General features: G+C 40.9%; 1 protein-coding gene across 4 annotated transcripts; it reads right to left on the reverse strand.

The window, feature by feature from the left end:
* Positions 1-70757: 70757 nt before the first annotated feature.
* ARMC1 (armadillo repeat containing 1) lies at positions 70758-116667 on the reverse strand. Of its 4 annotated transcripts, none has more exons than XR_010345555.1 (8): positions 116470-116667; positions 108195-108412; positions 102987-103078; positions 96312-96501; positions 88437-88553; positions 88278-88352; positions 86253-87604; positions 70758-71688 (listed from the first exon to the last, which is right to left on the reverse strand). XR_010345555.1 is itself a non-coding variant. In XM_012463708.3 (7 exons), the coding sequence occupies exons 2-7, from the start codon at positions 108375-108377 to the stop codon at positions 87413-87415; spliced, it is 849 nt and encodes a 282-aa protein (XP_012319131.1). In that variant the 5' UTR covers positions 108378-108412; positions 116470-116667; the 3' UTR covers positions 85731-87412. The 4 variants fall into 4 exon arrangements, 2 of the variants coding, with proteins under 2 accessions (XP_012319131.1, XP_012319132.2); XR_010345556.1 differs by lacking the exon at positions 70758-71688 and adding an exon at positions 74312-75291; XM_012463708.3 differs by lacking the exon at positions 70758-71688 and having other exon boundaries at positions 85731-87604.
* Between the last annotated feature and the right edge of the window lie 5229 nt (positions 116668-121896).

Consider the following 121896-nt stretch of genomic DNA (forward strand, 5'->3'; position numbering starts at 1 on the left):
CTCACAGTGAGGAAGGTGGGAGGGAAAGGAAGGAAGAGACAAGTTTAGAAATAGCCCTGACCTATCACAACAACTGAAGGATTTAGCACTGTGGACCTTAAGGAAAGGGAATCAACAGTGACTAGAAGGGAAATCTTTGCCAAAAAGGGGCTCAAGGAGGTAAAATGCAGCCCTTTCTCAAGCTGACAAGAATAACAAGTATGCAGACCTCCAGGAGCAATGAGGTAGGTGCTGGTTTCCATCAGCATCCTAAATCCAATTTGAAACCATCATTCCATCTTCAAAGTAACAGATGAAAAAGTTTACACTGAAGACAAAGCACCTGAAGTGGAATCATATCATCAGCCTGGGGCTGATGAGGCACTGCATGGATTTTCTATTACATTTCTACAGACTGAACATCTGTCTTAGAGTGAGCTTATTCAGCCTCAACCAAAAGCTTTTATATCCAGGCATACTCATCATCACCCGAGGGCACTGAACTGAAAGATACTCTGAGGAGACAAGGCAGACCATTGGGAAATAGTTTTAACTCATGAAAGCTTATCCTGAATAAGAAAAACCACCCCAGATGTAGCAGCATGAGAAAGCACCTATGGTCCAACAACCAGGTTCTTTAAAGGATGAGCCCTTTACAACATTGCTGTGAGGAAAATGACCTTCCCCTTTCTGAAGCAAAGCCAGGTACCAGTGGGTGACTGACTTATTAAAAGCACAAAGCACTCTATCATGGAGGCAGAAGAAAATTCATGTACTTTTATTTTCACACAATAGGCATCAGTAAATGTTGACCATAAGAGTAAAAGAACAAATATATCCCGCTCGATTTATTGTGTTATTCTGAAGGTAGGGAGTTATGACTTAAAATCCCTTCCCTGAAAACTGATTAGGGTAAAACCTACAGATAATGGAGCAGGCAAAGATTCAGTATCAGCCCTGGCCAATCTTCCTTCCAGAAACCCTTAGGGAGGCCTCACAGCATCCTGGAGCTCAACAGATTTGGGAAGCCGTGACCGCATAACACAGGATGTATCACTCTCTTCCATTTTGACGTCAGCCTTTCCTTTGGACTCTTCTACAAAGAAGCACCAATTGCAAATTGCTACCTTCTCCAAAATAGTTTCCCCTCAGCCTCACCATGAATAAGCAAATTGAATCCTATGTCTTAATTCTCCCCCAAGGACATCTAAAGAAAATCTAAGCATCGAAGAAAGGACAATTTGAAGCAAGCCTAACTGAAAGCTGTGCCTTCTTTCTCTGGGGAATACTGATACACAAGCTTCCAGATCTTAAATTCTGAGACATTTTTGCCAATGGTGTGGATGTGGAGGAAAATCTGTTGTGCTCTGTCATCTGCCCTTAAAGCTCTGTTTATAGCCACTTGATCACAATCGGTCTCCTTGAGAGGCTGATAGACATATCTCAAAGCAGTGGCATGGTGCATTTCACAGAAAGCCTCTCCCTGGAAGGCAGAGCTCCTTGGAATGGTATCACATTGGCCAGAAACCTTCATTTCCTGCAGTGCAGCATCCATCCAAGAAATGCTCTCTCCAGGACCAATATTGCCAAGAATAATACAGACAAACATGTTGGCATTCACAAACTTTGAAGGTAGCCCAGAAACTGAGATGCTCAGCCCACTTACAACAGAAAAAGACATGCTCCCCTACTTCTTGGTCTGTATTAACTACTACATACCTGAGCGGTCTAGCTAGACCACTATTGGTGAGAAAAGACTGGCACAAGAAATAATAATTTATTTGAAAAGAAAAAGCGGCTCATGCTTAACAACTGGAGACTTGAGCAAAATCAGATTCTACTTAGAAGTGTGCCTCCCAACGATGCCAACGATGCTGGTGTAGATTCTGCCAGTGTCTCTGTTCTACTTTGTGACTGAAGCTCAGCACTAAGGCAAAGGATCTCTGATAGGTCAACTGAAACTAATTGACTGCCCTCATTCTAGGTCCAGTGGAATTCAGACATTTGATACAGCTGACTTGAAGTTTATCTCATCAAACTTCCAAATGCCATTGGGCTACAGAGAGTGGAGGTGTGACTCTCATGGTCCCCTTCCTAAGCATCTGTCCCTCAGCCTTTTTAACAAGGAAAGGAAATATGCAGAAGCTACAAGAGTTTTGGGGGTGTGTGTGTGTGTGTATGTGTGTGTGTGTGTGTGTGTGTGTGTGTTGGAGACAGAGTCTCACTCTGTCATCCAGGCTGGAGTGCAGTGGTGCAATCTCAGCTCACTGCAATCTCTGTCTTCCTGGCTCAAGCAATTCTCCTGCCTCAGCATCCCAAGCAGCTGAGACTACAGGCACACACCACCACACCCAGCTAGTTTTTGTATTTTTATTAGAGACAGGGTTTTATCATGTTGGCCAGGGTGGTCTCAAACTCCTGACCTCAGGTGATCCTCCCACCTTGGCCTCCCAAAGTGTTGGGATTACAGGCATGAGCCACCATGCCCCTGGCCTTACAAGAGATTTAAATATTGACAGGTACTGTTATACTCCCTTCAATTTTGTACCAGGAAATCTTAGAACTTTCTAAACTCCTTTCACCTTTCTAGGTAACCAGCAATCCCCCCAAATCCTAGATCTCATTAGTGCCTAAATACTCTTCTGGCTAAAATAACTTCTTACTATAAAAAAAGGGACCATTCTCTTAAAGGATAATTTTATTTCAGAACATTTCTATATTTTATTCTATAAATACTTCCTAAATCCTAGGTGCGCTGGTACACTGGGCTAATAGCTTAGCTTATAAGCCTGTTAGTAACTGAATTAATGCAATTTCATAAGTGACCAATTTATATTCTAGAAGTAATTCACTGCCCTGGACTAATTTAGGCAACTACATTCCTATGCACTAAGCTGAGTTTCATAAGCAAAATTTGCAGATGTTTTATAGCAAGGTTTGAGTTGAAGAAAAAGAGTGGCCAATGCCCTGGAAGAAATAATGTTAGACATTGGAATCACAAGGCATCAAGAGGCAGAGTACAATTAAGAAAGATGGACAAGGAGAAAATGTCTAAATACCTTTTAAATGAGATTTGAAAAAGAGATGGAGGGGCAATGAGGTGTAAAGATAAGACAAAGGCAAACTTCCAGATTTCCAGATAAACAAGCAGACATCATTCACACCCAATGAACTAGTGATGCAGAGAGGCCATCAAACCTCATAAGGAGCAATGCTTCCCCCTCGAACGTTAATTATAGGAGGAAGTCTAGTCCTTGTCTGGCATATAGCTAGTTAGATTTCTAGTTTTCCATCTCACTGCTCTAAGGAATCATTTATGTTGGCTCAAACCACCAGAGACTAATGGATATTCCCCACTCCATAAACCAGCAGCCACATTCATGTGTTTCTACAGAGAGGCTGGGGAGGAGAACACATATGTATGGCTTTCTACATAACCAAAATTATCATCAACACTGATGGTGATACACTGCCATGTAAACCAAATAGACATATATTTCTAAAGTGCTGGTCACCTTAATATGTAGGCAAATATTTATCTGATCGGGTAGTGAGTTTTGCACCAAGAATGAGAAACTCCAAGCTTCAGCTTCAGTGGGACAAATCCCTGTTTGACAGTAAATATATTTTTTAAGACAGAGCCTGCTCTGTCACCCAGGCTGGAGTGCAGTGGAACCATCTCGGCTCACTACAACCTCTACCTCCCAGGTTCAAGTGATTCTCCTGCCTCAGCCTCCTGAGTAGCTGGGATTACAGGTGCATGCCACCACGCTCAGCTAATTTTCGTATTTTTAGTAGAGACAGGGTTTCACCATGTTAGTCAGGCTGGTCTCAAACTCCTGACCTCATGATCCACCCACCTCAGTCTCCCAAAGTGCTGGAATTACAGGCTTGAGCCACCATGCCCAGCCTGACAGTAAATTTTTTAAAACCTGCTTTGGTCTTTATGGCTGCTAAGGTTCCTAGGACAATGAAACGTAACTGGCTGCCCAGGCCCCAGATTGGATTAGGTAGATTGTTTGTGGCTCCTTCTTTCTACTAAAAATGCCAGCTTTCAGCCATTTTACTATTCATCAGCAACTCCATCAAGGAAACTTTTTATTAATACTCAGACGTTTTACCTTAAAAGATTTCAAGTAACACCAAAGGAAAAGATAGAGGAAAATAAGCAAAACAATCAGTTTATTTTCCTCATGTTTAAAAAAGTCTAAAAGAATACTGAAATTGTGGATATAATTTATTTTGGCTTTGACCAACTAAAAAGTTTAATCACTGATTAAAGCTGAGATATCACATTCAACTCAAGATAGCAGGCACTCAATGACACTGTTTTCTATTCAACTAAGAAGGCCATTCACACTCAAATATAAAGAAAAGAATATATATATATATAAAAATATGGAAAAAGATGAAAAATTGAATTATATTATTTTGAATTATATCCCAAGCCCCATGAAATTAGCACCAGAATAAAAGGAATTCTTGGTAATTCTAGCTTTATTTTTATAAAATCCACATTTCTGTCCTTGTGGCTTTTTGGTTGATATATATTTGTGAGAGGGGGGGTTGTTTGTTTATTTGTTTGTTTGTTTTTCCAGGGCCTGGCTCTGTTGTCCAGACTGGAGTGCAGTATCACGGTCATATATTTCACTGCAGCCTCAGACTCCTGGGCTCAAACAGTTCTCCCATGTCATTGTCCCAAGTTCCTGGTACATGGGACTACAGCATGTACCAGCATACCTGGATTATTTGTTTATTTACTTTTTATAGACAGCATCTTGCTATGTTGCCCAGGCTGGTCTCAAACTCCTGGTCTCAAATGATCCTCCCACCTTAGCCTCCCAAAGTGCTGAAATTACAGGTGTGAGCCGCCACAGCTGGCCTTTGCTTGTCTTCTGTTGTGTGTGTTTTTTGTTCTCTGCTGAGTTTCAGAAATTTCATGGATGATGATGGCTGAAAATTTTGCTCTGTAGCCTAGAACCTAGAGGTTGGTATAACCAAATTTACATGGCAAAGCTAAAAGTCCAGTTGCAGGGGCCCTCTGACATACTCAGGCTACTTTTGTAATTTCTAATTCAGGAATAGCAAGTTAATCTCAGTTTAAAGCATTAACTCACCTGCTGTAGAGCAAGCCTAAGTGCTGCTATGAAATGAAATGAATCTAGACAATTCCTGTGCCTGAATCAACATGAAGGGAGTTGGATCTGCCTGAACAAGAATCCTATGAAATTCAGGGAGAGTCACTTTCCAACACTGTGGAGAAATCACCATTGTTTTTGGTGGTGAATGGAAGTGACAGATGGCATTTAACCTTTCTTTTTTTAATAAAACACTTTGTGAACAAGTCATCATTTTAAAGAGACATAATGCCTCATTTTTATTGTTTGTTTCCTTAAGATAATAAGTGACAATTTCACTTTTTAGCCCCTCTCTAGTGCTTAAGAAAGTTGCAAGATGGAAGCCATGAGCATAAAAGCTCCATGGTAGCTGTGAAAAGCAGCAATCTTGCAGCCACTGGAGAAAGAAATGTGTGTTTGGAGCTCCCACAAAAGCTTAATCCCCAGACACTTGTCACTATTTGACCTTCTGAGAGCTGACTGAAAAGCTCCACTCTTGAGCCTGTCTTTATTTGACATGACTCAGATCTCACTCTCTGCAAGTAGCCCTGTCTACAAGGCATTTGTCAAAAACAATCAATGCCAATTGTTTAACATTGTGGCTGCCTGAGGCAGTATTGCAACTGTGGCCAAAAAGAGGCTGACCAAGAAAACCTAAGAGGAAAAACCAGGAAATGAGATGCCATACAGGCTTTAAAAAGCCTAAAATATTACTAAAAGTCAAGAAAGTCATGTAAATGAGCAGGGCTATGTTCATAAACCAGGACTGTGCATGTGCCCAGAAAGATCTAAGAAGACCATGACCTCTCACTCCTGCTAACTTTGAGGCCCTCCTCAAACAGAAAGTGAAGTCTAAGGCAGACTTGTACATCACCTGTCATGGCATTGAGGGTGTGCTCTAACACAAATACAGATACACAGAGAGAGAGACAGAGACAGAGAGAGAGTTCTTCAGCAAAGGCTGAAGAACTTTATTGGCTCGAAGTAATTAAGTAAATCTCTGTGAAATCATTAGCTGATCACTAAGCTAATCAAGCAGAGACTTCAGTGGCCATATACACCCTTATAGATTTTACAGAGACTTTACAGAATACTAGCCCAGAAACATCACTTAATAAACAAACCAACAGGAACAACAAAAACTCTTGGGGGATGGGAGAGGAGTAAAGAGGAATGTGATTTCCAAAGTTGTCACATTATATAATTTCAATTGCCAGATTTCAACAACAACACCAAAATGCTACAAGAAATGCAAAGAATGGGAAAGTATGACATGTGTTTTTAAAAATCAGTAATAGAAGCTGTCCCTAAGGAAGCCCAGATGTTGGACTTAATAGACTATGATTTTAAAATACATTTTCCTGGATTACATGATAACAACATAATCATAAGAGTTCTTAAAAGCAGGAGGGAGAACAAAAGAAGTGGTCAGAGTGATGCAATGTGAGAAGAATTCAACCTCTTGTTGTTGCCTTTGATGATGAAAGAAAGAAGCCAAAAGTCAAGGAATGTGGGCAGGCTCTAAAGGCTGAAAAAATGCAAGGAAACAGATTCTCCCATAGCCCTGTCAGGCTGCTGACACTTTGATTACAGCTCAATGAGACCTGTGTCAGATGCCTAACCTTCAGACCCACAGATGGCAAATTTGTATTATTTTACACCACAAAGTGTATGGTAACTTGTTACAGCAACAACAGAAAACCTGTTATGAATAAGCCAGACACAGAAACACAAATGTCACATGTTCTCACTCGTATGTGGGAGCTGAAAAAGCTGATCTCATGGAGGTAGAGAGTAGAATGATGGTTACCAGAGGCTGGGAAGGATGTGAGTTGGTTAAGGAGTACCAACATACAGTTAAATAGAAGGAATAAGTTCTACTAGTCAATAGCAAGGTAGGGTGACTATAGTTAAGAATAATTTATTATATATTTCAAAAGAGCTAGAAGAGAAGATTTGAAATGTTCCCAACTCAAAGAAATGATAAGCATTTTAGGTGATGGATGTCCCAAATGCTCTGATTCGATCATTACACATTACATGCATGTATCAAAAGATCATGTGCACCCTATTAATATGTACATTCATTATGTATCATTAAAAATTTTAAGTAAAAAAAAGCAAAATTAATTTTGCTAATGTATTTTATGGCAGGGCTCACACCTGAATCCCAGCACTCTGGGAGGCTGAAGCAGGCAGATTACTTGAGCCCAGGAGTTTGAGACCAGTCTGGGCAACATGGTGAAACCCAGTCTCTATAAAAAATACAAAAATTAGCCAGGCGTGATGGTGCACACCTGTGATCTCAGATACTCGGGAGGCTGAGGTGGGAGGATCACCTAAGTCAGGAAGGTCGAGGCCACAGGGAGCTGTGCCACTGCACTCCAGTCTGGGCAACAGAATGAGACCTCATCTCAAAAAATATACATATATTTTGCATTTTACCCAATATATCAAAAATACCATTTCAATAAGGAATCAACATAAAAATGATTAAGGCGATGATTTACGTTTTTAAGAAGCCAATTACAGATTTTGGCAATGAGAGTGGAGTGCTGATGTAACAAATACCTGAAAGTGTGGAAGTGACTTTTGACTTGGGCAGTGGACAAAGGCTGGAAATATTTTGAGGAGAATGATAGAAAAATCCTAGATCACCATGAACAGGCTGAGAGTCTGTTCAAGAAATATGGACATTAACGACACTGCCAACGAAGCCTGAGAAGGAAATAGGGGACCATGGTAGAGAAAACTATATCACCTTAGAAAGTCGCTCAGTAGGCAGGGCACAGTGGCTCACACCTGTAAACCCAGCACTTTGGGAGGCTGAGACAGGCTGATCATCTGAGATCAGGAGTTCAAGATCAACCTGGCTAACATGGTGAAACCCCATCTCTACAAAAATACAAAAATTAGCTAGACATGATGGTGGGTGCCTGTAATCTCAGTTACTCAAGAGGCTGAGGCAGGAGAATCCCTTGAACCCGGGAAGGGGAGTTTTCAGTGAACCGAGGCTGCGCCACTGCACTCCAGCCTGGGCAACAGAGCAAGACTCCATCTCGAAAAAAAAAAAAAAGGAAAAGAAAAGAAAGCCACTTAGTAATCATTAACGGACTGTTGGTAGGTTTCAGAGAAAAACTGTTTAGCAGAAATGTAACCAGTTAGACAGGACTTGCTGGTTTGGGGGATTCTCAGCCTTTCTGGATTGCAATTGATACTACAATTTAAGACATTCACTGGCAGGAGAGAAAAAAAGCTGAGTGTGTGAATGCATAAACTTTTGCTAATACCTCAAAACCATCAAAAGGTCAGGGTATTTAGTCATATGTCACAAAAAAGGTTAAGTGTGTGACTAATAAATCTCTTCAGCCATCTCAGGAGAAGCCAAAAATAAAGATAGGATTGTCTAAGAAAGATTTTGGAGGGCTCTCTTGTCTAATGGAGCAAATCTCCAGTGCATGTGATGTATACTGGAGACCTACAAGTTTCTTGGGAATTTTGAATACGAGCAGAAACATTGTCTTCGTACTACACATTTGCAATACAGGACAGTCCTCTGCACGAAGCCATATATGCAACACTTCAAAACAAAGACTTTGAGGCATGCAGGCTTAAGTTCCCGTCCTGATCCCTCCGTGTATGAGCTGCACAACTCAGGCCATATCTCTGAAATTCACCTCCAGCCCCTGGAAAATGGAATTAATAGTAGTAATTACTTCGCATGATGTTTGTAAAGGTTAAATACAATAGATGCAACTATAGCGCTAAGTTCTGTGCCCATACACAGTAAAATATTTGATAAGAATTCATGAAGTATACTAATAAATAATTATTAGTCTTACTATTATTATGCAATAGGAAGAAAAAGCAGCAGCAATATAGAAATCAATCATCACCCTTGAAGTGGGGAGAATAAATTTTAAACTGCACCTCTTTACTAACAAACTGTGAGTAGAAAAAAACTGCTTAAGAATTTGATCAGTCTGGACAACATAATGACACCCTGTTTCTACAAAAAAAAGTTAAAATTAGCCAGGTGTGGAGGTGCACATCTGTAGTCCTACCTACTCAAGATGCTGAGGCGGGAGGATTCCTTGGCCCAGGAATCTGAATTTGCAGTGAGCCATGATCATGCCACTGCACTCCAGTGTGGGCAACAGTGTGAGACTCTGCATCCAAAGGGGAAAAAAATAATGATTGTCAAGAATTTGATTTTCTTTCTCCAAAAATTTGGAGAACTTTTACCAGTAGTTCATATCACATTTCCTGAAGACCAGAACAGAGAATAACCCGGTGACAGATTTGCAGGCTATGAAAGGTGAGGCCTGGAGTTCTTCCTGATTGGGAGGTTGAAATGAGCCTAGATTACTGAATAAAAGAGCAGAAATTTGGGGAGTTGGTTCTGGGTAACTCCAAGGTTGCAGGGGCCCTGGAAACTGAGGAAAGGGAGACGATAAGCTCTCCAGCTACTGAAGAAAGGCCAGAACTATTTAAACAGTTTAGGGCCTTTAGCCAGACTGTAGTGAGTAAAATGTGCCCTGTGATGGCAAGTAGTTAGTAAAATGTGTTTGGAAAAATCATGTCTCATGTCAACTTTGACTTCCTTGTTCTGAGCTGCAATCATTCTATGATCCCTAAAACCATCTTCTTTTTTTTTTTTCAAAACAGAGTCCGGCTCTGTCACCCAGGAGGTGCAGTGGTGCAATCTCGGCTCACTGAAACCTGTGCCTCCCGGGTTCAAGCCATTCTCCTGCCTCAGCCTCCTGAGTAGCTGTGATTACAGGTGCACACCACCACGCCTGGCTAATTTTTGAATTTTTAGTAGAGACAAGGTTTCATCATATTGGCCAGGCTGGTTTTGAACTCCTGACCTCAAATTATCCGCCCGCCTTGGCCTCCCAAGTCACTGGGATTACAGGCATGAGCCACCACACCTGGCCCCTAAAACCTTCCCAGCAGTCTGTTGTGCACAGTGCCTTGTCAGTTGTGCAGGAGGTAATGGGGAAGCAGGGGCTGGGACTGATCTGGCGGCTTGTGGGCAGGGAAGAGCCAGGAGCCAAGGAACAGGAGATTGGTGAGGAGAAAATAAAGTAAAAAAACTAATACAAATTAAGAGTTAAAAAGTCAAGAGAGAATGGAAGCTCTAACAGGAATCCTAGAAAGTACTGGGGAGGGCACTAGACCGACAACATGTAATGGGATGAAAGCTTCAGTTGTGCTGTTTGGAACAGCTGCTAAAGAAAATATGAAAGCTGGAAGATTCGGGGATACTATGATTACCATTGTTAATTCACATGTCTGCTACTAACTTAAAATTTTATGTAACTGTTCACTTTTTTTTTTTTTTTTTTGAAATGGAGTCTCACTCTGTCACCCAGGCTGAAATGCAGTGGTGAAATCTCATCTCACTTCAACCTTCGCCTCCCGGGTTCAAGGGATTCTCCTGCCTCAGCCTCCTGAGTAGCTGGGACTACAGGCATGTGTCACCACGCCTGGCTATTTTTTGTATTTTTAGTAGAGACAAGGTTTCACAGCATTAGCCAGGATGGTCTTGATCTCCTGACCTCGTGATCTGCCCGCCTCAGCCTCCCAAAGTGCTGGGATTACAGGCATGAGCCACCGTACCTGGCCCTTAACTGGTCACTTATATTTGGTCAGATCTAATGACAAAATGTTAGCTAAGAATCATGAGTTAGGAAGTTAAAACTTTAAGGATATTTTACTTAAAACGTGAACATGGTGATTATTTGATCAAAATACTTACATTTAAATAACTGCAAAAGTACAAACCAGAAACTAAAAACTATTTTAAAGGATCATATAATATATTGAAAGCATGCCGGGCATGATGGCGCACACCTATAATCTTAGCACTTTGGGAGGCTAAAGCTGAAAGATCACTTTAGCCCAGGAGTTCAAGACCAGCCTAGGCAAGATGGTGAGACCCAGTTTCTGCAAAAATTTAAAAATTAGCCAGGCTTGGTGGTATGCACCTGTAGTTCCAGCTACTCAACAGGCCAAGGCAGAAGGATCACTTCAGCCTAGGAATTCGAGGCAGTGAGCTGTGATCATGCTACCACACTCCAGTCTGGACAATAGCAAGACTCCGACTCAAAAAAATAAAGTAAAAACTAATATGTATATGTGTGTGTGTGTATACATGTATTTATATATGTGTGTATATACAGAGAGAGAGAAAGAAAGAAAGCAAAATTGATGTAGGAATCAGCCTAAGTCATCGCAAATTCCAGTTTTGCTGCTTTGTGTGAGTTGGAAAACTCACTTAAGCTGGCAAACTTCCGTGAGTCTTCTCTGCCATGAGGACAAGGAAGCTCCAGTCCTCGTCAAGCTGGACATGTACAACCCTCCCACCTGACCCCACCATTCATTCATCAGTGGGCTCCCTCTATTACCGATGCTGCCATCCCTTCAGCCCTCTTGGATTTTTTGGGACTCTCCAAAATCCTCTGTGTTTTTTTTACTTTAACATCCCTGAAGAGTCTGGGCCTGGCTCACTCATTCAGTTTCTGCAGCTCCTTCACTCCACCCCTCCCCATTGCCTTGGACGTGGACTGCCTACTGCAGACACCATCCCTTGCCACTGCACCCGCTCGTGCCCAAGAAGCCCAGCCTCAGGAAGTAGACAAGATTTTGACAATAACACCCACCACGAGGTTCCCATGATAATCAAATGAAATCATGTCTACAGAAGTTTTGTATAAAAATAAAGCTTTAGAACATGATTTTGTATTAGTCGTCACAAAAAGATGCCTAAATATCCCATGTTGTTATATTAAGTCCTTCCAGCTTGGATTTAAATATATATATGCTAATCTAGATAGTGTGCTTTCAGTTGCTATTTCTCTAGTGATGACTTTCTCAACAGAATCCTCCTTAACCAAGATTTTAGCACCTTAGTCCAGGACATAAGTTCTACTAGATGGTTCCAGGTGCCAAGTCATTTGGTAGCTGTAACTGAGCAACCCAGCATCCCTGAGGTTTGTGTAAAGTTGATGTACTGGTGTATTCTAAATAAGAAACAGAATTTTGCCAATCATTGAAAGTTAAAATAGCTGGGTATGGTGGCTCATGCTTGTAATCCCAACATTTTGGGAGGCTGAAGGAGGCGGATCGCTTGATCCCAAGAGTTCAAGACCAGCCTGGGAAACATGTCAAAATCTTGTCTCTATGAAAAACACAAAAATTAGCCAGGCATGGTGGCTCATGCCTATGGTCCCAGCTACTTAGGAGGCTGCAGTAGGAGGATTATTTGAGCCCCAGGAGGCGGAGGCTGCAGTGAGCTGAGATCCCACCACTGCACTCCAGCCTGAGTGATAGAATGAGACTCTGTCTCAAAAAGAAAAAGTTAAAATTATTTTAAAATTGACAAGAAATTTAGTATTAAATTCATTACTGGAAAAAAAAATAGTCAACATAGCAATTGTAGAGGGCAATTGTGAGCCCTTTCTGCTAAGTCTATTCTCACAGACTCTGGTTAGCTGGTTTCATTAAGCCTGTCTTTTCTACCCAAACACTGTCCCGTCTGTCAGTTACAGTCACTGGCTGACTCAGTCACAAAAGCTCCCTGTCATTTCTGGACAGGATTCCGACAGCTTCCAGAGCATCAAGTCTGTCACTAACACTTATTTCTCTCCATCCCACATAAGATTATATTAACTTAACCAGGCTAGAGACCTTCTTGTTCTGTTAAAATCAACCTTTAGGCCAGACCTGTCCTCGCTGAGTGTTTCTGCAGGGTCCACTTCAAGGCCTCTCCTTCCTGCTCCCTCTCAGCTGCCTCAGCCAGTGACTCAGTTCATGGTAGTCACACTCAAGAACACACACAAAAAATGTTTCCCTCGGTTAACACTCCATTAGCTTTGGAGGTGAATTACTTTAGAGGTGTGCTTCTGCTAAATTATAACTGGCACATTCAGGTCAATTTCCCCTCCTCTATCTATTCTGACATATTTCTCTCTGGGGCAGTAAGAACTGCCACTTCGCCCTCAGAACCATCCACTGTGCAGAGAATACCTCAGCCAGGTGTCTGCTGGAGCTACCCAGGTTGAGGAGCATTCCAAGCTATCTCCCTTGAGGAATACCCATCCCATGCTCACACACCACTAAGGTGCATCATGGTTTTTTTCCACACAGAGGATACCCTGGGACCTTTCGCTGATTTCTGTAGGAATAACACAATATGTGTTAGTGTTTGCTAATGATAATTAAGCTCAGGTAACTAGTCCATGTAGGATATCATGTAAAATTGACTGGACTTGTAAACTAACTGGAAATGGAGATAAGAGAAGTTTTTCATAAGGTTGAGTAGAGTGAGGAGGAGGGTGGTGAAGCCTTTACATGAAAATGGAATTTCAGGAGTGGGAGGAGGATGGGAGAGGGATTGAAAGGTGGAGAAGCAGGGAATAGCAGGGAATGAAATTGATTTTAGATAAGTTGTGTTTGAGATACCTACAAAATGAGAATTGAGAACTGAAATGTAAAAGAAAGGTAGAGGCAGGAGAAATTGATTTGGGAATGGTCATCCTAAGGGATGGCTCCTGAAGCCAGGGAAGTAGTTGAGAATTGCATAAAAAAGAAGACAGAGGGAGAAAAGAGAAAGCTAATCTGTAAGACACATTGCCATGCTTCTTTTGTCTGTCCCCTTTTGGGCACAAGTCTATTTATGGAAGAATGAGTAAGTGTTGTGACTAGAGAGAGCTTAGGATGGACGGAGAGACAGCACGGTAACACGAACAAAACTGAGGAGGACGCACTTCAGCTAAGGAAGTCCTTATTTTCTCAGCTTTATCATTAGACGTTAAGCCTTTCTCTTAACACCAACCAGGAATTCAGTAGTAAATTAATTCCCAGAATATGAAACAGCATAGCAATTGTGGAGAGAAATTCCGAGCAGTTTATGTTAGGTCTACCCTCATACCCAGTAAAGCACACAAGTCAGGCTAAAACTGTCTGCATCACCCATGTCCCCACAAACTTATTTATTCACACTGGACAAGGAAGCTTAGTAATCTACTAGACAGATCCAGGAAACACAATTCTACTCTAACTGTGGTTAGACAATAAAAAACCCAATTTATTTTTTTCTACAAGATCTCAGAAAAGTCCACATAAATTTTTGCATGCAAGCATTGGTCATTTTCCCCATGATAACAAAATCTAGATTGGAAATTTTAACTTTCACTTTAAAGTTATTCAACTGTATTCAATACTAGCAGCAAGAAATTTGGTTTCTACCTGCTATGTATAAATCATATGGTAAATTTCTGGAATTATAACAGTCTTGTGTCTAGGTTAAGTCCGTGCTTGTATTACCCAATAAAAACCACAGATTACTAGTTCAGTTTCTGCTTCATCTCACTGGACACTCAAGGTTCTCCCACATGGGACTTTTGCCAAGCCTTACAACAATTCGGTAGAGTCTCACTGAAAATTTCTATTCTGTGCATCTCCTTTTGTTAATATGACTATAACAGAAAAGAAGAGAATGAAATACAGGCATCAGGCTGGGCATGGTGGCTCATGCCAATGATCCCAGCACTTTGGGAGGCTGAGGCAGGTGGATCACCCGAGGTCAGCCTGGCCAACATGGCAAAACCCCGTCTCTACTAAAAATACAAAAATTAGCTGGACAGGGTGGTGGGCACCTGTAGTCCCAGCTACTCAGAAGGCTGAAGTGGGAGGATCACTTGAGCCTAGGAGGTTGAGGTTGAAGTGAACTGAGATTGTGTAACTGTACCCCAGCGTGGGTGACAAAGTGAGACCCTGTCTCAAAAAAAAAAAAAAAAAAAAGGAAAAAAAATACAGGAATCAGATACATCTATTGTTTTTCTTGCCCTCCCCTCTGCTTCATCTTCTCTCTTCTTGAATCTGACACATTCACACTCCCAGATTTTCTTATTGGGCTGTTTTGTTAATAGTTTTAGGCTCAGCTGCTTTGCATAGAGACCCCTAAACACAACTCCTTTTTTTCTCTCTCTCACACAACCTGAGATGATGGACAGCCCTGAGAATCAGCAGCTCTGCTCCCTGAGATCACCCAGGGACCCACATTCTTTCTACCTTCTTGTCCCACTGTATCCAAAAGTTGCTATTCACATCCCCGTTTTCAAAGCTAGCTAGCTACTACCGCGGCCTGCAAAAAGGGGAAGGAGAAAGTGGAGGTAGCACATTTCACTTCTGCTCACACCCCGCTGGCCAGAGATTGGGAGATGTAGTCCCTAGCTAGGCAGCCCTGTGCTCACTGAAATTAGGAGTATAAGGGTTCTTTAACTGAAGGAAGAAGGAGGGAGGGAATGGACTTTGGGGGACAATGAGCAGTCTCTACAGTAGCTAGTTCAGATTTAGGCTTAGAAATGCCAGGCTCAGCTGGGCATGGTGGCTCACATCTGTAATCCCAGCACTTTGGGAGGCCGAGGCAGGTGGATCGCTTGAGTCCAGGAGTTCAAGACCAGCCTGGTCAACATGGTGAAACCCTGTCTCTACTAAAAATACAAAACTTATCTAGGCATGGTGACGCACACCTGTAGCTCCAAGTGAGAATCACACCTCAGCCCCCTGACCCCTGAGTGTAGGGACCCAAGTACAGAGCTCAGGGGTCCAAGTACAGGGGTCAGTGGGCCGAGTACAGAGGTCAAGGGGCTGAGTACAGGGGTCAGGGGGCCAAGTACAGGGGTCAGGGAGCTGAGGTGCGAGGATCACTTGAGCCCAAGAGGCAGAGGTTGCCATGAGCTAAGATTGCACCTCTGCACTCCAACCTGGGTGACAGAGTAAGACCCTGTCTTAAAAAGAAAAGAAAATGCCAGACTCATCCAGTCAGATCACAAAGACACAGACATTTTTCATATTATATCTTTGAGAAGCCCCAGCTATGGGTGCAGTATTAATCATGTCTCCAGGAAACGTATTATGTCTCAGATATGCCAAATACTTTATATACATGAACTCATATAACCCTCACAGCAAACATGTGATGTGGATACCACCATTCTCATTTTAGAGATAAGAAAAAATGTATTTAGAGCAGTAAAGCAACTTTCCCAAGCTCAGACAGCTAAATGGCAGTATCAGGGGATAGGGTAGAGGGAGGTGGTAGAGTTGAAATAAACCAGACAATTGGGCAAAGCTTCACGCTAATAGGAATGGGATTGAAATTCAGGCCTCCATGAGGTACTAGATTGTGGACCAGGAACCAAGGACAATGGCAGAAGGGCATTCAGCTTGGATGACCCACGATGTTAGGGTTAAATAAATGAGCCCTGGCTTGATTCTCACTAAGACACTGAGCAAGGGATGTGTTTACCCTGGGGCCCGCCAAACTCTGAATCTAGTAGTAACTCTCCTTTTCTGCCCCAGCTCACTGGGTGGGGAAACTCCTGTGTGGTACTGTAATCAGTTTCCATGTTTCAGGACCAGGAAGGGACTCTCCCCCTATTCAGTCATTCAGTACATGTATTTGGTGCCATCCTTTGATCAGAACTTGGGAATATACAGGTAAACAAGAACAAAATCATTCTCTCACAGAATGCACAGAAGAGAAAGCAGACACTGGATGTTGTGTTCACAATAATCAGTAGCAAATGTTGTGGTAGGGAAAGTGCCAACTGATAAGGGCCATGGCCTTCCTGATGTGAAGAGAAATGTACCCTCCAACAGGAGGGAGGGACCATTCAAAAACAGGAGGGAGGAATCCTTTCACAGCCAGGAGGGAGAAGCCCATTCATAACCAGGAGGGAAAGGTCCATTCACAACCAGGAGGGAGAGGCCCATTCATAACCAGGAGGGAGGGGCACTTCATCAGGAGGGAGGGGCCCATTCATAACAAGGAGGGGGGGCACTTCATCAGGAGGGAGGGGCCCATTCATAACCAGGAGGGGGGGCACTTCATCAGAAGGGAGGGGCCCATTTATAACAAGGAGGGAAGGGCCCATTCACAACCAGGAGGGAAGGCCCATTCTTTCCAGAGAACTAAAGGAGAATGGTAAGCAAGTGACCAGGAAGACTGTGAGGACTGAGAACAAGGATGAGCTGAGACAATAACCAGAGAATTATTCTGTGTAGACCACAGAACACAAGTACTGCTGCTTTAAGTCACTGTTCTCTGGTTGCCAAAAGAAGATGGCATAAGAGTTTTTAAAAGGACCCAGTAATTAAATTATTGTACCATTGACTTTCTTCTTGAATCCTCATTTCCAAGATGCTGACTCTGATTTATTTTAATTTGATCTTTTATCAAGGACTATCATTTTCTGGTGACCCTTGCCTCCCTAATATTGATGCTTTCATTTAATCACTTCAACTTTACTGATCTAATTCCTTTCCCCTATTACTTTTTTGGGGGGCAACCAGAGCTTATGACAGACAACATCCCATAAGTAACCAAATTGCTGCAGAATGTTAGTGACAATCACTACTGCTAATGAAAATAAACTACAAGAATATTTGTATCATCAGTCCACCTGTCAGAGGCGTCTGAACAATGGCAACTCCATCTCAAATAGGGGCTAGGTATAATAAGGCTGAGACCTCCCAGCCTACATTCCCAGAGGGTTAGACCTCCTAAGTCACCAGATAAGGTAAGAGGTCTGCAAAGGATACAGGTCATATAGACGTTGCTGATAAAACAGGTTGCAGTAAAGAAGCTGGATAAAACCCACCAAAACCAAGATGGCAACGAGAATGACTTTGCTGTCCTCATTGCTACACTTCCACCAGCGCCATGACAGTTTACAAATGCCATGGCAACATCAGGAAGTTACCCTGTATGACCTAAAAAGGGAGGCACAAATAATCTGCCCCTTGTTAAATATATAATAAAGAAATAACCATAAAAATGAGCAACCTGGCCTGGGACAGTGTCTCACGCCTGTAATCCCAGCACTTCGGGAGGCCGAGGTGGGCAGATCACGAGGTCAGGAGTTTGAGACCAGCCTGGCCAACATAGTGAAACCCCGTCTCTACTAAAATACAACAAATTAGCTGGGTGTAGTGGCGGGCACCTGTAATCCCAGCTACTTGGGAGGCTGAGGCAGGAGAATCGCTTGAACCTGGGCGGTGGAGGGTGCAATGAGCTCAGATTGGGCCATTCACTCCAGCCCAGGTGACAGAGCAAGACTCCATCTCAAAAAAAAAAAAAATGGGCAACCTGCACCACTCCAGCTGCTCTGCCTATAGAGTAGCCATTCTTTTATTCCTTTACTTTCTTAATAAACGTACTTTCACTTTATGGACTTGCCTCAAATTCTTTCTTGCGTGAGATCCAAGAACCCTCTCCTGGCGTCTGGACCGGGTCCTTTTTCAGGTAACATAACTAGAGCAGTCCTTGAACACTTTGTGTTTAAAGTATCTTTCCCAAATGTTCTTAGGATCAGAAACACACACTATTGTAAAGGAGAATTAAGTGACTGATAATGAACAGAGTTGGTGTCGTTACACACATGAGCTAGGATTGCAGGCTGTTAGGTAAAGAATGGGGAAGGCGGTCAGGCACGGTGGCTCACGCCTGTAATCCCAGCACTTTGGGAGGCTGAGGCAGGCGGATCATTTGAGGTCAGGAGTTCAAGACCAGCCTGGTCAACATGGCGAAAACCCATCTCTACTAAGAATACAAAAAATTAGTCTGGCATGGTGACAGACACCTGTAGTCCCCACTACTCAGGAGTCTGAGGCAGGAGAATCACTTGTACCCGGGAGGTGGAGGATGTGGTGAGCCAAGATTGTGCCACTACATTCCAGCCTGGGCAACAAAGAGAGACTCCATCTGAAAAAAAAAAAAGAAGAAGAAGAAAGAGAAGAAGAAGAAGAAGAAGAAGAAGAAGGAGGAGGAGGAGGAGGAGGAGGAGGAGGAGGAGGAGGAGGAGGAGGAGGAGGAGGAGGAGGAGGAGGAGGAGGAGGAGGAGGAGGAGGAGGAGGAGGAGAAGGAGAAGGAGAAGGGGGAAGGCTACATAGTGGGTGTCCTGGAGTGTGGACCTTCATTATTGACTAGGTCCAGAATTAACTCAGTTCACAGAGTAATGACAGAACAACAACAAAAAAAAAACCCTTGGCAAAAAGTAAAAAACAGCAAAAAATTTAAGAAGCAGTGTTGAATCCGGGAAGCGAAGGTTGTGGTGAACCGAGATTGCGCTATTGCACTCTAGCCTAGGCAACAAGAGCGAAGCACCGTCTAAATAACAACAAAAAAGGCAGTGTTTGCACCTTCAGAGGGTGCTAAGATTTGAATCTGTGTCATCTCCAAAAATTCATGTTAAAATTTAATCTCTAATTGACAGTATTAACGTGATTGAGCCATGAGGGGGTCTGCTCTCAGGAATGGACTCATCTATTCATGGATTAATGGGCATCATGGGAGTACGACTGGCAGCTTTATAGGAAATGGAAGAGAGATGAGAAACCAGCACTCTCAGCCCCTCACCATGCACCAACTTGAGACTCTGCACAGTCCCCACTGGCAGAAAGCCCTCACCAGATGTAGCTGCTTGACCTTGGACTTCTCAGCCTTCATAATCGTAAGAAATAAATCTCTTTACCTTTTAATTTATCCAGTCTTGGGTGTTCTGATATAAGCAACAGAAAATGGGCTAAGACAGAGAAGTAAGTTCTCCATTTTGAAGTACTTTATATCTCAGACTGTGTTTCTCATATACACCACAAATACCTCATCCCACAAGTACTTATTGAACACCTACTACGTGCCACACCACCTGATGGGTACTGAAAATGACACAGTAACAGATAGACACAATTCTTTCCATTTGGACAGATAGACATGCAAATAAATCTATGATTATAAACTGTGATAAAGGCTAGGGAGGAAAGTTAGAGTTTAATGAACAGTTTGAAAGGAGAGTAATTTAGATTAAGAAGCCAGGGAAAGCATCTCTGGAGAAAATATTGAAGCCCAAAATAAATAGAAACAGGCCAACAAAGTGACAGGAAGTGAGAATGACAAAGAGCGTTGAACACAGACAAACACAGAATTAGACAACCTGGGCTCCCGCAGAGGGGAGCAAGTCTCCTGTGTTCTGCAGCACCTCTGATCCCTGGGCTGCCAAGAGGCCTATAAAACATTCTCCTCTAGGCCAGGCACAGCAGCTCACGCCTGTAATCCCAGCACTTTGGGAGGCCAAGGCTTCTGGATCACCTGAGGTCAGGAGTTCAAGACCAGCCTGGACAACAGGGGGAAATCCCATCTATTCTGAAAAAAAAAAAATTAGCCAGGCATGGTGGCACGGGCCTGTAGGCCCAGCTACTTGGGAGGCTGAGGCAGGAGAATTGCTTGTACTCGGGAAACGGAGGTTGCAGTGAGCCGAGAGCACACCACTGAACTCCAGCCTAGGCAACAGAGTGAGACTCCATCTCAAAAAGAAAAAAAAAAATAAGATTCGCCTCTTAACCCAGGTCACTAGACCTTCATAGGTAATTTGTTCTCTGCCTTTAGAGTCAAGATAGGAGGGAAGAAGTTACAAACAGTTTGAATTCTGACTGTGAGGTTGTCACTAAGTCAATCCTTGAACTCTCAGGTAGAATTAATCATTAGATATTCTGAGTTCCCATAATGTTTTGACTACACTTTTCTGTCTCACTGCTGCTATATTATAATTACATCTTTATACATTTTTCTTCATTTTAGCTTTTGAGGTTATAGAGCACAGAAATATTTCACCTCTATTTATACTCCTGGAGTCTCGCACACTGCCTGGAAAAGAGTAGCTACTCTATAAATGTAAAATAAATAAATGCAGGAAAAAAACACATCAATTCATCAACCGGTTATTAGGCTCTGTAGAATTTTTTTATAATTTGAGTTGATACAGGTTTACATATATTATGTATTTTATATGAAAACTGTCTAAAGATAATAGTTTAATAAGAAATAGCTTCTTTATTGGATGTTTCTCAAAATTTTAGTGAAAGAAAAAAAAGGAAAAAATACACTGTCCCAGCCTTTTGGTATGCTACTAGTTATTTTCTTAAAGAAATGTCAGTGGATTATGAAGGCAAGTCAGCTGAAGATACAGTCCTCCACATTACCACCTGATTCCAAAAATAAACGCATCCAGCTGCAAAAAAGCAAGTCAGCACTGAGTTCTTGGTGCTCTTGTTGAAAATCTGATGATTTTGATTAAGACTTATATTCCAAACCAATATCCTATGAATGCAATTATTCACAAAACGTCCTATTTGGAAGCATTACATTTTGTACAACAATGCCAGCCACCCACAGTTGCTGAGACTCTTACTCACCGACAATGGCTGGTTATCAAGTGTAATAGGACCAGACGCAGCAAACAAATTAAAATGTGTGTCTTTGTCAAATGATACTGTTTCAAGGAGTGTAAGTGACATGGCAATTAATGTCTGTGAACAGCTGGTTTTAAAGATTAAAGAAAGTGATTATTTTGCCCAGGCAATGGACAGATACACCTAAATGTGCTGAGATGCTGGCATTTTAAGTCACATTTCTGTGAAATACTATGGATAAGAACATGCTGTTTAGAAAAATTTAGTCCAGTCTTACAACAGAAGACCATTTTGAAATATTTCAAGAGACAATAGAGAATTTCCATATGACGACTGGGAATTGTGTATTGTTGTTTATATGGTTCAGAGACTAATTACAGATTTCTCAAAGCAGGAAATTATTTGACTACGAAGAATGATTCAGATCCTTTTTGTTTGTTTGTTTGTTTTGAGACAGAGTCTTGCTCTGTCACCCAAGGTGGAGTGCAGTGGTGCCATCTTGGCTCAATGCAGCCTCCACCTCCCAGGTTCAAGCGGTTATCATACCTCAGCCTCTTGAGCAGCCAGAACTACAGATACATTGTGTTTTTAGTAGAGAAGAGGTTTTGTCACGTTGGCCAGGCTGGACTCAAACTCCTGACCTCAGGTGATCCACCCACCTCAGACTGTGTTTTTAAGGACAGTTTTCACAAAGCAATCACATGCCTATCACTCAAGAGATTTATTCCTTGGAAAAGGAGGCCAACTCATTCACATAACAAACATTTATTAAGGTCTTTCTTTTGCAACTCAGATGCCTCCAAATGACAGCTTCACAATGTTCTCGACTCCACATTCCAGCAAATGTATAAACTGGGGAGTTGCTTCCACACAGCCAATGCCTGTGCTATGCTTTAATACATACAAGCATTTACAGAAGATGTTTAAAGACATGGTTACACACTTTAAACTTTCCTGAATTTTATTCCTTATTTGAAAATATGTGACAAATGCATTGCCCTGAGGCCAATGAAGACCTAATTTCAGACAGCATGCAAGACCTTAAACAACCCTCTTTCTTGCCAAGACAAGTCCTTTTTAAATTTTTTTTAAAAAGCAAGTAACCTTTGCTTCTCCTCTTCATAGAGATGTATTTATCTCAGGTCTCTCAGGGGCCCAATAATAAGCACACAAGCTGTCTTCCTTCACCACAGAAGACCTAAGAGACTCTAGGACTCCTAGTCCTGTGATGGGAACAAGTTGTCTGCTATTCACACTGTTACCCCAGATTTCTTAAGATACACTTGCCAATTAAGCCTCATCCATGGCCTTGTTGCATAAAAAATAGCTAAAGAAATGCAAGTAAGTATATGAAGTGAAATTAGTTAGAATTTGAGTCTTTGAGACAAGTCTTGACCTTGATCATGAAGAAGGTGTCAGGGCAATATCTCAAACAAAGGTGGGAACAAGCTGCTCTTTAGTGTAAGCCTTGCCCGAAAAGGAGAGACCATGACAGAGAAATGGCATGCATAGGTAGAGAGGTCTCCCTTAGTGTAAAGCAAAGGAACTCAGACTTGATCGGGCAGGTAAATTCTTAAGTAGAGGAATAGCAAACTAACAAATATCTGAGAAAATTTATCCTATTAACAAAAAAATGCAAGAAAATGAACTGACAGGAAACTGAGCTATAATATTATCTTGGTAATTTGAACACACAGTGATGAAAAATAGAAAGGTCTTCAGTTTTGCAAACAATGAGAGGGAACCCCATCTAATAATACCGTCTATAGTGAATCAGCAGACACTGGAAACTGACCAGATAGGAGCCTGAAGCAGGAACTGGTACCAAAATAACTTCAAAACGTTGACCCAGGAGCATATTGTAGAATTTAATACAAAATGAGGTTGAACCAGATAGCCTCTAAGGTCCACTTCAACTCTTACTGTTACAATTCCAAAAAAGGCAAAGACCTCACGTTTTTTAAAAAAACAAGGAAGTCATGAAACTTTCTTAATTCTTTTTTTTTTTTTTAAAGATGGGGTTTCACCATGTTGGCCAGGCTGGTCTTGAACTCCTGACCTCAGGTGATCCACCCACCTCAGCCTCCCAAAGTGCTAGGCTTACAGGCGTGAGCCACCACAACCGACCAAACTTTCTTAATTCTAAAAGTATTTACTGAGCACAAATTATGTACCAGGCACTGTCCAAAGCCCCCAAAATACAATATTTGTCTTATATAGACTATATTCTAAAGGGCACATTTAAAAAAGTCACTGAAGGGCTTAAACAGAGATTGATCCAATCCAGTTTATGTTGTAAGATTACTTTTCTGCCAAGTGAAGAGAGAGTTAAAAGGATCAAAGGCTAAAGAGGTAAGAATTTTTTTTAAGGCAGTTAGAGAGATAAAGGGGGTAATATTGAAGATGTAAAGAAGTAAAACTTAAAAGATATTTACAGATAGAGTTTCTAATTGGACTGGATATGCTCAATGAGAATATCAGTGGAATATTGAATAATTGCTATGTTTCTGGCTGAAGTAATCAGGGGTATGTGATGCCTTTTACTGTGATGTGGAAAATTACAGGGAAGCAGGAAGAATGAACGTTTAAGGGGAAAAGAAACCTCCTAAGGAAAACATTATTGTTGAAGAAGGTATTATTGACTGAGTAAGTAAGAAAATGTGTGTCAGGTCATCCATCGATGGACATCTAGATTGTTTCCTCTACATCTTGACTATTGTGAATAATGCTGCAATTAATATAGCGGTACAAATACCTCTTCAAGACCCTGATTTTAATTCTTTTGTAGAAATACCCAGAAGTGGGATTGCTGAATCATATTGTAATTTATTTTTAATTTTGTTATATACATTGACTGGGATATTAGCCATTAACTAAAGGAAAATCTGTGAAATGCAACAACATGGATAAACTTAAGGATGTTATGCTAAGTGAAATAAACAGCTCACAGAAGGACAAATACTGAATGATTCCATTTATATGAGGTATCTAAAGTAGTCAAGTTCACAGAAGCACAGAGCAGAATGGTGGCTGCCAAGCGCTGGCGGGAGGGGGAAATGGGGAGACGTTCAATGGATGTAAAGTTTCGGTTCCACAAGGTGAACAAGTTCTAGAGATCTGCTGCACGACACTGTGCTTGTGGTTAACACTGTGTTGTACACTTAAAAATACGTTTAAAAAAGAAAAAAATTCTGCTGGGCACATCGGCTTATGCCTGCAAACCCAACACTTTGGAAGGTCAAGATGGTAAGATCGCCTTAGCTCGGGAGTTCAAGAGCAGCCTGGGCAACATAGGAAGATCCCGTTTATACTAAAAATAAGAAATAAAAATTAGCACAGCATGATGGCCCATGCCTGTAGTCCCAGCTGCTCGGGGGGAGACTGAGGTAGGAGGATCGCTTGAGCCCAGGAGATAGAGGCTGCAGTGAGTTTTAATCATGCCACTGCACTCCTGCCTGAGTGACAGAGTGAAACCTGTCTCAAATTTAAAAAACAAAAAGTAACAGAAAAAGAAATACTACATTCCTGGTGATCTCGGTGGTCCAGTGACTGATACCCTGTGAAAAAGATAGGATTTTGACATGTAATTCAGAAGGATCAAATATAAACGTAGCGTCATTTTAGGAATATTTTAACCAATTTATCGAATTTATATTTTTCTTCTTTTGAATGGAAATTAAAGTTCTAAATAATAAAAATCTATTTCCAATTTTTTTTTAAAGAAAAAGAAAAGGTGTATCAAGTGTCAGGTATTTGAGCCATGTCAAAGGAGTTTCCAGTTATGTGGGACTCATCCCTCTACAGTGGGTATCAGCATTCAGGGTTTGATTCTTTGGCTTTTTGAGCATCCAAGAGAAAGTATCTGGAGTTTCAGTGGGCGGGGTGAAAGTGAACCTTGCAGATTGAAGCTGAGTAGATCTTTCATATATTAAGTCAGAAAAAAAATTACAAAACATGCATTGTCAAGTAACTTTTTACTGCTGTCACACCACATATCGATGACAGTGAAAAGTCTAGGCAGGGAAGTTCTTTACCGTCTTAGTGCCACAGGCAAGACTCAAAGGCAAACAGAAACGTTCTGGGGAAGAATTAAGTGACTTCCCTGTAATATGTGAGTCTTAAAGACAAAGTCAATATCCTGCCCATAAGCTCACGTAAGAGAAAATCTTTATTTACAATATTGGTCTCCGTTATCATCGCATTAATTGGTATCTAAAAGTTACCATTTCTACTTTAATCCTGATTTAGAAACATCCAGTGCTGAAATGTGTTCATAGTTTCCAGAAGCAGCTAATCAATATTGTAAAGATTCTTCTGACATGGAAAATCAGAACTTGACAGATAAATGGACTTTCTGTCTTGTCTCTAATCAATAGGTCAACTGGTTCTGGTGCCAAGTATTCAATATATGTTTAACCTAAAAGTAATAGACTCTTTTAACCTAGTTCCATGAATCTCTCTCAGTTAGTAGGCTATGTCTATAAATTATTAGAAAAAAATGGACAGGATCATTCAATGTAAAAAGGCAGGAAATCATTTTCATATGGGATCTTAAAGACATCTCTGGTTCATTTCTTCTCTAAGTTTAATAGCTCTCAAATCTTTCCTCTCTTCTTACCCATTGCCACTCTCTGTATCTCGTCCTTCAGCAGTCTTCACATTCTCTAATACTATTTAATTAATTCATCCACCATACATTAATTGAGCAGCTACCATTATTCTAGGTACTTCAGAACCAAGCAGACAAAACTTCCTGGCCTCCAGTTTACATTCTACTGAGGGAAGATGGGCAAACAAGAACCATAGTAAGTAAATAAATTAGATAGTATCTTAGAAGGTGAGAAGTGCTATGAAAAACAAAAAGACAAAGTAAAGGAAGGTAAGGAGGATCAGTACCGTGGTGTGAGAGGTTAGATCATTGGACCAGGAAGTCCTCATGGGGAAGGAGAGATGTGAGCAGACGTGGAGGAGGAGGAGTCGGCCAAGCTGTGGGAAGAGCATTCCAGGCAGAGGAAATAACCAGAGCAAATGCCCAAAGCCAGGCATGTGCCTGGTTTACTCCAGGAACAGCAAGGAAGCCCTTGTTAGCTATTATGGCCAAGTGAGAGGTAGAGTTGCAGCAACAAAGGCAGTTTCCCTTCTGTTTCCCACAGCAGGACTCAAGTCCAAAATGCGGGCATTACCCTAGACTCCTCCTTCCTCTGCCATCCATTCTATCATTCAATCATGTTCATTTTGCCTCATTCCTATTCTTCTAATATCTTTTCTGGTTTATCTTATCTGGGTGATAGGAGTGCCAGTAATTTTTAATTTTTTTGACATTTTTATTGCTTACTTTTTCTTTGTAAAAGTGTGTATTACATTTATAAAAATAGTAAAATAATTTTATAATAAAAATGTTAATAATAAGCTCTTTCATTAGGGGGAAGCCTTGCCCTACTGTTATTGACATGGGGAAATATATGATGCTGTTTAGTGAAAAAGCAATCTACCATTTTATGCCATGTCTGTCTTTAGAGAAGAGAGACTACAAGATACACAATAACATGTTAGTGATGATTTTCTCTGGGCACTGTGATGACAGGTGACTTTCCCTTTGTGTTTTTCTACACTGTTAAATGTCTTATGCATTGAATATATATTATTTCAATTATTTTTTTTTGTGAGATGGAGTTTTGCTCTTTCACTCAGGCTGGAGTGAAGTGGCTCGATCTCTGCTCACTGCAACCTCCGCCTCGCAGGTCCAAGCAATTTTCCTGCTTCACTCTCCCGAGTAGCTGGGATTATAGGCACCCACTACTGCCCCAGGCTAATTTTTGTATTTTTAGTAGAGACAGAGTTTCTCCATGTTGGCCAGGCTGGTCTTGAACTCCTGAAATTAGATGATCCACCCGCCTCAGCCTCTCAAAGCACTGGGATTACAGGTGTGAGCCACCGCACCCAGCCTATTTCTATAATTTTTAAAAAGAGCAATGTTGTTTTTTTATATGTTTCATACACTTTAGTAAAACTAATACTGAAAAACTGAACAGTATCACATATTTACATTAAAGCTACCTTTGTTAATGCTAATTAAATCTACCCATTCCTCCTTCTTGATATGCACTACAATCCTACTGACTGGCCACATCTAGAAATCCAAGAAAAGAAGATATTCCTGCAATTGTTTCTTGTTTATGCAGCCCTAAGATAAGTGAAAATGACTGAAAAAAATGACATTGGAGAGACTACATAGGAAGAATCTGCCATTCTCCTAAAGAGCAACATGGTTAAGGGCCGGTACTATTAACATCAACTTGGGAATACTCACCACATTTTTGTTCATATCCCCAGCACCAATAATATTGTCTATTTGTCTCAGCTGTTTAATACCATTTAATTTCTATTTCTCCGAACTGAAAGCCTGTCTTCCCTCATATTGAGAAGAGTTCATTATCATTTCCATCTCTCCCCTGGGAATTGCATTCTCTTGCTCACATCCTAATCATAAAGGGTTAACCTCTGGACCTCACCTTACTTTCTTCCTAGAAATCCTGGCCAGAAAAGCTCTCCTCAATGAGCCCTCGGTGTCTTTATTTTATATCTAAGCCATCTTCCCAGTCAATGAGCCTCCCTAAAAGATTAATGTCGTTTGAACTTTTATAGAGGAATATCATTTGTGCACTGTCATATTTAGCACAAATGGTGCTTCAGTCACAGCTCAATAATATTCCAGCATATTACTTCCAAGGCATTTGAGAGTTTAAGGAATTATTGAAGGGCACACTGTACTCATTCGGTAATAAAGCGGAGAGCACTGCTTTCTACATATGATTTCAGCAAATGGAATCTCTGCTAATTTCATTGCACGTAGCAAAATAGTTGTGATAATAACCAAGGTAAAATATCCCACTGGAGGGAATAGATGAGATACTTTTTTTTTTATAAGACCTCCAAGAAGTATTGAGGAGGAAGTTCTAGAATTTGAGGGCAAGATGTTGAGAAATCATCTTCTCTCATTGAATACGTACCCTTGACACTGCGGTCGGCCTTGGGTGTGAAGTCACAGCCGTTATTGGACCATTATTTGGCTGCAGAGGCTGCTGAGCTACACAGGCACCATGCAGAGGGATGGGTGCGTTACAGGTATTAAAGAGAAATGAAGGAGTTAATGTCATTTAGAGAAAAAATGGAACTACACCGAAACTCAAATATTTGGTGAGAAAATTCCCTATTGCAGCTTTGTAAAGAGCATAGATGAGACAGTTTGGGTATTTTTTCAACATTTAAATTGATAGATATGTTTCAGAGGAAGGAAAGGTCTTGCTCGCTGTCAGGTGTCACCAAATAGCAGTTTAAAGGTTTCAGGATGTGTGTGAATCAGAAAGAAAGAGAGACACCTGCTGTCACGAAAGGTCCTTTTCATGTAGATCCTGTTCCAACTCTCTCAGGTGTTGGCCTTATTTATTTACCAAATTATACATTCTAAGCAATTATAGCATTTATATTAATATCTCCTAGTTATGAGAATTCCGAGAGCAGAAGTAGAACTCCCATTTCTAGGTAAAGGAAGGCATAATTTTGCCGTTTGGGGAGCAAGCATATTTGAAATCCATTACAATTTCTTCTGCTCATTAAAAGTTATTCTCTGGAATTAGAATCAACTTGCTGAGACACTTTGAGAATACTGTTATTTGTATTAGTTTGAAAATATCCAACCCTTCATTTAGAGAGCAAACAGCTGCGCTCCTCTCTCCTCCCACTGCTTCTCACAGTGTTGAGCCCTTCTACTCCACCGCTCCATCTCTGCTTCTGACAGAGGAATATCTTGCCTTTTAAGAGGATGCTCCTGGGGTACTCTGTGGGCAGCGTCTTCATGTTTCTTACTAAGGGAATGTGAAATTATTTCTGCAACATTTTGGTATCACCCGCCACTTAGAAAAAGTAGTGGAAAGTACAGGTAGCACATGAAGCTCCTTAGATTTTAAACCAGATATAAACTCAATAAAAAACCTGAAAAAGGTTACAAATGCCCAGGATGACTCATCTGACTGCTGCTGAGGTGACCATATGCCAAAAGCCTTAAAACGATAAAAAGATGATTTTACAGATTTTTTAAAATACAGAGATTGTATTGTATAGTATTTAGTATCTTGCATATAAGACTATAATTTTTTTTCAGGTACCTTACTCCCCTCCAGGTATCCTATGTTGACGTCAACCAACCAACATATCTGTTTCCCTGCATATGTCATTGTTCAGGGGTGACCATGGGCCTTTACAAGATCCAGTAAACATAATATTCAGAATATTGGTTCAGATGTGTTCTTTTCCCCCATTAAAATAAATGATAAAAACACACAGCACTAAGAGTTACTGGATGTTATCTTGCAAGCACTATGGAGAATCAGACTTGGGATAAATCCGACACCTTGAAAGGCAAAGTAGAGAGAAGGAAAACAACGCCCCCCACCCCTTGATAACATTATTGAGCCTCGACACCAAGTTCTGAAGCCTGACTTCATTTTGTTTTACAGTAACATAAGCTAATCGGCCCCTTTTAATGATAAGGAAATTTAAGATAGGTTTTCAGTTTGGGGTTTTTTTGTTTGTATTTTGAGACAGAGTCTGGCTCTGTCACCCAGGCTGGAGTACAGTGGTGTGATCTCAGCTCCCTGCAACCTCTGCCTCCCAGGTTCAAGCAATTCTCCTGCCTCAGCCTCACAAGTAGCTAGGATTACAGGTGCGCTCCACCACCATGCCTGCCTAATATTTGTATTTTTGGTAGAGACGGGTTCTCACCATGTTGGGCAGGTTGGTCTCGAACTCCTGACCTCAGGTAATTCACCCACCTCAGCCTCCCAAAGTGCTTAGATTTCAGGTATGAGCCACTGTGCCCTGCCGGTTTTCAGTTACTTATAACAACATAAAGTTCTAACTGATACACAGATCCAGAAAAAAATTAAAAGTCTAATCAAGAAGCACATTGTCAAAGACTAAATAAACATTTTTTTGCTTATAATTTTATATAGTACTCATCACCAGGCCACCCAGGCTCTGTGACAAATGAGCAAGTGTGATAATTTTGAACAAAACACCATATCATTTCTCAGGTTCTGCCTGCAAAAGACCTTTTTAAATTTCTTTCCTTTTTTTTTTAATCTCTGAACAAAACTGGAATGAAGATTAGATGCAATTTTCTCTTTCATTTAGGGCCCAGATGGCAGACTGCAAGAACTTAATTTCTGGTCTCTTGGTAGAAATTTGAGGACTGTCAGCTCCTAAGATTCTAAGTGATTCAGTCAAGTGACTCTAAGCTCTGAGGTTTGAGAACTGTGCTGTCTTCAGTTTTGTGGTTGTTGTTTTGTTTTGTTTTTAATGATTGTAACATATCTCAATATTCATAGGCCATCCTTGGAGAAAATTGGCAGGGCGCTCCCCTGTGTCTGACAACACAGATTTGTGTACAAGCCAAAGATCCCTACAGATCTGAATTGGAGCAGCTGGAGCTTCTAAAGACTGGTGTGATGGAGCTCAGTGAACATTTGGGGACATTTGGAGAACTGCACCATGAGATGCTTCCTTGAGAGAGGCTTGAGAATAGAATGATGATGCAGCAGATACAGACTGGGGCCCAAAGGAATGTATGTTGTCCATGGTACTTTGGAGAGAGTTTTAAAGCTCACAGGTACGATGCAGCATAGGGTTGCGGGTAGGGTAGCAGGCAAGATGCTAAGATGGTCACCAAGATTTCCTGCCTCTTCCCCCCACCTCTGTACACACCCTGAATGATCCCCAGTACCGTTAATTTGATGAATTTTTCCCCCAGGATTCCATTATGTAATATGGCATAGATGACTGTAAGAAAGAAAGATTATAGAGATGTACATAACCCAATGACCTGAAAGCCTTAAAAGCTGGGAGTTTTCTCTAGCTGGTGGAAGAAGAGAAGATTGGAAACTATGAGCATCAGAAGGATTTGCCTCACCATTGTGGGTCTTCAAATGGTGGGGCCTCATGGCAGGGAATGTGAGCAGGATCTGATTTCTGAGAGCAGCTCCAGCTGACAACCAGCAAGGAGATGAAATCCTAGTCCTGCAACTGCAACCAAGGAAACTCTGTCAACAACAAGCATAAACTAAAAAGTTGATTTTTCCTTAGAGCCTCTAACAAGAACTTAGCCTGACACCTTGATTTTGGCCTTGAGTTCATCCTGAACCAAGAATCCAGCCATGCCATGCTGGACTTTGACTTACAGAACTGTGGGCTAATAAGTGGGTGCTGTTTTAAGCCTCTAAATTTGTGGTAACTTGTTACACAGCAATATATATTGAACGCATTTCTCAAATCAAAACAGTAAACAGAGGAAACTATTTTGGCAGGAACAGTGAAGAATGATTGCAAGGAGGAAGAGCCGCATGTAGGAAACCTAGTGAAGTCATCTGGGGTTTCCACGCATAGTAAGGGCCAGTGGCAAACAGTAACATAGTTCAGATCTGCACATTTTGATACTAATCATATTACTGAGTTAGAGAAGAGAGGTTATCAACACAAAAGATGTATAAAAGTCACATGGAAAGGGATATCATCTTCAAAACTTCCAAAGCCCAGCCCTTATGCAGCATAGGTGGCAACACTGGGAATGAATCTGATTTATAATTGTATTTGTAAGTCAGCCAAGTGAGTATAAATTTGTTGGCCATACATATATATGTGTGTGTGTATATATATGTGTGTGTGTATGTGTATTTATGGGTGTGTTTATATGTGTGTATGTGTGTATGTGTATGTGTATGTGTGTGTGTGTGTGTGTGTGTGTCTTTGATATTTACTAATGATGAGTCAAATACGTAACAAGAACCTTGAGACTTACTGCCAGATTCCTAGCTCAGCAAATGGTCCCAGGCATGTGGGTTAAGAAATTATAGGTGATGGGATAAGCTAATTTTTATGTTTCTTGGTTTTCACATTAGCCCCTATACCAATAGTTTTCTAGTTTTGTTTTTATTTCCATTGAGTGATCTTGAACTATTTCCACCAGCTAGAGATTGATAGATTAAATGACAAACAGACAGAGGCAGCTTTGTTTTTTACTAAAGAGTTGTATCTGATTATGTACAGCTTTCTACATGTGAACCTTCAAGCCCCATTTTAAAGAATAATGTGAAGCTATCATTCACAAACATTTTTTTTAATAGACATCATTTTAAAGCAGTTTTAGATTCACAGCAAAATCGGGTGGAAAGTGCAGAGATTTTCTATATACCCCTGCCTCCACCCATGCACAGCCTCCCCTACTATCAACATCCTCCTCCAGAACAGTGCATTTGTTAGAACTGATGAACCTACATTGACACATCATTATCACCAAAGGTTTAGAGTTTAGCCTAGGTGTTGTGCATTCTATAAGTTTGGACAAATGTGTAATGACATATATCCACCACTGTCGTGTCATAAGGAACAGTTTCACTGCCCTAAATATCCTCTGCGCTCCACCTATTTATCCTGCTGCTCCCCCAAACCCCTAGCAACGATGACGTTTTTGTACTATCTCCGTAGTTTTGCCTTTTCAAGAATGTCATCTAATTGGAATCATACAGCTTTGTTTACTTAGTAATATGCATGTCAGTTTCCTCCATGTCTTTTCATGGCTTCATAGCTCATTTCTTTTTAGCTCTGAGTAATAATATTCCATTGACTGGGTGTATATCTCAGTTGTTCCCAAGTTTTGACAATTATGCATAAAGGTTTAATAAACATCTGTATGTAGGTTTTCGTGTGAACCTAAGTTTTCAACCCCTTTAGGAAATACCAAGGAATGTAATTGCTGGATCATATGGTAAGAGTGTGTTTCATTTTGTAAGAAACTGTCAACCTGCCTTCCAAAGTTGGGGTACCATTTTACGTTCCCACCAGCAACAAATGAGAGTTCCTGTTGCTTCATATCCTCACCAGCATTTCGTGTTGTCAGTGTTCTGGATTTTGGCCATTCTAATAGCGTGAAGTAATATCTCTCATTGTTATTTTAGTTTGCATTTCCCTAAGGCAATGTAATGTGGAGCATCAATTCATATATTTATTCACCATCTGTATGTCTTCTTTTGTGAGGTGTGTGTTCAGATCTGTTGCCCATTTTTTAATTGGGCTGTTTAATCAGGTCATTTAATTGGGTTGTTAAGTTTATAAGAGCTCTTTGTATATTTTGGATTGCAGTCCTTCATCGCATATGTCTTTTGCAAATATTTTCTTCCAGTTTGTGGCTTGTCTTTTCATTCTTTTGACACTGTCTACTGACTTTTGCAGAGCAGACATTCTTTTTTTTTTTTTTTTTTTTTTCTTTTTGGGGATAGGGCCTCGCTCTGTCACCCAGGCTGGAGTGCAGTGATGCAATCATGGCTTACTGCAGCCTAGAGACCTCTGGGGCTCAAGCAACCCTCCCACCTCAGCCTCCTGAGTAGCTGGGACTACAGGCATGTGCCACCACATCTGGCTATTTTTTTAATTATTTGTAGAGACACGGTCCCTGATGTGGCCCAGACTGGTCTCAAACTCCCGGGCTAAAGTGATCATCCTGCCTCAGCCTCCCAAAGTATTGGGATTACAGGTATAAGCTACTGCACCCAGCCAAAATTATTCATTTTAATGAAATCCAGCTCATCAATTCTTTCATGGATCATGCCTTTGGTGTTGTATCTAAACAGTCTTCATCGAAACCAAGATCATCAAGATTTTTCTCCTGTTATCTTCTAGTAGTTTTATAGTTTTGTATTGTACATGTAGGCCTATGACACATTTTGAATTAATTTGCATGAAGGGGTTAAGGTCTGTGTCTAGGTTTGTTTTTTGGTAAGTGAATGTCCAGTTGTTTCAGCACCATTTGTTGAAGCACAAAAACTTTTCATTTCCCTACCAACCCAAAGAAGTCCAAAGTGGGGTGCCCTAGTGCTAGGGAGGATGCATCTGTGAAGACAGTCTCAGATTTGTCATATATGAGCTGAGACTTTCGACAAGTTTACTCACATTAATTCCTCCCCTGTACATTTTGTGGAGGGATTAAATGATACACTGCACATAAAACACACAGTATTGCATGGAACAACAGATGTGTAATTGATAAATATTTTATTTCAGCCAAGCTATTTAACCTCTGTGCCTCCTTTTTCTTTAATCTTTAAAATGGAATATGAGGAGTGGCTGTCAATGGAAATGAGAGAAAGCATACAGGGTGTGTGGTCAGCAGTGAGCACCGCATGAACAGCATCCCTGCCACCTGGGACCAATTCAGGAAAGACCACCTGATAGAAGTTGTGTGACTCCATGGTTCTTAAAACTTACACTTCTAATGGACTGTCTTGGTTAAAAACTACTGTGACCTTTTTTTTATGTGTGAACTGGTGAATCACAAGTGAGTTTAAGATCATCGCAGTTCCCATTCATGGACTGATACCTCCTAAGCTAAAGCAAATGCCATCAGTATCTCTGTTTTTCTAGACCAATGTTTTCTTTTTTTTTTAATATATATATTTTTTTTTTCATTGCACTTTAGGTTCTGGGGTACATGTGCAGGTCATGCAGGATTGTTGCATAGGTACATACATGGCAATGTGGTTTGCTGCTTCCATCCCCGTCACCTATATCTGGCATTTCTCCCCCCCCGTGTCATCCCTCCCCAACTCCCTACCCACCACTGTCTCTCTACTAGTCCCCCCCAGCAGACCCCAGTATGTGATGCTCCCTTCCCTGTGTCCATGTGTTCTCATTCTTCAACACCCACCTATGAGTGAAAACATGTGGTGTTTGATTTTCTGTTCTTGTATCAGTTTCCTGAGAATGATGGTTTCCAGATTCATCCATGTCCCTACGAAGAACACGAACTCATTGTTTTTGATGGCTGCATAGTATTCCATGGTGTATATGTGCCATATTTTCCTTGTCCAGTCTATCATCGATGGGCATTTGGGTTGGTTCCAGGTCTTTGCCATTATAAACAGTGCCACAATGAATATATGTATGCATGTGTCTTTATAATAGAATGATTTATAATCCTTTGGATATATACCCAGTAATGGGATTGCTGGGTCAAATGGAATCTCTAGGTCCTTGAGGAATCGCCACACTGTTTTCCACAATGGCTGAACTAATTTACACTCCCACCAACAGTGTAAAAATGTTCCTATTTCTCCACATCCTCTCCAGCATCTATTGTCTACAGATTTTGTAATGATCGCCATTCTAACTGGCGTGAGATGGTATCTCAATGTGGTTTTGACTTGCATTTCTCTAATAACCAGTGATGATGAGCATTTTTTCATGTTTCTTGGCCTCATGTATGTCTTCTTTTGAAAAGTGTCTGTTCATATCCTTCACCCACTTTTGAATGGGTTTGTTTGTTTTCTTGTAAATCTGTTTTAGTTCTTTGTAGATTCTGGATATTGCCTTTTGTCGGATGGGTAGATTGCAAAAAATTTTTCCCATTCTGTTGGTTGCCGGTTTACTCTAATGATTGTTTCTTTTGCTGTGCAGAAGCTCTGGAGTTTAATTAGATCCCATTTGTCTATTTTGGCTTTTGTTGCCAATGCTTTTGGTGTTTTGGTCATGAAGTCCTTGCCTATGCCTATGTCCTGAATGGTTTTGCCTAGGTTTTCTTCTAGTGTTTTTATGGTTTTAGGTCTTATGTTTAAGCCTTTATCCATCTGGAGTTAATTTTAGTGTAAGTTGTCAAGAAGAGGTCTAGTTTCTGCTTTCTGCACATGGATAGCCAGTTTTTCCAACACCATTTATTAAATAGGGAATCCTTTCCCCATTGCTTATTTTTGTCAGGTTTGTCAAAGATCAGATGGTTGTAGATGTGTGGCATTGCCTCCAAGGCCTCTGTTCTGTTCCATTGTAGACCAATGTTTTCCCAAGTGTTCCCTGGTCAGAGTTTGTCACACAACTTATTTAATTAATGTTACTTAATGAGGCAGTTCAAAAGCCAAGTAAGCTTGGAAAACATGGGTTAAATAAGACTAAACAGATTCTTTTAACTCAGGTATCTTAGAGCGTTCAATATTGAAATGTCCATCATGAACCTCCAAAAAGGAATATACGATAAGTTGTTGACCAAAGTTCACAAACCTGGTTCTGGGTGCCACCCAAGGGTACACGTGTTCTTAAGAATAGACACTGGGAAATGCTGATCTCAATATGACTGCCAGCAGTCCATGTTGTTCACTTAGGACCAAGTAGTGTTAATTAACAATACATAAGCCATGTTTGACACTTTGGAGTACCACAGATACAAGACTCCTTAAAACATAGATTCTCAGGCCCTCCTTCAGACCTGCAGAGTCAAAATTTCCAAGGGTAGGACACTGGCATCTGCCTTTTTTTTTTTTTTGAGATAGAGTTTCAATGTTGTTGTCCAGGCTGGAGTGCAATGGCATGATCCCGGCTCACTGCAAACTCCACCTCTCAGGTTCAAGTGATTCTCCTGCCTCAGCCTCCCAAGTAGCTGGGATTACAGGCAAGCACCACCACGCCCAGCTAATTTTGTATTTTTTTAGTAGAGATGAGGTTTCTCCATGTTGGTCAGGCTTGTCTTGAACTCCCGACCTGAGGTCATTCTCCCACCTCCTTGGCCTCCCAAAGTGCTAGAATTACAGGCATGAGACACAGTGCCAGACCATCCCCCCCTTTTTTTAAATGCACTGTGTGAACAGCAGCCCTCCCACCCGGGACCAATATAGGGATTACCAACTGATAGAAGTTGTGTGATTCTGTGATTCTCAAAACTTTAACTTTTAATGGACCATCTTGGTTAGAAAAATACTGTGACCTTTGTTTATTTGTGTGTGAATTGATGAATCAAAGTGAGTTTAAGATAACTGCAGTTCCCCACTCATGGACTAGCACCTCCTGATACACACATCAAAGAGTCTGATGTCCAGTCAGCATTAAGAAAAACTGCTGTGGAAAGCTCACATGGATTCTGAAGACACCATCCATTCTGGATTTTGACACGTGGTTTTACATAGTAATTCCTACTTCACAATAAACCAAGTTCTATTCATTCCTCCCTGAAGCCGTATGTGCTTACTAGGCCATAGGTGGCCAGAGGTACAAGGCCTGTCTAACCACAGAAAATCTCCATCAAGCTTCCTATGACAGCTGACCTGGGAGCTGAATAGGTCCAGTATTCTAGCACAATGTAGGGCACTCATTTGACAATGTGAGTTTTTTGAATAAACGGCATTTTCAAACGTTGTGGGTTCATTATAGATAACTTTATATCTATTTTATATATTATTGGAATTCTGACAGTGACTACATTAGAATTAGTAAGATAATCTCTGTGCTTCTTTCTCACTTCATCCTTTTGTATTGTTAGAAGTAGTATTGTCTAGAGCCTGACCAAAATAATACCTCTAACGGGACTGTTGCTTAACAACTCCTGTCAGGGGTCTTTGAAACTGACTACAATGGCTGGCCCAATTGTATTCGTGTTCTACTGCTGTTATAGCAAATTACCAAAAACTATATGGCTTAAAACAACCAAATGTATCCTCTTACAGCTCTGGAGGTCACAAGTCTAAAATCAAGGTGTCAGCAGGGCTATGCTCCCTCTGGAGGGATCAGGGTACAATTTATTTCCTTTTCCTTGCAGGACTTCTAGAAGCACCTGCATTCCTTGGCTTGTGGTCCCCTTCTCGCATCACTCCAACCTCTTGCTTCCATTGTCATGTCTCCTACTACCGATTCAGGTCCTCCTGCCTCTCTCTTATAGACTCTTGCAATGGCATCGGCTCAACTGGATAATGCAGCATAATCTCATCTTAAAATTCTTGACCATATCTGCAAAGTCCTCTTTACTACAGACAATGGTATATTCATGGGTCTCAAGCATCAGGACATGAACATCTTTGGGTGCCCACTATAACAGCCTACTACACCAATGATTTCTCAATCCATCTAAAATATGTATTGACAGATTAACTATCTAAAATGTAGAAGGCACACTTGGGTGTTGTCAGGATTATAAGGATAAGACCAAATCCCCAATTTCAAAGCATCTATTATCTAATAAAGCACAATAAGATGCATTCATAAATGACTCAGTTTAAAGATTCATATAGGCAAGCACAAGGGACAGAACAATAAGGCTCTCAGAGCCAAATACAGGAAATTAAGTAGGACACTAAATTAAGAAAGTGCCAAAAGTTAAGGTTGTCATGGCAACATGAACTCAGCAACACAGCAAAACCTGTTCATCAAAAGTATACATTTAACAGCTTTTCACAATTATGATCTGCTGAAAGAGCAGCTTTCATTCAATGATCCAGAACCCCTTACAATACGGATTAGCTCTTGTTCTGTGGCTATAAGATAAGAAATTGTTTCACCAACCAAACTCAAGTTTCACAAATATTTAGATGTCATTGACTATGTGTGAGATGTGTAAGACAAGGAGCTAAGGTCTGAGGGCATGCAAAGATAGATAAGACATGATTCTTGATCCCAGTGAACTTTTTGTCCAGGGCTACGGGCATGCAAATGATAGTAGAGGAAGTCCACTAAGCAGAAAATTGCTAAGGAATGTCAAAGAGGTGAGAGGGCTCAGACGGCTGGGGGCGACGAAAATTCTCCTGGATTGGGTGGCATTTGAAATGGGCTTCCAATGATAAATGGGATATTTGCAAGGAAGTGGTATGGTGAGAACACCCAAATAAAAGCTCCAAAGCTGGAAAGAGCAGGGTGTGTAGGGAAACAGTAGCAGTCTGACTGAAGTAAAGACTACAGGAAGGGATCAAGTTGCTTGAAATGTGAGATTCCTACTTGTCTTATAAGGCCAGGGTCTGGAATGACACGTAGTAACGTATTTAGCAGATAGCAGCGTTTTTCATAAGGATATTACACAAATTTAAAAGATCTTTCCTCTCTCTACTTTCTCTGATTCCCTACTGTAAAAATTTACTTTCAGAAAACCCCATATATGATTTTCTCAAACCTCTTACTGTCCTTGCTGCTCTGTGGCCTATGTTGTTCCCCCAAAACGCAAGGCAAAAGTTATATCTATCTTCAAATAAGGAGACTGAGAATCTGAGGTAAATTTCTCAAGGTTACACAAGGAAGGCAGTGGTGGCACAGCTTGTCTGTGTGACTACAAAGCCCAAGTCATTTTTTTTTTACTTTGTTGACCTTATCACACTGTGTTGCAATTGCTTGTTTGAATGTCTCTCTCCCAAGTTAAACTGTGAGAATCTTTTGGATAAGGTTCATATCTTGCTCAAATTTGTATTCTTGGAATCTAATTCAACAACTGACACAGAGCTGGACCCACGTAAGTTTTGTCAAATGAGGAATCAATGGATTTTAGGCAAGCAGTTACTGAAGGCAAAGAGTTCTTTTCTTTCCAAAAATACAACGATTTTCCATACAGCAGTAACATCAATTGTATGACCAGTTATAGCAAACACTTAGTCAGTTTTATTCATCACTTGGTTATTTATAAAAACACAAAAATAGATATGAACTTCATGGATGTCTCTTCTCTCATGTTAATTCACACTTGCATTTTTCCCTTTTTCTGTTCTGCCCAAAACTTGTTCTCACCAATACTGAAAAAAAATAAAAGAATCTCCAATCCTGCTGGTATCTTTGGAGGGTAAGACAAAAGTCTAGCTTCCTTGCCAATTGGGTTGTTATGGCCCATGGTCCAGAGACCCCACATCAAACTTGTCTATAACTTGTGACACCACAGGGCACCATCGGCATCTCACATCCTGTTTGAGCTGGTGCCCAGTGAAATTTTGGCCTGGATGGCGGCTTCCCTCGGCCTTTCTGTCCTCTCCTGGAAGCTTTTTATCATCTCTAAGAGCACTGCAATGACCATTTGCTTTTTCGAATTAGCATAAGAGAAAATCATTTGCTCTTTGGCTATTTCTTTGCCTGACCCCACTAAACCCCCCAATATCTTTCATCCTGTATTTTCATCCCATGAGTGTATGTACTCTGCCTAGTGCTTTTTCTACAAGATCTGTTATATTTCTCAAGAGACACATTACCTACTCGTCATGCGTGGCCCTTCCCTGGTTCTAGTTTCCAAGTATTGGAAAGACTGCCAGCATCTCTTCAAAGCTACAAAGTAGAAACCTTGGAATAGTATTGAATTCATCTCCTAGCCCATACTCAGAATGCTAAATTAGTTGCCAAGTTCTGCCAATGTTTTCTGTAACAAATTTTTCATAACTACCCCTTCCCTTCTATCCCTCGCTCACTACAGCTTTGTTGAGTTTCTTATATTTTCCCAACACTCTTTGCCTTTAGACTAGCCTTATTACTGCTGACGAAGGTATTTTCTCCACGTTCTGCTTTAAAGGGGGGCTACTTCACTCTTTAAACCATAATGGAATTGCACAGGCCTTTTGATCACATCAAGAGTCTTTACCGTGTGCTTCATCAAGATGCTACATATCACCTGAATCCTTAGCCTCCTCCCAAAACTCTCCCTCCCTTAACAGAATTATCTCCTTATTATCCCACGCCACTCTACTCTTTTAAGTCTTTTTCTTCTGCTTCTCCACTCGCTTAGATCGTTTTAGAAATTCTCTCTTTCCTTGAAGCCTTGCTAGGTAGATCCTGTACTATCAGGAAAAATTGATTTGGAAGGTCAGCATCACCTTCAAAATAGAGACACAATCTCTATTTCCACTGCTATCCCCTGGGACAGGCCACCACCACCTCTTTCTAGGACTGCAGCAATCAGTTCTATAGGTCTCCCTGCCTGCCCCACCAGTCTGTCTTCAATACAGCAGCTCTAATGACCCTTTTAAAAAATCAAATCAAATCATTTTACTCCTCTACTTCAAATCCAAAATGGCTCCCCCAAGTTACTCATAGGAAAGGCAAAGTCCTGTCCAGCCTACACAGGCCCATGTAGTCCAGCCCTTTTTCCTCTCTGAGCTGGCATCAAACTCTCTCCTTCCACAATCTACTCCTGCCACAAGGGCCTGGCCTCACACCTGCCAGGCGTTTGTATCCATCCTGCTGGGGTCACTGCTTTCCCTTCCATCCACTCCTTCAGGTAGTTGTTCAAGTGCCATCCTATTCATCCCTGACTAAGGCCTACCGTGACGTCCCAGCAAACAATCCAGTTCCTCCCCTTTCCATGCTTTGTTTTTCTCCTGGGCACTGATCACCACCTCATATACTAAGAATGGTTGATTTGCTTACTGTCCCTATGTACTAAAAATTGAGTACCCTGAGGCCAAGAAGTTTTGTCTCTTTTGCTCATGAAACAGAGACAAAAACAATACCTGGCACACAGCAATTTCTAAGTGCAAACTTGTTGAATGAATGAACTCAAAATATTAATTTACGACAAGTTTTCTATTCGACCATTGTCACTATTCAAAGTACATGGAGATGCAGAACATATAAAACACAGCCTCTGTAGTGCAGAGGGCACAATCAATGGTTTAACTTTCCAATGTTTTACTCATAAGCAGCAAAACCATACTGCTTTTTTTTTTTTTTTCGAAGTCACCAACAATGCATTTGCTGCCTTCAGAACCTAAAGGGCACCTCTCAAACACCAGACCCACATCTAGGAATCTACAAACTGTACCTACAGAACTAGACACAGTTGAAAATGGAGCAAGAAGAGGCAAGCATTATTGTAAAAGAATAAAGCCTGCCTTATAAGAACAAGTTGTGTCTAATGGTCTTGTTTACAAATCTAGGACCTTATAAATGGAAGAGTCTGGATCTTTTTCAAGATCCTAGTTACCCAGGATCTACCCTAGTTGATAGAGGTTGAGATCACCCATTGCTGCAATTCCAGAGACACCCTCCAGACCCCCAAGAAAGGCCAGATACTCAATTTATATAACCCCAAGGAAAGCCACATATTCAATTTATATAGCCACTGGGATACAAGACTAGATTAAAAAAATACTCATGGGACTTGAAAAGGAGTTCTGAATTTGAAGTGTTACACCTTGTTGTCTTAGATTTGAATTTCCATTATTTGTATAAAATGTTTTCCTTCCTTTTTATGAAATAAATAAGAATCTGAATCCCTTGGCTGAGAAACCCTGTCATAAAACAATACTTTGCCAGCGTTCGCCCCCCCCGTGTGAAGTGGCAGACATGATGAGATGATATCTGCAGCTCCGCGAGCCTGCGGGTGAGGAGACCGCCATAAGGCGACCACTCAGGAAAACGCTGGAGTAAACAGATGGGGCCTCCGCTGCGCCCCGAAGGCAAACAGCCCCGGCCCTGCTGGACCTGGGCGGAGCGCATTCCAGAGTCCTGCGTGGCTCCCTGACAATGCCCTGCCCCTGGCTTCCCAGACTTCAGACCTTCCGCTCCTTGATCTCTTGCACCGTGGAGGAGTCGAAGGGAAGGAGGGTCCCCAGGGAGAGCGCATTTCAGTCTGGCCTGGCTGTGTAGATAAGAGCCAACACCTGCACCTGCTGGCGCGGCGAGGTGCGCTTGGAGCCGGTGCTACCGGGGCCGCACAGGTGTGAAGACCGCAGCGAAGAGCCGAGCTCGGGGAAAGCCGCACGGAGTGCGCGGTGCAAGCTGACAGCGGGGTGCGCGCTGCGGCTGTTCACACACACTTCATCCTAGTGCTCTCAAAAAAAAGAGCGCTTCACCAACATGTTCCCACGTGTAACGTACCAGCTCTGCCCGTGTGGGTGTCATCATAGGATTTTATTACTAATTTGAACGGTGGTGTTCCACCTCTGAAAATGCTATTTGGTTAAAAGTTTAGATTTTAAATACTCACAGAGAAACATACAAAATTGCTCAGTGCAGCATTGTAATTATAGCAACAAAAACATGGAAAACAATATCCATCAATAGCGTCAGTTTAAAACATTATGTCATGAACATGCAATGGCATAATCTGTGGCTTATAAAAACCAAACATGGAAATGTGTCCACGATCAAGTAAATTGAAAACCTAAGTTGCAACGCAGTATCAGTGCTGTATGATCTCATCTGCTAAAATATGTAAATGTGTTCATCTTTCCTTAGAGAAATATCTGCAAGAATATTCACAAACTACCTCAGGGGACTATGGGACTCTTCATTTTCTATTTCATATATTCCTGTATGATTTAAAAGTTTGCAACAATCATGTCCTATTTATATAAACAAAAGGCACATTCAGGCGTGTGTATGTGTTGTGTGTGTGTGCTTGTGTGTGTGTAATTAAGTTTCCAAGCTTCAGGCATAATGAAATCCAAAGTAATAAATGATACAAAGTAATGATAATTAATTTGTTATTAATTATATCTATAGAACAGACTTATATTGTGCCTTTTATCACTTCATAGAAATACATGACACTAAAATTAGAAAATTGAGGTCACTTATAGGAAAACAATTTATTTTCTTCTGAATAAAAAGCACCTGCAACTATCTATTGTTAACTCCAATTACTCCTTCTAACAAAGAAGTGAAAACATAGCCAGTAATGTAATTATAATACACATTTAGGTGAAAACTGCAGTCTCTATGGAAATATCCTTTTTCCCCACACAATCCCTCTCTTCTTACCCCCCTCACCACCCACTCCCCCGCCTAAACTCAGGCTCTAATACCTGAAAACCATCTCTTTTCACTTTCTTGTTTGTTCCTAAAGGATGGTGGCAGCAGGTTGTAAATCACCACAAAGAACACATTTAGTGATGTCCCAAAGTTTCTTGTTCCCAGCTTTTCTAAGATCATTTATGAGACTGCTCACTGTGAAAGAAAAACATAGCCCAGCGAGTACATTTCCAGGCACTTAGACCTGGTCCTTGCAAAATGTGGTGAGCAAGGAAAACAACTTTAAGACCAATAAAAAAATAAAATCAAACTCTCATTACATCTCTCATAAAAGTCATGAGAAATGACTTGAAAATTTTAACTGGCTACTCTATGTTTAGAAAGGACCAAATTACAAAGGTTAGTCTATTTTTTGTTAAAGTGCACTTGTAACAACCTCTCCCTAGATGATAAATTTAAATGAGCATTTCTCTGCTGCCATCTCGTGGATTGTTTAGGTAATGTAGTCAAAGGCAAAGGCAAATCTAAAGTCCTTCCCACTAAAATTTTACCAGATATGAAAAGTCATATTAATTACTTGGTCACTTATTTGACAGAACAAAACATAACTTAATGTATATAGCATACTACATATTACATATTAAACTTCATCCTAAGAACAATGTTTAAGATCCTTTCTCTTTTAAATGTTAGCTTTGATAGAGAAAACGCTTTTGCCATTGCATAAGCAATAATTACTACAAAAGACATTATACTCTATGCAATCATCACTAAAAGTAACTAGCTTTTTAACACACAATGTTGTCATTATCTCGACTTCAGAGCTGCTCTCCTCTGCATCCTCTGCAAAGGCTGGGACCAGGGAAAGGGGAAAGGGACCATCCCTGGTCAGATTCTGAACATGGTCCCAGTAGCAAATGCTAGTGTGATGACAGGGGATGTGTTTAATATGTTAATATGTGGCTGTCACACCCACTGTCAGGAGGGGTTAATGATGCTGCACTTCCCAAACCACTCCTGAACCTTCAGACATTCGTTGGAGTAACCAAGTTTTAAAGTCAGCAATAAACCCATAAAGGAATAACAGGGAAAAAAAGTAGAAATCCTTGTCAATCATAACACATGCACTGGAGAATCAAGGAAAAAAAAAAAACTGGAAAAAATTCTATCTGCCTATCCCCTCACTTCTTTCCCCAATAAATCAGAAATGCATAAAAATTTTCCATTTGGAAAGAATTTTCAATTGTGTGAGAAATTTCAAATCTTTTTGAGATACTTCAAGTTTGTTCTTCAGAAGCCCATGAACAAAATCTAAGACTTGTATTTCTACACTCATTGTCCGACTATCACCTTTGAGCAGGTCGCTACTCAGGCATACAATAAATCCCTTTTAAAGAAAGATGGGGGGCCAGGCATGGTGGCTCAAACCTGTAATCCCAGCACTTTGGGAAAGCTGAGGTGGGTGGATCACCTGAGATTAGGAGTTCAAGACCAACCTGGCCAATTTGGTAAACCCTGTCTCTACTAAAAATCCAAAACATTAGCCAGGCGTGATGGCACGCACCTGTAATCCCAGCTACTCAGGAGGCTGAGGAGAGAGAATCGTTTGAACACCAAAGGTGGAGGTTGCAGTCAGCCGAGATCACACCATTGCACTCCAGCCTGCACAACAAGAGTGAAACTCTGTCTCAAAAAAAAAAAAAAAAAGGAAAGAAAGATGGGAAAGTAGGGTGCTCCTGTGTGCTCTTAGTTGGATATTTCTTTACCTTTGGTTGTAATTTAGATGGTTCTGTGGGAAGAGAAGAGTGTTGACCTAACAGATTGTGCCTTCTGAGCTACATCCTGGCCTCCAAGATTCTACTTCTTCATTAGGTTCTAGAACCTAAGTGTGGAAGGCTTCGATATAGAATAGTAGATACTCCAGAAGTAGAGCCTGGGATTGGTAGATTTAGAAGGAAAAAATTAGAACACCCAGTTAAATTAAAATTTCAGAAACATAACAAATAATTGGGACATACTTACCCTAAAGAAGCCTTTGTTATTTACCTGAAAGTCAAATTTCTAATGGACATCCTGCATTTTATCTAGTAACCCTATATAAATTTTCTCTTTCCCCAAAGTACTGTTGATGCCAGCTAAAAAAACGGGTATTGCAACTAGAGAAAAATAAACTGGTTCTCTTAACATAAAGTTATTTTTTAATCCTCAAGGTAAAATAGCAGTGTGGTGGCTCAAACCTGTAATCCCAGCACTTTGGGAGGCCGAGGCAGAAGCATCAGAAGTTTGAGACCAGCCACAACAAAGCCACAGCTCATATGAAGGAAAGAAAAAAAAGAAGTTTGAGACCAGCATGGGCAAACGCTGTCTTTCCAAAATATGTTTAAGTTTAAAAAATATAAAAAGATAAAATAACATAAAAATACACTGAGTAACAGGTTTTCCAAATCAAGGTTACAATTTAAAGGTAGAATTGAAGGTTGGTGGAATTATCCAGTTTAGTCATTCAGATATTTGGTAAGGACCACGTTAGATAGGCACCATCCATACTGGACACGGGGAGGAAGATGAACAAGACACAGCCCCTATTCCCAAGAAGCTCACAGTCTAGCAGAGCAAAGAGACATAAGAGATGATAATCATGTGATATAAATAGGAATATAAAGGAAATGGGGATTTCATGCCTGTCCTCTTCCTTCTCCCCTGTCCCCCAATAAAGCCTGCAATGCCTGGTCTCATCACTAATGAGATGTGACTGTCAGGTGAAGAGATTTATTTAAAAGAAATAGACTAGAACTGTCCACACTGATTATTGGTAAACATCAAAACCTATACCTTGTCTGCCAGATAATAAAATGCCAAAGCTGGAAATAACCTTGGAGCTCTCATCCAGCATGTGTGTTTTCTGAAATGGAAGCCTGCCATCCCCCAGCCAGCAGGCATCAAATAAGCTGACTCCTAATCCATGAACTTCACCTAGAGTTTTTCCTGGCTGCTGCTTCCTTAGGTGAGGTCTGGCCATGAAAATGTTTTGGCCCATATCTCAGTTTCCAAATAATTTATTAATTCATGCTTCCAGGGACCAAAACTATTAAAGCAGAAAGAATTATAAAAAGAGTTACAAGAAACAGGCATGGTGGCTCACACCTGTAATCCCAGCACTTTGGGAGGCTGAGGCGGGTGGTTCATGAGGTCAGAAGTTGGGGACCAGACTGACCAATGTGGTGAAACCCTGTCTCTACTAAAAATACAAAAATTAACTCGGCGTGGTGGCAGGCGCCTGTAATCCCAGCTACTTGGGAGGCTGAGGCAGGAGAATCACTTGAACCTGGGAGGCGGAGGTTGCAGTGAGCCGAGATCACACCATTCCACAACAGCCTGGTTGACAAAGCAAGACTTCATCTCAAAAAAAAAAAAAAAAAAAAAAAGAGTTACAAGAAAGCCTGCTGCCCACATTGGAACTAACACTCCAACTAGAGCAACATGCACAGTGAGCTTAGGAAAGTAAAGGAAAAAAATTATTAACATTGGAGGTGATGCTTCCAGCTTATTCAGCAAGTAAAATCTACTCATCCCACCCTTTGTCCTCACATAATTGCTTCAAAAGGCTAATCCCTGGACTTTGAAACAAACTGACCAGGAAAATTTACATTGTGTTGACAATTGGTTCACAGAAGCAGGTAGAGAGAGACATTGACTTACAAACTACTAATGTTAGTTATTTATGCTAAGAGTCCTTCCTTCCTCTACTTGTTACTTTAACTTAAAATAATAAAGAGGGGGAAGAAGAAAGGTGAATAGAGCTGAGATCCAGTCTCAGAAAAGGAGAAAATGGCATCAAAGTAGTAGAGGATATGTCTTCATTTTTCTCTTACTTCCAGTTCTTCCAATCTCCCCTTCTCTAGGACATCTTGCTCTTTGAAGTCCTTGATGTCATGTTGAGAAAGTCTTCTCTCCCTCCCCCATGTTCCCATATATGTAAGAATAGTATAGGCTGATCTCTTCTAGAAACAGGAAAATTTATTAAGACCATTCTCATTAAAATGTGAGTGATTAATAGTTTTCAACCTTCTCAATCCACCCAGTAGCACCTCCCGGTTCTAACAAAATGGTGAAATTTCAGATATAAACACAGAGATTCTTTTAATCATCAAGGGTTTAGGCTGGGTGCAGAAAAAGCTCTCACACCTGTAATGTCAGCACTTTGGGAGGCTGAGGTGGGAGGATGGCTTGAGCCCAGGAGATAAAGGCTGCAGTGAGCTGTGTTTGCACCACTGTACTCCAGCCTGGGTGACAGAGCAAGACTCTGTCTCAAAAAAACAAAACAAAACACACAAAAGGTTTATTTCCCTGCCTACCCCTCCACACACGCTCACATAAATCTGTAACAGTGAGATATAAGGCACCTCTGCACAATTTTTATAGTACATACTTACCACTCCCCTGTTTACTACCCTCCATCTCAGTACAATGCCCATTACTCATCTACATTTTGCCCCTACGTATTCAAAACACTCAATATTTATCTATATTTTATTATTGCAGAAAGCATTTGTTATGTTTTATGCTTAGGACTCCCTGTCCTGAGGTTACCCCATTTTGCTCTGTTGAGCCATATCCTGCTTCAGTCAGCGTTCATGTTTGAATCTACTCTGCAACCTAGGCCCAAACTCTACAGTCAGAAACGCTCTTCCCTAACGGAGGAAAGACAGCTATGGCTGCACGAGTGTACACCTTCCCACTTCCATTCCTACGACCACTGGAATTTGTTCAGAAATGTGCCCCGTCAGAGACAGCAAGCTGCAAGGAGACTCCTGCTGGGAACTCTAGGAAGAGGACTTCACTCATTCTCATGGAACATTAACTTGTGTCGGTTGAGCCTGAGGTTGACGATTGCTACCATGAGGGGAGAGTGAGAACGGAGCTAGAACAAGCAAAGGTAAGATGAAGAAAGATGTAAATCAGGTCCTTGTAACATCATTTAAGCTCCTATATCAAACCAAACTACACCGAAATTAAGCCCTACTACTGAACTTTTTTGTTTTGTGAGCATTAAGTGCTTTCTTTCCTTATGCAGTTTAGATTTGATTTTCTATCACTTGGAATCAAAAGAAGTTGACATCATTAGTATACTTAGGAATATCTGAGACAATAGATGAGATATGCCTCTCTAAAAACAGCGCTGAGTGCCAGAAAGATTCCTCAAAATCAAAAGTATGGTTTCCTTAATTAAAATTTCAACAGAAGATCTAGAAGAGAAAGTTGGGAAAATGTCTCAGACTGTAAATCAGAAAGATGAAACCATGGAAAATACAAGAAAAAAGTTGGAGAATGGAGATCAACTGAGGAAGTCCAATATTAGTCAAATAGGCATTACAAGAAGAAAAAAGAGACAACTACCTGGGAGAAAATAGCAGGAAGTTCTTAGAACTAAAAAGATGTAAGTGTACAGCACGAAATGCCATTGGATAAATAAAAAGATTTATACCAAAGTACATCCTCAGAGAACTACAGTCTGGCCAGACGCAATGGCTCACACCTGTAATCCCAGCACTTGGGGAGGTTGAGGCATGTGGATCATGAAGTCAGGAGTTCAAGACTAGCCTGGCCAAGATGGTGAAACCCCATCTCTACTAAAAATACAAAAATTAGCTGGGCGTGGTGGCGGGTGCCTGTAATCCCAGCTACTAGGGAGGCTGAGGCAGAGAACTGCTTGAACCTGGGAGGCGGAGGTTGCAGAGAGCGGAGATCACACCACTGCACTCCAGCCTAGGGGACAGAGCAAGACTCCGTCTCAAAAAAAAAAAAAAAAAATTACACACACACACACACACAAAAAAAAAAAAAAAAAACTACAGGACTCCAAGGAAAAGATGATGATCTTAAAACTTCTAGAGTAAAAATAGGTTTCCTACAAAAGAATGGAATTCTACATAATATTAGATTTCTCAATAGGGTCCTGGAATATTAAAAGACAATGTCTTTAAATTTGGAAGAAAAAAATGGTATGGACCTACAATTCTATATTACATTGTACTGGACATCCTGACCAATGCGATAAGAAAAATATAAGAACTGGAAGGAAACAGATCAAACTGATTAACTGTAGAAAATTTTATCTCCAAAGCAGTTAGCTCTTAGACCTAATAAGAGAGTTGAGCAAAGTTCCCAGCTAAAAGATCGACTTATCAATACTGTTGTTCTGCACCTACCAATTAGAAAAGATAATTGAAAGTAAGCTACCATTCACAGCAGCAACAAAATCAAGTGTGAGGAAAAAAAGTTTTATAGATATGAAAATACTGATTTGACATACCCTTCTGGAAAAATTACATAGCATCTGAAAACAATGACACCAACCCAGGGAGTTCAATGAAAAGAAATTCCCGGATGGCAGCTATGTGGCTGGAACATGAAGTTAGAAGGTATGAAGAAGAATGTCTTCAATGTAGAAATGGACTTCATTCTACAAATCATTGAATAGGAGGCTGAAAGAACTTATTGATATGGCAAAGAGGCATTATTTTTTTTCCTCAACAAGAATTTAAAAAGCCACTCTAGAACTCTGAGAAAAATTTGAGAAATTTACAAAAAAAGTCATCAGCCAAATAGAAAGGATTCTCCTTCAAAGGCACAGGTTTAGTGAAACAGGAGTACATTTCCTTCTCTGCTGTTCCAATTCTACTGACTCAGTGTTAATAGTACATGCTTATATAGTAAGACTATATATTTAAATTTCATAATGCTAATAATTAAAATGCTGTATGTATGTATATATTTTGAGATGGAGTTTCGCTCTGTCACCAGGCTGGAATGCAGTGACGTGATCTTGGCTCACTGCAACCTCTGCCTCTTGCGTTCAAGCGTTTCTCCTGCCTTAGCCTCCTGAGTAGCTGGGACTACAGGCATGCGCCATTATGCTCAGATAATTTTTGTATTTTTAGTAGAGACAGAATTTCACCATGTTGGCCAAGACGATCTCGATCTCTTGACCTTGTGATCCCCCTGCCTTGGCTTCCCAAAGTGCCGGGATTACAGGCGTGAGCCACCCTAAATGCAGTATTTATTTCCAACTTTGTTTGTTTGTTTGTTTTAGAGATGGGATCTCACTGTGTCACCCAGGCTGGAGTGCAGTGGTGTGATCATAGTTCACTGCAGTTTCCAACTTTTGGACTCAAGCAGTCCTCCTGCCTCAACCTACCAGGTAGCTGGCCTTGCAGGTCCAAGCCACTGCACCTGGCTTATTTAGTTTTTTGAAACAGAGTCTCACTCTATCACTCAGGCTGGAGTGCAGTGGCATAATCTTGCCTCACTGCAGCCTCAACCTCCTGGTCTCAGGCGATCCTTCCACTTTAGCCTCTCAAGTAGCAGGGATTACAGGTTCACTCCACCATGCCTGGCTAATTTTTTGTAGAGACAGGGTTTCACCATGTTGCCCAGTCTGGTCCCAAACTCCTGGGCTCAAGCAATCCTCCTGCCCAGACTTCCCAAAGTGCTAGGATTACAGGTGCGAACCACCATGCCCGGCTTACTTTTTTATTGATACATAATATTTAAAAATCCATGGGGTACATGTGATATTTTGTAACATGCATAGGATGTGTAATGATCAGATCAGGTCAGGGTATCAAGGTGTCATCCATCACTTTGAGTATTTATCATTTCTACATATTGGGAACAATTCAAGTCCTCTCTTCTAGCTACTTTGAAGTATACAATACATTGATGTTAATGATAATCACTCTTTGCTGTGGAACAATAGAACTTCTACCTTTTATCTGACTGTATATGTGTACCCCTTAACCTACTTCTTTTCATCCGCCAGACCCACCCACCTTTGATACCTATCATTCTGCCATCTACCTTTACGAGATCAACTATTTTAGCTCCCACATGTGAGTGAGAACATGAAATATTTGTCTTTCTAGGCCTGGCTTATTTCGTTCACTATAATGACCTCCAGTTCCACCATGTTGCTGCAAATGACATGATTTCTTTCTTTTTTTTTTTTTTTTTTAGACAGCATCTTGCTCTGTTGCCCAGGCTGGAGTGCAGTGGCACAATCTTGGCTCACTGCAACCTCCACCTCCCAGGCTCAAGCGATTCTTGTCCTTCTTGGTCTCCTGAGTAGCTGAAACTACAGGAATCCACCACCACATCTGGCTAATTTTTGTATTTTTAGTAGAGACGGGATTTCACCATGTTGGTCAGGCTGGTCTCGAACTCCCAGGGTCAAATGAGCCTCCCACCTCAGCCTCCCAAAATGCTGGGATTACAGGAGTGAGTCACCAAGCCCAGGCTTATTTCATTCTTTTTTATAGCTGAATAGTATTTCATTGTGTATATATACCACATTTTCTTTATCCAATTATCCATTGATGGACATCTAGGTTGATTACATATCTTTGCTATTGTGAATAGTGTTGTAATAAACATGTAAGTGCACGTCCCTTTGGTATACTAATTTCTTTTCCTTTGGGTAGATACCCAGGAGTGGGATTGATGAATCATATGGTAGTTCTATTTTTAGTTTTCTGAGAAACTTCCATACTGTTTACTATAGAGGTTGTACTAATTTACATCCCAACCAGCAGTGTATGAGAATGCCCTTTTCTCCACATCCTCATCAGCATCTGTTATTTTTTGACTTTTTAGTAATAGCCATTCTAACAGGATAAGCTGATATCTCATGGTGGTTTTTATTTTAATTTCCCTCATAACTAGTGATGTTGAACATTTTTTCATATACCTGTTGGCCATTTGTAGGTCTTCTTTTGAGTATTATCTATTCATGTTCTTTGCTCACTTTTTAATGGGATATTATTATTATTGAGTTACTTGAATTCCTTGTGTATTTTAAATATTAATCCCTTATCCAATGAATAGTCTGCAAATATTTTCTCCCATTCTACAGGTTGTCTATTCACTCTGTTGCCAGTTTCCTCTGCTGGCAGAAGCTTTTTAGTTTAAGCCCCATTTGTCTATTTCTGTTTTAGTTGTCTATGTTTTGTCTTTTTTTGTCTTAACCACAAAATCTTTTCATAGACCAATATCCTGAAGTGCTTTCTCTGTGTTTTCTTCTATTATTTTTATAGATTCAAGTCTTATGTTTAAGTCTTTAATCCATCTTGAGTAGATTTTTTTGTAGATGGTAAGAGATAGGAGTCTAGTTTCATTCATCTGCATATGGATATCCAGTTTTCCCAGCACCATTTATTGAAGAGAGTGTCATTTCCCCATGTTCCTGCTACCTTTGTCAAAACTCAGTTGCCTGTAAATATGTGGCTTTATTTCTGGGTTCTCTATTCTGTTCCATTGATCTATGTGTCTCTTTTTATACCAATAACATGCTGTTTTGGTTGCAGTAGCCTTGTAATATACTGTTGAAGTCAGGTAGTATGATGTTCCAACTTTGCTCTTTTTGCTCAGGATTGCTTTAGTTATTTGGGCTCTTTCTGTTGTTGTTGTTCCATATGAATTTTAGGATTATTTTTTCTAATTCTATGAAAAATGACTTTGGTATTTTCATAGGGATTGCAGTGAATCTGTAGATTGTTTTGGGCAATATGGTCATTTTCAATCCATGAACATGGAATGTCTTTCCATTTGTTTGTGTCCTCTTCCATTTCTTTCATTAATGTTTTGTAGTTCTCCTTGTAGAGGGCTTTCACCTCCTTGATTAAATTTATTCTTAGGCTTTTTTATGGCTATTGTAAATAAGATTGCCTTCTTGATTCCTTTTTTGGCTATTTCATTATTGGTGTATAGAAGTACTACTGATGTCTCTAAAACATTAGATTTTTTAGAATTTTAAAAATAAAGAAATGCTATTGATTTCTGTAATGTTGACTTTATCTACAACTTCTAGCATCAAGTGATTCTCTCACTTCAGCCTCACAAGTAACTGAAATTACAGAGACGCTATATGTTGACTTTGTGTCCTAAAACTTTTCTGAATTTGTTCATCAGTTCTAAGAGGTTTTTGGTGGAGTCTTTTGGTCTTTCTGAATGTAAGATCATGTCATCTACAAAGAAGGGCAATCTGATTTCCTCTTTCCCAATTTAGATGCTGCTATGGTTTGGATGTTTGTCCAAATCTCATGTTGAAATATAATCCCCAGTGTTGGAGGTGAGGCCTGGTGGAAGCTGTTTGAATCATGGAGGCAGATCCCTCATGAATGACTTAGCACCGGCCCCTTGGTGATAAGTGAGTTCTTGTTCAGTTAGTTCACATGAGACCTAGTTGCTTAAAAGTCTGGGACCTCCCTCTTCTTCCTGCTTCCTGTCTCACCACGTGATACATCTGCTCCTGCTTTGCCTTCCACCATTATTAAAAGCTTCCTGAGACCCTCACCAGGAGCAGACATTGGCACAATACTTCCTATACAGCCTGCCAACCATGTGTCAATTAAAACTCTTTCCTTTATCAATTACCCACCCTCAGATATTTCTTTATAGCAATGATTGAATGTATTAACATAGATGCCTTTTATTTCCTTCTCTTGCTGATTGCTCTGGCTAAGACTTCCAGTACTATGTTCAACAGGGGTGGTGAAAGTAAGTTCACATGAGCTCTAGTTGCTTTGAAAAGATATGAGATCTAGCATCTTTGTCTTCTTCCAGTTCTTAGAGGAAACACTTTCAACTTTTCCCCATTCACTATGACATTAGCTGTGGGTTTATCATATATGCCCTTTATTATTTTGAGGTATGTTTCTCCTATACCTAGTTTGTTGAGCATTTTATCATGAAATAATGTTGAATTTTATTAAATGCTTTTTCTGCATCTATTGAAATGATTATATCATCTTTCTTTGACTCTGCTGATACAATGTATCACGTTTATTGATTTGAACCTTGGCATGGTAGCTCACACCCAGCATTTTAGGAGGCCAAGGTGGGAGGATTTCTTGAGTGCTGGAGTTCAAGACCAGCCTGGGCAACAGAGCCAGACCCTGTCTCTACAAAAAAAAAAAAAAATTCAATTAGCTAGACGTGGTGGTGTACACCTGTAGTCTCAGCTATTCAGGAGGCTGAGGTAGAAGGATCACTTGAGCTCAAGAGGTTGAGGCTAAAGTGAGCCATGATCATGCCATTCCACTCCAGCCTGACAAAAGAGAGAGATCCTGACTCTAAAAACATTTTTTCATTAAAAATCTAAAAATAAACAATATTAATTTGCATATGTTAAGCCATCCTTGCATCCCTGGCATAAATCCCAAATTGTCATGATGCATTATCTTTATATATATATATATATATATATATATATATATATATATATATATATATCTGTCATGATGCTGTTGAATTTGGTTTGACAGTTTGTGGGTTTTTTGGTTTTTGTTTTTGTTTTTTTTTGTTTTGTTTTGAGACAGAGTCTCACTCTGTCACCAGGCTAGACTGAAGTGGCGTGATCTCGGCTCACTGCAACCTCTGCCACCTGAGTTCAAGTGATTCTCCTGCCTCAGCCTCCCAAGTAGAAGGGATTACAGGTATGTACCACCACACCTAGCTAATTTTTGTATTTTTGGTAGAGATAGGGTTTCACCATGTTGGCAAATGCCTGGCATCAAGTGATCCACCTGCCTCGGCCTCTCAAAGTGCTGGGATTACAGGTGTGAGCCACTGTGCCCAGCCAATTTGACAGTATTTCTTAAGGATTTTTCTATCTATATTTATCAGTGATATTGGCCTGTGGTTTTCTTGTTGTTGTTGTTGTATCCTCTGGTTTTGATATCAGGGTAATTCTGGCCTTACAGAACAACTTAGGGATCATTTCCTCTTCTTCAAATTTTTGGAATCATTTTAGGAGGACTGGTATTAGTTCTCTATGTTTGGTAGAATTTGGCAGTAAATTCATCCCATCCTAGGTTGTTCTTTGCTGGGAGACTTTCTATTACTGATTTGATCTCACTACTTATTATTGATCTATTCAGGTTTTCTATGTTTTCCTTTCATTTCTTTCTCTTGCTGATTGCTCTGGCTAAGACTTCCAGTACTATGTTAAACAAGGGTTTCCTATGTTTTCCTCATTCAATCTAGGTAGATTGTATATTTCAAGGAATCTGACCATTTTCTCTAGGTTTTCCAGTTTCTTAGTGTACAGATGTTCATAATAGTATCTGGTGATCTTTTGTATCTGTGGTACCAGTTGTGATGTCTCCTTTTCCATTTCTGATTTTGTTTATTGGGTCTTCTCTCTTTTTACCTTGGTTTATGTAGGTAACAGTTTATCAATTTTATTTTTCTTTTCAAAGAATCAACTTTTTTCCATTGATCCTTTGTACTTTAAGTTTTCATTTTATCTAGTTCTGACCTTTATTATTGTTTCCCTTCTGATTTTGGATTTGGTCTGTTCTTGCTTTTCTAGTTCATAAGATGCATTATTGGATTGTTTATCTGAAATCTTAGTACTGCCTTTGCTATACTGCACAGATTATAGTATATTGATTTTCACTTTCAAGAAATTTTTTTAAATTTTCATCTTGATTTCTTCATTGAGTCAATGTTCATTCAGGAGCATGTGTTCAATTTCCATGTATTTATATAGTTTCCAAAGTTTCTCTTGGTATTGATCTCTAGTTTTATCCCACTGTGGTCTAAGAAGATACTTGATATGATTTCAGTTTTTCTAAATTTGTTGAGACTTGTTTTGTGGCCTGACATATGGTCTATCCTAAAGAGTGTTCCATGTGCTGATGAAAAGAATGTGTATTTTGCAGTTGTTAATTAAAATGTTCTGTAAATGTCCATTTAGAGCCATTTGGCCTAAAATCCAGTTTAAATCCATTATTTCTTTGTTGATTTCCTGCCTAGATTATCTGTCTAATGATGAAAGTGGAGTATTGAAGTCTCCCACTATTATTGTATGGGAGCCTCTATCTTTAGATCTGGCAATATTTGCTTCATGAATCTGGGTGATCCATTGTTGGGTGCATATATATATATATTTAGATTGTTATTTCCTTCTGCTGGATTGATCCCTTTATTATTACATAATGATCTTCTTTGCCTTTTTTTACTATTTTAGCTTAATGTCTGTTTTACCTGATATAAGTATAGTTACTACCGCTTGCTTTTGGTTTCCACTTGCATAGAATATCTTTTTCCATCTGTTTCTGTCAGTCTATAATATCTCTACAAGTAAAATCAGTTTCTTCTAAAAAGCATGTAGTTGGATCATTGTTTTAATCCACTCAGCCAGTGTATAGCTTTTAAATTAAGAATATAATCCATTTATATTCAAGATTATTATTGATATGTGAGCTTTTTTTTTCTGTCATATTGTTAATTATTCTCTGGTTGTTTTGTACATTCTTTCTTTCTTTAGAGATGGGGTTTTACCATGTTGGCCAGACTGGTCTTGAACTGCTGACATCAGGTGATCCACCCACCTCAGCCTCCCAAAGTGCTGGGATTAAGGCCGGGCACGGTGGCTCACGCCTGTAATCTCAGCACTTTGGGAGGCCGAGGCGGGTGGATCACGAGGTCAAGAGATCGAGACCATCCTGGTCAACATGGTGAAACCCCATCTCTACTAAAAATACAAAAAATTAGCTGGGCATGGTGGTGCGTGCCTGTAATCCCAGTTACTCAGAAGGCTGAGGCAGGAGAATTGCCTGAACCCAGGAGGTGGAGGTTGCGGTGAGCCGAAATCGCGCCATTGCACTCCAGCCTGGGTAACAAGAGCAAAACTCCATCTCAGAAAAAAAAAAAAAAAAGAGCAAAGTGCTGGGATTACAGGTGTGAGCCACCACGCCCAGTCTCTTTCTTTCTTTTTTTTTTTTTTTAATTGTTATTTTGGTTTGATGGTTATCTGAAGTGGTACCATTTGAGTCCTTCTCTTTCTCATCTGTATTTTTGCTTTGCCAGTGAGTTGTATACTTTTGTGTGTTTTCATGATGATAAATGTCATCCTTTTGCTTCCAGATTTAGGAATCCCTTGAACATTTTTGTAGGACCAGTCTGGTGATGATTAATTCTCCTACTTTTATCTAAGAAAAACTTTTTCTCTTTCATTTATGAAGGATAATTTTGCTGTATATGTTATCCTTCGCTGTCAGTTATTTTTGCTGTTTTTTGTCAGCACTTCAAATACATTATCCCATTCTCTCCTGGACTACATTACTGCTGAGACATCTGCTATTAGTTTGTTTGCCTGATGGGGGTTCCTTTAACAGTGACTAGACACTTTCCTCTTACTGTTTCTAGAATCTGTCATTGACAACATTTTGACTATAACGTGCTATGGGGAAGATCTTTTTCATTGTCCCTGTCTGAGGATTACTGGGCCTTCTGTATCTGGATGTCTAAATCTTTTGCTATACTTGGGAAGCTTACCTCTATTATTTCATTAAATTGGTATTCAAATGTTTTTATTCTCTCTTCACCTTCTAGGATAACAATAATTTCTTTATTTGGTCACTTTATGGTCTCCTATCAAGAAGGCTTTGTTCATTCATTTTATTGTTTTTGTTTTTCTCTGATTGGGTTATTTTGAAAGATCTGTCTTCAAGTTCTGAGATTCTTTTTTTTTTTTTTTTTTTTTGAGACAGGCCTTAAACTCTTGAGCTCAGGAGTTTAAGGCTGCAGTGCATTCTAGCCTGTCACCCAGGCCTTAAACTGGGCTCAAGTGATCCTCCCACCTCAGCCTCCCAAAGGTTGGGAATGCAGTTGTGAGCTACCATGCCCAGTGATCCTTTGTTTCATCTAGTCTATTGTTGAAGCTTTCAAATGTATTTCATAATTAATTAAATGAATTCTTCAGTTTCAGATTTTCTGTTTGGTTCTTTTTTATGATATCTGTCTCTTTGGTAAATTTCTCATTCATATCCTGAATTGTTTTTCTGATTTATTTGTATTGTTTTATCAGTTAGATGCAAGCCACCTGCTGGTCTACCCTTTTTGCCTCAGCCCCTGGTACAGTGGCTTACGGTTGCTTACACCTGAGAGTCTCTTGTACCTCACTGAGCTTCTTTAGAATCAATAATTTTAATTCTTTTTCCAGGTTTTCATGCATTTCTTTTTGATGGGTGTATATTTCTGGAGAATTACTGTGTTCCTTTGGAGGTGTCATATGTTCTTGCTCTTCATGCTTCCTGTATCCTTATGTTAATATCTGCACATAAGGTATATTAATCACTTCTTCCAATTTTTTGAATTTGCTTTCATAGAGGAGGACTTTCTCTTGAGTATGAATCCATTATGTCAGTTGGGTAAAACACTTTGACTTTTGAGTCTGTGCAATAATGTAATCTCTGTATGATTTCTTTGGCTGTAAACAGTATCAGGGGTAACCAAGATTTCTTGGTGGCTTATAGTGTCATATTTGTGGAGGCTGTGTGCAGTTTTATTAGGAACTGAGATGTCACATGGGCCAGTCTTTGGGCCCTAGTGGTGGGAGCCATGGGCTGAGCATGCCTGTCCTTTGGTGGCATATGTTGGCACCAGTGTTAGCAGGTACATGTGGATCAATTTTTAAGCCTCCATGTGGCTTACTTAGATGCTGGCAGTGGCAGCCATGGACCAGGCAAGTAGGCAGGTTCTTGGGCCCCTGGGCAGCCAGTGTGGTGTGGGTTGTGGCAGTGACAGGATGACCCTCTGGTCTCATGCCATGCAGTGTGTGCTGATGTTGGTGATGGCTGTAATGGGCTGGGCAAGCCAGTCTCAAGGCCTACAGGTGGCAGATGCAGGAAAGTGCCATCTGTGGTTTTAGTGGCCAGGTGGGTAGGCCCAATCTCAGACTCTCAAGAGAGTGTTCAGGTACCAATGATGGTGAGCTGGTCTGAGCAATATCCTGGCTCCTGGATTGTGTGTTCTGGTATGAGGTAGGCTGGCTTGTTCTCAAAACCCCAATCACATGTACGGGAGCTGGATGTGGTAGGTAAGGACAAGGCAATCTCCAAGCCACCAGCAGAATGCTCGGGTAGGGGACAGCAGCAGCTCTGCTGTTGCTCTGCCACAAGGTGTGAGGGACTGCTACCTTTGGTGACAACAGCCTAGGTCAGTGGCTGGGGAGCACACATGCCATTCGTGCCTCAGTCCCTGATACAGTACCCCACAGTTGCCTGTGCCTAAGCACCAGGGTCAACAGCCAGCTCTCCTCTTATGCCTCAGTCCCAGCACCAGTGGGTTCCAGGACAGTGAGCAGTTTGTTGGGGATGGGGCTCTAGAATGGCACCTCACTTGCACCTCAGTCCTAAAGGCAGCTGCACACCTCAGCCATGCCTTCACCCCCAGTGCAGTAGCTATAGTTGCTTGCACCTAAGCCCCAAAGCCACAGCCTGTGTTTCTCTTGCACTTTAGCCCTGGCACCACTGGGCGCCAGGCAGTCTACTGAGCATAGAGTTGTAAAACAGTACCTTGAAAAAAACATCCCATGCTGTGTTCTCACTCATAATTGGGAGTTGAACAATGAGAACATAGGGGCACAGGGAGGGGAACATCACACACTGGGCCTGTTGGTGTGGGAAGGAGGGGGAGGAGAGGGATAGCATTAGGAGAAATATCTAATGTAGATGATGGGTTGATGGGTGCAGCAAACCACCATGGCACATGTATACCTATGTAACAAACCTGCACATTTTGCACATGTATCCTAGAACTTAAGTATAATAATTTAAAAAATCAAATTTTAATTGGAAAAAAAAAAACCCATGCTCATAGATAATTAATAAAATTTCAATGACCATACTGCCCAAATAAATCTACAGATTCAATGCAATCCCCAATGTCATTTTTGTTTTCCTTTTCAATTTTTTTTTTTTTTTTTTTGAGACGTAGTTTTGCTCCTGTCACCCCCAGGATGAAGTGCAGTGGTGCAATCTCAGCTCACTGCAGCCTCCACCTCCGGAGTTCAAGTGATTATATTGCTTCGGCCTCCCAAGTAGCTGGGATTACAGGCGCTCACTACAACACCTTTTTTTGTATTTTTAGTAAAGACAGGGTTTCACCATGTTGGCCAGACAGGTCTTGAACTCCTGACCTTGGTGATCCATCTGCCTCGGCCTCCAAAAGTGCTGGGATTACAGGCATGAGCCACAGTGCCCAGCCCAATGTCATTTTTCATAGAATTAGAAATGACAATCCTAAAATTCACATGGAATCAGAAAAGAGTCCAAATAGCCAAAGCAATCCTGAACCAAAAGAACAAAGCTAGAGGCAACACATTACTCGACCTCAAATGATACTCCAAGGCTATAGCAACCAAAACAGCATAGTACTGGCATAAAAATAGACATATAGGTTAATGGAATAGCATAGAGAACCCAGAAACAAAGCCACATCTTTACAGCCAACTGATTTTAGACAAAGGTGCCAAGAACACACGCTCGGGAAAGGACACCTCTTCAATAAATGGTGCTGAGAAAATTGGATATCCATATGCAGAAGAATTCAACTAGATCCCTATCTGTCACCATATACAAAAATCTACTCAAGATGGATTAAAGACTTAAATGTAAGACCTGAAACTATTTAAAAAATACTAGGGGAAAACTTTTCTGGACATTGGTCTAGGCAAAAAAATCACCTTTGGAAGTCTTAGAGTGCCTAAGACCTCCAAAGAATAAGCAACAAAATAAAAGGGAAAATAGGACTTAATTAAACTAAAAGCCTTCTGCACAGCAAAAGAAACAGTCAACAGAGTGAACAGACAACAGCAGAATGTAAGAACTTTGCATTCCATAGAGAACTAAAATTCAGAATATACTCAAACAACTCAACAACAACAAACAAAGAAGAAACTCCATTAAAAGCGGGCAACGGACATGAATAAACATTTTTCAAAAGAAGACACACAAAGAGCCAACATGCATATGAAAAAATACTCAACATCACTAACCATCAGAGGAATGCAAATTAAAACCACAAAGAGATATCATCATACACCAGTGAGAATGGCCATTATTAAAAAGTCAAGAAATTAAAAATGTTGGCAAGTGTATTAGTCCATTTTCATGCTGCTGATAAAGACATACCCAAGACTGAGAAGATAAAGAGGTTTAATTGGACTTGCAGTTCCACATGGCTGGGGAAGCCCCAGAATCATGGCAGGAGGCAAAAGGCACTTCTTACATAGTGGCAGCAAGAGAAAAATGAGGAAGAAACAAAAGCAGAAACCCCTGATAAACCCATCAGATTTTGTGAGACTTACTATCACGAGAATAGCATGGGAAAGACCAGCCCCCATGATTCAATTACCTCCCCCTGGGTCCCTCACACAACATGCGGAAATTCTGGGCAATACAATTCAAGTTGAGATTTGGGTGGGGACACAGCCAAATCATATCAGTGAGGATGTGGAGTAAAGGGAACACTTATAGACTGTTGGTGGGAATGTAAATTAGTACAACCTCTATCAAAAGTAGTATGGAGATTTCTGGAAAAAAAAAAAAAAAAAAAAAAAAAAAGAACTATCATTTGATCCAGCAATCGCACTATGCAATGGAAAATCATTATATCAAAAAATACCTGTATTTGTATGTGTATCAGTACTATTCACAATAGTAAAGATGGACCTAACAGTCCATCAGCAAATTATTGGATAAAGAAATATGCCAGATGGCTGGACACAGTGGCTCATGCCTTTAATCCCAGCATTTTGGGAGGCTGAGGCAGGTGGGATCACTTGAGGTCAGGAGTTCAAAAGCAGCCTGGCCCAAAGAGTGAAACTCTGTAATCCTAGTTACTCAGTTGACTGAAACAGAAGGATTGCTTGAGCCCAGGAGACAAATGTTGCAGTGAGTCAAGATTGTGCCATTGCACTCCAGCCTGGGTGACAGAATGAGACTCTGTCAAGAAGAAGAAAGAAGTAAAGAAGAAGAAGAAGAAAGGAGGAGGAGGAGGAAGAAGAAAGGGAAGAGGAAGATGAGGAGGAGGAGTTCAAGTGATGGTTTTGATAGTTCAAGTGATGGTTATGCTAAAAGCCCAGACTTCACTATTTAACAAAACTGCACTTGTACTCTGTAAATTTAGACATATTTTTAAAATCACCAAATACTTTGACATGTAACCCTTCATTTTAAAAAAATTGAGGCTGAGCACAGTGGCTCACACCTGTAATCCCAGCACTTTGGGAGGCCGAGGTAGATGGATTGCTTGATCTCAGGAGTTCGAGACCAGCCTGGGCAACAAGATGAAATCCTGTCTCTACAAAAAAATACAAAAATTAGCTGGGTGTGGTGGTGTGCACCTGTAGTCCCAGTTACTCAGGAGGCTGAGGCAGGAGAATCTCTTGAACCTGGGAGGCAGAAGTTGCAGTGTGTCCAGATCATGCCACTGCACTCCAGCCTGGGTGACAGAGACTCTCTCTCAAAAAAAAAGTGGAAAGAGTAGGCAAAAAGTAACTAACTGAGCAATAAAAAATAGATTTAAAAGGGGGAAAATCCCCAAAACAAAAAAATAAAATGGCACCTTACTGTAGCTGCTTAGACATCAGCAATGTGAAGGGACCAGCTCAAGCTTCCTCCCTGGGGCAGTGCAAGTCTTTTAGGGCCTAGAATAAACATGGCATTAACTCCCAAATATAGTCAACACTCTAGAGGGTTTGTCTTTTCAGGCTTCTTCATGGATTATGAGGCTGTCACATTTCACTTTTTTCATGAGCATCATCTACATGCCACACTAAAAGTTGGGAAGGGATAACATGGGGAGAAATGCCAGATATAAGTGATGGGGAGGAAGGCAGCAAACCACACTGCCATGTATGTACCTATGCAACAATCTTGCATGTTCTTCACATGTACCCCAAAACCTAAAATGCAGTAAAATATATATTAAAAAAAAAAAGTTAATTTGCAAAACAGAAGCCTCACTGTGATTATAGGACACAGAGAGTCTAGAATCAGGAACATACTGTTTGCCATAGAATTATCAGGCTGGGCCACACATGTGGACAGGATGAGAGTCTGACCATAAAAGGATGATTAATCAAAGATGCCCCAAGGCCAGATGCAGTGGCTTACACCTGTAGTCCCAACACTTTGGGAGGCCGAGGCAGAAGGATCACTGGAGCTTAGGAGCTTGAGACCAGCCTGGCCAACACGGTGAAATCCCATCTCAACTAAAAATGCAAAAATTAGCCATGGTGGTGCGTGCCTGTAATACCAAGTACTCAGAAGGCTGAGGCAGAAGAAGCACTTGAACTTGGGAGGTGGAGATGGCAATGAGCCAAGGTCATGCCACTGTACTCCAACCTGGGTCACAGAGTGAGACTCTGTCTCAAAAAATAAAAATAAAAAATAACAAAGATGCTCCTAAAAGCTATTCTGGGCCGGGCGCGGTGGCTCAAGCCTGTAATCCCAGCACTTTGGGAGGCCAAGGCGGGTGGATCACGAGGTCAAGAGATCGAGACCATCCTGGTCAACATGGTGAAACCCCGTCTCTACTAAAAATACAAAAAATTAGCTGGGCATGGTGGCGCATGCCTGTAATCCCAGCTACTCAGGAGGCTGAGGCAGGAGAATTGCCTGAACCCAGGAGGCGGAGGTTGCAGTGAGCTGAGATCGCGCCATTGCACTCCAGCCTGGGTAACAAGAGTGAAAGTCTGTCTCAGAAAAAAAAAAAAAAAAAAAAAAAAAAAAAAACAACTATTCTGGGGTTAGCCCACCTAAAAGAGGAAGTGCTGCAAGGCATAGTCACAGCAAAGCACACCTCCAAACAAAGTGATACAACTACAGAAATAAGAGTGGAGGCCGGGTGTGGTGGCTCAAGCCTGTGATCCCAGGATTTTGGGAGGCCGAGGTGGGCGGATCACCTGTCGGGAGTTTGAGATCAGCCTGACCAATATGGAGAAACCCCATTTCTACTAAAAATACAAAATCAGCTGGGTGTGGTGGTGTACACCTGTAATCCCAGCTACTCGGGAGGCTGAGGCAGGAGAATCGCTTGAACCTGGGCCGTGAATGTTGCGGTGAGCCGAGATCGTCCCATTGCACTCCAGTCTAGGCAAGAGGAGTGAAACTCTGTTGAAAGAGGAGGGGAGGGGAGGAAGGAGAATGAAGGAAGGAAGGGAGGCAGGGAGGGAGGGAGGGAAGGAAGGGAGGCAGGGAAGGAGGGAAGGAAGGAGGAAAGGAGGGAAGGAGGGAAGGAAGGAGGAAAGGAGGGAAGGAGGGAAGGAGAGAAGAAGGAAGGAAGGAAGGAAGGGAGGGAGGGAGGGAGGGAGGGGAAGGAAGGAAGGAAGAGAACAAGGGTAGAGAGGGCAGTCTAATACATCAGTCAGACACAGAGAAACTCATTTTAAGCCCAAGAAAACTATACAGGTGAAGGTCCTTGACTGCAGATATAGACAGAGCCTAAGAATCCCACATTATTCTCAACTAAAGGAGCTTGTTCTTTTACCAGAGAGCAGTGAGAAGCAGTGGCACAGGTGCGACCCTGGGTGATCGCTGGCAGCTGCCCCAGTTTGTCCCCAGCGTGTACACACAGGGTCGCATCTGTGCACTGCTCCTCATTACTCTCTGGTAGAAAGATCTTGCCTCTCCCTGGCTCCAGAGATGGGCAAATGGTTAGGTTAATCCCAGAGCACCTCTGCATCCCAGCCACGTTGCTGGGTGGGGTTGGACAATGGCCAACCTGTAGCTAGGAAGCAGACCTCCTGTTGCCTCCCAGATTGCAGCCCTGGATGGGAGTTCTGCAGAAGCCTGAGCATAGGTCCCTACCACTTGGGAAAAGCCCTTCCATCCACAGTAGTCTATAGAGGCAAAAATGAAGCCAACATGTGCACAAATTCCAATGGCATTTACATCTCTAGATCCAGCAGACTCTGGGGCAGGTTCTATTCCTGCCCTTTCTGCGGTTTATCTATAGAAACTGATGCAGCATTCTTTTTGGCTTTAATTAAAGTTGGGTGAAAGAGCACTAATGCCTACCATCTGCATAACAATTTTACTGAAGAGACTCACCTCTTTGGGGAAATAAATGTAAAACTATGGTTTATTTTTTTCAAATGACTGCCTCAAGATGTACTACATTGAGTCCCTCTCATCTTTTAAAAATATGCACAGATTAAATGCTTTTCAGTTGTTATACGGGTCAGCAAAGTTTTTCTGTAAAGAGCTAGATAGTAAATATTTTAAGTTTCGTGGGCCACAGATGATCTCTATTGCAGATTCTTGTTTATTTTACAATCCTCTAAAAATGTCAGAACCACGAGCTGGGCTGCATCTGGCCCATAGGTTATTAAAACAGCTCATCTTTGGGCTTTGATCTCATTGTTAGGATAGGCACTTTGGGCCCTGAGAGCTCCGACACATTCCTGCTGAGTGGACTGGACTGCCAGGACTGCATGTCCTCGGACACTGAGCAAATTCTGTAGCTGGTCCCACAGGCAACTGAGTAAGTCAATGAGTCAGTGGGAAGTCCAGTATGACCAGCAGAGCTAGGAGGAGAGTAGGGCAAATAAGTCACCCAGGGCATAAGATTTAAGGAGGCTCTCCCTTTCAGGTGCCAATTCTGCATTTGCACAAACCTGAGAGTAAGAACGTCCTTACATTGCGTGCTTGGGCACCATCCCTCGCCTCATCCCTATCCCAGAGCAGATGACCACCACCTAACTGCTCATTCTTGAGGCCAGGGGAACCAGCTTGCCTGCTGTTTGCCACAAAGTGTGCTGCTCGCTCAAAAAGCACTGGGCTCTTGGCCCTGGCTGCTTCTCCTGGAACAAAACCCACTGCCAGTGTTTGTGTTGTTTCAGCTCATGAAATCACCCCCTTGGGACTTGGGAACAAGAAAAACCAACACAAATACACTGATGCTCATGCTTTCATCATGCTGTGAGTATGAAAAGCCACCTGTTTCTGATGCAGGAGTCTGACAACTTCTGCTAGCAGATATGATCATAGCAGGTAGTAAGTTAGGTAAAATCATACCCTTCATACTTCTCAGCCCTCATATCTGATGCAAAATCTCCACTCACCCCTACTCCTATGACTGTCTCAATCACAGGCTGGATGCCAACTCAAGGGGGCTTGTAGCTTGTTGTCTGTCTTTGTAACACCTTCTCTCCTTCCATCTTAAGGCTAGAGTTGGGAGAGAAGGATTAGGGAGACCAAAATATGATGTACTTGCCTGCCTGCCTCACGGTGGTAGGAAGGGGCCCTCATGATTGGACTTGGTTCTTTCTGATGCTGGTGGTTTCCAAACAGCTCTCTGTGTGTTCTTGGGTTACTGTCACTTCACCGTGGTTTCTTTGGTTGCTGAGGAGCCCCTCAGGGAGGAACTAGTCCCCTTTGACCCTGAGAGTGGTAATGACCTCAACCCCCTGAGGTAAGTTTCCTTCTCACTTGACGTAGGTGACTCTACAGTTCCTGCCCTTCCTTTAACCTCCAAGCTCCTTCACAAGGAGCCCAAAGAACCTCTGGATACCTCTTTTATAGCCTCTGAAGCCTACGGACACCTAGAATAGGGTGGCAGTTCCCACCTTCTATCCAGGCATGCCATATCAAGGTCCTTTCAAGCTCTGCAGACACAGGCTACTTTTATTGATGTTGCATTTGCAGAAACCTCTGGATAGATACATGGGTATTCATTTCTGTGGACACATTACTGTCCGAATTCTTTTGGGATATATTGCAAGCTGTCTCTAGGCTCTGTCCATCTCCACTAAAGTGACAGTACAAGAAAGGCCTGTAAGCACTCTTGGTCTCAGATTGAGTCTCTTGAAGCCACCCTCCCTACACCCTGGCTTGAGGAAAACCCTCACTCTTTTCCCCATGAAGAGAGAAGTGGCCTTCTGCCACAGAAACTGTTTTCCCACAAGGCCAAGGTTTCACTCCTCCTTCCCAAGACTTTCCTTATATACACGTGCGGGTGAAGAAAGTGGTTGAAAGTGTAAATTTGGAATTTGGCAGTGCTGGACACCAGAGTATGAGAGAATCTGAAACACTCCTCTCAGCTTTGGCCCTTGCCAGAAATTTCAGAATAGTAAGAATGGCCCATCTTAGTTCATTTTTTGTAGTTATAACAGAGTACCAGATTGGGTAATTTATAAAGAAATTTATTTCCTACAGTTCTGGAAGTTGGAAATTTAAGGTCAAGAGGCTGTATCTGGTGAGGGCCCTCTTACTGTGCCATAACAGGGCACAAGATATCACATGGTGAGAGAAGAAGCAAGAGCATGCCAGCTCAAGGTCTGTATTCCTTTCTCATAAAGTCACCAGTCCCATCATGGGGACCCAACCCTGATGACCTTACCTAATTCTAGTTACCTCACAAAGACTCCACCTCCTAATGCCATCAGTATATGAATTTGAGGATTAAGTTTTCAACACACGAAATTTGGGAGACACATCCCAACCATAGCAGGCCCCATGCCCCATTGAATATACTTTTTTTTTTTTTTTGAGATGGAGTCTCGCTTCTGCAGGCTGGAGTGCAATGGCACGATCTTGGATCACTGCAACCTCCACTGCCCGGGTTCAAGCAATTCTCCCACCTTAGCCACCCAAGTAGTTGGGATTATAGGCATGCACCACCACGTCCAGTTAATTTTTGTATTTTTAGTAAAGACAGGGTTTTGCCATGTTAGCCAGGCTGGTCTGGAACTCCTGACCTCAAGTGATCCACCCACCTTGGCCTCCCAAATTGCTAGGATTAGAGGCGTGAGCCACCACGCCTGTCCAGACATACGTCTTTTAAAACCACACTTGGAATGCTCATAGGCAACAATATTGCATTATTAGCTCCCACTTTAACAATAAAAAACCTCATGCTATTTTCATTTTATTTTCAAGATGGAGTTGTCACTGTCACCCAGGCTGGAGTGCATTGGCGTGATCTTGGCTCGCTGTAACCTCTGCCTCCCAGTCTCAAGAGATTCTCCTGCTTCAGCCTACCAAGTAGCTGAGATTACAGGCGTGTGCCACAATGCCCAGCTAATTTTTGTAATTTCAGTAGAGACGGGGTTTCACCATGTTGGCTAGGCTGGTCTCAAACTCCTGACCTCAAGTGATCTGCCCACCTCAGCCTCCCAAAGTTCTGGGATTACAGGCATGAGCCACTGAGCCCGGCTAGGCTATTTTCATACTTTTTAGTATACATTTTAATAGCACAAATGAAAGCTGGTCTCAAATTTAAGGAGAAATTTTCGAGAGAAATTTAGGATGCATTAAAACATATTAGACAGAAAAGTCAACTTCAGAAACTGGAAAAACAAACATTTTCTTACTAGAAGTATTAAAATTATTTTCTGACTCAATAGAGTGCTTACAGCTATTTCATTGCTCAAATTACTATCATGTGCACCAATAAAAACATTGTGAAAAATAGCTATTTGTATGGTTTTAGGGTTGGCCTTAAAGGGATCTGGATCTTTAGAGCAGTGGTTCTCAGACTTCAGCACTGCATACACCAGAATCCCCTGGGGCACTTTTTAATAAAAAACACCAAATGCTGGGTCCTGTCCCAGTTTCTGACTCAGTAGCAACTGCCAAGTGGGGTCTGAGAATGTGCATTGCTAACGAGTTTCTAGTGATGCCATGCTGCCGGCCTCAGAATTACACTTTGAGAACTGCTTAGGGCATCATTTTCTAGCTCTGAAAAGCCAGTAGGTCAAATCTAATCTGTCACATGTCTGTATAAAGTTTTATTGTATCCATGAAATAATAATATGTATATTGGTCTCCTCTCCCAGTTCCTGGCATAGAGCTCCTAAATCTCTTGGAATTTCCTGGATGATATGACCATCTTTTATAAGATAAAACAGTGTAATACACTGTTCTAATACAGTGACTTTTGGTGGGCTCCTGGATAGTCTCAGAATGAGGGGCTGGTTGCCGGCTGAATTAACTACGTGATTAGAGGGTTAGAACTTTCAGCCCCACTCACTGATCCTCTGAGGAAGGGAGAGGTGCTGAAGGTTGAGTTGGTCACCAATGGCCAATGATGATGTACTCAATCATGGCTATGTAATAAAACCTCCATTAAAACCCTCCAGAAAATGGAATCAGTAGAGCTTTGGATTGATGAACACATCCACATGCTGAAGGGTAGTGCCCCTTAACTACATGAGGACAGAAGCTCCTGCTCTTGGGACCTTTCCAAAGCTCACCCTTTGCATCTCTTTATCAGGCTGTTCATCTGTATCCTTTATTATATCCAGTATCATATGATAAACTGATCCCTGAGTTCTGTGAGTTGTTCTAATAAATTAATCAAATTTGGTAAGAGGGGGTCATGGGAATCCCAACTTATGGTCAGTTGATCAGAAATACAGGCTAAAACCTGGGACTTACAAAAGTATCTAATGTTGGGGCAGTCTTGTGGGCTTGAGCCTTAACCTGTGGGATCCAACACTATCTCTAGGTATAGCGTCAGAATTGAATCGAATTACAGGACACCAAGTTGGTGTCCACTGGAGAACTGGTTATTTGGTGGGAAGAAATTCTCACACGTTTTGGTGAGCAAAGGTGAAGTGGTAAGTGGTGTTCCTACTGTCTCACACACAGCCACACTTACTTGTTTACATATTGTCTGTGACTGCTTTCTCAGTACAACTGCAGAACTGAGTAGTTGCAATAAACTTTACAGCCTGCAAAGCCTTTTTGGTCTTTACAGAAAAAGTGTGCTGATCCCTGCTCCAGAGCATTATCTTCTAGTCCACAGCCAGACCTGTAAACATAGCCTCCTGGAATGGACAACTACAGATGGTAACTCTACTAAGATTGCTGAAATGACTAGGGCTTATTTTGTTAATTTTATAAATGACTTTGTATAAGTCATATATAGTCGCATGTAATTTTTTAAATGTTTGCACAAAACCCTGCTTTATATGCAGATCACTATTTTAATTCTCTTAAATGAAAAGTTTTTTTTTTAAGAGGTATCCACACACCTCGGAAGAGAAAGAGCTTTCATGATTATCTATGTTAACTGGTAACAAAGGAAAACTGGAAGGATGCAGCATTTATTATAGTGGTTGCATCTTATAGAGTTGTACACACAAGAAAAAAATCTCTTAGAGTCCAAATTATGCTTGGAAATCTAAGTCACCTTTAAAATACAGTATACAACATTTACAGACTATGTTGGAGGCAGATTCTCAATATGTCCAACACAGCCAGTTTTTCTTTCAGTGTTCAAACAGATGGCTCATTCTTTGGGTGAGCACCAGATGAAGTAGTTGGCTTGCATTTGAGGCCATCTTGTATAAAAAATACTTATCTTTAAACACTAGAATCACACTCTGCACAGTGAGAAGCTCACACTGCAAGCCACAAAGAATTTATGACCAATTGAGGGAACAGCAGATTAATGTCTCCCTTTTAACACTTATGCTGGGGAATACTCTTCAGAGAGAGAGGCAGGCAGAAGTGACTACCCAACTTAAAGTCTCAACCTTTCCCTCTCTTTCTCTCTGGCCCAGCACATATAATTGTATTCCAAAAGCTCAAATGTGCCTCAGGTGGGACTACACTATGATCATAAAGAAACCAATAACACAATAAAGATCTTAAAATAATATCTTATATCCCATTCCTGGTACCAATTTCTGTCATTTACATGCTCAGCTTACAAATAAAAGATAAGCCCTGGCAAATTTATAAGCAAAAATATTTATTTTTAAGATATGTCAGGACCAGAGCAGTAGCTCACACCTGTAATCCCAACACTTTAGGAGCCCAAGGCGGGCATATCACTGGAGCCCAGGAGTTCGAGATGAGCAATGTGGTGAAACTCTGTCACTAGAAAAAATACAAAAATTAACCAGCTACTTGGGAGGCGGAGGTAGGATCACTTGAACCCGGGAGGCACAGGTTGCAATAAGCCAAGATAGCACCACTGCACGCCAGTCTAGGCAAACAAAGCCAGACACCATCTCAAAAAAAAAAAAGAGATAAAATTTTATAAGCAACTTTCAAATCTTCAGGTAAAATTGAAACTATTTCTTATAGAGCACACAGGCACAGAATCTTTGTTTTATATAAGCTTGTATTGAAAATAAACCGATATTCATTACACTTAACGTATTTGATAGTTACAAATTATAATGTACATTATAGATACTTGCATCTATGTATGCACATAAACTGGCTATATTTTAATAATGAGATTGCCTCCGTAAATGACACAATAAATGTTCAACTATTTTGAATGGTTGCTATTTCCATTTCACGGTCAGTAATATGTCTTCATTGTTTTGAAAATGTAGGCATCTGAAATTAAGTAGTCAACAGCATTCATCTGTAGTAAGTGCTAAGTATGTTATACACGAACAAAACCACTTATAAAAGCATCTTATGCATTCCTTTGAAACAGGTGAAAAATAACAGACATAACTTGCTTTAAAAAGTCATAAACAGCTGCTTTTCTGCTGATAACAATTTTGCTTTTAGCATTTCAGATTAATGTTTTTCATTTGGAGAATTGATAAATATACATTTAACCAATATTTATAGACCAACATAATTTTGTTTTTATAGTAAGTTGTAATTTGTAAGATACCAAGTAACAATGCAAAGGTATTACAACTATCAATGGCTTCTTCATCCTAAAACATTTATATTTATGCCTTTTGATTAGTTGCTAGTTATAAACTTTTTATATTCATTTCGTTAAGTATTTGACTACTCAAACTTAAGCAGCCTGTCTTGAGAAAACTTTGAAATATATTCTTGCCTTTTTACTCTGATGATGGTTTAGATTCTGGATATCTGGAGAATCTAACCATTTTTGGATATATGTGTTGCTAAACCACCCATTTTAAAATAACACTAGTTGGGGCTAAAATAGAGTTTCAAGGTTAAGAAACTTCAAATCTATGGTCCAAGTGCAGTGGTGTTTACAATTCACAACCAGTTACAGATTTCTTTGTTCCTCCCTCACTCCTACTGCTTCACTTGATTAGACTTAAAAAAAAAAAAGATGGAAAAAAATTTCAAATCTAGGAAGAATATCTGTCATCAAATAGCTGATCAGCCATAAGCACAAGGGCAAAATGAGCACATTAAAAGCCACACAAAGCCTAGTAAATAATAGTAAAGATATCCAACTAATAATCAAAGATTTTATACACAAATTTTTGTTCTAATTCATGATTTGTATAGTTTCTGAAACCAGCTGGCTGGAAGGAGCTTCACTAAACTGAGCAAAAACTTAAGGTTAACAGATCTCAGAAGATCTTTAAATCTCAGATGTGCACTGTATGTTAACACAATGTTGAAAAGAATACAAAATAAATAAATAAATAAAAATAAAAATCTTAGATGTGCAAGAACTAAGTCATGCTTTTCAACCTGGGTTACATATTAGCATAACCACACATGGTTATCAAACACCCGAACCCTTGCCCCATCCTTAGAAACTCTGGTTCAACTGTCTGCAGTGGGAACACAGACCACTGTGTTTATTAAAAACATGCTAGCCAGGTGTGTTGGCTCATGCTTGTAATCCTAGCACTTTTGGAGGCCAAGGTAGAAGGACTGCTTGAGCCCAGGAGTTTGAGACTAGCCTGGGCAATATAGTGAGCCCCTATCTCACTATATACTAACACAAAAGTTAGCCAGGCATGGCAGTTTTCACCTATAGTTCCAGCCACTCAGGAGGCTGAGGCAAGAGGACTGCTTGAGCCCAGGAGGTAGGGGCTACAGTAAGCCATGATCGTGCCACTGCACTCTAGCCTAGGTGACAGAGACAGACCCTGTTTCAAAAAAAAAAAAAAAACCACACAAAAAAAAAACATTTAGGAAATTCTAATGTATCAGCAGGGCTGAGAGCCACTGAACTAGATGAAAGGATTAAATGAAAAGGTAAAAGAAAGGCCAGGCATGGTGGCTCACGCCTGTAATCCCAGCACTTTGGGAGGCTGAGGTGGCGGATCACTTGAGGTCAGGAGTTCAAGGCCAGACTGGCCAACATGGTGGCCAACATGGTGAAACCCCATCTCTACTAAAAATACAAAAATTAGCTGGGTGTGGTAGCATGCACCTGTAATCCCAGCTACTCAGGAGGCACCTGTAATCCCAGTTTCTCAGGTGGGAGAAACACTTGAACCTAGGACGTGGAGGTTACAGTGAGCCGAGATCACACCACTGCACTCCAGCCTGGGCAGCAGAGCGAGATCCTGTCTCAAAAACAAAAAATGAAAAAATTAGCCAGGCATGGTGGCATATGCCTGTAATCCTAGCTACTCAGGAGGCTGAGGCAAGAGAATCACTTAAACCTGGGAGGCAGAGGTTGCAGTGAGCCGAGATTGCGCCATTGCACTCCAGCCTCAGTGACAGAAGGTGACTCTGTCTCAAAAAAAAAAAAAAAAAAAAAGCTGAAGATCTGTCATGGAAATTACATCATTCATGCTAATATAAAATATTAATATTAGTGACTAAATTATTAAGAATGAGCACATTCTCACTGTGCATAATTTTTTTTTTTGAGATGGAGTTTCGCTCTTGTTGCCCAAGCTGGAGTGCAATGGCACAATCTAGGCTCACTACAACCTCCGCCTCCCAGATTCAAGTGATTCTCCTGTCTCAGCCTCCCAAGTAGCTGGGATTATAGGCGTGTGCCATCATGCCCAGCTAATTTTGTATTTTAAAAGACAGGGGTTTCACCATGCTGGTCTCAAACTCCTGACCTCAAGTGATCCACTCACCTCAGCCTCAAAGTGCTGGGATTACAGACGTGAGCTACCATGTCCAACTTCACTGTGCTTAATTTTAAAGACCCTTAAAATAAAAGCAATTCAACTTTCCTTCTTAATCTCCTAGGAACTTGAGAATAGTGATATAAGAAATTCATTAATTAACTGAAGAACCCAAGAAGTTTCCTAACAGGTCGATCTAGAAAGTCTTCTTTCAGCTTTAGGGAGGGACCCAGAGGAGTTCATCTGTCAAAGGCCAGACCTTCTACCTCTACTCTGGATTCCACTTGCTTCTGAACCCCATTCTACATTAATTAAACATTTCTTTCTATACCTGATCTATCTCCTGGATCCATTCTACCAGCATTTAAATACTTGTCTCTCCCCCATCTTAAAACATGCATCCCTGGACCCCCTATCGATATCCTTGCCCACAATCCTATCCTAACAGTGTCTCCTTGCTCAGTGTGCAACGAGACCATCAGCACAGCTACTGAGAATCCTGGGAGTCTTGCCTCAAAACAAATCATCACATTCTTCTGTGATACTGCCTTAAAATATAATCTCCCAAACATGTCACCTCTCTCCAAGTCCACTGCTACTTACCCGAGTCTGATCCAGCATTGCCCCCGTACTGTATGTGTTAGTAAAAGCCTTGTAACTCTGTAGCCTCATACCACTTTTCTCCTCTCGAATCCACTCTCCACACTGTAGCCTGACTAGTCTCATCTTAGGCGAGTACCGAACCATGCTCCACGTTTTCCATATGGGAAGTCCACTTTTTTTTCAAACAGCTCACAGAATTGTTGTGAAGATCAAATACTAGACAAAACCACTTGGCAACTGCAAAGTATAATACGTGGTAGCTCTTATTAGTTTAACATCCAAATATTTAATACTAATTGAACTACTGACATTAGAAGAAGAGATACTATAATATTCAGGGACTCAAATAGCCTGCAAAGTCTTGTTGAATCTGCCCTCCGCCACCATTTCAGTATCATCTTAAATTTGATCCACCAGCCTAACTCGAAGCCATCACAATGGGAGGCCCTTTGCCTAGAATGCTCTCCCTGCTCCACTTGGCCAACTAACTCCTGCTCATCTTTCAAGTTCTAACCTAAACCATAATTTCTCCAGAAAGTCTACCCTGACTCTCCCACTGCACAACCCTACAAACACTAGGTCTTCCAAACCTACTGTGCAACTTTCTGGAACAACACATTTGTGGTAACCTGTTCTAAGACCTTCCTTCCCATAAGACTATGAATCCCGTGAAGATCCTGTCTGTAATTCCACCAAGCAGCACCATGAATAGAACAATATAGGTTTTCAAATATTTGGTAACTGACTTTAATGACATAACTAAAAAAAACAACCACCCTTCAAGTGCTATACTCAAGAAGCCTGTGACTCCCTTTAGTATGAGTTGGTAATTGTTGCTGTTTCTCTTTTTCTGTGTCTTCCCTGAGTTTCACCAACCAGAAAGGCCATAACATATAGAGTAAAAAAGTACCTTCATTTTTTATTTCTAATAAAACTTTTGTGGAGGTGATAAGAGATCCCTTGGACTATTTTTTTTTTTTTTTTTTTTTTGAGACGGAGTTTCACTCTTGTCACCCAGGCTCGACTGCAATGGCCTGATGGCTCACCACAACCTCCATCTCCTGGGTTCAACTGATTCTCCTGCCTCAGCCTCTCAAGTAGCTGGGATTATAGGCACCCACCATAATAATTAGCACACCCAGCTAATTTCTATATTTTCAGTAGAGACGTGGTTTTACCATGTTGGCCATGCTGGTCTCAAACTCCTGTACTCAAGTGATCCATCTGCCTTGGCTGCTCAAAGTGCTGGGATTACAGGCATGAGCCACCATGCCCAGTCCTTAGTCTATCTTATTATAACCTTAGGAAACTTTACAGTGAAGGAAAAATGTTGATTTGTTTTCCTATCTTAGATTATAACTAATACATCAGGATCTCAATTTTTCTTTAACTCATTATCTTACAGTTACTTGTACTTGTTATTTACTATTGAATCACAGGATGAGAAAAAATTCCTGTAGATTTCCATCTCCAAGAGTTTAACTATATATACTACTTCCATTAAAAGTTAAATAAAAGGGCCAGGAGGAGTGACTCATACCTGTAATCCCAACACTTTGGGAGGCTGAGGCAGTTGGATCACCTGAGCTCGGGAGTTTGAGACCAGCGTGGCCAACATGGCAAAACTCTGTCTCTACTAAAAATATATAAATAACCTGGGCATGGTGCCAGGTGCCTGTAATCCCAGCTACTTAGGAGGCTGAGGCAGGAAAATAGCTTGAACCTGGGAGGCAGAGGTTGCAGTGAGCCAATATCATGCCACTGCACTCCACCCTGAGTGACAAGAGCAAAACTCTATCTCAAAAAAAAAAAAAAAAAAAGGCTGGGCACGGTGGCTCATGTCTGTATTCCTAGAACTTTGGGAGGCTGAGACAGGTGGATCATCTGAGATTGGAAGCAGAAGTTCCAGACCAGCCTAACCAACATGGAGAAACCCTGCCTCTACTAAAAATACAAAATTAGCCAGGTGTGGTGGCGCATACCTGTAATCCCAGCTACTCCGGAGGCGGAGGCAGGAGAAACGCTTGAAGCTGGGAGGCGGAGGTTGCAGTGAGCAAAGATTGCGTGATTGCATTCCAGCCTGGGCAACACTCCATCTCAAAAAAATGTTAAATAAAAAATCAGTAGTCCTTATATCAAGCACTATATAAATACCTTCACCCAGAAGCATGTTTATACATTGTATCCTACCCTTAAGCTAGTTTTCTACTGAATTTAATTAACTTAAACTAGTCTTCCCATCTCAATTGGCTCAGAAACGCTTGGTTTTCTTCCCACTAAGTATGTGTTGCTTTCATTCTGGTAAGTGGCATGTGAATTTTTTAAAACATACCTGAAATTGCCTGAAAGAACTTAACATATTAAGAAGTAAAATCAAAACTAAAAGTGTAAATACCCATAATACCCATACAATCAAAAGTTTATTGTATACATCTTTATTTTTACATACAAATTTTCTTAAAGCAGTATACTTTTTCTCTGAGCTTCTGCTCTAAGAGGTGATGACTCACTTTTCCCTTAATGTTTATTTCCGAAAACTGAGTCCTAGGCCCGGCTCAGTGGCTCACGCCTGTAATCCCAACACTTTGGGAGGCTGAGGAGGGCGGATCACGAGGTCAGAAGTTCAAGACCAGCCTGACCAACATGGTGAAACCCTGCCACTACTAAAAATACAAAAATTAGCCAGGTGTGGTGGCATGCGCCTGTAATTCCAGCTACTCAGGAGGCTGAGGCAGGAGAATCGCCTGAACCCGGGAGGCGGAGGTTGCAGTGAGCCACAACTGGACCACTGCACTCCAGGGTCGGTGACAGACCGAGGCTCCGACTCAAAAAAAAAAAAAAAAAAAACCTGAGTCCTGGCTTCTGGCTCAGCTCTTTCCCAGTCTGCCTTAGGGTTTCATATACACTTGCATTAACTCTGTTTTAAGGTAGGTAAAGCTGATTTTTCCACATATTTCATTTATTTTTCCATCTTCTTTTATTACCTACTATCATCTTCAATTAATTCTATGTCACTTTCTTACCTATCCGTTTTCTAATTCATTTCTAAAGTAAAATTTCTCCTTTCAACCAATCTTAAAATCTTAAAAAAGTGCATTTTTCCATTGCCCAATTTTGCTCCTTCTGCATAATTGGAATATTTCTATTTGCTACAGATCACACACAGAGCATTAATGTTAATGTGTCTTAATGTACTATCTTCCATCTGAAATAATTAAACATGAGAAAAATAGTACTTACACAACTTATCAGATTAAACTTCTTACCGGAAGGGAATTGGTTAGAAAAGGACTTCAGAGTCACTAAGGGCCAGAAAGAACATTAGGATGCAGGCTGGTCCTGAATCCACCAGCCAAGAGAGGCTTGGGGTTAGGTTTCAATTTGGCTTGATAAGGAAGTGGGCAGTGCAAAAGGGAAAGCACAAGCTTTGAAAGTGGTCTCTGCTGTAAAAATCTACATCATGAACCCATTAAGGAATGAAGACACAAATGGCACAAAACCCATGACTAAATATACAGCAGACTGCTTAAGTGCTGAAAAAGTTTGAACAATTTCAACAACTGGGAAATAGATCAGCAAGAACCAAAACAAACATGGACAGCTTCATGAAATAGCCAGTTCTTAAAGAACAGATGGAACATGAGTTGAGTTGAGAAGAGAATGAGTGAATTTCCAAGCACACAATGCATTGACTTAAGTCTGAAGATGTCAAATGTCAATGTAAATAAAAATAAGAGTGTCAGGTCAATTCATAGGAAAGGAAGGCAGGTTATGAAGAAACCTGAAAACATAAGAATTTAGATTTGACTCATTAAATGCTTATGAGCAGAAGAATAGAAAAAATCAAATAGCTGATGTTGAAAAATGCTGAACAATGTAGAAAAGAATACAAAAAAATAATAAAAATCTTAAATGTGCAAGAACTAAGTCATGCTTCTCAACCTGGGCTCACTCTCATTCATAGCAATTATTCAGGCAATGGACTAAAAGGCCACTAAGAAGGACCTCTGAGATTTAAATACCAGCCCTGCCGCTGATTAGTATTTTAGTGTATTTAAATCCAGTTACTTTATTTCAGATGAGATTGGGCACATTCAGGGTAATATGGCCATAGACGAGTTATTTTATTTCTAAGCTTTAGTTTACTCTGTAAAATTGATGAGAAACCAGCTCACTGGACCACAGTGATAATTAAATGAGGTAACACAAGTAAAGGTCCAATAGAGAGTGTGGGATATAATAAGTGTTCAAGTAGTGTTAGAAGTTATTAAGGCTGGGCATAGTGGCTTATAACTATAATCTCAGCACTTTGAGAGTCCAAGGTGGGTGGATCACCTGAGGTCAGGAATTTGAGACCAGCCTGGCCAACATGGCAAAACCCATCTCTATTAAAACTAGAAAAATTAATTGGGTGTGGTGCCGTGGGCCTATAATCCCAGCAACTCAGGAGGCTGAGGCAGGAGAATCACTTGAACTGGGGAGGCAGAGGTTGCAATGAGCCGAGAACACACCACTGTACTCCAGCCTGGAAGACAAAGCAAGACTCTGCCTCAAAAAAGAAAAAAAAAAGTTATTAAGGACAGGCATGGAGGCTCACACCTGTAATGCCAGCACTTTGGGAGGCCAAGGTGGGTGGGATCACGAGGTCAGGAGTTCAAGACCAGCCTGGCCAACATGTTGAAACCCCGTCTCTACTAAAAATACAAAAATTAGCTGGATGTGGTGGTGGGCACCTGTAATCACAGCTACTTGGGAGGCTGAGGTAGATAACTGCTTGAACCCGGGAGGCAGAGGTTGCAGTGAGCTGAGATCACACCACTGCATTCCACCCTGGGCAACAGAGTGAGACTCTGTCTCAAATAATAATAATAATTAACAATTTAAAAATATCCAGGCATGGTGGTATGTGTCTGTAGTCTCAGCTACTTGGGAGGCTGAGGCAGAAGGATTGCTTGAGCCTGAGAGGCAGACGTTGCTATAACATATGAATGCACTACTGTACTCCAACCTTGGTGATAGAGCGGGACCCTACCTCAGGGAAAAAAAAAAAAAAATTAAGACAATGGCAATAATGCAGGTGTGCAGATGTGTAATTAAGGTTCAAATAAGAGCAGTAGACCCGAACACCAAATACCTATCCCTTCAACATAGAAATACTACTGTAATTGTCAAAAGAAACACTTCTACCTCTTTCAGATCTCAATAAGAAATATACTTAGAGAAAGTAAAGGACCATAACTACAGGTCCCAAACGAGAGTAAGTACCACAGCAGTTAAGAAGGAATCATGGGGTGAATGATCAGAATTATGCATTTGTATAGGAAGCAATAGGAAATACTGTTACATGATGTGCAAGTTGCAAATATTTGTATAAAAGAAATGAGAAAATCTCTTTAGTATGTTAAACAGCTTCTATAAATTGGTAAGAAAGACCAATCCTCCTCACCCCCCAAAATGAGAAAAGAATAGTGTTCACAAGAAGACAAATATCCAAACAGCCAGAAATATATAATACATAAATATTTTATATATATATATATATATATATATATATATATATATATATATATAAGCTCACTCTCATTTATAAGAGATGTCCTTTGTTTTTTTTTTTTTTAAAGATGGCAAAGGGATTACCAAACACAGTGAGAAGTTGAGGGGAACCACTCTCACATCTAAGAAGGCAAGAACTATCAAAATTAAAAACACAGCCTTTCCACATCTAGAAATCCATCCTACAGCTATACTTACATAGCACTATTTTTTTAAGAGCAAAAGATTACAAAGCACTAAATAAATAATGGAACATTAATAAAGTATAGCATAATACTGTGAAGCTGACAGAAGAAAGCTGCTTTGTACGTGAATATACAGTAACTTCTAAGATACACTTTAAGTGAAAAAAGTAGGTGCAGGATACCACACTATCACTTTCATGGGGAAAAAATTTTAAAAAGTTAGCAAATTTGTAGAATATCTCTGATGAGCATATAAAATTAGTAAAAATGGCTGTCCCTGGTTAGAGGAACCAATAACTAAGGTTCAAAAGAACATAATTGGAACTTTCTGCTGAGTGCCTTTATTTATTTATTTTTTTTTTTTTTGAGATGGAGTTTTGCTCTTGTTGCCCAGGTTGGAATGCAATGGTGCAACCTTGGCTCACCACAACCTCCACCCCCATAGGTTCAAGCAATTCTCTTGCCTCAGCCTCCCGATATCTGGGATTACTGGCATGTGCCACCATGCCCGGGTAATTTTGTATTTTTAGTAGAGACGGAGTTTTACCATTTAGTCAGGCTGGTCTTGAACTCCTGACCTCAGGTGATTTGCCCACCTCGGTCTCCCAAAGTGCTGGAATTACAGGCGTGAGCCACCGCGCCCAGCCCTGGACGCCTGTTTTTACAAGATGGAGTCTTGCTATGTTGCCCAGGCTGAACTTGAAGAACTCCTGTATTTAAGCAATCCTTCTGCTTCAGTCTTCCAAGTAGCTAAGACCACAGGTACATGCCACCACACCCAGTTCTGAATGCCTACCTTGAAAATGTTACTGATGTAAAAAAAATTCTAAAAAGATAGATGAGAATAAAATGAAACAAGATGTTCACAGTTACCTAGACTATCTATGTTGTGGGATGACAGGTGGCTTGTGCATTTTTATCCATTTCTGTAATATATTGAGCTTATTTTCATAATAAAATATTTTAAAGAAGTTAAGAGTATAAAGGAGGAAATTCCTGAAAAGAATACAAAAAAGATCTAGAGGGTAGGATGAATATGGAATATTTATGCTATAATAGGCAAGGCTAAATAAAGCAGACTGTTAGTTACTTACAATGAGATCTACAACCATGCCTTCCACAGTCTGAACTAATGCTTGCAGAACTGTGAAAGACTAGGCTGGTGACTAAACTCTCAGGGCATTTTTGATGCTGCACAAAACAGTCTAAACTTCAGTTCACAGGCCTTTGACATTAGAGCTGAAAAGGATGAAAATACTATTAAGATTAAACTGATACATCAGAATGGGGCCATTCTAGGAAGAAGAGTAGCCTCCTTCCGGTCGACAGACATATCTCATGTGGCTCTGGTAGTGTCTGAAAGGTCTGGAAGAGCCACAAAGTCCAGAAGCTATGCATTTTCAAAGCCAACCACCCATATGAGGACAACATAGTTTCCTTCAGACAGGTACTTTCAATGTGTTTTCCTGTGCTGTTGCCTGACTAGGCTTACTGCTTTCATGTACCTAACTTTTCTGGTCTCCAGACACTGAGTTTCTGACTGCTGACAGTACTTGAATTAAGTCACCAGACCAGATACAAGCCAAAGGGTCTGTATCTGAGACCAGCCTGGGGAACATGGTGAAACCCCATCTGTACAAAAAAAAAAATATTAGCCAGCTGCGGTGGCAAGTGCCTGTAGTCCCAGCTACTAGGAAGGCTGAGATGGGAGAACTGATTGAGCCTGGGAGATTTAGGCTACAGTGTGCTGAGCCTCACAATTTTGCAAGCATTACTTCAGATTATGGAAGGCACGGTTGTAAATCTCATTGTTAGGACTAGAAGGGTGATGGTACATCTGGAAAGGTACAGCAAGGGAACACAAGATGCAGGGTACCTTCTAGGGGTGTAGAGACTCAAGTGCCAGAATGCCCAGATTTGAGTCCTGGCTTCCCCACTTACTAGGTCCATAACCTGGCACTAATGAGTTATTTAATCTCTGTCTCATTTTTCCCCATCTGTAAAACTGTGATTTAAGGGTACCCACCTCATAGTTGTTTAGGGTTCAGTGAATAAATATTTGTAAAGCATTAGCATAGTGCCTGGCAGAGAATTCATTTAAAATTTATTGCATGCCTACCATGAGCTCAGTTCTAATAAAAATTAAAATTCAGACTTTACATTTGATAGGTAATGACTGCAAAGGGAAAAAGAGCAATCAAAGTTGAAAGTACAGTGGAGGTTTAGAAATTATCTACAGAGCAGCCGGGCGTGGTGGTTCACGCCTGTAATCCAAGCACTTTGGAGGCCAAGGCGGGTGGATCACCTGAGGTCGGGAGTTCAAGACCAGCCTGACCAACATGGTGAAACCCCGTCTTAAAAAAAAAAAAAAAAAAAGATTTGACCAAGGGTGATGGCTCACGCCTTAATCCCAACACTTTGGGAGGTCGAGGTGGCCGGACCACCTGAAGTCAGGAGCTCGAGACCAGCCTGGCCAACATGGTGAAACCCTGTCTCTACTAAAAATAAAAATAAAAAAATAAAAAAGAAATTATCTACAGAAAGGTAATTAAAATCCTGACAATAGATAAATTATTCAAGGGAGAAAATTTAGATAAAAATCAAAGAGCAGATGACGAAGTCTCAAAAACAACCACCACAACAACAACAAAAAACACCTCTCTGATTGGATGTGGGAAGACAGGAAGATGAGAATCAGATAAATCATGACTAGAATAGTGTATCACTTGAGGGCCAGGCGCAGTAGCACACATCTGTAATCCCAACACTTAGGGAGGCCAAGGAGGGTGAATCACTTGAGGTCAGGAGTTTGAGCCTGGCCAACATGATGAATCCCTGTCTCTACTGAAAATACAAAAATTAGCCGGGTGTGGTGGCAGGTGCCTGTAATCCCAGCTACTGGGAACGCTAAGGCATGAGAGTTGCTTGAACCCTAGAGGTGGAAATTGCAGTGAGCCAAGATCAAACCACTGCACTCCAGCCTGGGCGATGAAGCAAGACTATCTTAAAAAAAAAAAAAAATAGTGGTATCACTTCAGAAACTTCCAGTAACAATAAATCCATTGCACACTGGTAAATTTTGTGTTTTTTTTTTTTGTTTTGAGACCGAGTTTCGCTCTGTCACCTAGCCTGGAGTGCAGTGGCGTGATTTCAGCTCACTGCAACCTCCACTTCCCGGGCTCAAGCAGTTCTCCTGTCTCAGCCTCCTTAGTAGCTGGGACTACAGGTACCTGCCACCACACCCAGGTATTTTTGTATTTTTAGTAGAGATGGGGTTTCACCGTATTGGCCAGGCTGGTCTCGAACTCCCGACCTTGTGATCTACCCTCGGCCTCCCAAAGTGCTGAGATTACAGGCGTGAGCCACTGTGCCTGGCTAATTTTTAGTTTTTAAAGCACTCATCATCTCACTAGATCCAATAATGGCCCCATGAGGCAGAGAAATCACCTAAGCAACTGAAAAAAGTTTAGATATTAAAATATTGCCTAGGATTACATAGCTCATAAGTTATAAAACAGAACATCAAAACCACTATTTTATATATATCATATTCTCCTGTAAAAATTCTGTAAGAATCCGGATAATCCCAGCTTCATTCAATGGAGCAAGTATTATGCCCAATCCCATTTTTTAAAAATAAAAACCAAAGGACAAAATAAAGACATCTGGGTTTTTTTTTTTTTTTTGAAATAGAGTCTTGCTGGACCAGGCTGGAGTGCAGTGGCACAATCTCAGCTCATTGCAGCCTCAATCAATCCTCCTACCTCAGCCTCCCTAGTAGCTGGGACTACAGGCACTTACCACTACAGCTAGCTAATTTTTTTTTTTTTTTTTTGTACAAACGGGGTTTCACCATGTTCACCAGGCTGGTCTCAAACTCCTTGGTTCAAGTAATCCTCCCACTTTGCCTCCCAAAATGCTGGGAATACAGGTATGGGCCACTGCACCTGGCCAAAATTTGTTAATCAGTAAGTCAGAAATAAGCATACCCAGAAAAAATACATGACATTTTCCCTTTTGCCCTACAAATATATTTGTTTTACTGATTTTTTTTTAAAATCTTTGCTCATCCCCCCTAAAAAATATCTGAGCATTTACTATAAGTTAGGTACAGCTACAATGTTAATGTGAAGACTCACATCATTATTGTACCTCATAAATGTGCAGAAATATTATGTGTCAATGAAAAACAAAACTTAGAAAGATTCTATTCTCAGAGAGCTTAGAAGAGAGCCACAGGTAAATATGCAATTTTGATATGTGACAGATACTACAATGAGTATATGCACAGGAGCAGCGATCCAATCAGGGGAGAGGCAGGTGTGGTGTCGGGAAAAAGATGAATGGAAGATACAGGGGAATTAGTCAGGTAGCACAAATGCAGGGAACTGGGAAAGTGTACCAGGCAATGTGTGTACAAACAGGCTTAAGAGTAATCAACATAGGGCAACATCACACACCTCGGCCTGTCCGGGGGATGGGGGGAAGGGGAGGGAGAGCATTATGACAAACACCTAATGCATAAGGGGCTTAAAACCTAGATGATGGGTTGATAGGTGCAGCAAACCGCCATGGCACATGTATACCTATGTAACAAACCTGCACGTTCTGCACATGTATCCCAGAACTTAAAATAAAATTTAAAAATAAAAGGAGTAATCAGTAATGCTTATATCACATTTACATAATATCCAATCAATTTTAATTATGTTACCTTTTATTATTTTACAATGTATTTCAAAAAATGCTGTTACAGTTGCCTTAACTGCTCTATATGATCTGGAATAAAAGAACACACTTCGAACACACAAACATCAAGCTGTAATACCTACTTGTCCTGAACCATTACTACCAACGGGATGTAGTTTTTAAGCAAGCAGATGTGTGGCAATGCAAAATAAAATACAAATTTGTTAGAACAGTAAACTTTGCTTCAATGGCTATAGAAAGAAGGTGGTTTTATTTTCTTTTTTCAACACATCTGGTTCTGGCAGGAAGTTATATTATGCATTTAGAGCAATAGGTGCCCTCAAAGTTTTGGTTTTTTGTTTTTGTTTTTCAGTTTGTGCATGTCACTTGAATCAGAAACCAGACACATGAAAAAAAAATCATCCTCAATACCCCCTATAACTCTCCCTCCAGAAGGTCACAATGTTAGTGAACTCAAGACTCTCACTGGTGATGGTATTTTACAATGAAAACACAAGAAAACCCTTTGGGGTCCAATTTTCACATTGCATTCTCCAAATAGTAAAATAGCAACTCTACATGTTGATGAAAAGAAATTTCAATTTTTTCCCGTTTTTAGTCATATCAACATTAAAATGTATCTGGATTTAATTTCCAAAAAGAAAACTTTAGTTACCAAATATTTCAGAAATTTAATAAAGCATTACATATATGTAAATTAGCACTTATCTACCAAAAAAAATTATATGTATATGTATTTATTTATCTTACCTTCACTGAAGTTCTTTTTTTCTGGCTGGACATGAGAAACAGGATTAAGTGATCAATGCTGGTTTTATTTCTTCTTAAGCAATAATTTGGGTCTTTATCATTCAATGCAACTGCAGCATTTTCAAAATAAATTCACGAAAGGCAATACAAAGAAACACCTACTGAATAGGCTTCTGTCAAGCAATTCATGTCTTACAGTTAGACTCTACACCAAAGTGGCGTTATGTTATTATAGGCATTTGATTTTTGTTTTTGTTTTTTTTTTTTCAGTTTGTCAGTTCTTTACTACCATTATTTTTTTCTATCAGGAGATAACGTATAATCACAAAGTAAGGCCTAGAGACCATATACAGTTGTTTGCAATATCATTGTTGGACTTAACTCTCAAGAGCTGATATAAACCAAAGTGAAAAGAAGTCAACTAGAACCACATTTAGTCACATTCAAATAGTCTCCAAAAACACTTTGCTAACATACATGTTTCCTCCTTCTTGACTGATTCTGTGTTAATTTTATTAAAATTATAATGAATAAGGCTGCAAAATTTTTGTAGAGTTGTTTTTCTAGGGGACTACTATGTTCAAATGAATGTTTTCAATTTGCAAAATGTCATTAGTAATGTCCTTTCTATAAACATGGTTGGCAAAATAAAAAGGCACAAAAGAGGGTAACAAGAAATGTTTTCAGCTTTCAGTGAGGAGTACCAAAGCATGTAACTTTCATGAAGAAAAGCAGAGTAAAATATTCAGTAATTCATGCACAACTTGAGCTACAAGAAAACTTTTCTTCAGGTAGGTCCTGAGGCTTGAGGAGAAAACGAGTTTTCCTAATCACGTGCTTCATGTAAAATAAAATGTAAAGCTGCACACACACGTTTGGTTTCAACAGTGGACCCATGGTTTTTAAAATATGAGGCAATTAAATGAAGGAAAACAAAACCAAAATACTTTCATAAACAAAGCAACTCCATCCATAGCCACTGTCCTTTTTACCACTCAGTGGGGTAAAATGTCCAATGAAATGTAAAATGCAGCATACGCGATCATATAATCTAAAAACCTTCCATGATAACTTATTGCAAATTGCACTTGACAGTTCACCACAACAATGGAAAACTGGCCCCTTGTTGGTTCACACAGTCCTTGAGCCCCAAACTGAAGTCACCAATAAAATGATCTGGATAAAAAGTTTGCAGCTGTGCTCAGCCAGCTAGCTCCACCCTCTGGGTGTGAGCCCACCCGGGACACCGCTTTGTCCTGTTCCTTTGTGGGACTCTCATCCTCAGGCAGGTAGTCAGGTAGCTCTGTGTTCTGTTCTACTTCCACAGGAGTATCTTGGAATGGGACAAGCATCTGATACAGAAAATATATTAAGAGTCATTATAAAATCAACTTTACTCCCTACTCTAATTACCGTGGTTATTCTCAGGGTAAACTTTCCTCTTACGTGACAGTAGGCCCAACTGCTAAGCACTGTGTAAGTACAGAGAGGAGTAAGCAGAGTACATGAGAACTCAGAAGTTAATCTGCTGAAATTCTAAGAGTAAATGAGCAACCTCTGTCTGAGTAATCATGACTAAAGCAAGTGTCTAGCCACTGCAGGCCACTGGAGAGCCATGGAACTCCCAACTATGATCTGGAAACCCAAATGAGCTCAAAGCATAGATTTGTTTCTCCCATCACAAAGCTAGTGAAAAGAGTAGCAACAGATAAGGATTTTCACCCTATTTACTTGCCCAGTGGTTACACCTTTATTTTTTGGATTCTCAAGATTAGTTAAGGTTAGGAAGAAAGTATTTAAAGATAAATGCAAGGAAGCCACATATCCTTTATTTCCATATAAAATCAGCAAGAGCAGACTCTGATATCCACAAAAGATCTATTTCTAAAACAGTTAACTATTAACCAAGACACAACACATCCTTACATACTTGGCACTATTTATTTAGAAATACTGGCAATCTGCTAGCCATAAAAAATAATTGAGAGCAAGTTCGATATAAAGAAAGCTAAATATAACTTTTACCTCTTCTCCACTTTCACTTTTCACAACTTGCTGAGCTTTCATAACCTTGGTTGATGCTATCGCTGATGCCAAAGCCTAAGCCAGGATAAAAAGGAATAATTTTGAAATTGATTTGTTTACCTATAATCTCAAACGTATTCAGTCATTTCAAATACTTACCTCAGCTTTCAAATCTGAACGGATTCGCACCACACATCTTTGAACAGCCATTTGAAAAGTAAAGCTAATAACACCTTTAATTTTTAACAAAGCCTCTTCACATAGATTTCTCCGAGACTGAAAAAATAAAAGCAAACTGTTACGAAAACAGGTAAATAAAAGGTAATAAATCAGCTAAAACCACACTACATTTTGGGGAGGGGGTGAAGAGAACACACGAACTATTTCAGTTTTAACATCTTACATCAGGGCATAGAGTGGGGGGTGCTTAGTCAAATTTTTTTTTTTAATTTTACAAATCAACAGAATAGCAATTCCTGCTAAATTTTTAAAGCTTCAATACTAGTATGGAGTTTTAATAATTTTTATCAGAAAGAAGTTAGCCAATGTTAAATTACATCTTAAAAAAAACAGAACACATTAGCTGGGCATGGTGGCATGCACTTGTAGTCCCAGCTACTCAGGAGGCTGAGGCAGGAGAATCACTTGAACCTGGGAGGCAGAGGTTGCAGTGAGCCTAGATCGTGCCATTGCACTCCAATCTGGGCAACAAAATGAGACTCTGTCTCCAAACAAAACAAATACAACAGAATGCAGGGGGAAAAAGGCCAAAAAGCAGAAAAGCAGAGGTTTTCTAACTCAAGGGAGGGGAAAACTATAGTCCACCAGCTGCTTTTGTAAATAAAGTTTTATTGGAACACAGGCACACCCATTTGGTTACATATTATCTGAGGCTAGTTTCATGCTAAGGCAGAGTTAGTAGTTATGACAGAGATCACTGTGGTCTGCAAAGCCAAAAATATTTACTTTCTGGTCCTATAAAGAAAAGGCTTATGACCCCTGCTCTAGCCTAAAAATCTCCAGGGATAAATTCTAATAGACTGAAGTTAGAGTTAGTGAGCATTCAGTGTTTAAGTCACTATTCCTTAATTCACCTGGTATTATAAATATCACTGCATCATTCATTTATGGCATTCTCATGGTTACTATTGCATTCTCAAGGGTTAGACATACTCTCTGTGGGGTTCTCATTTTCCTGATACTCTTCAAAACACATGTACCTTTAATGCTTTAATGCTTCAATGCAGGGTCCACATTATCCTAGTCTTCCACTTATCACACTGATTATTCCAGCTCTGTCTCACCTTAACTCCAAAGTCCAGTGCCTAAACTGACTTACTTCCTGCTTCACCCCTCAGGAGACTATTGTCTTCACTTTAGCCATCACAAACATCACTAACTCCAATATGACTTTCTTATTTGTATTTGTCTGTCAGACATATCCAGATGACCATCAAGGGTCATCTCAATACAAGATTCAAAGTAATTACATTTTCTCCTCATAGCTCCCTCCACCTTTGGCCCACACACCAAATCATGCTCTCTACATCTTCTATATTGAGACCAGATGTTGATTTATATTTCTGAGGGGTCGACCTATAATTGACCCCTGGGTCAAGTCTCTAGATTACATCCAGTTTTCAAGCTTAGTTCTACACCCTTTAAAACAACTGCTCACACCATTGTTCATCTCCCTTCTTCTGCATTTCAACACTATTCAGGGAAAGACCTGGGATACATCAGTCTGTGGCACAGCACAAGCCCTTGGTGGCTCATCTCGTGCACTGTGTCTGGACTCTTCTCCGCAGGGGTCTGCATTTGGTGAAGCCCCCTTAGAGGACTGGTGCCAAATAGCTCCATGTTTATCTCTTTCACCTATTCAACACCAGGTAAACTTCAAAGTGAAACAAAGTTCACAAAATAAATTTAAGAATTAGAATATTAATCTGATCCCTTATTTTAAATGTAGGGAAAGTGAAAAGTTGAAAAACAACTTGCCTAATTTGCCAGAGATACAGTCTGGTACTAAATGACAACCACATGTGACAGTGAGAAATGAGATTCGTAAGTCCAATTTAACTTTATTTCAACATGAATTAACACACTTTTTTAGCAGGCTTATTGTCTGCCTCCTCCAACTATGCTAGCTCCGAGAGCAAAAAGTTGTGCTTGTTTCGGTCATCACTGTATCCCTAGTATCTAAAATAATGCCTAACATTAGGTTATCCTTTTTATTGTAAAAATTAGTACATTCTGTATCATGTGAACTTTCAGATTGGGAAATAAAGTTCCAAAATCATCAGACTGATTGGTATTAAGTCTAAAAATTTAGGATGAACTAACATCCTTACAAACTTTCAGAAACAAGCATTTCATTCCATTTATTCCAGTCTTCTTATAGCACTGAAGACCTTTAATTTTTTATTAAGTCTTGTATTTTCTTATTAAGAATACCCTTGCTAACAAAAATAAATAATTAAAAAAAAAAAAGATTACCCTTGCTACTATCACACTGGTCAATAAGTTTAAAAAAACAAAAGACAAAAAATATCCCTGCACTCTCCCTAGTTTTTTGTTTTCTTTGGGAGAATAAAACTACTTTTCCCCTTTCAAGAAGTGACTGATTTCCATATATTTAATAATGTCACTGGATTTTTAAAATATTTTTAAGAAATTTCAGATCATTCTCCTGGGTATTCTATATTTACAGCTATATCAATAGCAAATTATCAAATTATTGACTTACTGATATTATGCTAAAATATTTCATTATGTTAAATGATATTTACAGCTCCAGGATAAAACTAGATTGTTTAGATTATTTATAGAAAATTATAATATTGTGGTTAAAAGTTCAATTCTTGGCCAGACACAGTGGCTCACGCTTGTAATCCCAGCACTTTGGGAGGCCGTGGAGGGTGGATCACCTGAGGTCAGGAGTTGGAGACCAGCCTGGCCAACATGGCAAAAACCCATCTCTACTAAAAACACAAAAAATTAGCTGGGCGTGGTGGCAGGTGCCTGTAATTCCAGCTACTTGAGAGGATGAGGCAGGAGAATCATTGAATGAGGGCAGAGAGGGAAGGGGAGTGCAGAGGCTGCAATGAGCCAAGATCACGCCACTTCACTCTAGCCTGGGCAAAAGAACGAAACTCTATCTCAAACAAACATACAAACAAAAGTTCAATTCGGGAGTCACACTACCTAGTCCAAATATTGACTAAGCTAAAGTTACATAAGTAGAGGAAACAGTTGAGTTATTTGACCATTCTAAACTCAACTTCCCTTTCTATTATAATCCTAACACTTTGAGAAGCTGAGGCAGGCGGATCACTTGAGGTCAAGAGTTCAAAATCAGACTGGCCACATGGTGAAACCCCATCTCTACTAAAAATACAAAAAAAATTAGTCGGACATCGTGGTGGGTGCCTGTAATCCCAGCTACTGGGAGGCTGAGGCAGAAGAATTGCTCGAACCTGGGAGGCAGAGGTTGCAGTGAGCTGAGATTATGTCACTGCACTACAGCCTGGGCAACAGAGTGAGACTCTTGTCTCCAAAAAAAAAAAGATAATGATATACATCTCTCTGTGCTGGTTGTCAGAAATGAATGAGAGAATCGATGAAATAAACTTATCACTAGTGCCAGGCTATGTCACCAAAAAATGGTAACATGATAGTACATATAGTACTAGAGTTAACTTGTTAATATTTCATTTTGAACTTTGGCAATCATGTTTTTACTATATATTGGCCTATATATTTGTTTGGTTTCTGCTGTTCCTTTTGAGAGTCTATGTTAGCGAGTCTTAAACTCTTGGGCTCCAGCAATCTTCCCACCTCAGCCTCCCATATAGCTGAGATTACAGGCATGTGCCGTCACACCTGGCTAGCCTATATTTTTATGTGTGCTTTGCTGGGTTTTTTGATTTGTGCCAGCTTTAAAAAGAAACTGTATTATTCTTATTCATTAAAATTAAATTCATGGTATTGGAGATATTTTATATATCTTAAGATCTTCCATTGAATCAATTTACCTTTATCAGAACTTGCTTTCTAGAAACTGTCTTGTGACTCCACTTTCAATAAGATAGCTGTAAACTGATGGGGCTCTGATAAAATGCATATGGAAGGCTTTTTCTCAAGCTTATTTACTATACCCCAAATCCTGAGCCTAAGCATCTAAACACAACTAGAAAAAGCTGTGAATAATCTAGTGTAACCTATATGGCATAGCTAAAGAAGTAAGTGGTAATCTACCAACTGCTAAATATGTAAAGTTTACATATTTACCAACCCTAAATATGTAAAGTTACATAACTTATCTCTGCACAAGGTAACTTCAGGGGAACTTCCAATTGCAGTACAGATGAATTAACAGGGACCAGATTTATCCTCTAGAATTAAACAACTAAAGATAAAGACAAAATAAAATTTAAGGCTAGGCACAGTGGCTCACGCCTGTAATCCCAGCACTTTGGGTGGCCGAGGAAGGTGGATTACCTGAGGTCAGGAGTTCGAGACCAGCCTGGCCAACATGGCAAAACCCTATCTCTTTTAAATACAAAAAAAAAAAAAATGACTGGCATGGTGGAGGGGACCTGTAATCCCAGTTACTTGGGAGGCTGAGGCTGGAGAATCGCTTGAACCCAGGAGGCGAAGGTAGCAGTGAGCCAGGACTGCACCATTGCACTCCAGCCTGGGCAACAAGAGTGAAACTCCATTTAAAAAAAAAAAATTTAAGGCCAGGTATGGTGGCTCACACCTGTAAGCCCAGCACTTTGGGAGGCTGAGGCAGGCAAATCACCTGAGGTCAGGGGTTTGAGACCAACCTGACCGACATGGAGAAACCCCATCTCTACTAAAAATACAAAATCAGCTGGGCATGGTGGTGGATGCCTGTAATCCCAGCTACTTAGTAGGCTGAGGCAGGAGAATCGCTTGAACCCGGGAGGTGAAGGTTGCAGTGAGTCAAGATCGTGCACCATTGCACTTCAGCCCTGGCCACAAGAGGAAAACTCTGTCTCACAATAAAAAAATTAAAAACCAATGATTTCCAGACACTGGAAAACATGTTTCTATCTGGGCCTTAAATTTTATTTATGGAACAATTTTTAGTTACAAATTCAATTTCTTTAGTAGATATAAAACTAGGCTGGGCACAGTCGCTCATGCCTGTAATCCCAGCACTTTGGGAGGCTGAGGCAGGTGGATCACCTGAGGTCGGGAGTTCGAAACCAGCCTGACCAACACGAAGAAGCCCCATCTCTACTAAAAATACAAAAGTAGCCAGGCATGGTGGGGTATGCCTGTAATCCCAGCTACTCGGGAGGCTGAGGCAGGAGAATCCCTTGAACCCGGGAGGCAAAGGTTACACTGAGCCGAGATCATGCCATTGTGCTCCAGTGTGGACAACAAGAGCAAAACTTGGTCTCAAAAAAAAAAAATACTAATCAGGTCAGCTGTTTCTTCTCGAGTGAGCTTTGGTAATCTGTCTTTCAAGAAATTTTCGTTTCATCTACATTATCAAATTTATTGGTATAAAGGCATTTAAAATATTCACTTATCTTTTTTTTGAGATGGAGTCTTGCTCTGTCACCCAGGCTCGAGTGCAGTGGCATGATCTCTTCTCACTGCACCTCCTGGGTTCAAGCAATTCTCCTGCCTCAGCCTCCCATGTAGCTGAGATTACAGGCCTACGCCATCGCACCTGGCTAATTTTTGTATTTTAGTAGAGACAGGGTTTCACCATATTGGCCAGGCTGGTCTCGAACTCCTGACCTCAAGTGATCCACCTGCCTCAGCCTCCCAAAGTGCTGGCATTACAAGCGTGAGTCACAGTGCCTGGCTTATCCTTTTAATGTCTGTAGGATCTATAGCAGCATCCTCTTTCATTTCTGATATAGATAATTTATGACTTTTTTTTATTCTTGATCCATTTGACTAGAGGCTTATCAATTTTAATAATCATGTCAAACACCAGCTTTTGATTTCATTGGGTTTTCTCTATTGTTTTTCATTTCTCTAATCTTTGTTTCTTCTCTTCTGCTTGTTGTGACTTTAATTTGCTCTTCTTTTTCTAGTTTTTTTTTTTTTTTTTTTTTTTGAGACAGGGTTTTTGTTGCCTAGGCTGGAGAGTATAGTGACACAATCACAGATCACCATAACCTTGGACTCTTGGGCTCCAGCAATCCCACTTCAGCTGCTTCTATTTTCTTAAGGTAGAGGCTTCTGTCACTGACTTGATAACCTTTCTTTTTTGTAAATAAACAGTTAGGCATCTGATGCTAATGAATTTCCACTTTAAGCACTGTTTAACTACTTTCAACAAATTTCAGCTACACTTTCATTTATATTACACTTTCACTTTATTCAGTTCATTTTCATTTGTATTCAGTTCAAAATGCTAATTCTCTTTTATTTGTTGACTCATAGAGTAGAGATGTGCTATTTAAAAAAAGAGAAAAAAAAAAAGAGATGTGCTATTTAGCTGGGTGTAGTGGTTCATGCCTGTAATCTCGGCACTTTGCAGGGTTGACGCAGGAGGACTGCTTGACGCCAGGCGTTCAAGACCTGGCAACATAGCGAGATTCCATCTCTGCAAAAAAATTAAAAATTAGCCAGGTATGGTGGCACATGTCTGTAGTCCCACCTACTCAGGAGGCTGAGGCAGAAAGATTACTTGAGCCCAGGAGTTCATGGCTGCATAGACTATGACTGAGCCACAGAACAAGACCCTGTCCCTAAAAAAAGAAAAGAAAAAAAAGAAAGAAATGTGTCACTTAGTTTTCCAAATTTGGAGGGAATTTTTCAGATATCTTTCTGTTATTGATTTCTGATTTGCTTCACTGTGCTCAAAGAACATGCTTTGGGCTGGGCGAGGTGACTCAGGCCTGTAATCCCAGCACTTTGGGTGTCCAGAGTGGGTGGATCACTTGAGGTTAGGAGTTCAAGATCAGCCTGGTATCTACTAAAAAATACAAAAAATTAGCTGGATGTGGTGGCAGGAACCTGTAATCCCAGCAATCCGTGAGGCTGAGGCAAGAGAATTGCTTGAACCCGGGAGATGGAAGTTTCAGTGAGCTGAGATCACACCACTGTGCTCCAGTTCAGGCCACAGAGCAAGACTCTGTCTCAAAAAAAAAAAAAAAAAAAAAGATAATACAACATGCTTTGTATTATTTTAATCCTTTTAAATTTCATAGGACTTGTTTTATGTCCACAGTATTGTCTATCTTAGTAAATGTTCCATGTGTACTTGAAAAGAATGATCATCCTGTTGTTGGGTAGAGTGTTCTATAAATATCAATTAGGGCTCGGCACAGTGGCTCATGCCCGTAATCAAGCACTTTGGGAGGCCGGGGCAGGTCAGGAGTTGAGACCAGCCTGGCCAACATGGTGAAACCCCATCTCTACTAAAAACACAAAAATTAGCTGGGCATTGTGGTGGTGCATGCTTGTAATCCCAGCTACTCAGGAGGCTGAGATAGGAGAGTTGCTTGAAACTAGGAGGTGAAGTTGCAGTGAGCCAAGACTGTGCCACTGCACTCCAGCCCTGGGCGACAGAGTGAGACTCTATCTCAAAGAAAAATATATATATATATATATATACACACACACACACACATACACACACATTTAATATATATTATCTATATTTAATATGTATGATATACATATCTTATGTATCATATATATTAGGTTAAATTGGTTCATAGTATTACTTGAGTCTTCTATATTCTTACTGATTTTCTGTATGCTTCCTGTATTGAGAGAGTTGTGTTAAAATCTGTAACTGTGGATTTGTCTATTTCTCCCCATTTCTGTCAGTTTTGCTTCATGTATTCTGATGCTCTATTATTGGGGGCATAAATATTTTAAATTCTTACATCCTATGTTTAACTGACCTCGTTAGCACAAAATGACCCTTTATATCAGTAAAATTCTGATATTAGGATTTATTCTTAAAGACTTAGCAAGTGACACTGAAGAAACTTTAGTAAACACAATTTCTCTTTCCGATCTAACAAATCTTACCGTATCATCAAGGCCATCTATGTGCAAAACCACTGTTTTGGCACGTTTGTTTGTAGTTCCCAGAAAAAACTGAGCTTTCCTTCGACGTGAATTCATTTCATTGAAACTATCACCATCTGCCATACTGGAGGACTGAAGAATGTCATAGATTTCAGAGGCCAAAAGTTTTGTTTCTCCTGGAGTTGTAGTTCTTGAAAAGAAACACATACAAATTAGTCTATTGATTCTGTAATTTTATTTCTCAACTATAAGGAGCCTTGTTTCTTTCACTGTAATTCCTTGTTCAATTTAAAAGCAATAGCAGTGAATCCTAGAAAAAGCAACTTGTCTATTAACAATCTTCTAATTTCACTTCAAATGTGTGGCTTATTAAGATTCACTATCCATCACTATAGGGGTATAAAAACACATTTGGCTGGGCACGGTGGCTCATGCCACCAGCACTTTGGGAGGCCGAGGCAGGTGGATCACTTGAGGTCAGGAGTTCATGACCAGCCTGGCCAACATGGTGAAACTCCGTCTCTACTAAAATACAAAACTTAGCTGGGCGTGGTGGCACACACTCGTAATCCCAGCTACTCAGGTGGCTGAGGCAGGAGAATTGCTTGAACCCAGGAAGCAGAGGTTGCAGTGAGCCGAGATCACGCCACTGCACTCCAGCTTAGGCAACAGAGGGATACTCCATCTCACGAACAAACAAACACCACACATTTATTCAAAATAATTAAATACAAAATCAGCTAACAAGATCAGGTTGTAACATGTTGCTGGATTATCACTAACATTCAACTCTCAATTTGAAAGTACCTTGACTTTTAAGAAAATACAACATATAAAAATCCAAAAGGAGAAACCAAATTGGAATGGAATCAGTCATAATACCAACTAATTTCAAGATTTCTTTGTATGTTGAAACCAATTCGGTTTTTTAATTTATATTTTTTACATATTACAAATTATGTATTTATCATAAAACCACAGCTCAAACAAAAGTTTTCATTCTTGAGCTTTTAAATCCTACTATAGATCCTCACATCAACATTTAGGGCCATGATGTCCAACAACCTTTCTGCAACGATAGAAAGATTATTGCAGAAGCTGCAGTCAGCACACTGAGAACTTGAAATGTGGCTAGTGCAACTAAAGAAGTTTTATTTACTTTTAATTAAATTGCCACACACAGTGAGTGGCTAACCACATGGGACAGTACAGTCTAATGGCTTTTTTTTTTTTTTTTTTTTTGAGAAGGAGTCTCACTCTTGTTGCCCAGGCTGGAGTGCAATGGCATGATCTCGGCTCACCACAACCTCTACCTCCCTGGTTCAAGCAATTCTCTTGCCTTAGCCTCCCAAGTAGCTGGGACTACAGGCACTTACCACCATTCCCAGCTAATTTTTTGTATTTTTAGTAGAGACAGGGTTTCTCCATGTTAGTCAGGCTAGTCTCGAACTCCTGACTTCAGATGATCCACCCACCTCAGCCTCCCCAAGTGCTAGGATTACAGGCATGAGCCACCATGCCCAGCTCTAATGGCTCTTAGTAGTGGAATTGAACAAAGAGTAAGTACATGTAACTATAAGAAAAGAATCCTCGTTTCACCTATCAATGGGCTCTACTAAGTCCAAACCTTTTAATGTACACTCAAGGCCTTAAAACTGGCTGACTCCATCAGTTCATTTTGTCCTTTGATTATTCTTTGGGTTGACTATGACACTTGGCCATCTCCTACAAAGACCATGCATTTTTGTATGTTCTTTGTTCTAGAATGCTTTCTACTCTTAAATTTTGTTCAAGCCCTTTACTTAGCTGGAAGAGTTTCACCCAGACCGAAGGTTTTCCGACTCTTATTTCAACGCTTAAAGGCTCAGCTTGACCAACACCTTCTATATGAAGCCTCTACCTAATAACCCAATTCTCCTTTGCATTCAGAGTACTATGTTTGTACTTATACTACTAAATTTTCTATTTTTTATAAGCATATAAACTCTTTAAGAGGAGGAATGTATCCTTTTTGTAACTTCCATAGAACCTAACAAAAATGTTTGCAAGTTATTTATTGAATGAGCAGGAATACTTCAGTTTCTGATATTCAGATTGCATATGTTCTAGTTATTTAGAGCTTTAATTCCAGGGGTGATAATCTGACAGTATTCCAGACACTTAATTACTATATCACGTGCTTTTCTGGGCCACTGTTGACCACAGGGATCAGTTACTTTGAGTGACTTTAGCTCTGTGTTGTGGGAAGCTATCAAAAAAACTAATTTGTGTTAGTTGTCTCAGCATTTTTCTTGATAGCTGTTTTGGAGTTTATTGAAAAGTCACTGCAGTTCTCAGATATTTTAAATATTAGCCAAGAACAAGTTATAAAGAGCATGAAGATACAATGATTAGAGAAATTTATGAATTTAAGGAAAAAAAAAAATAAACAGGGCCAGGCACGGTGACTCACTCCTATAATCCCAACACTATGTGAGGCTGACGCAGGTGGATCACCTCAGGTCAGAAGTTCGAGACCAGCCTTACCAACATGGTGAAACCCCATCTCTACTAAAAATACAAAAATTTAGCAGGGCATGGTGGTGGGTGCCTATAATCCCAGCTACTTATGCAGCTGAGGCAGGAGAACTGCTTGAACCCGGGAGGCGGAGGTTGCAGAGCTGAGATCGTGCCATTGCACTTCACCCTGGGGGACAAGAGCAAGACTCTGTCTCAAAAAGAACAAAGAAAGAAAGAAAACCAGTATTTTTGTTACTCCTTTCCATTGTCAATAGTTTTGCATCAACTAAAAATATGAATCATCATAACACATAATAAAACATGCAACCAGTAACTGTCATACATTTTTTAAAAACATGGATTATTCCCAAACTTTTTAATTATGTTTCTTAATAAAGCAATAGTGACAAAACATATTAAAATACTAAAATATGAAATTATTATCTTTCTGTTTTGCATAACTGTAAAAGTAGTTCTTAGCCAATTAAGGCTACTAATTAATCCCTTTAAGAACCTAATGTTGGCCGGGTGCGGTGGCTCACGCCTGTAATCCCAGCACTTTGGGAGACCGAGGGGGGTGGATCACGAGGTCAAGAGATCGAGACCATCCTCACCATGATGAAACCCTGTCTCTACTAAAAATACAAAAAAAAAATTAGCCAGGTGTGGTGGCACGCACCTGTAGTCCCAGCTACTCGGGAGGCTGAGGCGGAAGAATCGCTTGAACCCATGAGGCAGAGGTTGCAGTGAGCTGAGATTGCGCCACTGCACTCCAGCCTGGTGACAGAGCAAGACTCCATCTCAAAAAAAAAAAAAGAAAAACCTACAGGCGCAGTGGCTCATGCCTGTAATCCCAGCACTTTGGGAAGTCGAGGCAGGCGGATCACCTGAGGTCAGGAGTTCAAGACTAGACTGGCTAGCATGGTGAAACCCTGTCTTAAAAAATAATAAAAAAAGTTAAAAAAAGAATCTAAGGTAAAGTATCTCACCAGAAAAATCCAAGTAAAAAGTTTTCTAAATCAATTTCAGTGGAATTATGTCCCCACCCAAAACATCCATTTTCTATCAGTCTCAACACAGATGTTTAAATTACTTTTAAAGCTGATTTTAAATTAAACAGGGTAGGAGAACTATCACATGAAGAAACCATTCCAATATTTGGAAAAATCTAATAAAAAGGCAACTGCTGGTAAAAGCATCATTGGTATCGTCTGAAGAAAATTAACAGGGATACAAAGACAAAGATATTTATATCTTTGACTCAGTAATTCGCCAATATAATCTGTTAAGAAAATAGTCTACGAGACAAAAATAATCCAAAACACAAAAAAAAGCCCTATATGCAGTTAAGCAAAGAAATCTCAGAGCAGGCTGGGGGCAATGACTCCTGCCTGTAGTCCCAGCTACTAGGGAGAATGAGACAGGAGAATCACTTGAACCTGGGAGGAAGAGGTTGCACTGAGCCGAGATCACGCCCTCTGTACTTCAGCCTGGGCGACAGAGTGAGACTCCATTTCAAAAAAAGAAAAAAAGAAAGAAACTGTAGAGCAGTTGAGCACAGTGGCTCACACCTGTAATCCCAGCATGTTGGGAGACCAAGACAAGAGGATCACTTGAGTCCAGTAGTTCGAAACCAGGCTAGGCAACGTGTTGAGACTGCATCTCTACAAAAAAAGACAAAAGTTAGGCCAGCGCGGTGGCTCATGCCTGTAATCCCAGCACTTTGAGAGGCTGAGACGGGCAGATCATCTGAGGTCAGGAGTTCGAAACCAGCCTGGCCAACATGGTGAAATCCTGTCTCTACTAAGAGCACAAAAATTAGCCGTGCGTGGTGGTGGGCGCCTGTAATCCCAGCTACTCAGGAGGCTGAAGCAGGAGAATTGTTTGAGCCCAGGAGGCAGAGGTTGCAGTGAGCCAAGATTGTGCCATTGCACTTCAGCCTGGGCAACAGAGTGATCCGACTCAAAAAAAAAAAAAAATACAAAAATTAGCCAGGCATGATGGCCTGAGTCCCTGCTGCTCAGGAGGCTGAGGCAGGAGGATTGCTTGAGCCCGGGAGGCAGAGGCTACACTGAGCTAACATTGCACCAGCCAACTCAACAGAGTGAGACCTGGTCTCAAAAAATAAAAAAACAAGAAGAATTTTAGAGCAGCATTCTACATCAGAACTTTCTGAGATGATGGAAATAGAGTCACTAGTCACATGACTAAACACTTGGAATATGGCTAATGTGACTGAGGAACTTTTTAATTTTAATTAATTAATTATTATTGTCACTTTTTTTTTGAGATGGAGTCTCATTCTGTTGGCCAACCTGGAGTGCAGTGGTGCAATCTTAGCTCACTGCAACCTCTGCCTCCTGGGTTCAAGTGATTCTCCTGCCTCGCCTCCTGAGTAGCTGGGATTACAAGCACCCGCCACCATACCTAATTTTTCTATTTTTGGTAGAGATAGTGTTTCACCATGTTGGCCAGGCTGGCCTCATACTCCTTACCTCAGGTGATCTAGCCACCTCCCAAAGTGCTGAGATTATAGGCGTGAGCCACCACGCCCAGCCGTTAATTTTAATTAATTTAAATTGCCACATGTTGCTATTGATTACCATATTAGACCTGTTTCAGAAAAAAAGGAAGATCCTTCTGTTGTCATCATCTGTAAACCAGCCCTCCCCTTCCTGGTTAATCATTCCTTCTATCCCTCTGACTAACCACTTCTCTAGCACCCTTTCTGAACTGAGGTCCTGTAAAATAATTTAGGTCTATTAAAGAAAAAAAAAAACTATCTGGGAAGTGTGTGGTGGCTCATGTTTGTAATTCCAGCACTTTGGGAGGCTGAAGCAGAAGGAATGCTTGATCCCAGGAGAGCAGCCTAGGCAACACAGTGAGACCATGTCTCTACAAAATAATTTAAAAATTAGCCAGGTATAATGGCACATGTCTGTAGTCCCAGTTACTTGGGAGGATGAGATAGGAGAATAGCTGGAGCTTGGGAGGTTGAGGCTGCAGTGAGCCATGACCATACCACTGCACTCCAGTCTCGGCAATACAGTAAGACTCTGTCTCAAAAAACCAACCAATCAAACAAAAAAACCCTGAGTTATTTTCTCTATTACTCCAAGGACAGTATAGAGCTGAAACCATTCCAGATATATTGCACAGAAGATAATACAATATATCCAATGGATTCCTTAGGGCTTTAGGGCTTCTCTTATAAATCAGTTTCAGTGGCGTCCACATTAGCAGCAACAGGGTGGGGGAGAAATAGCCAACTATTCATATGAACAATGTGCAAAGGGTGGGTATGCATGCTTATAATTGCCAGTATAGCTACTGGGTCTACTCACACTATTTTAATTATAAACTTGAGAATTTACTACAAAACTCTATCTAGAGAGTCACACAGGCTTCTACTTAGATACACAAAGCGGTTACAGATGAGAAACTAGCAATAATGGTCATAGGAAATTTTTTTTTGAGACACAGTCTCGCTCTGTTGCCTAAGGTAGAGCGCAGTGGCAGGATCTCAACTCACTGCAATCTCTACTTCCCGGGTTCAAGTGATCCTCCTGCCTCAGCCTCCCAAGTTGCTGGGAAGACAGGTACGCGACACCACACCAGGCTAACTTTTGTATATCTAGTAGAGACAGGATTTCGCCATGTTGGCCAGGCTGGTCTTGAACTCCTGGCCTCAAGTGATCCGCCTGCTTTGGCCTTGCAAATTGCTGGGATTACAGGCGTGAGCCACCATACCCAGCATGTGTGAAATATGAAATGCCCCAGCCAGCACCATCTTAACTTCCTTATTTTATAGTTCCATAGTTTTACCATTTTCCTACAGTAATAAATTGCTTCCTGAATAATTTCTAATTTTTCTCAACCTAAATTGAAAATTTTATTTATTTATTTTACGAAGTCTTGCTCTGTTGACCAGGCTAGAGTGCAATGGCACGATCTTGGCTCACTGCAACCTCCGCCTCCCAGGTTCAAGTGATTCTCCTGCCTCAGCCAGTTAAACAATTAAAAATAATTAACTATAGGACATTAAAAAATAGTAATCCAATAAAAGTAGTAATCATGCCTGTAATTCCAGCACTTTGGAAAGCCTGGGAAACATAGTGAGACCTCTAAGCAAGAAAATAAGTTATAAATAAATGAGACACTATCTATTGTACTTACTTCTGTATAACGTTTTGTAGGCTCAACATCATACCCAGTTCTCCTTTCATCTTTTCTCTGTTTGCACGGCATTCTGCCAAATACCGAAGAGCCTACAGCAGAAACAGTAATAAGTTAATTCATCCGACCAGACTATTCAAAATTAAAACTACTACTAACTTATTGCAGGAAAAAATAAAAAAAGGAAAATAAGTTTTTGTTTTTAGAATAAAATCCTTTAAATGTGATAATTCAGAATTATTCTTTAGGGAAGAAATGATCCTTTGAGCTGTAGTAGCTAATCTACTCTTTGAAATGAAAGTTCCTGGCTGGGTGCAGCAGCTCATGCCTGTAATCCCAGCATTCTGGGAGGCTAAGGCAGGTGGATTACCTGAGGTCAGGAGTCCAAGACCAGCCTGACCAACATGCAGAAACCCTGACTCTACTAAAAATACAAAATTAGCCAGGCATGGTGGCACATGCCTGTAATTCCAGCTACTTGGGAGGCTGAGGCAGGAGAATTGCTTCAACATGGGAGGCAGAGGTTGCAGCAAGCAAAGATTGCATCATTGTACTCCAGCCTAGGCCACAACAAGAATGAAACTCTATCTCAAAAAAAATTTTTTTTAATTTTAAAAAAGGCTAGGTGCCCGGTGGCTCACGTCTGTAATTCCAGCACTTCGGGAGGCTGAGGCAGGTGGATCACTTGAGGCCAGGCGTTCAAGACCAGCCTGGCCAACATGGCGATACTCCATCTCTACTAAAAACACAAAAACAGCCAGGCATGGTGGCACACACCTGTAATCCCAGCTACTTGGCAGGCTGAGGCAGGAGAATTACTTGACCCTGGGAGTGGAGCCTGTAGTGAGCCGAGATCATGCCACTGCACTCCAGCCTGGGCGACAGAGCAAGACTGCATTTCAAAAAAAAAAACAAAAGCAAAAACCACCACCCATATCAAACACATCAAAATCATTTGCTGAAAAATCAGTAATAAGGTTTCAGAAGAAGCCAGAAAAAGGCATTATATAAAAGAAGAACAAAGATAAGAATTACAGCAGTTTTCTTACTAGAAATTATACACGTCAGAAGACAACAGAGCAAAATCCTTTTTGTTTTTGAGATGGCGTTTTTGCTCCTTTGTCCAGGTTGGAATGAAGCAGCACAATCTTGGCTCACTGCAACTTCTGCCCCCCACTACCCCCTCAGGTTCAAGTGATTCTCCTGCCTCAGCCTCCCAAGTAGCTGGATTGCAGGTGCCAGCCACCATGCCCAGCAAATTTTCGTATTTTTAGTAGAAATGGGTTTTTGTCATGTTGGCCAGGTTGGTCTCAAACTCCTGACCTCAGGTGATCCACCCGCCTTGGCCTCCCAAAGTGCTAGGATTACAGGCGTGAGCCACCGCATCCAGCCGAGCAAACTATTTTAAAGTAATAGGGAAAAGAAGTCACTAGAAAATCTTCATTTCAATAAATATTAAAGGAAGTTCTTGGGACAGGAAAAAAAATGACACCAGAAGAAATCTGAATCTATACTGGGGAATGAGCGCAGTGGCTCACACCTGTAATCCCAGCACTTTGGGAGGCTACAGCAGGCAGATCACTTGAGGCCAGGAGTTCAAGACCAGCCTGGTCAACATAACGAAACCCCATCTCTACAAAAAACTTAGCCAGGCACGGTGGTGCCAGCCTGTAGTCCTAGCTACTTATGCAGCTGAGGCAGGAGGATGACCTGACCCTGGTGGTTAAGGCTGCAGTGAGCCATGATTGTGTCACTGCACTCCAGCTTGGGCGTTAGAGTGAGATCTTGTTTCTTTTGAGACAAAGTCTCACTCTATTGCCCAGGCTGGAGTGCAATGGCGCAATCTAGGCTCACTGCAACTCCGCCTCCTGGGTTCAAGCGATTCTCCTGCCTTAACCTCCTGAGTAGCTGGGATTATAGGCGCATACCACCACGCTCAGCTAATTTTTGTATTTTTAGTAGAGATGGGGTTTCACCATGTTGGCTAGGCTGGTCTCGAACTCCTGACATTGTGATCTGCCAGCCTTGGCCTCCCAAAGTGCTGGGATTACAGGCGTGAGCCACCACGCCCAGCTGAGACCCTGTTTCAAAATAAAAACAAAACCCAAAAAAGAAAAATGAATCTATACTGGGGAATACAGAACATCAGAAACATAAAAATGAAGGTAAATATAAAAGACTTTCTTTTTTTTGCTGGTAATGGTGGCTCAATGCCTGTAATCCCAGTATTTTGGGATGCTGAGGCAGGCAGATCATCTGAGCTCAGGAGTTCAAGACCAGCCTGGCCAACATGATGAAACCCCGTCTCTACTAAAAATACAAAACTTAGCTAGGAATGATGGCAGATGCCTGTAATCCCAGCTGCTAGGGAGGCTGAAGCAGGAGAATCACTTGAACCCAGGAGGCAGAGGTTGCAGTGAGCCAAGATCGCGCCACTGCACTGCAGCCTGGGTGACAGAGCAAGTCTCCATCTCAAAAAAAAAAAAAAAAAAAAGACGTTTTTAAATTTTTAATCTCTTTAAAAGATAATTGACTGTTTAAAGCAAAAATATATCTACTGTAGGTTTTTAAACATATGTAGAAGTAAAATATATGACAAAAAATAACACAAAAGATGGGAGGAAGAAATGGAAATACACTCGTGTGATTCTTATACTATATGTTAAGGGTATGATTCATTCAAAGGTAGGCTGTAATAAGTTAAAGATGCATATTGCAAAACCTACAGCAACCACTAAATAAACTAAAATAAAAACAAAAGGGTATACTAATAAGCTAACAATGACGATAAAAGGAAATCATAAAAACAACACACTTAATGGCCAGGCTCGGTGGCTCACAACTGTAATCCCAGCACTTTGAGAGGCCAAGGCAGGCAGATAACCTGAGGTCATGAGTTCGAGACCAGCCTGGGCAACAAGGTGAAACCCTGTTTTCACTAAAAATACAAAAATTAGCCAGGTATGATGGCACAAGCCTGTAATCCCAGCTACTCAGAAGGCTAAGACAGGAGAATCACTTGAACTCAGGAGGTGTAGGTTGCATGAACCAAGATTGCACCACTGTATTTCAGCCTGGGTGGCACGAGTGAGACTCCATCTCAAAAACAGAAGCAACAACAAAATCTGTTCTTTTGCCTCTTGGGAATTTTCACCCACTGATCCTTCTCCTTAGCTCCGTCCCTCCATAACTTTTTACTTCCCTTCCTATTCAGCCTAGCACCTACAGTATATCATTTCAACCAATCCTGCCAAGATCCTAAACTCCCTTGCACAATTATTCTGCCCAACTTAACCTGGCCAAGTAAAAACTCTGGACAAATATAACTATCTGGCTCTCCGAGCCTATAGCAGGCCTGAATCATATCAATTCAGTGTTACCAAAATTATGAGACCCTCAACACTGCTGAACAACTTTACCATTCTCCTCAGTCAGCAAATCTTTCCTATTTTCTGCAAGTATGAAAGCCTTCCCCTCAAACCTCTCCCATTCTAGTAACTCTTGCCCTTTGAATTTAGACATGGTCTATTAAAAAAAAAAGAGACTTCCTTCCTTCAGCCTCAAGATCCTGTCTATAAGCCAACACCCTCTTTCTTCTCATCCTTACTGCATTTCTTATTGAAATTGAATCCAAACTAGGAGCTGTGCCATTTTTCCCATTTGTTACTACTGTTCTCTTATACCAGTGTGTCTTTTGGCTGCTAAACTTCATTCTGTGAATTCTGTGAAGGCAAAATAGATTTTTTTTTCCCAAAAGGAAAAGCCTATACACCTTCTGTACAAACCTGTAAATTAGACTAAATAGGAAATTTATCATGAGTCCTTAAGTAAAGGACAATAGATAGAATTTCCATAACGTTAATTTCTTTTAACAACTTTTTTTTGCGGGGGGTGGAATTTTCACTCTTGTTACTCAGGCTGGAGCGTAATGGCACAATTTTGGTTCACTGCAACCTCTGCCTCCCAGGTTCAAGCAATTCTCCTTCCTCAGCCTCCCAAGTATGTGGGATTTCAGGCACCTGCCACCAGGCCTGGCTAATTTTTTGTATTTTTAGTAGAGATGAGGTTTCACCGTGTTGGCCAAGCTGGTATTGAACTTCTGACCTCAGGTGATCCACCCGCCTCAGCCTCCCAAAGTGCTAGGATTACAGGTGTGAGCCACCACTCCTGGCCCTATTTGTATACAACATATATAGGTATTTTTGCCAGAATAGGCAAATATAGACAAACAAAAAGTAGATTAGTAGTCGCCTAGGGATAGGGAGTGTGGGGGTCTGGAGAGCCATAGGTAAAAAGTTGTGGTGGGTCAGGCACAGTGGCTCACATCTGTAATTTAAGCACTTTGAGAGGCTGAGGTAGGAGAATCACTTGAGGCCAGGAGTTTGAGACCAGCCTGGGCAACAGAGCTACATCCTGTCTCTACTAAAAAAAAAAAAAAAAAAAATTAGCTATAAAAAATAAAAAGTTGTGGTGATGGTGGCACAACTCTATGAATATACTAAAACTACTTAATTGCATACTTCAAATGAGTGAATTGTATGATGCTGTGTGCTTACATCTTAAAAAACTGTTATAAAATAAAAACAAAATAAGTGCCTCTTTGAGTGTCTATGTGTATAATATGATCCAATCCTCAAGAGTGTTAAATGAAAAGGAAGTGGTAGAACATTCCAAGCATGTAGTATGATACCATTCATATTAAAGAGCAAAAACAGGGCCAGCCATGGTGACTCAGAGCTGTAATCCCAATACATTGGGAGGCTGAGGTGGGAGGATCACTTGAGCCCAGAAGTTTGGGACCAGTCCGGCCAACATGGGGAAACCTCGTCTCTGCAAAATATCAAAAATTTGCCTGGCATGGTGGTGTGTGCCTATCATCCCAGCTACTCAGGAGGCTGAGGTCAAGGAGGATGGTTTGGGCCCAGGAGGTGGAGATTGCAGTGAACTAAGTTCCTGCCATACTGTACTCCAGCCTAGATGACAGAGGGAGACTCTGTCTCAGAAATAAATAAATAAATAAATAAAAGGATAAAAACAATGTAGCAGGTTACCATTTGTGTAAACAGACCAGACATATATATGTTTCTACACATATAAACACAATTAACTGGTCTCTCAGTTTTTTACCATGTCATCTAACACTTTTTCCAAATTCTCTCCTTAATTGCAAAGATAAAACAGAGACTGAAATTACTAAAGGCAACTTACAAGTAAAGCCGAGTGGACGACTGGAGGGTTGGGATGGTCCATAAATAAAATAAGGCCAGGCAGACATCCTTGATCCTGGACAATGGCTCTTCTGTTTAATGGATCTGCGGCTAGATCCCGTAACTGGTTAACTACTGATAGAGCATCAGGCTCTTCACTCATGGTGGAGGTGGAAGAATTCATCTTCTATGTCATGCACATGAATAAAATCTTAAATTCTGTAGAAAAGGTTTACAGAATTAGTTCTAGGCTGCTGAGGTATATTATGGCACTTGTGAAATAACCAGTATTATAACAGGTTTAGAATGAAATAGGTAACGAAAACTAAATCCCACAAAAACTTAAAAATTGGCAACTCCACAGTTTAAGAACGGTAAAATGAACATAAGATGACTGAAAAAATTTGTGTGCACAATGTTTAAAGGATGTCATCAATATTCCAATAAATTACCTTTTAGCATATATGTTTTAACAATACAGTCACAATAAAGATGTTTACAGCTCAAGCTTGTAACTTTGCTATACTTCTCAAACTAACATTGCCAGTGCTTTTTTTTCTTTAGACTATTTCTAGGCTTAAACAAGTGCCTGAGGGAAAACTGGCCAGCTTACAGCTTTCCTATTCATCAGTGAACAAAAACCTAGCATACTCTGTCTATAAAGAATAAAATGCCCTTGGAAAAAGGGAGCAGAAGTCTGTAAATCAAGAAGCCAGGGGCCGGGCGCGGTGGCTCACGCCTGTAATCCCAGCACTTTGGGAGGCCGAGGCGGGTGGATCACAAGGTCAAGAGATTGAGACCATCCTGGTCAACACAGTGAAACCCCGTCTCTACTAAAAATACAAAAAATTAGCTGGGCACGGTGGCGCGTGCCTGTAATCCCAGCTACTCAGGAGGCTGAGGCAGGAGAATTGCCTGAACCCAGGAGGCGGAGGTTGCAGTGAGCCGAGATTGCGCCATTGCACTCCAGCCTGGGTAACAAGAGCGAAACTCCGTCTCAAAAAAAAAAAAAAAAAGCCAGGAAAGGTATTTAGCCTGCAGCTCAGCCCAGTAGAGTCTGAAAGATCATAGTGAATCTAGACTGAATTTAAACACATTCTGTCCATCTGAGTATGCCACATTCTACCACCTAACAGAAAAGCAAGAACAGGAAGAATGAAATAGAATTTGATGTAATTCATTTACCAGATAAGGACACAGTCTTAGAGAAGTTCGATAATTTGCCCCCATCACAAAAGCTAGTTAGCACAGAACTGGCCTAAAATCTTATTTACTATTTCTTAAACTCATTAGCTTTCCACTTTCCATACTTTTGTTTCTCATTTTTTTTTTTCCTCCAATATAGAGACTCACTCTGGTAACCCAGGCTGGAATGTAATGGCACTATCTCAGCTCACTGCAACCTCTGCCTCTGGGTTCAAGTGATTCTCCTGCCTCATTCTCCCAAGTACCTGGGATTACAGGCACATGACACCATGCCCAGCTGATTTTTTATATCTTTAGTACCTGGGATTACAGGCACGTGACACCATACCCAGCTAATTTTTTTGTATCTTTAGTAAAGACAGGGTTTCACTATGTTGGCCAGGCTGGTCTCAAACTCCTGACCTCAAATGATCCACCTGCACCCGGCCGATACACTGATTTTAAACCAAAAGTATGAGGCTGGGTGTGGTGGCTCATGCCTATATTCCCAGCACTTTGGGAGGTCGAGGCGGGTGAGTCACCTGAGGTCAGGAGTTTAAGACCAGCCTGACTAACATGGTGAAACCCCATCTCCACTAAAAACAGAAAAATTAGCCAGGCATGGTGGCACATGCCTGTAATCCCACCTATTTGGGAGGCTGAGGCAGGAGAATTGCTTGATCCCAGGAGAAGGAAGTTGCAGTGAACCAAGATCATGCCACTGCACTCCAGCCTGGGTAACAGAGTTGAAATTATGTCTCATTTAAAAAAAAAAAAAAAAAAACAGCCTGGCCAATATGGTGAAAACCCATCTCTACTAAAAATACAAAAAAATTAGTCAGGCGGCCAGGTGCAGTGGCTCACGCCTGTAATCCAAGCACTTTGGAGACCAAGGCGGGCGGATCACCTGAGGTCGGGAGTTCAAGTCCAGCCTGACCAACATGGTGAAACCCCATCTTTAAAAAAAAACGAAATAAAAAATTAGTTAGGCATGGTGACGGGCACCTGTAATCCCAGCTACTCAGGAGGATGAGGCAGGAGAATCGCTTGAACCCCGGAGAAGGTTGCAGTAAGCCGAGATCATGCCACTGCATTTCAGCCTGGATGACAAGAGCAAAACTCCAACTCAAAAAAAAAAAAGAAAAAGAAAAGGAAAAAAGAAGAATAGAAAGAAGAAAATAGAATTTGACATAATTCATTTGCCAGATAAGGAGACAGTCACAGAAAAATTCAATAATTTGTCCCACATCACAAAACTAGTTAGCACAGAACTGTCCTAAAATCTTATTTATTATTTCCTAAACTCATCAGCAGTCTTTCCAATTTCCATACCTTCATTTTAAAGTCAGCATATCAGCCCAGGCATAGTGGCTCACAACTATAATCCCAGCACTTTGGGAGGATTACAGGTACACACCACCACACCTGGTTAATTTTTGTCTTTTTAGTACACACGGGGTTTCACCATGTTGGCCAGGCTGGTCTCAAACTCCTAACCTCAGGTGATTCACCTGCCCTGGCCTCCCAAAGTGCTGGGATTACAGGCGTAAGCCATGGTGCCCGGCCACCCATAAGCTTTAAATGCTGTCACTAGCACAAATTCTATCCAAAATGGAACCTGCAGAACCAATCACTGGCTCAAAGACCCAAGAGGCAAGTCACAGCTAAAGAACCAGATACACAATCCAGCAATCCCACTTCTGGGTATTTACCCAAAATATTTGAAATCAATTTGTCTAACAGATGTCTGCACTTCCATGTTTATTACAGCATCGTTAACAGCAGCCAAGATATGGAATCAACATAAGTGCTCATCAGCAGATGATGTGTTATACATAAACAATGGAATACTATTCAGCCTTAAAAAGAAGGAAATTCTTCATTTGTGACAACATGGACAGAACTGGAGAACATTATGCTAAATGAAATAAATTAGGCACAGAAAGAGAAATGTTGTATGTTGTTGCTTAACTGGTGAATCTAAAACAATAGAACTCAGCAGCAGAGAACAGAATGGTGGTAATAGGCTGGGGGAAGTTAGGCAAAATGGGGAGACGATGATCAAAGGATACAAAGTTGTAGTAGAAATAAGTGAGGGGTTTTTTTGGACATCTACTGTACAACATGGTGAATATAGTAAATAATAGTGTACTCCAGGTTTCAAAATGGCTATGAGTTGCTGGGCGTGGTGACTTATGCCTGTGGTCCCAGTACTTTGGAAGGCCAAGACAGGTGGATCACCTGACAGGAGTTGGAGACCAGCCTAACCAATATGGTGAAATACGATCTCTACTAAAAATACAAAAATTAGCCAGGCATGGTGGCACAACCCTGAAATTCCAGCTACTCTGGAGGCTGAGACAGAAGAATTGCTTGAACCCAGAAGGTGGAGGTTGCAGTGAGCCAAAATGGTGCCACTGCACTCCATACTGGGTGACAGAGCTAGACAGTCTCAAAAAAAAAAAAAATTGCTGTGAGTAAATTCAAGTAGTCTCACCACAAAAAATAAGTATGAGGTGACAGATACATTAATCAGCTTGATTTAATTGTTCCACCTTATATTCATGAATCATAACATCATTTTGTACCCATAAATATATGCAATTATAAATCACCAATTTATAATAAATTTTTTTTTAATAAATCAGGGAAAAAAGAACCAAATACTTTGGGTGGTAGCCTTTTGCATACAATGCTGGCCTTGAAACTGGAGAGTTCCATTCTAATTCAAGGAGCCATTAGATAACTATTCAGTAGGAACTATACTGAAAAAAAGTTTTATAGTCTTCCTGTTCCTTTGGGATGAACAAAAATCAAAACAGCTAACACTTCCAATCTTCAAAGAGCACTGATAAGGAGTGGGCTCGAATCAGCATCTGCATAGGATCCATTAAAGATCTTAACTAATGCAGCTGGTGCTCTGTATCCACGGGTTTCAAATCCTGAGAATATTGGCTGGGCATGGTGGCTCACACCTGTAATCCCAAACTATGGGAGGCTGAGGCGGGCAGATCATAAGGTCAAAAGATGGAGACCATCCTGGCCAACATGGTGAAACCCCATCTCTACTAAAAACACAAAAATTAGCTAGGCATGATGGCGCACGGCTGTAATCCCAGCTACTCGGGACACTAAGGCAGGAGAATCGCTTGAACCCAAGAGGTAGAGGTTGCAGTGAGCCGAAATTGTGCCACTGCACTCCAGCCTAGGCAACAGAGCGAGACTCAGTTTCAAAAAAAAAAAAAAAAATCCTGAGAATACTGTACAATTGTACAATATTTTCAATTCACGGTTGGTTGAATCAAACAATGTCATGGGTTTACTGTATAACAGAGGCAGAAGCTGTGGTCATGGCATTTCTTATGGCATTTAAAAGAAGGCAAGAAAAGCCGTGATATGTCCCTCAAATTAGAAGGGTTTTATGTAAAACTTTAGGAGAGAACTTCTTACAGTTAAGATTCATTATCTTACTTTAATATTCTTGATGATATCAAGTTACTCTGACATCTATTTCTAACTACCACATTGCTTGAAATTTTTTTTTTTTTTTTTTTTTTTGAGACAGGGTCTCACTCTGTTACCCAGCCTGGAGTGCAGTGGCATGATTTTGGCTCACTGCAACCTCTGCCTCCTGGGTTCAAGTGATTCTCCTACCTCAGCCTCCCAAGTAGCTGAGACTACAGGCGCCTGCCACCATGCTCAGCTAATTTTTTATTTTTAGTCCAGACAGGGTTTGCCATGTTGGCCAGGCTGGTCTCAAACTCCTGACCTCAGGTGATCCACCCTCCTCGGCCTCCCAAAGTGCTGGGATTACAGGCGTGAGCCACCAAGCCCAGCCATTGCTTGAATTCTGTTAAATGATCAATATCTCTGTGGACGGCAGAGTTAACAAAGCAGATTTTATGAGATAGCAATAGAACAGTTAGGAAATTGATAGTGCAGTGGCACTATCATGGTTCACTGCAGCCTCACCCTCCCATGCTCAAGCTGTCCTCCAACCTTAGCCTCCTGAGTAACTGAGACTATAGGCACATGCCACCATAACTAGTTAAATTTTTGTATTTTTTGTAAAGACAGGGTTTCACTGTGTTGCCTAGGCTGGTCTCAAACTCCTGGGCTAAACAATCTGTACATCTCAGGTTCCCAGTGGTGGGATTACAGGCATGAGCCACTGCATTGGCCAGAATTGACTTGTTTTTTCATTGAGACAGTCTTACTCTGTCACCCAGGCTGGAGTGCAATGGCATGATCTCAGCTCACTACAACCTCTGCCGCCCCTGAGTAGCTGGGACTATAGGCTCGTGCCACCACACCCAGCTAATTTTTTTTTTTTTTTGAGGTGGAGTTTTGCTCATTTCCCGGGTTGGAGTGCAGCTGTGAGATCTTGGCTCACTGCAACCTCCGCCACCCAGATTCAAGCAGTTCTCGTGCCTCAGCCTCCCAAGTAGCTGGGACTACAGGCATGCACCACCACACCCAGCTAATTTTTGTATTTTTTAGTAGAGGTGGGGTTTTGCCATGTTGGTCAGGCTGGTCTCGAACTCCTGACCTCAGGTGATCCGCCTGCCTCAAACTCCCAAAGTGCTAGGATTACAAGCATGAGAATTGTTAAATAATCTGAAATATATGAATCTGACCAATATTACAGTAGCCAATAAACCATAATGTAAGTTTTTTAAAAAAAAACTTCCTATCTTGTTCTACAATGAGTACTGCATGAAGTTCAAAAGAAAATAAGTTTTTCTCTCCCATGTGCATGTTCAAAGAATAAGCAAAAAAAAAATAAAAATAAGAAAAAAAAAAGAAAGTAAGTTTTTCTCTACTTGCGTTTTTATCTAAAATGCTAACGGCAAGAAGTGGGAATCTGAACAGAAAAAAATGAGATAGTTAAAATGCAAAGACCTAGGCTCTATTCCCATCCTAAATAGGCGTCTTTGGAGGTAGCGCCCAAGACTTATTTTAATAAACATACCAGGTGATTTCCGCTGCCAAAACAAGAGCTACTAAAACTTTATGCTGGTGTATAAATGCATGTCTTTTAAATATTACTATGAACATATGCATAAAATGCTAGGCTCTAAAACTGTAAAATGACCAGATGCCATGGCTCAGGCTGGTAATCCTAGCACTTTGGGAGGCTGATCACCTGAGGTCAAGAGTTTTGAGAACAGCCTGGCCAACATGGTGAAACCCCATTTCTCTTTCTTTTTTTTTTTTTTTTTTTTTTTTTGAGACAGAGTCTTGCTCTGTCGCCCAGGCTGGAGTGCAATGGTCCACATGCCACCAGACCCCCATTATTTTTGTATTTTAGTAGAGACAGGGTTTCACCATGTTGGCCAGGCTGGTCTTCAACTCCTGATCTCAGGTGATCCACCCACCTTGGCCACCCAGAGTGCTGGGGTTACAGGAGTGAGCCAACACACCTGGCCCGTGAAATCCCATTCCTACTAGAAATACAAAACTTAACCAAGTGTAGTGGCAGGCACCTGTAATCCCAGCTACTTGGGAGGCTGAGGCAAGAGAATCGTTTGAACCTGGGAGGCAGAGGTTGCTGTGAGCTGAGATCTCGCCATTGCACTCCACCCTGGGAGACAAAAGCAGAATTCCAGATCAAAAAAACAAAACAGAACAAACTCTGTAAGAGACCTTCTTTAATTACTGAGCAACATGAAACTATGTGAACTTGGGCCTAGTTTCAGTTTTATTCCTAGATAACCAAATAAATAAACTGGAAAAACCACCTGCGGTAGTAAATCAACCCTTTTATTCCAAAAGATTGGAAGCTCTTGCTCAATGGAACAAAATTGTGGGAGGAAATTCGAGTGCAGAATTAGCCTATGTGCAGACTGTATAAGGACAAACAAAAGGTTCTTGAAATTTTGTCAGTATTTAACATTTCTTTTGTCTCAGTCTGAGTTTTTACTATTTTTCCTCTCCTCTCACCCTGACCAAGACTTTTTACCTTTTTGTTTTTTAAATTTAAATTCAGTCTCCGTAGAGACTGTCAAAAATTGTCAATGCCGACTGTATTTCATGTCATCACGGAGGGGTATTGGAAAAAGTTCTCAATTAGTAATAATTGACTCCGTTTCAAAAAAAAAAAGAAAATACTGATTCAGTAGGTGGGAGAGTCTGAGAGTCTCCATTTCCAACAAGCTTCCAGGTGAGGCCTATGCTACCTGTCACACTTTGAGAAGCTAGCAGTTAGTTGATGTGAGACACCTGTAATTAGGCAGCTATCTGAAAGATTTTTCCTTTTCTTAGAGTCAGGATTCACCATTCAATTCAAAGATTTAATTCTCACATGTTAAGAGCTACAGAGGGAAAACGTATAACCTAAATCCTTATGCAGTTAGGTGGCCTTTAATAAAAATAACCTAAGCATTGAGATTAAATCTGACTTTCCCCTTACCCGAAGAGTTAATTTGACTTTGAGAAGTTAACTCCTCGGAGCCACAGTTATCTCACGTAACAATCCTCAGCGGTTACCACATTAAAGTAAGAACGCGAAATGGTAAAATAGAACATAAGGAATTACCAAATCAGAATATTACTTGCTCATGTGGGTTGGACATCTGTCCCGCCAGGCGGTGGAGGAACCTTCTTCACCGCCCTGACACTTCAGTGCACTAAGTATCACGAAAGGAGTTGCTAACTGTGGGGAATCCCTCCCCCCACCCCCCAAAAACACAGTTTTAAATATAAAAACGGGAACACTGGTCTCTCTTGAATTAAGCCTAACACAACTATGTCCTTCCACTCTTAGGAGACACGCAGGTGCACAAAACTAACAGAAAGTTACAAAAAATAACCTGGAGACATGAAAAGATGAGATAACACCCATTAATAATGCTGGCGTTAGGAAAAGTCGGATATGAGGTGGGACAAAGAAGAAGCGAGCAAAGCTAACAGATCACGGGACACGTGGGAGTAAGGAGTCCTAAAGCGCCTCACTAGGACGCACTGCTGGATCTGACAAGAGGCAGGCGGGGCGCTCCCTCCGAGGCAGATTCGCTGCCTCAGTGCAAGGGCCGCTTCCCGCGGCCTTCCCGGCTTTACTGCTTTGTCTGCAGCCCGTGGACCCCACATACCGCTCCAAAGCTTTAGGAGTCCAGAGCCTGCCGCATCATTAGGGCCACACCTACGGATGAGATAGAGACCCAGGAGACGCGGAGCGAGACCCTCGGTTCGCAGCCCCGGCCTCGGTAATCGCAAACAAGCGGACTAACTCAGGGAGTCAAAGACCGAAGGCGCTGGCGGGGAAAGGCTCTGCAGACTCTTCCCAGGTGACCTGTCACCTTCGTTGCTTTTGCCCTCCTATTGGCTGATCCCGAGTCTAACGTGAGGACACAGCATCCAATCAGTGAAGGTCTTTTTAGAGTGAAGCGCTCATTGGTGGTTTAGGGAAATGCGCTAAGTGTTCAAGGGACAGATCCAATGAAGACTCAGGAGCACTATATTGGCCCTAACTACTCGCCGTCCACCAAGCACTAACCAAAGAAATTTGATTCCGAGTGGGAAACTGTCGCACATTCACTACCTCAATTCCTAGCGTTCGAGGGATGGTAGGACTTCACTCCTGCGTTCGGAACTTCAAATTGAGCGTTTCTTCTTTAGCAACTCTTGCAATTCTAATAAAGGCCGTACCTAATATTTAATTCGCTTCTGTTTTAATTCATGATTTTTGGTTTTTTTTTTTTACTCTACGTTAGCACTGCATTAGGCGTTCCTTGGATTTCGTTTATTTCTTCTTGTCTCCCTAGCAGCTTGAAAGACGCAAAGTACAGTTTTCGTTTGTTAAGGTAGTAATTTATTTTGGGATGAATTTTTCTTTTTTTTTTTCTTGTAAGGAATTTATGATCAGAATCTTCTCAAATTCGTCATATTTTTAAATATCTTCTATGTCGTTTATCAAAGTAAGGATTTAAGTTTTTGTTTTCTTTACGCATTGATTTTATTTTAAAAAACATTTCTCTAAATATAAACCTACTCTTAACGCACAGGCAGATCTTTGAGAATAATGTACCCATTGCAATCAATAACCCCAATGAACAGATTCTGGATTCGCTCTATAACAGTTTGATTCGGCCACGTAGCTCATATATTAAAGTCAGAAGGAATATGAGAGGCCTCTAATAGGAAGAGTGTGGATGACAATAAATATTCCAGACTGTATTCTATGCTAATATCTCCTATGTTTCGTAAGTGAATTTAAAAACCAAGCGGTTACTTCTTGAATTTCTTTGCGTTCCCTTGTTCTCGGTTATCCTCTTCCTTCCAATAAACTCAAGAAAAATAGGAGCAAAATAAGCTAAGCAGAAAACAAACGTGTCGGGCGCGGTGGCTCACGCCTGGATTCCCAGGACTTTAGGAGGCCGAGGCGGGCGGATCATTTGAGGTCAGGATTTCGACACCAGCCTGGCCAACATGGTGAAACTGTATCTACTAAAAATACAGAACAAAAACAAAAAACGGGCGTCGTTGCGGGCGCCTGAAATCCCAGCTACTCGGTAGGCTGAAGCAGGAGAATCGCTTGAACCTGGGAGGCGGAGGTTGCAGTGAGCCAGGATCACTCCACTGCACTCCAGCATAGGCGACAGAGCGAGACTGTCTCAAAAAAATCCAAAGGGCACAACCAGGTTAAACATAATCTATTTGGTGGAGTAAATTAAATTTCGTTCAGTGTAGTTACTAAAAACAAAAAAAGAAAGAAATTAAACTTGCTATTTTTGTTAATGTTGATATATTAGAAAGTTGGGCACTGTGGCTCACGCCTGTAATCCCAGCACTTTGGGAGACCGAGGCGGGCGGATCACCTGAGATCAGGAGTTCGTGACCAGCCTGACCAACATGGTGAAAACCCATATCTACTAAAAATACAAAAATTAGCTGGACATGGTGGCGCACACCTGTAATCTCAGCTACTCATGAGGCCAAGACAGGAGAATCGCTTGAACCCGAGAGACAGAGGTTGCAGTGAGCTGAGACGGCGCTACTGCACTCCAGCCTGGGTGACAGAGTGATAGTGTCTCAAAAACAAAAAAAAAATGTCGGGCTTGGTAGCTCATGCCTGTAATCCCAGCACTTTGGGAGGCCAAGACAGGCGGATCTCCTGAGGTCAGGAGTTCGAGACCAGCCTGACCAACATGGTGAAACCCCGTCTCTTATAAAAAAATTAATTAATTAAAATTAAAATTAAAAAATAAATACAAAAAATTAGCGGGGCATGGTGGCATGTAACTGTAATCCCAGGTACTCAGGAGGCTGAGGCAGGAGAATCGCTTGAACCCAAGAGGCAGAGGTTGCAGTGAGCCAAGATTGCTCCACTGCAGTCCAGCCTGGGCAACAAGAGCGAAACTCTGTCTCAAAAAAAAAAAAAAAATTAGTTCAGTGTGGTGGGTGGCGGGCACCTGTAATCCCAGCTAATCAAGAGGCTGAGGTAGGAGTATCACTTGAACCCGTGAGGCAGAGGTTACAGTGAGCCGAGATAGCAGCACTGCACTTCAGTCTGGGAGACAGAGCAAGACTCTTGTCTCAAAATAAATAAATAATTAATTAAATACAATCATGCTTCTGCCATTAAAGTATTGAGAAGAGTAATATTTCCTGCACACTGCCATCACAGAATAGATGACTGCTATTAAGAAGCAGGGGGTGGGCCAGGCACGGTGACTCATGCCTGTAGTCCCGGCACTTTGGGAGGCCGAGGTGGATGGATCATGAGGTTAGGAGATGGAGACCATCCTGGCCAACATGGTGAAAACCCGTCTCTACTAAAAATACAAAAATTAGCTGGGTGTGGTGGCCTGGGCCTGTAATCCCAGCTACTCGGGAGCCTGAGTCGAGAGAATTGCTTGAACCCAGGAGGTGGCGGTTGCAGTGAGCCAAGATTGCACCACTGCACTCCAGCCTGGGCACAAAAAGACTCAATCTCAAAAAATAAAATAATTGCCAGTAATAATTACCACACACAAAAAAATTGCCAGTTTCCTAAGCACCTATGGATTATAAGCCACAAGGAGCTATTTAAGATTTTAAGAATTTGTAGGCTGGGCGAAGTGGTTCACGCCTGTAATCCCAGCATTTTTGGAGGCCAAGGCAGATGGATCACCTGAGGTTAGGAGTTGGAGACCAGCCTCACTAACACGGTGAAACCTCATCTCTACTAAAAATACAAAAAGTAGCCAGGCATGGTGGCAGGCACCCGTAATCCCAGATGATAGGGAGGCTGAGGCAGGAGAATCACTTGGATCCGGAGGCAGAGGTTGCAGTGAGCCAAGACTGCACCATTGCACTCCAGCCTGGGCGACAGAGGGAGACTCCATCTCAAAGAAAAAGAAGAAGAAAAAGAATTTGTAGTCCCATGTTAAAATGTCTAAACTTGACACCAGTGAAGTTATACTACCTCCAGTTGTGAATCATTGCTTGTTCTTAGCCTCAGGTATCTTCCCACAGGACACTGGAATGTCAAGTTTCTCAATAGCTGTGTTGCTTAAGACATGATTCAGATAGTGGCAGTTTCATTCATTTAATTAACAACCGGTTTTTAAATGCATACAGTGTGCCATAGACAATCTTAACTATGAATTCAAAGGTGAGGAAATCAAAATCCATGCCTTCAAGAAGATGATGGTCTAAAGAGCTCAAGAAGCAGTGGATTTCAAAACTTTTTGATCAAGCAACCCTTTTGGCTTTATATGTATGTATTTGAATACATAGCTCTGATATATCTATATGTATTTATTCCTAAATTCTATACCTGTACTATCAAACTAATATGTAGTTTTGAAAATGTCAAAATAGAAATTTTTAAAGAAAGAGAAATAATTATAAAATGAAGCTCTTACTATCCATCCAGATGAAAATAAAATTCGGTCCATATATTACATCATTTATCAAAAAATTACATTCCACATATATTAAAAACTCAAACCTTGGAAACTATATATATGACCTAGAAGCAGGGGGAACCCTTGAACAAAACTGGAAACCCAAAAGTTAAACAAGAAAAAAATGGGCACATTTGACTTGTTTTAAAAAGCAGCTGGCCAGGCATGGTGGCTCACACCTGTAATCCCAGCGCTTTGGGAGGCTGATGTGGGCTGATCACTTGAGATCAGGATTTCAACACCAGCCTAGCTACCATGGTGAAACCCCGTCTGTACTAAAAATACAAAAATTTGCCAGGTGTGGTGGCAGGCTCCTGTAATCCCAGCTACTCAGGATGCTAAGATAGGAGAATCTCTTGAACCTGTGGGAGGCAGAGGTTGCAGTGAGCCGGGATCCCACCACTGCACTCCGGCCTGGGTGGCAGAGTGAGACTGTCTCAAAAAAAAAAGAAAAACAGCTCTATAGGTCAGGATCAATCCCAAGAGCTGGTTTATAGAAAGAAATGTCACAATCTCTGGAAGGTGGTGATTTTTTAACCTACTTGGATATGGGACTTTTTTTCTTTCCACTATGCACTGATCTAAGAAGAATAAAACTGTTTCAAGGCTTAGAACAACCAAATATACACCAAAGTCTATGACAAATCAAAATTGTTCAACAGTTTGTCATTGGGCACCATGGTGAAAACATTCATTTAAATTGAGATGCACATGATTAACACAGATTAAGATGTTATCCTTTCCCAACAATATGTGTTTTTGTTTGCTTGTTTTTGAGATGGAGTTTTGCTCTGCCTCCCAGGCTGGAGCACAATGGCATGATCTTCGGCTCACTGCAACCTCCATCTCCCAGGTTTAAGTGATTCTCCTGCCTCAGCCTTCAGAGTAGCTGGGATTACAGGCATGTGCCATGACGCCCAGATAATTTTTGTATTTTTAGTAGGCAAGGTTTCACCATGTTGGTCAGGCTGGTCTTGAACACCTGACCTCGGGTGATCTGCCCACCTTGGCATCCTAAAGTGCTAGGATTATAGGCGTGAGCCACCACCCTGTCACCTTTCTTTTGCCTAACATGTCTAACAATGACTAAATCTACTTGCCTAAATAATGGCATTTATAATCCTTTAATTTCCTACTCAGAATTTGAAGGCACAAAATAGATAAGGGACTTTTTCAAGGCCATACAGTGAGTAAGAGAGCTCTGTTTCTTTCTCTTCTATTCAGTAAAAACTGTAAATAGCAGATGAAGTTTCAGTTATTCTAGATTCTGCCAAGAAAACTGAGCCCTTAATTTGGGTCAAGAACTCTCGGATCAAATACACTAAAAAGAAAGGTAGGCCGGGCGCAGTGTCTCATGCCTGTAATCCCAGCACTTTAGGAGGCTGAGGCGGGTGGATTGGAGTTCACAACCAGCATGGGCAACACGGTGAAAACCCATCTCTACTAAAAATAATACAAAAAATTACCCAGGCATGGTGGCATGGGCCTCTAGTCCCAGCTACTCAGGAGACTGAGGCAAGAGAATTGCTTGAACCAGGGAGGCAGAGGTTGCAGTGAGCTGAGATCACATCACTGTATCCAGCCTGGGCAACAGAGTGAGACTCAGTAACAAAAAAAAAAACAGGGCCA

This window comes from Aotus nancymaae, unplaced genomic scaffold, assembly GCF_030222135.1.
Source record: "Aotus nancymaae isolate 86718 unplaced genomic scaffold, 86718_ANA_hifiasm-v0.15.2.pri h1tg000036l, whole genome shotgun sequence".
In the NCBI taxonomy this organism is placed as follows: domain Eukaryota; kingdom Metazoa; phylum Chordata; class Mammalia; order Primates; family Aotidae; genus Aotus; species Aotus nancymaae.

Excerpts from the sequence above, each read along its gene's own strand:
- ARMC1 (XM_012463708.3), bottom strand. The coding sequence starts at position 108,377 with ATGAATTCTTCCACCTCCACCATGAGTGAAGAGCCTGATGCTCTATCA. Across the intron at positions 96,502-102,986 it reads CTACAAAACGTTATACAGAA|AACTACAACTCCAGGAGAAA; the intron begins GTAAGTACAATA and ends TTTCTTTTCAAG. Across the intron at positions 88,554-96,311 it reads TAGATGGCCTTGATGATACG|TCTCGGAGAAATCTATGTGA; the intron begins GTAAGATTTGTT and ends TTATTTTTTCAG.